General features: G+C 32.9%; 7 protein-coding genes across 10 annotated transcripts; 3 read left to right on the top strand and 4 right to left on the bottom strand.

Moving 5' to 3' along the window:
• Positions 1-19,468: 19,468 nt before the first annotated feature.
• Positions 19,469-24,583, top strand: LOC125834241 (sphinganine C4-monooxygenase 1-like). The gene is made up of 2 exons (XM_049513411.1): positions 19,469-20,202; positions 23,888-24,583. The coding sequence occupies exons 1-2, from the start codon at positions 19,954-19,956 to the stop codon at positions 24,437-24,439; spliced, it is 801 nt and encodes a 266-aa protein (XP_049369368.1). The 5' UTR covers positions 19,469-19,953; the 3' UTR covers positions 24,440-24,583.
• A 1,352-nt stretch (positions 24,584-25,935) lies between these two features.
• LOC125834237 (probable methyltransferase PMT2) lies at positions 25,936-31,459 on the bottom strand. 2 transcript variants are annotated; one of them, XM_049513406.1, is made up of 7 exons: positions 30,764-31,459; positions 30,425-30,635; positions 29,934-30,228; positions 29,401-29,456; positions 29,082-29,331; positions 28,365-28,442; positions 25,936-26,551 (listed from the first exon to the last, which is right to left on the bottom strand). In XM_049513406.1, exons 1-7 carry the CDS (start codon positions 31,406-31,408, stop codon positions 26,317-26,319), a joined length of 1,770 nt encoding a protein of 589 aa, XP_049369363.1. In that variant the 5' UTR covers positions 31,409-31,459; the 3' UTR covers positions 25,936-26,316. The 2 variants fall into 2 exon arrangements, with proteins under 2 accessions (XP_049369363.1, XP_049369362.1); XM_049513405.1 differs by having other exon boundaries at positions 29,082-29,456; positions 30,764-31,455.
• A 4,421-nt stretch (positions 31,460-35,880) lies between these two features.
• On the bottom strand, positions 35,881-41,130 carry LOC125834264 (uncharacterized). 2 transcript variants are annotated; one of them, XM_049513430.1, is made up of 7 exons: positions 40,843-41,130; positions 39,088-39,159; positions 38,441-38,505; positions 37,448-37,604; positions 36,596-36,679; positions 36,401-36,490; positions 35,881-36,257 (listed from the first exon to the last, which is right to left on the bottom strand). In XM_049513430.1, the coding sequence occupies exons 1-7, from the start codon at positions 41,128-41,130 to the stop codon at positions 36,108-36,110; spliced, it is 906 nt and encodes a 301-aa protein (XP_049369387.1). In that variant the 3' UTR covers positions 35,881-36,107. The 2 variants fall into 2 exon arrangements, with proteins under 2 accessions (XP_049369387.1, XP_049369388.1); XM_049513431.1 differs by having other exon boundaries at positions 39,088-39,165; positions 40,849-41,130.
• Positions 41,131-52,122: 10,992 nt separating this feature from the next.
• On the top strand, positions 52,123-55,685 carry LOC125834239 (expansin-A10-like). Its single transcript, XM_049513409.1, has 4 exons — positions 52,123-52,207; positions 53,279-53,416; positions 54,342-54,630; positions 55,351-55,685. The coding sequence occupies exons 2-4, from the start codon at positions 53,287-53,289 to the stop codon at positions 55,655-55,657; spliced, it is 726 nt and encodes a 241-aa protein (XP_049369366.1). The 5' UTR covers positions 52,123-52,207; positions 53,279-53,286; the 3' UTR covers positions 55,658-55,685.
• A 1,245-nt stretch (positions 55,686-56,930) lies between these two features.
• LOC125834297 (cytochrome P450 704B1) lies at positions 56,931-61,613 on the bottom strand. Of its 2 annotated transcripts, XM_049513457.1 has the most exons (6): positions 61,302-61,613; positions 60,499-60,714; positions 59,319-59,597; positions 58,642-59,031; positions 57,886-58,086; positions 56,931-57,231 (listed from the first exon to the last, which is right to left on the bottom strand). In XM_049513457.1, the coding sequence occupies exons 1-6, from the start codon at positions 61,575-61,577 to the stop codon at positions 57,052-57,054; spliced, it is 1,542 nt and encodes a 513-aa protein (XP_049369414.1). In that variant the 5' UTR covers positions 61,578-61,613; the 3' UTR covers positions 56,931-57,051. The 2 variants fall into 2 exon arrangements, with proteins under 2 accessions (XP_049369414.1, XP_049369415.1); XM_049513458.1 differs by lacking the exon at positions 59,319-59,597.
• A 26,840-nt stretch (positions 61,614-88,453) lies between these two features.
• LOC125834240 (transcription factor MYB106-like) lies at positions 88,454-91,559 on the top strand. The gene is made up of 3 exons (XM_049513410.1): positions 88,454-88,609; positions 89,556-89,685; positions 90,815-91,559. Exons 1-3 carry the CDS (start codon positions 88,477-88,479, stop codon positions 91,557-91,559), a joined length of 1,008 nt encoding a protein of 335 aa, XP_049369367.1. The 5' UTR covers positions 88,454-88,476.
• Positions 91,560-94,060: 2,501 nt separating this feature from the next.
• On the bottom strand, positions 94,061-112,580 carry LOC125834289 (rhamnogalacturonan I rhamnosyltransferase 1-like). The gene is made up of 8 exons (XM_049513451.1): positions 112,358-112,580; positions 108,016-108,083; positions 107,774-107,862; positions 107,532-107,694; positions 106,405-106,694; positions 98,517-98,721; positions 94,472-94,629; positions 94,061-94,394 (listed from the first exon to the last, which is right to left on the bottom strand). The coding sequence occupies exons 1-8, from the start codon at positions 112,578-112,580 to the stop codon at positions 94,130-94,132; spliced, it is 1,461 nt and encodes a 486-aa protein (XP_049369408.1). The 3' UTR covers positions 94,061-94,129.
• Positions 112,581-126,907: the final 14,327 nt, after the last annotated feature.

Genomic DNA, 126,907 nt, shown 5'->3' with positions numbered 1-126,907 from the left:
AGACAGTGAAGCAACGAAACCCGGACAATAATAGGGAAAGGAAGAAGAGGGCAGCCAAACACCATTTGAGTTGAAGCTAACTTAGATACCAACAACGAAATTTCATATTTAGCATGTTTTAAGGGTGAATATGATAAAGGTATATAAGTGAAAAAACTAATTAGCATAGCATCACATTCTGATAGTGAGAATTTAACACAAGAAAAATGCTCCAACTGCTTGAAACAAATAACCTTCATATATCGATTCAAAAGACGAAATCATCTATAGAAGGTGATTTTGAACTTCATGACTGACCTACCAATCCATAGTCAACAAGACTAGATTAATAGCGAGATAAAAGACCTTAATAGGGAGAAAGTTACCCGACATCAGATAAAATCATCAACACTTTGAACAAACAAACCCAAACAACAACATTCGAACCATAAGCTATTTAAATTACTGCAATCAACAATGAGTCGCAACACTCGCAAGATACTAATATTAAAACATCTCATAATGATTTATAAGCAACCAGTCTCACTTCGATTTAGCAGAAAGATCACATAACTAGACCATAAAACTAAACTACTATTAATCCACGACAAAGAGACTAAAATCATAAAAGGAGGGTTACCTTTCTGGGGGCAGCGAACTGGGAATGACGAGCTTTGGACAGTGATTCTTCTACCACAAAATTCAAATACTAATAGCAAGCCAAGAAATTCAAAACCAGCTATGAATAGAAATTTCCTCGGAACCTAGGATTAGAGAATCGCTTGAAATTTTTCAAGTGTAAAACGGTTATTGCTTCAAAACTAAACACAAAAAACCGTCCCCCTTCGCTTGAGTGTAGAGGGTTATTTATATGGGAAAATAGGGTGATTTAGGGGGGAAATCCGTTGGAAAAATTCAAAAATTTGTATTTCTTTCCTCATTTCCAAGACCAACAGTGAAAGAGATTTGAAGATCCCTGAAAATGGGGAAAAGGGAACAATGTCGTGATGTATTTGGTTGCTAGGAGTATGAGTGTGCAGATGGGTCACGTACCAATTTTTTCGCACAGAAGAAGAGGCGTGTGATTCTGGGTTTCTTCTCTGGCATTTCTCGCGAAAAAGATGCAGGGGTGGGGTCGGGTTTGGTACTACTCGCGATTTTCTGCTGCTGTTCGTGATTTCCGCCGCGAAGAAGAAGAAAAAAAAGCGGGGTCGTTGTTCTCGATTTTTGCTGGAGAAGAAGACGTTGCAAGGTTGGGTCGAATTGTTATTGCATTGTTAAATGTATTGTTGGGTTGAAGTTTGAAGAATTGGGACTGGGTCGGTTTAAAGAATTATTGGTGTTGAGTATTGAAGAGAGAATTGGCATTGTTGATGAAATTCATGGGCCAAGAAAAATGGGCGAAAGTTGGTCTAAAAATAGTCCAAGAATTAGAGTCATATATTGGTTATATTTGAACTTGAAAAATAACCAAATGGATTTGGATTAATTGTTGAATTCGACTAAAAGTTGAATAAGATGAATTAATATAAATTAATTAATAAGCTTTTTAATCTTCATCAGATTAAATAATTAATTTACTTACTCAAAAATATAAACATAACTTAAACTAATCAAACAAATACTTAATTAAAGCAAAAATCTTTTTGAGATGATTTTTGAATATTCTTAAAATATACTAATTATATACATAATTTTATAAAACACATATATTATTTAAAAAATTATAAATAACTTGCGAACTATTGAAATTTTATAAAACTAGTTATTTTAAATCCTTTGAAATTTAAGAAGCTCGATGATTAATCTATGATGTGGAGGTCCAAAATTGGGTGTCAACACTATCTTACATGCAACGACACTCGTTCCTCTCAAATCGACTCATTATAATAAATACTCTCTGTCACAATTGGTATTTGGTCATGAACCAAATATTGCTCATCTACGAATTTTTGGATATGATGTATATGTGACAGTAGCACCACCTCAGCGCACTTTGATGAGCCCCCAAAGAAGGTTAGCAATATATGTTGGGTTTGATTCACCCTTCATAATTCGCTACCTTGAGCCATTGATGAGAGATTTATTCACTGCAAGATTTGCAGATTGTCGATTTAATGAAACAACTTTTCTGCAGTAAGGGGGAGAGAAAAAGGAACTTAAAAGTGAAATTGCATGGAAAGTTTCATCATTATCTCATTTTGATCCACGCCTCCCTGTGTGTGAATCCATTTGCAAAACATAGCAAATCAAATGCCAGACGCATTTACTAATTTGAAAAGGATAACAAAGTCACATATTCCAATAGTAAATGTGCCTATCCAGATTGACGTCCCAAAAGGACCATCTACAAGTGTCATGGCTTCTGAATCACAAATACGCCTGAAGCGTGGTAGACCATTGGGTTCAAAAGACTAAAATCCTAGAAAACGAAGTGCAAAAACAATAAAGATGACACTATAAAAGAGTCTCATGAAAAAGTTCAAGATCTGATTAATCCTGATATTCTTGAAGAAATCAGTGAACCCGAGACTCAAGTGAATGAAGAACTTTCAATAAGTTCTACAGGTGATAGGATATGTTTAGATCGATTAAAAATTATAGTGGATAATGTTTTCGCATATAACATTGCACTTAACATTATGCAAGACAGTGAGGATCTTGAACCCTTATATGTTGAAGAATGTCGACGAAGATGTGATTGGCCAAAATGGCAAGCGGCAATTCAATCAGAATTAAATTCACTTGCTAAACGTGAGGTTTTTGGACCAGTAGTCCAAACGCCTAGTGATGTTAAACCAGTTGGCTATAAATGGGCCTTTGTACGAAAAAGAAATGAGAGAAATAAAATTGTAAGATACAAGGCACGATTTTGTTGCACAAGGATTCTATCAACGACCCGGTGTAGACTATGAAGAAACATATTCACAAGTTATGGATGCAATAAATTTTTGATATCTCATCGATTTAGCTGTAAATGAAAACCTTGAAAGACATATGATGGATGTGGTTACAACTTATTTATGGTTCACTTGATAATGAAATTTATATGAAAATTCCGAAAGGACTTAAAATGCCTGAAGCATATAGATCAAAATCTCAAGAAATGTTCTCAATCAGATTACTAAAGTCATTATACGGCTTAAAACAATCAGGGCGCATTTGGTATAATCGCCTCAGTAAGTACTTGATAAAACAAGATTATATAAACGATGCCATTTGTCCTTGTAGTTTTATTAAGAAAACAACATCGGGGTTTGTTATTCGTGTTGTTTATGTTGATGACATTAATCTCATTAGAACTCCAGAAGAGGTCCAAAAGGCAATTGAATATCTAAAGAAAGAATTTGAGATGAAAGACCTTGGGAAGACAAAACTTTGTCTTGGTCTACAAATAGAACATTTAGCAGACGGGGTCTTCATCCATCAATCTGCCTATACTGAGAAAAGCTTGAAACGATTTTACATGGACAAAGCACATCCATTAAGTACTCCAATAGTTGTCCGATCACTTAAAGTGAGTAAAGATCCATTTCTAGCTCAAGAAGAGAATGAGGAACCTCTTGGTCCTGAAGTACCTTATCTTAGTGCAATTGGAGCACTTATGTATCTTGCTAATACTACGAGACCTGACATAGCATTTTCTGTTAATTTATTTGCAAGATATAGTTCTTCCCCTACACGAAGGCATTGTAATGGAGTTGAACATATATTGCGATATCTAAAGGGGACTAGTGATATGGGTTTGTTCTATACTAACAAAGTTAGTGCAGATCTTGTTGGTCATGCAGATGCAAGTTATTTATCTGACCCACGTAAAGCTAGATCTCAAACAGGCTATCTATTCACATACGGATGTACTGAACATACGGAGGTACTGCTATAGCATGGCGATCTACGAAGCAGTCCATTGTCGCTACTTCTTCAAATCATACTGAGATAATAGCCATTCATGAAGCAAGTAGAGAATGTGTATGGTTGAGATCAGTGATACATTTCATCAAAGAAAGATGTGTCTTGAAGTGTGATGTCAAAGTATCCACAATGCTCTTTGATGACAATGTTGCATGCTAGCTCAATTAAGAGGAGGCTTCATAAAAGGAGATAAAACTAAACCCATTTCACCAAAATTATTCTTCACTCATGATCTTCAGAAGAACGGTGATATTGATATACAACAAATTCGCTCAAGTGATAATCCAACAGATTTATTCACTAAGTCTTTACCAGCCTCAACTCTTGAGAAGATGGTACGCAAGATTGGAATGTGAAAACTTAACCATCTAAATCGTGGTCTTCATCAAGGGGAGTAAAATACGCGTTGCACTCTTTTTTCCTTAGTCTAGGTTTTGTCCCACTAGGTTTTCCTAGAAAGGTTTTTAATGAGGCAACAAGTAATGTGTATTATGAATGTCTATGCATATTTTTATTCCCTCAACTTTTCTTTTACATGGACATCCAAGGGGAGTGTTGTGAAATGGTGGATGCCATGTGATTAAGTGTGGAGTTAGCATGATAGGAATGTATTAACTCATGCCAAAGTGTGGTTACAATTTGCAAGCTACATATTGCCACGTGTGCTTGGCCTATAAATAGACATCAAATTTATTTATAAAGGATACACAGTAATAACAATCTAATTATCCCTCTCTTCTATACTTTAAGTGTTTTGCCTCTCAATTTTAGTTTTGTTCTTCTTGTTTATTAGTTCATTAATATAGTTAGCTAAGTTTAGTTATTTTATAACAACCATGTGCTTTTATTGTTTTTCACTTTTAAGGAAAAGGTGGGATAAAATGATATGACATCCACTTTTTAAGGGAATTGAATAGTAACACTAGCATGTGGTAGTCTTCCATTCTTTAAAGAAATTTAAAGACTACTATTTTTCATTTTCAAGACATGTGAAAATTATATAAAGGGATAAGGGTCTGAAAAATACCTCAACTTTGGTCGAATTTGTTGTTGCGATACTAAACTTTCATGAGGACCTATTACCTTCCTAGACTATTTAATACCGTATTTTAAACATATATATTTGCCCACGTGGACATAAAAAATAATGCAAAATTATAAATAGTAATGTGTCCACGTGAGCACATATATACCTTTAAAATATACTATTAAATAGTTCAGGGGGTAAAAAATACGGTATTAAATAGTCTAGGGAGGTAATAGGTCCTCATTAAAGTTTAGTATCACAACAGCAAATTCGACCAAAGTTGGGGTATTTTTCAGACCTTTATCCCTTATATAAATAAAGGTATTATTTTTAACATAATAAAAAAAATGAGTTTTGGACTTTAATATTTATTTATTTTTAACAATCATATGTTGATATTTGAGTATATACATTATGGTTTATATAAATAATTTATTTGGTCTTGAAAAAAAATCGTTTAGTCTTTATGTTCCTTAAATAGTTTCTTGTCTTCTATGAGAAATTTGTGATACATTGTCGCATTAAATGGTATTAACCATATTTCCGTTTTTGTTCTCATTTCATATATGTCTGAACGGAAATATGCTCAAATTACTCCAAGTGGGAGTTCTCAAAGTCGAGCAAAGGGACAAGGTAGAAGAGCAAGTCGACATAGGACATGTTTTCGATGGCGTGAAATTATATGTATTGGTGTCCCAAGGGCGACACAAAATCTGTTAAGGAATCAAAGAGCCATTCGAAGAGAAAGAGAAGAAATTTAAAGAGTTTGAGTTTTTGAAGATTCCCCCTAATTCATCACGTGATTTTGTTCAACTTTTTGAAATAAAATAGGTTGAACTGAATGATTATAAAGAAATTTAAGATTGGAGAGCCTTACCTTATTTAACAGACGCTATCCGTGAACCTTGGGGGTGATAAATTGACTAATGTTTCTCATGACATTTGGCCTAGTCAGCCTTTTAGGGTATATATTTGTTGCCTAGAAGACTTGTTGGAGGATTTTAGTCTTAAAAAAATCTAGTAATTTGTTATTGCTTATTTATTTTCAATAAATGAATTATGTAGTTTGTTTTTTCTTAATTTCAGTTATAGACTTAAAAAATCTTTGTTATTAAAGTATTCAATATATATTAGTGTACACATTAAGAAATTAGTTTCCAATTTTGGTTAAATATTTAGTTTGTAGATGATTGGATGCTTACGTGTCTTATCAATTTTACATTAAATAGGGAACCTTTATGAGAATTGATTTACTTGAATGTGTATGTCACATACATAATTAATTAGAAATTCTTGCCTTATTATAATTCATATCAAAAAGTAACACTACTGACTTAAACAAAGGTGAAAAATTCAACGGTGACAATTACGACATCTGGAGTAGTAAAATATGGTATGTACTAGAAGAGAAAAATGATATGGAAGGCATAAATCATATTTTGAATCAACCAGAAGAGGGTAAATATGCACAACACAGAAGGGATATTGAAGCTTACAAAGCTTGGAAAGAAGCTAATTTCACTACACGTGGAATAATAATTAGTTCTGTGGTTGATGACCTCATACATGAATGTAAAGAATTACCTACTACTCATGCTATGTGGGCACATCTATGAGGAACATATGGGGTTACATCTGTAACCCGCCTTCGATAGTTGACTATCAAATTTGACATTTACATGAAGCGTCATGATCAAAATATCAAACAACACCTTAGGGTGATGTCAAACATAATAGCTCAACTCATGAGTGTTGTCCATGTTCTTTCAGATAAGCAACAAGTTCAAGCAGTGGTTTGATCTCTTCTCAATAATTGAGAATATTTGAAGGTTAACTTGACCCATAATGATAACATCAAAACTTTTTATAATGTTTCCCTCCAGGTTGAACTTGAAGATGAGCGCCTTGGTGCTGCTAAAGCTACTTCTAATGCCTTTGTGGCAGAGTCAAGTGATAAACATCTCCAGGATTCAAGCGCAAGAAAAATGGGAAAAGAAATGGAAAAGACAAAGAAACTGGAGAAGGACCCTCTAAGAAAAAGAAGAGGTCAAATTCCAAGAAAGGAAAACGGTTTTTAAAGAAGAAAGACAAGAGAAAAATGAAGTGCTACAATTGCCAAGTGTTGGGGAAGTTTGCTCGTGAATGTACTGAGCCAAAAAAGATAGCATTTCTAAACACATCTTTAAGTGCTACATATGTTTCTAGCACTTCTTTATTAACTGAATTTTATCTTATGTGGATTGTAGACTCAGGATCCACCGACCACATGAGTTGAGATAGAGAAGTGTTTTTGGAGTTTCGTCTAAATCAAGGCGGATCTACATATGAAATAATGCAAAACTAGAAGTCAAAGAGATAGACACTTGCAAAGTGGACTTATGGTAGTCGTTCATTGATATTGTATGATGTCCTATAGAGATTCTTTGAATATTTGAGTATTGCAAGGAATTCTAAGGGTCCCATAATTCGATATTGTGATAGTCAAGGGGCTATCGCATACACGAAAGATCCTAAGTATCACAATAAGACCAAACATATTGACATCAAGTATAACTTTGTGAGAGACGTAGTACCAAGTGGAGAAATAACTTTGCGATACATTCCTACACGTGAAATGATATTTGATCATTTTATGAAGGCTATCTCTAGAGACTTGTTTGAAAAACATGTTAAGGCTCTAGATTTGAGTAGCATTTGATAATATTTCAGTGTTGTAAAATAGCTTAATTATTATAATATTCTCTTCTATATACTACTATTGGATTTATATTCAAATATAATATGCATGTGATATTTTGTAAGAAATAAAGTGTGTCGAACAAGTCGCGAAATTGACTCTCTCACACGAGCAATAATCTCTTACATCGAGAAACATGAAGAGATAAGTTTCACCACCATATTATGACTTGTTTTATGAGCCAGACAAGAATTTCTCTAAGAAAATGAGTTTAACGAATACTAAAGAGAGAAACTAGGGATAAACACTTGGAGGTGTTTAGACCAAGGTCTGTACAATGTTGAATTTCTAGCGACTCTGGGTTGTTTTCAATCTCTTTTGAATTACTTTGACCTTTTTCATAGCTTGATGAACTAAGTCTGGTCCTATCAGTCCTGCTTCACCAACTTCAAACCATCCAATAAGAGATCTGCATCTTTTCCCATAAAGAGCTTCATAAGGAGCCATCTGGATGCTAGAGTGGTAACTATTGTTGTAAGCGAACTCAATGAGAGGTAAGTGATCATCCCAATTCCCATTGATATCAATCACACATGCCCTCAACATATCTTCTAAGGTCTGAATAGTGCGCTCTGCTTAACCATCTGCCTGAGGATGAAAAACAGTACTTAAGTTCACCTTTGAACCCAAACCTTTCTGAAAAGATTTCCAAAACTATGCAGTAAATTGCGCACCTCTGTCTGAAATAATCGAAACTGGAACCCCATGAAGTTTAACTACCTCTTGAATATACAGCTTATCATAATCCTCTGTTGTATGGGTAGTCTTTACCGGTAAAAAGTTGGTTGATTTGGTAATTCGATCCACAATCACCCAATAGAATCATGCTGCCTGCGAGATCTTGGTAAACCTGTTATAAAGTCCATATTGATCATTTCCCACTACCATTCCGAAAGTTCTATGTTTTGAGCCATACCATCGGGCCTTTGATGCTCTACCTTAACTTATTGGCAATTCGGACACATAGCAACAAACTCTGCAATGCCCTTCTTCATACTACTCCACCAATAAACTTCCCTCAAGTCATGATACATTTTGGTGAAACCCGGATAAATAGAATATCTGGAGCTATGAGCTTCATCTATGATCCTTTCTTAAAGTTCGTCCACCTTTGGTACACACAACCTACCTTGATACATCAATACAACATCTCCCCCTTGTTCAAAAGACAATATTTTTTGTTTATGAACATTTGCCCTCAATTCAAGAAAAATAGGGTCTTGGTCTTGTTTCTCCTTTACTTCTGACACCAAGGATGATTCAGCCCCAATCATTACCATTACTTCTCCTTTTATGGAATCAATTAGTCGAACTCCTAAGCGTGCAAATCTGTGCACATCTTTTGCTAACTCTCTCTTATCTTCCTCAAAATGGGCGGTACTACCCATGGACAACCTGCTCAAGGCATCAACAACAATATTAGCCTTACCTGGATGATAAAGAATACTTATGTCGTAATCCTTGAGTAACTCTAACCACCTTCACTGTCTGAGATTAAGTTCTTTCTAGCTAAACACATATTGGAGACTCTTGTGATCGGTGAACACATCCACATGAACACCATAAATATAATGGCGCCATATTTTCAAAGCAAATACTATGGAAGCCAACTCTAAGTCATGGGTTGGGTAATTTTTCTCATGAACTTTCAATTGTCTCGAGGCATAAGTTATAACCTTGTCATTCTACATCAACACAAACCCAAACCAACTCTAGACGCATCACAATAAACAACAAAGCCTTGCGCGCCTTCCGATAAGGTCAATATTGGGGCAATAGTCAACCTCTTTTTCAATTCCTGAAAGCTTTTCTCACAAGCTTCAAACCATTGAAATTTCATTGTTTTCTGAGTCAACTTGGTCAAAAGGGATGAAATAGATAAGAACCCTTCTACGAACCTTCTATAATAGCCAGCCAAACCCAAGAAACTTCTAATGTCAGTTGGAGATGTGGGTCTAGGCCAATTCTGCACTGCCTCTATTTTCTGGGTATCAACTTTAATTCCCTCTCCAGACACAATGTGGCCTAAGAATGCCAAAGACTCAAGCCAAAATTCACACTTAGAGAACTTGACATACACCTCTCTATCCTTTAGAGTTTAGAGAACTATTCTGAGATGACTAGCATGATCTTCTTTATTCCTCGAATAGATTAGTATGTCATCAATGAATACGATAAAAAACATATCAAAACAAGGTTTGAATACTCTATTCATAAGGTCCATGAATGTTGCAGGCGCATTGGTCAAACTAAAGGACATAACTAGAAACTCATAATGACTATAATAGGTCCTGAATGTTGTCTTTGGAATATCACATTCCCTTACCCCCTCAACTGATGGTAGCCTGATCTGAGGTCTATCTTAGAAAAACAAGTAGCACCCTAAAGCTGATCGAAATTATCATCAATTCTTTGAAGAGAATACTTTTTCTTGATGGTAACCTTGTTCAATTGGCGCTAATCTATACACATCCTAAGGGAACCATCATTCTTCTTCACAAACAAGACCAGAGAGCCCCAAGGTGAGACACTTGGTCAAATAAAGCCCTTATCAATGATATCTTTCAACTATTCTTTTAGCTCTTTCAACTCTGCTAGAGCCATTCTATATGATGGAATAGATATAAGACGAGTATCTGGAAGAGTATCTATACCAAAGTCTATCTCTCTCTTAGGAGGGACTCCGGGTAGATCATCAGGAAAGACTTCTGGAAACTCACTCATAATTGGAACTGACTCAACAGGAGGTATCTCAACACTAGAGTCATTAACTAGAACTAAGTGATAGACACACCCCTTGGAAACTAAATTTCTCGCCTTAAGGTACGAAATAAAGTGTCACGCCCCGAGCCTACACCCTGGACGTGGCCGGCACTCGAAAACCATTGATGTCCCCCAAGCGAACCCTTGGCCTGGATTTCTTAACTCAGTAGAAACTTAACTCAACAGAATAACACAATGCAATGAAAGGTCATAAAACAATCTAACTGATAAAAAAAACTGGCCAAAAAGGCAACTCGTGTCTCAAAATAGAATATTTATATATATACATAGATGAGAGACTCAATACTAACTAACTGACGGTCTATGAAGCCTCTATATCACTGAGAAGGATGTTGAGACGGACCCCACAACATCCTAATAAAACAAAACTAGGAACACAAAATAACAAAGTCCTCCGGAAGGCAAAGAGGCTCACTACTGACTCTGGACTGCTCAGTTGGATCAACGGCGTTCTGGATGCTAATCCTGGGTACCTGCGTCTGCATCATCATAAGATGCAAGCAAACTGGCATCAGTACATTGAATGTATGAGTATGCGAGCTGGAAAGCTAAACAACAACTTAAGCTTGAAAAGAGTACAAAGGAACTCTTACATTGGCTCTGTTCGACTCATGAATAACCGAACTCAATATAAAGCAATAAGACACATGCAATATATATATATAAAGCTTGTAAAACAGTGTAAACAACTTAGTTCGTTAAGGATAAAACAATAACAAACTCAACTTTACTTATATAAAAGTAATATAACTTTAGTGGGAGATTCTTTAACAGACAACCACCACTATGAGCCCTAGTGATGATACAACGTTTTACCTCACGTTGCCCAAGGATCATCCTATACCTTGCCTTGATATATGACCTTACTTAACTTAGTGGATCCACTAGCTTAATTTACGTGATCATCTAAAAAGTATGACCCGTTAAATCCCATGTTTGGCTACATGATTCTTAGGGAGAGTTGAGTTAATATGAACTCGTGTCCCCAATTGGGTGTTCAATACTACTCCCAAAAATATACTTTAGCTCATAAGTGTTTTAAACACATCTTTCTTTAGTTTGAGATAATTGCTCAAAGCTTAGCCCAAAGGCTCTCTTGGAAAACATAGTTCCTTTCATACTCAAATGTAAAAACATTTATAAACTTCTTTGGGAATACTTAGTTCCCTAATAACTTTTGAGAAATGAACTCAACTCTATACTCTTGGCTTAACTTGAAACTTGAGCCTTAAAACGAAGTTAAAACGTTCATTAAAGACTTTTGAAAAAAATTAAGAAACTTGCTTTGACCTGCTTCTTAACTTCTAGACTTGACTCTAACTTCACTTGACTTCGATCCTAACTTTCCTCGAATTGGATTACGGATTCAAGGGTAATGATTTCATGATTTATGGATGAGTTCGTGATGTTTAGATATACCTTAGGGTGTTGAAAACAACTAGAGAACATAGGCACATTACCAAGGAACATGTATGAAAAAGTGGGGAAAGAATGGGGAGGAATGGCGTCCTTGACGCTCTGAGAGGCGCGGAGCGCCAGCCCTCAAATTCCAGAGGGCCTGCTGGGCGCACTGCATGGCGCGCCACCCCAAGGAGGGACCTTCAGAGTCCCTTTTGGGGCGTGCTGGCTGGCGCGACGCCCCAACCTTTTGCCCAGAAAATCCGACTTTTCTCCTTAGTTTCTCCAACTCTAAACCCTCTTAACATCAAAGGTTTTTCCCCAAACACTTAGAATCATTAAAACCCTCAATATACAATAGCTTCAACTCGAAATCACACCCGGAAACACGTACCAAATCAACAAGAAACTTCAACAACATAACCACAAGAATTCAACAACCACAACCAATATTTTATCGGAATTAAAACAAGTATGGAGGGTGGGGGAATGAACCAACCCACAACTATGATCTCACATACCTTATTAGGGATCACCCCCGACGAAAACCACAACGATCTTGACGAATTTTGCTTCTTCTTCTCTTTCTCCTCTTCTTTCTCTCTTCACTCACAACCCTAACTCTCACTTTTAAAAGGGAAAATTGAATTAAAATCATTCTAGACCCTTAATATGACCAAAATAAATAGTTAGGGAAAAGACCAAAATACCCTTACGAATTCGGACTAAACTGCCCTATGCCAACAACCCAACTTCCAAAGGGCATAACTCACTCATACGAACTCAAAATCGAGCAAACTCAGTGGCGTTGGAAAGATCACTCCAAGAGATTTCCAAACATAACTGGAAATACACCTAAATCATCCTGAGCTAGGAGTTATGACCATTTGAAATTGACCAAAAACTCATTTTTTTCCATACTTAACTAAATTTCCAGATTTTGAATTCTTTCCAAAAATGACTATTTCCAATTATAAGCTCCTTCATAGCTATTTCAAATTGCACGATGTTACATAAAGAGACCCTTAGGCACTGCTGAACTACTACTCCACTCTATAACTGGCTCATTAGGAATTTGGAACCTAACAACTCGAGTTCTACAATCAATGGAGGTATAACAGGCATGAAGACAGTTCATACCTAGAATGACATCAAAATTTACCATGTCTAGCTCAACTAAATCAGCCATGGTGTTCTTGTGATTGATGGAAATGACACAATCACATATACTCGCTCGCCTAGAATAGACTCCCCAACATGTGTAGAAACACGAAAGGGTTCACAAAGTTTCCCAAGGAGAACATCAAAATTATTTGCAACATAAGGAGTCACAAAAGATAAACTTGCTCCTAGGTCTAGCAAAGCATAAACATCAAGAGTAAAGACTTTGATCATACCAGTGACAAGATCTGGAGAATTCTCTTGCTCTTGATGACTAGTGATCACATAAAGGCGGTTTACTCCTCCGCCAGTATCGAAAGTAGCTCCTCTAGGTGCAGCCCTGTCTGATGGAGCAACTGATGAAGATTGGGCCCTATTGCCCTGATTTCAATTACATTGCCGGTTCTTAGGGCACTCTTTCATGAAGTGACCCTCTTGTCCACACTTGAAACAACCTGTGGAGCCATCGCGACACTTACCTGGGTGAGTCCTTCCACACTTAGCACATATAGGAGCCCAATTACCTCATTGTGACACACTACCCTGAGACTGTGCAGGTCTAGCTCTGAAGTTCTGCGAATTCTGACCATTATACTCACCTTTGTTTCTAGGTGCAAGTGCACTAGCAGATGATGGAGCATGCCATTTTTGCTTTTGCTGAAAGGATGAACAGTTCACATTATTTCTCTGTTGTCTAGACTCATTCTCTGTCTTCGCTTTCTTGTTTCTAAACTCCTCCTTATCCCTCAGCTTCTCTTCCTCAACCTGCTGCACATAGACCATCAACCTTGCTATATCCATGTCCCCAATTAGCATGGTTGCCTTTCCCTCTTTACTTGACAGACGGGATGACCCAGCAACAAAAAGACTCATCCGGCTTCTCATATCCACAACCATCTCTGGAGCATATCGGGAAAGTTGGGTGAACTTCAAGCTGTACTCATGAACACTTAGTGAATCCTGCTAAAATGGTGAGAAACTCTCCTACCATGGCCTCTTTCAGTTCTCGGGGAAAGAAACGCCCCAAGAAGGCCTCCTCAAAACAATCCCAACTCGCAGGTGGTGCTCTCTCAGCTCTACCCTTCTTCCACTGGTCAAACCAAGTCCTAGGAACATTCTTTAGTAGATATGCAACTAGTTCTACTCGCTCAGCATCGGCAACGTGCATAAATTCAAATACCTTTTACAGCTCCTCAATAAAATTCTCTGGATCCTCAGTAATGCTTGAACCAGTGAAACTTGGAGGATTCATCCTGAAGAACTCTCGCATCCTCGAAGTATCAGCCACTTCTTGTCTAGCTCCTCTTTGTTGCCCAACCTGGTTAGTCACATCTTGGCTCAACATCTGAATCGCTTACCTGAACTCATCATTCGTGACTTCTCCTTGGGGTTGCACTTTAGGTGCATTAGGTACCTCTTGCTCCTCAACACTCCTTCTAGCAGGACGGCCTCTGACAGTTCTTCGTGGAGGCATGGTTAACTGAAAAACATGCGCAAGCACGAATTAGAAAGAGACTTTCTAGAGATGAACTCTATCGCACGAAATGAGTATGAAAGAAGTGAGGTAATTTCCTAAGTGTCGCAGCGTCCTAATTATAGATGTGGCGCACTTCACACCGATAAATAGGACTCTACAGACACGGCTTCATAGACTTCCTAGGACTCTTGAACTCTATGCTCTAATACCAAGTTTGTCACTCCCCAACCCTACACCCTGGGTGGGACTGGCACTCAAGAACCATTTCTGGCCCCAAGCAAACCCTTGGCCTGGCTAGACTCTAAGCATTATTACAATGATCAAATGCACTTATAAAACAATTGTCTCAAATTAAACTCAGAACGTTTAAGGATAAAACAGTCAACTAGCCATAGATGACAACTCAAGTCTTAACATAAGAAATAACAATGTAAAGACAACTAAACTACTAACTGTCTATGAAGCCTCTAAAACAAGGAGGGATGTCGGGAAAAGACCCCCGATCATCCTAACAACTAAAGTAATAAAGCAATGTAAAAGGATCCCTCCGAAAGCAAGGAGGTTCAGCAACTGACTCTAAGTGCTCAATTGGATCAACGAGGCACTGGATGCTGATCCTAGTTACCTGTGTTTGCATCATGAAATGATGCATGCCAAATGACATCAGTACATTGAATGTACGAGTATGCGAAGGGAATACTAAACATAACATAAGCCTGAAAGGAATCTGAAAGAAACACTTACCTTGGCTTTACTGAATTCATGAATAACGTAACTCAAATCCAAAGTACACAACAATAATAGGGTGCAGTTATACAAAGCATTTAAAACAGTGGGTAGCAATTCAATTTGTTAAATAAATGCAATAACAACTCAATATACTCATATAATAAAGTAACATAATTACTGTGGGAGTTTCTCTAACCGACAACCACCACTATGAGCCTAAGTAGTGATACATCGTCTTGCCCACGCTGCCAGAATTGTCTTATACTTTGCCGTCATATAGAACGCCTTAACTAAGTGGATCCACTAGTCTATGCTAAAAAGCACTAAGGAATCATCTAAAAAGTATGATCATTTTCTACCCATGATGGCTACATGGTTTATGGAGACTTGAGTTATTATGAACTCGCATCCCCATATTGGTGCTCAATACTATTCCCAAAATATACTCAGCTCATATATTTCTAAAACAAAACTCTTTCTTTGGTTTGAGATAATTACTCAAAACTTAGCTTAAAAGCTCTCTTGGAAATCGGTGATTCCTTTCTTGCTCAAATATGAAAACATTTTAACTCTTGGAAATACTTAGTTCCCATATAATCTTTGAAGACAAAGAACTTTACTCTTATGTTTTACTCAACTCAAAGCTTAAGTGTTAAAACAAAGTTAAAACGTTTGTGAAAGACTTTTGAAAAACTTTATGAACTTCTCTTGACTTGATTCTTAACTTTCCTTGAATTGAAGTAAGGATTCAAGGTTCATGATCTCATGTTTATGGATGATTTCATAATGTTTAGACGTACCTTAGAGTGTTGGAATCAACTAGGAAACATAGGTACATTGCTAAGGAACTAGTATGGAAAGAAGGGGGAAGAATGGGAAGAACTAGCATCCCTGGCGCTCTGAGAGGCGCGGGGCGCCAGCCCTTAAATTTCAGAGAAGGACTTGGGGGGTTCTGACTGGCGCGGCCCCTCAAAGGTCAAACTTCAGAGCCCCAGTTGGGGCGGTATGGCTGGGGCGACGCCCCAGGCCCTTGCCCAGGTGAACTCCGACTTTTCTTCTTCGTTTTTCAACTCTAAACCCCCTAATTCAACTTAGTTCTTTCCCCAAATAATTAGAATCGAATACACCCTCAATATATGCAAGATTCAACTTGAAATCACACCTAAATATATGAATCAGCCTCAAGAAACTTCAACAACAAGAACCCACAAGATTTTAAACGAATTAACATCAAGAACTCATAGGATTTGCTTTCAAAACAATACAACTTCGTTGAATTGAATCATGATTGGCGCGTGGGTAAACTAACCCAACGCTATGTGATCTCACATACCTCGTAGGGATCATATGAGTTATGTGATGATACAACATCTCGCCCACGCTGTCAGAATTGTCATATAACTTGTCGGGATATAGAACGTCTCAACTAAGTGGATCCACTAGTCTATGCTAAAAGCATTAAGGAATCATCTAAAAGTATGACTCTTTCTACCCACGTTGGCTACATGGTCTATGGAAACTTCAGTTATTATGAACCCGTCCTCATATTGGTGCTAAATACTACTCCCAAAATATACTCAGCTCATATGTTTAAAACATAACTCTTTCTCAGTGGTTTGAGGTTATTACTCAAAAACTTATCTCTTAAAAGAGATGGAACTCAAAACTACTCATGAGAACTCATTTGGAAATTGGTGTTTCCTCTCATCTTAAATGTGAAAACATTTACTCTTTGGAAATACATAGTCCCCATATAACATTTTAAAGAAGATGAACTCAGCTCTACTATTTCTCAATCTCAATGCTTAAGTCTTAAAACAAGTTTAAAAGATTTGAAAAAGACTTCTTAAAATGACTTGAAGAACCCTCAAGACTTGACTCTCAACTCTACCTTGAATTTGATTTATGAATTCAAGGTTGTGATTTGTGATAGGAAAGATCTCATGATGTTTAGGAGTGTTTTAGATCGTTAAACATAAGAAACGATCAAGAAATCACTGTCTGAGAGCAAGTCCGCAACACGGAGATGCATTTTATTTTTTTGGTCGAGAAATAATTTTTGAAACAGGGGAGTCCGTCCGCGTCCTTTCTGCGACGCGAAGGGAAAATTTGTTCACTGGGGGAGCAAGTCCGTGACGTGGATTTGCGTGCCAGAATCTGTTCGACTTTTTCCTTCTTCATTTTGTAACCCCAATTGGCCTAAATTCAATTTTTTTGCTCAATTTCTCTTTAGATTCAGATACCCAGTACTTGTACACAAGAATCTACTCCTAAACAACTCTAAAATCAACACGATTCCATCAAAAACTCAACAATCCCATCAAATCTCAAGAACGAAAGCCAATTTCAAGAACACTATTCAAGATCATCAAACTTTCAACTTTCTAGAACAAATTTCGCTGAACTAAACATGATTGGCGCGTGGGTGAACGAACCCAACGCTATGAAAGTCTCATATACCTCTTTAGGGATCAACCCTTGGCAAAACGACTTCGATTCCGCAAGAAATCTCCAAGAATGCTTTGACTTTTCTCCTCTCTCAAAGCCCTAGAGTAATTCTTAATTGCGTAAACTGAACTAACTCAGTTTAGACCCCAAATAACTTACTAAAAACGAAATAATTTAAATGGGTAGTGAAAAGACCAAAATACCCCTCTAAAATCCGATTGACTTTCTTTATCCAGATAGCCCGACTTCAAACGAGCATATCTCCCTCATACGAACTCGAAAATTAGCAAACTTGGTGGCGTTGGAAAGATAATTCAAAGACCTTTCATTTGATATCTTGTAGCCCACCTAACTCATCCTATACCAGGAGTTATGGTCGTTTGAAATTGACCCAAAACTCATACTTAACATACTTCCCAAATTTTAGATTTGTATTCTTTCCAAAAATGGTTCTCTCTAATTCTAGCTCTTTCAAATAGCGGGGTGTTACTGTAATGAATTAAGAAGTTGAAAGTCAATAAAAGCCAAGCAGCCAAGTAGTTAAAATGAAATTGGGGATGTTGATGGTTCGCGTTGTTCCTATGTTTGTTCAACACGTATTCACATCTCTCAAATTTTTTTAGTTTTCCCTTATGTATTTGGTATCTACATTGTAGCTTGATTAAATTTGAATTCACGTCGAAAGTCTCACATTGCTTCTTAACAAAGACGATTATGTACTCAAATGGACTCAACCTGAAACATCTAATTAAGGATAAAGAAGTACTTACCACTCCATCAATATGCTTCTCTCAAAATTTATTATATATATATATATATATATATATATATATATATATATATATATATAACTACAGTGTATTTAAGTGTTTTATTGTACCTCCGACTGGCCACTTTACACTTATGATTCTCATCAATATCCCAATTTTGGTGTTTTCTTTAATTTTTATTCTTTAAAATTATTAATTTTTAATTTTAATCTTTAAGAGTTTTAAGTAACAAAAAAGTGATAAAAAATTAGTTTTGTCAGTAAAAAAAACCTCAAGGCATAAGTTTAATAGCATAAGTTATGTCCAAAACATAAGTCGAGTGGCAAGTTATAGCTCAAGGCATAAGTGGTACACATAATGTCATATGTCATAAGTTTATTAACACAATTTATGTCTCAAGGCATACGTTTAAGGAGTAATGTCCAGAACATAAGTTTAATGATACAAGTTATGTTACATAACATACATTCAATAACCCAAGTTATGTAACAAGGCACAAGTGAAATGACACAATTTGTGTCCTAAGACATAAGTTTAGTGGTACAAATTATACCACAAGACAAAAGTTCAATAACATAAGTCACGAATCAAGATAAATTTTTTGTAAGATCTTGTCCTGCAAATAAAATACTACAAAACTTATGCAACATTCACTAAAAAAAATTACCTAACAAAAGTCATAATTAAAGATACTCTGACACACATATTTTTGTTATATGAACAATATAGATTAAAAAAATTCATCAAATAAATAATTGTTGATAAAATTAATTAAAATATATACAAATTGACTTGAACACTATATTTTTCGCAATACAAATATTCAATTACTCATGTGCATACAAATAATTGTCTTTCTCCATCCTTGCTCCTAGAAAAAACATTATTCAGCATAACCTTTTATAATTTGTACAAAAGTCAAAATAAATTACTCATGTGCATACAAATAAAAATATCTTGAATGATTTGACCTAAAATTAAAAAAAAAAAGTTATTAGATCTCAAAATTAATTTATTCAATCCATAAAAGGAAAAATTATCTATTTTATGAAAAAAATAGTTATACAATTATTATTATTAGTACTCCTTGTCGAAAAAGCTTTTCTAGATTCCTCATATATGTTGATGATAACAATAATAATGTCCTTTTTATTAGTACTTCAAATCACAAAAGTCACAGAACATAACCAACCAGAAATAGATCATCATTAGGATTCTTTTTTCCTTTTTTTTTTGGCCTGCTTTACACCTTTTGTGTTTTCTTGAATTCCTGCCAATTTCAATTTTGGGAGAGAATTCAATTTTTAATCCACCTCCTCTGAAAACCCTAGTACCAAATCCCCCATTTTACCATAAATAAACTCGTGTTACATAAATGTGAAATCCCTTTTCACAGTTCCCTCATAATCTTGTTTTAATTGCATAAAGTTTGGATCTTTTTGTCATAGTATTCAAGATTCTTGTTTTATTTGGTTAAAGTCTGAATCTTTTTATCATAGTTTTCAAGAATCTTGTGTTTTAAGGAGATATGAGTATTGATAATGATGTTCTTAGAGGAGGATTACATGTGTCAGATGAATTGTTGGGGACTATTTTGCCAATAGTGGTGTATTGGGTTTATTCAGGATTGTATTGTTTGCTTGGGGGTATGGAGAACTATAGGTTGCATACTAAGAAAGATGAAGATGAGAAGAATTTGGTTACCAAGAAAGAGGTTGTTAAAGGGGTTCTTCTTCAACAGGTTGTTCAAAGTATTGTTGCTACAGTTCTCTTCGCGGTTCGTCACCCATATCACCCTTTTTATTGCAAATTTGTTGATTGATCTTACCATTGTTGGTAGTTTGATAGGATGGAGATTGTTGTATTGTTACTTGAAGCAGTTTAATTAGTATTTGTTATTGTTTTTGAATTTGGCTAAGCGTATTGCAATTCAATGGAGGAAGGTTGTTGTGAATTCACTGTAAAACAAAACATAGTTTAGCTATAATTGTTTCTTTGAATTGGATTTGAGCATTCATTTGTTTGATCAGTTGGATACAGAGGGTTAGTATAACCATCTAATTTGAGATTGAAGCATCTATGATTGATGATAGATGGGTTGACCTTTACTGGTGGCTGATGTTTCGTTTTGACCAAAGTTCAGAATACCTTTTGATCGTTGAGTTTAGGTTTAAAATATGTAGATTGGTGCAAGTGTTGTGCAATTATACTTGCACAGTGTGTTCATACCCCGTGTTTGGAAGAGGGATTAGAGGAAGCTGTTATGAAAGTGAATAGTTTACTATTTCTGAATTTGGCACTGTTGGATGGTTCCTTATTAGAATATGTTGAGGATCTTTAGGTTTTTAAAAAAAAAAAACATTTACGATTAGATTTTATGCTGCATAATTGTGTAATCTTGCAGGCGCTGGATTTTATATTGCAAAGTTCGGTCTTTTCAAATTTCTATCTGGTATTTCTTATATTCACATATGGAGAGAAGTGAGATTGCTATATTGTTACATTTGCACATGTTTATTAGCTTTCTTTTCTTTCTTGGAAGTTTCTTAGCAACTCCTTGTATAATTTGTCGCCTTCTGTCGGTGGCTATTTGCCTTAAAAGATACTTATTTAATTAGTATTGGATGAGATAGGTCCGGATAAGGCATAGATGACTCATACTGTTAACCCATATAGTTTGGGTTGAGCATAGTGGAATGATTGATTGACGGACCTTGTAATGGTGGATTCCATCTGGCTACAAAAGGTTTCAAACTTAACTTTTTATCTTTGAGTTTTTGGATTTAAAATATGTCGTTTGGTGTAAGCAATGTGCAATTTACACTTGCACGGTATTTCATTCCCTGTGGTGCGCATGGAAGAGGAAATTCCATTAGAAGAGGCTGTTACGACTTACGAGGAATAATAGTTTTTCATTATGGATTTTGGCACTGCAAGGCATATGTGATGCTTTATTTAATAATATGAAGAGGACGTTTTAGGCATTTTTTCAACACTAACATTACGTCTAATTGTTGTGTAGTCTGTGGACAGGATGGTGGACTTCTTATTGATGTCTTCCCTATTGTTTATAGATTTTGGCTGATACAGGGACAGATTTATCGCTTGTCTATGTAGCTGGTATAGATAGTTATTGGGATTATTCTTTTTGAAGTACCCTATCGTTTTATAAATCTATGAAACATTGTGCCTTCTTTTTTTTTTTTCTGATAACAAGGGAAACCCGCAGCCGCTACCCTTTGGGTGCGCACAGGGTAAAACCCCTGCTCCTATGCAATAGCTCGCAAACCACATAGGAGAGGTAACCCGCACTAGGCAAGCCCGGTGCGACGAGCTCGACCCAGAAGGCAAACCCCTTGCTTTCGCTGGCAAGGGGTTTCGAACTTGAGACCTCCAACATGGAAGTCCCAAGCCCAAACCACTGGGCCACCCCGAAGGGTACATTGTGCCTTCTTTTGTCTGAACTTATATATTTAATTTTTTTTTTATATATTCTAAAATGCTGGGGTTGGCAGATCATTCCCTTAAGTTGAAGGGAAAGGGAAGATAGACCAGGAATAATAGCACGATTTTGTGTAACTATCAGAAGCAAAATGTGCCGAATAGTTTTAGCTGCTGGTTGAGTTACAAGTTTGTTAGTATCTGGAATAGAAAGTAGCTCAGTATCATTTGTTTGTCATTTGATAGGTGACAATGCTAGAAAGGAGAATAATTGATTTTATGTTCTTGGAATAGATTATGTCAAGTTATAGAAGTTATGGTTCCTCGCTGTTTTCTTAGAAGTTAGAAGTTAGGATTCCTCTCTCTTCTCGGTATGTCTCCAGAGATGTCGAGGCGCTCAACTTTTAACACTTCATTTGAAGAAGCATTGATAAATTGATCATACTTTCCCTATCTATTAAAAGAAAGTAACTTCGGGAATAAATAGATTGGGTGAATTCAGTGATACATATCTACTGTGAGGTTCTCTGTGATCATCAGCTGGACACCAGAAGGTTCTTTTCTCCACATACCCGGGCTTTGAGACAAGAGGATCTCTCTGCTTTCTTATTCATCTTGGCAGTGTAAGGAAATAGTTTAATGTTGTGCAATGCCATGTCTTAGAATTGGATAAAACGTTTTAATGTTGGGACACAGGGTCCTAATAGTTTGGAAGCTTCTCACATCCTTTATGCTAATGATAGACTTATCCTTTGCCGGGCCGAGGAGGTTCAGTTGAGATACTTAAGAGTCATTCAACTGTTGTTTGAAACTGTATCTGGGCTGAAGTTTAACATGGGGAAAATTTCAACTTTCCTTGTGTCAGACAGAAGAGTTTCGTACAACTTATTTGGGCATGCCTTCAGGTGCCAAATACAAGGCTAAGCAAGTGTGGCACAGGATTGTGGATAGATTTGAAAAGAAGCTTGCGACTTGGAAAAGGCAGTACCTATCCTTAGGAGGTAGAGTTGCACTCATCAACAACATGCTTGCCTCACTTTCCACCTATCGCATGTCCTTGTTTCCTATGTCTATCAATGTATGAAAGAAGCGATAAGATCAAAAAGAAATTTCCTGTGGAGTGGAAGTAAGGAAATAAGAGCCTTTCATCTTGTTAAGTGGGACTTGTAGCGAGAAGGAGAAAAAAGAGTGGATTGGGGAATCAGGAACTTGGAGGCATACAATCCGGCTTATTTAATCAAATGGGTGTGACGATTTGGTAAGGAGGAAACAAGCCTATGGAGAAGGGTAATCTCTTACAAATACGGGGAACACTGATTTTGGTATTTCATATTTGGTCTCGGTACAAAACATCACATGGCTTGTGGCGTATGGAAACACATTTGCAGCTTATGGCCATTTTTTTAAACCAAACTAGAATTAAAGTGGGAGATGGCAGGCGAACCAGATTCCTACAGGATGCAGGGATTGGTCATACTCCAAAATGATGGCAATCAATGATCTTTACAGTTTTTCCTTCAATACAACTGTTCATTCTGTTTTATATTATGTTTGCATTCTGTTCAACTTCCATGACCACAAATGAGGCAGTTGACTTGTACTTCTATGCCCATGTTGTTTCAAGCTAAACTTTGGAGTTGTTGGTCCTAGTTTCCATTTCTTTAGTTACAGTTACAGCTTAATGCATACATCTTACCATAGCTCTTCTGGCATGCCACAGCCAATCGGTGGTTGGCTTGCTTATATTCTTTAAGCAAATGTCTAGTCCAACATCATATGCTTTGGAGATTATTATTGGACCTTGGGTTTTAGAATGTTCCTTACCTGATACTGAAACTGTTCTTAGTCGTGCCGTAGTCAAGTAGTTTTTCTCATGTAGTTTTAGGTCCACTTAATATCTTGTTGCACTTGTGCTCTCTTTTCCAAACTTTCTCATTGTTTGAGATTATATGTCGATTCATTTCTGGAAGCTAAAGTTTGATTATTTATCTTGTTCACTAAACTTTAAGTTTTTCGAACAGGTCACAGGTAATGACGGCGACTCTGAAGGAAATCAGCATGGCTTCCTTGTTCTTGTTAGACAGTTGTTTGTTGCCATGGTCATCTTAGATACTTGGCAATACTTTATGCATCGCTACATGCATCAAAACAAGTTCTTATACAAGCATATCCATTCTCAGCATCATCGGCTAGTTGTTCCATATGCATTCGGAGCTTTGTACAATCATCCTTTAGAGGGTCTGTTACTTGACACTATCGGTGGGGCTTTAGCTTTCCTTTTCTCAGGCATGTCTCCTCGAGCTTCCATCTTCTTTTTCTCGTTTGCTACCATCAAAACAGTCGATGATCATTGTGGACTATGGCTACCTGGAAACCTCTTTCATATTGTCTTTAAAAACAACTCAGCATACCATGATATTCATCACCAACTTTACGGAAGCAAGTATAACTTTTCACAGCCTTTCTTTGTTACCTGGGATAGGATACTTGGTACATATATGCCATATGCACTCGTGGAAAAACCAGAAGGGGGTTATGAAGCTAGGCCTGATAAAGATTGCAAGGATGACTGACAAAACTGTTAGTACTTGTTTAAAGTATGTACCACTGCAATTTAACCCAGTATTTGACTTTCTCAGTAATCTGTATATAATTTTATATGTTTCTGCATATATTGTTGTATTACTGGTTTTCTTTTTGAGGTTGAAAAAGGAAAATAATGTCTATTTTATTTTGGTTATAGTGTCTGGTTTCCCCTAATTAGCTGTAGGTAGAAAGGACTACAGGTTAAAGATTGGTTTGTGTATCAATCAAGTGAGATATCTTTTTCTCAAGTGTTCTCTACCATAGCTATGTTTTGTCCTCTGATGGATGATTGTGGAAATGTATAAATTTCACTTGTATCTTATTTGGACACCGCTATTTAACCTGTACCGAGTTTTAAGAATTTTTTGCACGTCTATCCGCTCCAGTATACTTCAAGTCTGTGGTGTCTAAAGTTTAAATTTGACAGTCTGATTTCGGACAAGATGTTTGAGTTCAAGCAATATCACCAAAACTCTAGCCATATGAAACTTGATACATGGCATATATGAAGTTGTTTTAAAGTAGGTGGACTTGCAAACTTCTACTCATTGTGAGTATGGCATAAATGGTGATCTCAGAATCGCGTATCTGCGCACTTCAGCCTGTGTAAAGAAGCAACTTTCGTCCTGTTTGATCATTTTTCTCCCTGGATGTCAATATGGATTGTCCCTTGATTAAGTGGTTACAATTTTGAATCGTAATGTTTTAAAATTAAACATCAATTGATTTCATAGCCATTCAAATGTCTAGTATACTCTTTCTTATTGTATTAATAATATCAGGCATTTTAGGAAAGATATGTCATCCTTGATTTTCATTTTCTTTTGACAATTGCAAGAGTGTCAAGATGCTTCTGAGAATACTTATCAAGAGGTCTTGGACTCGAGTATTGGGAATAGAGAACTTTCTAGTATGGAGCATCTTACCTTTATCAATAGGCTTATTTGACGTGAATTCAGATTAATTAATTTCAGTGATTTTCGAATATTGAATAATCAAAGAGAATGTTCATGTGGCTATGGAACACTGATGGAATTGGAGTATATTACATTGCTGAAGCCATCAAAATTTATCTGGAAACTCAATACAGATGGTAGTTAGTTACATGTGAATCTCATGCAACTCTAATCGAAATTTCATGAGGTTGTGATCAACAAGTTACTGACTTTAAGTGTGAAATCAGACTCCATGATCATCGTTAACATGGTTAATGACATTCACAAAATTCCCCGGAAACAACAAGATATCATTGAGGACATTCAAACGGAAGAAGTCTCAAAGAAACATACAAGTAAGCGATTGCTCCAGAGAAGGTAATGGCATGGCAGACACCCTTGCCAAATTTGTCACCGCGATTCAAGATGCAATCAACCTTTAGAAGAAAGGCAAAAACTGTTCATTGTAGTGCTATAATCCTCCATAAGGTATCTGTATGCAGGTAATGAAAGCTAAAATGAATCACAGGGTTCAAATGCCAACAAGAGACCAGAAAAGCTAAGTGTTCATTCCCCACTTGATTGAACACATTACAAGATCTGTTTTTCATCAGGGAAGAAAATGCTCTTAAGAATACATCAAAAGTTTCACAAAAGATCCATCATGTAGTGTGGGGCTTCAAAGAGAGGAAAGAAAAATAAATGAATGCATGTTTTACAAAGCATAATAGCATACAATATAATTTATGGATCCATCAATAGAGAAGGTTAAACATACATACACCAAATAGCCTCGTCTCATCGACCAAAAATTTCTTGCATTGAAGGTTCTAAGCTACTGATTGAACTTTGATGATTGAAGTACTGGTCCTTGGGATCCATTACAAATGGCATCGATCAGGAGCACCATCACCGTCTTCACTGGCATCTTATCGTGTGGATGTGGAATTATCATCCCCCACAGTCCAGTATTGTTTGACAGCTACCAGTATTTTTTCGGGAACAAGGGGGCCGTCTTCATGATCCATCAATTTCAAGTCCCATCTCATACCTCCTATTATCTTCTTTACCTTAATTAGAACATCTACGTCATCTCTCAGAATAACAGCTCCTTCTGGCCGCAATATACGGTCCATTTCTAAGAGAATGTCTTCAAAGTCACACCTCCATGATTTCAAAAAAGAAAAGCCAACAGAGGAATGTTAGAACACTGACTTGGCCAAAAGCACAAAAAGCAATTTTTGCTTCTTCCCCATTATATTCTGCACTTCTCCATAATAAAGGTGACAGCAGCAGCTAAACAAAAGGGGGTAGGGGGCGCAGCCCGGTACATAAAACATCCCGCGTTAGCAAGGTATTGGAAGCGCCGCGTTACCAACAAGAAGAAACGATACTCTGGAATAGTCAAAACATGCAATTGCCCTCTACTTGTACAATATACTACAGGCAACCCCATGCTTGATTTTGAAGTTACTGCTAAGAATTAGCTAAAAGTTAAAGACTTTAAGTGGCTAAATATTTACTGAATTTGTCCATTACTCCTGCATCTGAGGCTAATTTTATATCCTATTCCGGTTTGCATGCAGAAAGACCAGCTTTTGACGATGACTCCGATGAATACTTGCATCTCTGCCTTAGACAGAGCTTTGTATAGCCTAGCGCGGGTTGGCTGGTAAAGCTTGTGTTCCAGGTCAATAAAGACTACAAACTAGTAAGTTCGTGCCTCGCCCCGAGATTCACTCACTTTCAGTATTACTGACCTATTTTCCTTTTAGCCAATATACCAATTCAGTAAGCCTTTCCTAGTTGCTTAACCTGTTGTTCTAGCATTGAATACATATGCAACAAACCAGCCAACCACCAAACATGGTACTCATTTAAACATATCTCTTAACTCTAATACAAATTAGAAAAGCTTTTACTTACGCAATCGAGGGTGCGCCTAGTGGTCAATGAAGTGGGTGGAGAACCATGACGTCTCAACCTCTCAAGTTCAAATCCTGCCGGAGGGAAAAATACTAAATAGATGATTTCTTCCCATCTAACCGAACCTTGATAAACCGTTACCTGGTACCTATTGTTGGTAAGAGGACAGCAAGTACCCCGCAAAATTATTTTAGGTGTGCACAAGCTGGTCCGGGCAAGACAATTAAAAAAAAGTGCTTACGTGTAGATCTCTGCTTACCCAGAAAAGGTCGTCTATTAAGGGATGATTATGTCACATAATCAAAACAGACTCACTAAAGTTGACAATTTACAAACATGATGCACCAATGAAAATTGCAAGTTGGTCTAAAACTAAAGTTGACAAATACAAACATGATGCATCAATGAAAATTGCAAGTTGGTCTAAAACTAAAGTTGACAATTGCAAACATGATGCATCAATGAAAATTGCAAGTTGGTCTAAAACTAAAGTTGACAGTTATAAAAATGATATGAAAATTGCAAGTTGGTCTAAAATAAGACATGATTTTTATTCATAGTATTATAGTTTTGCTAGTTGCATAAAGCTCAATTTCAGAATGGGATTCAAAGGAGGCAATTAAGTGTGCTCCTTCGAGTCAATTTATATCATGGTATTGACTTTTGACCGAGTTTAAGAAGTTAATTTGACTTACTTATTATATTAGTGTTATTGAAGGGTATATTAATAAAAGTTGAAAAGTTAGTTTGATCAGGAAACGATCATACTGAAGCTTGACAATCGAATAGTTTGATTCTTTTGAACTTTTGGAAGTAGTAAAGGACAAATAAAAATGGAATCATGTCAAAACATCCTATATATGAAATAGGAGATGGTGCCGTAAAAATATACCACCGACTTATTCCTTTTATTTCCAAATTGCAGTCATGTCAGATTGGCATCCAGCCCCATTCTTAACAGCCACAACACTATCTAAGGTTCTTGATCTCAACGGCGAACGAACTGAAATACAAAGAAGAAAGGAAAAAAAAGAGAAGAGGAAACACTTACTTGTCCTTGTATAAACTGAAAAGACCATGAGCATGAATGAGATCATAAGTCCTTGGGTACGTAGAGAACGCTTCACACCTGAAACACAATAACTGTTATCAGAGTATAGCTTTTCAGCAGGACAAGAGGAAGGGAAAATCACTGAATAGTTTGAATTCCTTATGAAGAGACAAAGTTAGACAAGCAATTTGTTACCAGTAGCCTGCATAGGATTGATATTCCTTTCATCATTTCCACGAAGCAGAAAAGATTTGGTGCTAAAAACAAATGCAGCAACTTATATAGTTGTGTGCATATGTGTAATTAAACCTTACACCCTCTGATACTTATGGCCTCTTATTATATTATCTCTTCACCTAAAAGATCGTGATTATAGATAGTATCCTCTAAGTTTATGTTAACTACTATACCTAAAGAAGAAGTATAAGTGCTAACTAACATAGAAAGGAAAGTAACATTAGATCAAGGTGCCCTTTCATATGACAATTCCTTAATTTTTTTCAAAGTCATTGATACAGAACAAAGGTTTCCTTTGATGGTCCTTTGCGTTTAAAACCAAAGACTAGAGAATACAAGATTATTAATCACCCACAAAAATCGAGTGGCAAGAGTACTGCAACTTCCTATGAACAAAAAATGGTTGTCCTTGATAAGTTATCAAAGCCACAACTATACCAGATAAGTATATAATTGAGCATAGGAGAGAGAAAGCCATACCAGTCATGATAAATTCCAATAAGCCCACGTTCATATATGACTCCCAAGGTATTTTTCTCGGCTATCGTAGGCATAACATTCATAACCCACAACTTGGGAGATTGAAGAGCTGCAGCAAAACCTCCAAGTCCAGAATTCATGTCCATGATATTACGGTACCTTCCTGTGTCGATGAGTTTGTTAATTTTCTTATAAGCACTAAGATGCTTCTTCCATTTCTTGTTGTCTTCCAGATATGCCTCAACGGAGACTCCAGAAACTAGTCCATTAGCAATTCTTGGAGGAACAGCAAAAAGTCTCTCAGGGAATGGTTTTAGACCTTCATCATCACCATTGCCCTTGCTTGGTGTTATGCATGCTTCCATTTTGTTGTACCTGATCAACAGAAGCAAAATAATGGAATCCATGAATCTTGATCTTCAAGATTGAGTTTGTGCTGCAATATACGTAGTATTAGGTGAAATGAAAGAGTTTATCCTTTTACTTTGCTACAATTAAAGCGGCCAGGCTATTAGAAATAATGTTGTATTGTGCATCTAACTACCTTGCACCAACAGGTTTGGATGGTAATTGCACAAGGTAAACATCCACCATATCAGATTATCACAAAACTGTAAGTATAGAGACTTCTAGATATCTTTCTGCATACTGAGACCTTCTTGAAACACAGTTCGTCCTAGGAAAAAAGTTTACATCATTCCAAAAAGTACTTATATAGTTTTAGCAACCTGGTTTACACTAGCATAAATTTGCCACTCATGGTAGGCAAGAAGCACATTCTCTTTAGCTTTTGCTTTAAGAAGGAAAGAATTTCCAACATATAAAGCTGAACTATTTAGAATGATGACGTACCAGACATCATCTGGATCTGTCGATTTACAAAGTGTAGCTTCAGAATCTTCTTGTGTAGAACGGCATGAGTCGGAATCCATCCTTTTCTGCCAAATAGCAGTCTCACCCTTCTCAGATTTCTTCTCCCAGCAAAGAAGTTTGGCAATCTCTTCAATTTTCCTTTGTTCTTCCTGAAGGTCCTCCATGGGGCGTTGCCAGGCCTTGTAATTAGTCTTCCAATTGATCGGAGGGCCAGAAAGCACCCAGTAGCCACCAGGTCGAAGAACTCTATCAACTTCCATCATGAGGATTCCATCTGCATGAAGAAAGAATAAGATATGCAACAAAAGAACAGCTACTGAAAAGGTTAAGATTTCATTAAACCATAAAGAAAAAACAAGTAAAAGGAGAAATTAAAACCAGATGTCTTCCAAAATTTCTAAAGGTCACACTTGTTCAAAACTGTAATTCGTTATCAAGTAGGTATTCTTACTACCACACAAGATTCATACCAGAAGCTCCCCATGGGATTAGACAGCGAGAACAATGAGCCATATCAAAGGCCCTAGATGGATATGGCATTTTGACTGTTCCTAGGACACCAATAACAGCAGGTACACCCCTTTCAAGAGCAAACTGAACCTGAGCTTCATGGGAGTCTCGTGGAGCAAATGACATTGCGATGACATTCCTTTTCCAAAGATAAGCACCCCAACTTGCGACCTGGTATCATGAAGCATTGTTAGTCAAAAAAGCCAACACAACAACAAGAAGTATTCTCCAAGTAGGTGAAGAAACTGAGACATAGATATCTTTTGCTATAAAAAAAGTTTTCACTGTACAAATCATACCCCGCAACCAGTGTCCAGAGCAGTCCGAACAGTTCCATTTTGAATTGGGATTACTGAAGCAAGCTGATCAATATACTTATCTGCTCCTTGAGGAAACTGTGTCCCTCCTCCAGGGAACCTAAACACATTACCTTCATACTGAATCCAGTTCTGAATGGCCTTCTCGACCGTCAAGCTCTTATAGGGAGCATTCGCATATGGAACATAATCCCGACTCTTTGGCCATGGAAATGGGGTGACATACCCCTTAGGTGCTGGAATAAGGCAATGCAACTTCTTTTCTGGAGGCGGACAATGCCTTTCTCGATAGATCATATTTTCCCTTGGGAAGTGCATAGCACGCTTTTGATCTTGACATGGTGTATGATCAGTGTAACGAGGACGACATGGCTTAAATTTTTTGACTTCTCTTGCTGAATCATCAAAACTACCTGCTTGGCCACCATGTCGAGTCTCAAAATTGATATTTGGTAGGATATTGCAGTTCTCACCACTTTTGGTGACTGCCAGAGCTATACTATCTCCCTTCCCAACACCACTTCTCTGCCATGATCCAAGCAAATAGAAGAAGCAACAGAGGCCAGCTACAATAAATATTGACACAGAAGTCCTGGTCCTATTGTCCCCCAAGCTTTTGTTTGCCATTGCTGTCCTGAAATGATTTCAGCATTGAGTTAGGAAAGTGAAGGAAACTGAATACTGATACACGTGTTTTTTTTTAAATGTATCAGAAGTATAACTAGATCAGAGCATAGTTCTGCAATAATTTGTTCGTTGAGGTCCCAAAAAATCATAGCTTTTGGTACCGAATGCTGTATAGTGTATGAGATTCTAGAAATTAGCAGAAGTAAATTAAAGCTATGAAAGGAAAATCAGATAAAGCTCCTTTTTCTCCCTGACACTCCAATAACTGCAAATTAAGGTAGCAGGAGATCACCAGTGAATTATAAGCACCTAGCAGTGTACTTGGATCAAAATCAAACTTTTTACTCCCTCTATCCCAATTTATGTGACATTTTTTCCTTTTCAGTCCGTTCTAAAAAGACTGTGACATTTCTATAATTGGAAACAATTTTTTGATGACCACATTTCTATAATTGGAAACAATTTTTTGATGACCACATTTCTATAATTGGAAACAATTTAAACTTTAAAATAATCATTTTCCCCTTAATGAAATAATTTACAGGCACACAAATGGTCAAGGAAGAGTATTTCTTTCTTAAACTTTGTGCCAAGTCAAATGTTGCCACATAAATTGGAACAGATGGAGACATGGAGTACTTGTTTTCCAGTTGGAATACACAAAAGTTTAACAAACCAATCCATAAATCAAGCTTTTAAATACGTTTTCTTTTAGTTTCTTAAACAGTAAACAGGTATATTAATAAATAACAGTGCATCTGAACTATTCAGAGCTACAAAAAGAGAAAGAAAAGCTATATGAAGCAGTGGCGGAGCCACCCTATCTTTAGGGGGGTCATCCGACCCCCCTTCGGCGGAAAATTATATTATTTTTACATGGTTAAAATATTTTATTATGTATATATAGTAGATGTTGAACCCCCTTAGGCTACTTCGTGTGTCTATTTCTTTAGATTTTGAACCCCCTAATTAAAAATTCTGGCTCCGCCACTGATATGAAGCCAAGAACTGATGAAATGCTAAAAACTGCAACATATTACACTTTAACTACACCTAAGAAGTTATTATGATACAACATAAGAAAAGATTTGAACTTTACACAGTTAATGGGTCTAGAAAGTGAAAGTCTCACTTGACAAATGAATCAATCAAACTGACAAGAAAGATAGGAACTTTATAGTCAAGAACCCCAATGAATAAATGAAAGATCAGCTATATCGGGTTGAATCAGCATACCAATAGCATGAAATTCCCCCCTCCCCCAGCCACCCCCACCCCCACACACTTTCTTAATGACCTTCCAACTCTGATTTATTTTGCTTTACAGTCCAGAACAGAAACTTGAAAAACAAGAACTGATACTTAGAGCAGACCCAAGAAAATAGGTCTTTAACTATACCCCATATGAAAAGATTTGAACTTTATACAGTAAATTGGCTTAAAAGTGAAGTCTCACTTGAAAAATGAATCAATCAAATCAAACTGGCAAGAAAGATAGGAACTTTAAAATCAAGAATTCAAATAATTGAATGAACCATCAGCTATAGAGAGTTGAATCAGCATACCAATGGCATGAAATTTTTTTCCAACACTTCCTTTTACTGGCTTTCCTGCTTTATTTTGCTTTGTAAGTCCCCAACTCAGATATGAGTTTCAAATTAAATCAAGAACAGAAAACACTGCAAAACCCCTAATTTGTTTTTTTTCAATGCTATCTACAAGTATATAACATCAAATTTACAACTCTCTGTGTCTCTCTTTACAACTCTCAGTTGTTTCAGATGTTCTTTTTTTTTTGTTTTTGCGGTGGTGGGGGCGGGGGGGGGGAGTGGGGTAGGGGAGGTTTCTGTTTAATCCATATTAATAATCATATCAGTGTTTGCTGAATGGGCAAGGAGGTTCGAAGTCCATAAAATCAAACCGTAACTGATAAGCTAATTATAAAATTGACTTAATAGATATTTGAATTATCAGATTAAAGGTTAATGAGCATGTATTTTCAAAATTTAGATTTTTATATAATTTTTATTGTGAATTATAATTACAAAATTATGAGCTTAAGTAAGTCAAAATAATTATTTTGTTTGATTGAATATCTATATAATGGTGAGTGAAAGTGAAAGAAGAGAGCATGAAATGAAGGAGCCCGTAAATTGTTAACAACTCCATTCTTATTTATACGTCGTCCTTAATAAGAATAGATGTTCTTTAATACTACTTGTCATTTCACAAATCAATGCATAAATGACACTATTATTCTCATTTTATCCGGAGAGTTATTAATCTTTAAAGTGTAAATTTGACAAACATATAAAAACTAAATAATTAATTTATCTTCATTGGTCAAATTAATTAATCAAAATAAATTAATTCATTTATTAAAAACGTTGACTTGTACAAAACACTAAATAAGAGTACAATTATAAACTAACTTAGTTTTTTAAGGGGCGTGAAACCTAAAATAATGACATATAAATCAACTGTTGGCTTATTGATATGCTAGTAGATTAGTATATTTAAAATTCGATATTCAATAAGTCAAATTGTTAAGCATAATTATCTATCTGATCCGTCTAATAAGCAATCCTACCTCTCAAATGCCATGGGACCCAAAAGAGTAAATACTTATTTATTGATTTAGCGTAATTATCTATATACGGATAATTAATATTTGAAATAGAATATTTTGTTGATTTTGGATAAGTATTTGTAATTGGAAATTTTTTTGACTCACAATAGTAAATTTGAGAGTATGGGCATTATCAAAAGGAAATGGGACCTACAATTCATGAAGAATCTAAGACCGTACAATGTGGTCCATCGATTTAGTAGTCGGCAGGATGAACGTCTTAGGAGTGGCAATTGGGCGGGGCGGGTTGTGTTAAATTTGAACGGATTATAATGGGTTAAAATAATAATTGGGTTAAAACCTAATCATGTCCAAATTTGCTTGGGTCAAAATGAATTGGGTAACGAGGTACATAACAGGTCAAAATCCAACTCAATTCAATTTTTTCTAAGCTTAATTTTTTTATTTATTCTTTTAAACTATTTTAGTACCTAATAAAATCATTACATTTTCTTTATTATGACTATATATAACATATCAAATTAAAAATAAAAAAAAGGAACTTTTGCGAATAACCACTATAATAAACTTAATTATGTTTCATAGCTGTAGTTTACAAATTTACGGGTTATAGCTACAGTTTTAGCTGCCTCGATTGTATAATTCGCGGGTACATTTGTATAATTTAGTTGTTTTTGTATAAACTCGAAAAAATGAATTTATACAATTACAAACATCAGAAGTGTAAGCAATTATACAAATTATATTATACAAATTTCGAATTATACAATATTTATACAAATTGCATTATACTAATTCCGAATTATGTAAATGTGCGAATTATACAAAATCTAAAAGTTGAGCCGCGTAATTATAGCTAAAAGTAGGTCACGAATTGTAATTAAGGCAAACTATAGCTATGTTAAGTAATTAACTAATACATGTTTGCTTATACGCGTAATTTTTCCAAAAAAAAACAATTTTTTTTAACAAGATTTGTCATGAGCCAATTCGGGGTACATATCAACCCAATTTTTAATGGGTTAAAATGAATTGAGTTAATGAATGAGCGGATCAATAATCAACTCAAACTTAACCGGATTGAGCGGGTTGGGTTTGATTTTGCCACTCCCCAATACTAGCAAGTAGCAACGAAGAGGGCCAAAACTCCAACTATTGAATTTATTTTCGGATAACTTATAAAGACTTTCACGAGTTTGTTAGTTAAGTACTTAAATTTATAATAGTTTCTAATATTACAAATCTTACTAGATTTTAGACTATGAATATGTGTATTTGACGCATTATAATATTACAAATCTTACTAGATTTTGAATTTCGAATACATGTATCTCGAATACATGAGGTCAAAATTAGACATAATTTGTTCTAAATATACCGTACTCAAATGAATGCACATGTATCTGACTCTCTCGCTCGCCTCTCTTCTATATGACTTGAAATTTGATATTAAATTATCAATTTCAAACTATAGAGCAAATTAGTAAATATAATAGGAATTTTATTGAATTAAATAGTTTTTCCTTTTAAAATTTTTTTCATCTTGTATCTCCTAAAAACCTTATCATTAATATTTAGAGTAGTTTAAAAATACCCTTGCGACTGAGACTAAAATAAATTTATGAATATAGTCAATACTTTTAAAATAAAATCTTAGAATATAAACGTAGATTGAAAAATTGCATATGTTTTTGATTCATATCTTTTACATGAATGTTCATATTTAATTATCTTCCTGGATAATCTAAACAAGCAAATGCTACCAAAATCTATTGGCATAATCTTTATACAAAGCCTTTTTATATATCTATATTCAACAATAGAGTAAAAATAAATTTAGCCAACTGAACTGAAAAAAAAAAAAAAAAGTTTTCTACAAGACATGATACAAAACTGGTCTCAACCAGATGTGAAAAATGGTTACTAAATGTCATACATACATACCAAGATCAAAAGAATTTTAATATAGAGCTTGGTAAAATTGTTGGTTCTTGAAATGACATGAGATGCTGCTATTATATCCACAATACTACTTACAAAACGACGCAGCATCTACGTTTAAGAAACGAGGCTCGTCAATGCAGGAACCAATACTCGCATGTGACAATATTAAACCCGATCCATTGGTGCAGGCACAGACGAAGAGTTCGTTGATGCAGGGACAGATGGTGTAGCTGATGCCATGGCAAACTGTACACCTGTTGGCTGCCCAGATTGTACCACAAATGCAAATTGTGCTGTTGCTAATGCTGCTGCCTCCTGTTTTCACCAAACCATGAAAACAAGCTTTACATTTAATTATATAACGAAAAAACACATATGCGCGCGTGTTTCAATGTATTCAACTGATTCACGTGGCAAATGTTGAGGAAAATATTTCAAACAGCAAAACTAACACCAACCTCTCTTTGTCTGCGCTGCTGCAAAATGCTGATGGCCCAGACCATGATGTAGCAAGGTAAAAGAAAGCCAATTAACCGAAGCAAGAAAAGCTGCATACCATACATTTATGGGAGTTATAATTCCAGCAGTAGTAATAAATCCTTTTATGAGAAACAGATAGACGTAGATAGAGCATAACGGATATTAATAATTACAGAGAAGAAAGCAGAGGGATCTTCGTCATCTCCATCTGCATCTGCTACAGGTAATGCATGTCGCAAGAGCAGAAAAGCCATTAACTGCCACAATTGTATGTAGATCATCAGAATTAAGGCAAATTTGCATATATACATGCATATGTGCCTGTGTGTAGACATCAGCTCCAACTCAACCACAAAATAAGGAAATATGGTATACATTATCATCTATATCATGGAAATATATGATACTGTTTCTCTTCATATTTTCTTCACAGCCAATTGAAACGTAGAGGATAAAGAAAATCTTGAGGTAAATGAATAAGGACAGTGGAAGAGGCAACATCTATGTTCCTAGAATTTTCTCTTGTATACCTACAAGATTATTTAGACAATCTCAAAATTTTGGAAGCATCTACCCACTCCTACAAGGTGAATCAAGCAAGAAGCAATGACAGAAATGCAATGCTAGAGGCTTAGGGCCAGCGAGGACAGTTACCTTTACGTCTTTCTGTAAGGTCTGCTTGGACATGATTTTTTTCTTTTTTTCCAAAATTATTTTTCAAAGCATTGTTTGGTTATTTATTGGAAGGACTTTTTAGATTATCTCTTTTTCTAACAAATAAAAGAATCTAAAAATAAATATTCAATCGAATTGGTTAGTTTTTGAAGATGAGTTTTTCAAGTAAGAACATTTTCCACTCACAAACTTCAATGCTTTTCAAGTGACATGTCCAAACACAATTTCAACTTCCAAATACCATTTTTTACCTTCAAAAATACTTTTTTTCAAGTTTCAACCAAATCTATACCCAAACGTCTACTTAGAATTCTAGATTTCTTCTGGGACAAATAGCAGTAAATGCTTACAATTAGAGCAGCAGAACGGCAGAACGCAACACCACTTGCATTTGTAGCATTATAATCATCATATTCAGCTTCCAAAAGTTGGCGTTCAGCCTCTCTAATTGCCAAAAGGCGAGGATCGTGTAATTCCAGAGGTGTGCCAGCAATTTGCCATCCTCCCCTGCATAACAATGAAGCAACCCAAAGAGCTAATGAACTGTGAAGAAATGTTGAATCTTGTGACCAACGCCACTTAACTAATATTTGGAAAAAGAAGATCTGTGGGTAATAATATGACACAATGGACTGCACACATTATTGTCAAAGGCAAAGCACATTTGGAACCTCAACTTTAACTGCCATTAGAATGAGCTTGCCCAAGAAAAAGTTGCTTTTATGTACTAATACACACACACACATGCACACACAGACATGTATATGTACGGACAAATAACACTTATATCAACAGAGGAATAGGAAATCTTTTGACTAGTGGAAAAAAAAAAGGAAAGTAAAAGGCTAAAGGCAGGTCAATCAAGTTCATAAACCACCCCAAATATGCAGATGCAGATTCAATCAGTAGTTTCCTTATACCAATTTTCTGTTCCTAAATACGAGCATAGTCATCTGTAGGATCCTCCTCCTTAATGCCCTTATGACTCTCATTGGTATCACATATTACATATTTTTTCTTTTTGTATTGTTCTCTTAACAATTACTATATTGATTTAATCGTTATACTTATTGTCTAGAGTTGCCCTCTTCAAGATACCATCTATGACTCTCCCAAAGTAACCGAATTAAGAAGAATAACTGTTGGTTGGTTGGAATTGTCTAAAGTGAATGCCTCACCACCTTGGTGCCTCAGTAGAGCACACATATCCTAGCAGAGAGTTCAGCCGGTGTTGTGAGCTACTAAAGCATGCCTTTAACAATGCTACTGAAAAGCTGCTTGAAAAAGAAAAATTTAAGACATATCTAACAAAGGAAACCTGCACTAAAGAAAGTTAAACTCACCCAATATCTATAATTGTATCCTCCGACCGAGATCGAGGAGGGGCAGTGTAACCAGGCTGGTATTGCTGCATTTGAGAATGAAAAAGGAAACGTATTATATAAATAAAGCAGAAGGGCAATAGAATATGCTAGAATTCAAAAGCATCGCTCAATCCCAAGTTCTCCAAAAAGACAGATAGATAGCCAAAACATTGTCTGATAAAACAAAGCATTGATTCTATCCACAATAAAGCAATTCTACTGAATCTTGTCCATCCATGCATATGTAATACATCAAATTATAGTTATAATGCTGATATTTTAGAAAAATAAAACATTTCCAATACTAAAATTCTAGTGCCATCTGAAGTACTTTGCCAAGAAACATCCTCATTGACATGTATGCTCATATCACAAAAATAAAACATATATAAATTGACTACCATGATTCAGTTCCATGTGCTATAAAGTAAAAAGGATCCATTTTTTCCATAACAGATGAAAGAGACAGACAGCTTCACAAACAAGAAAATATAATATTGCACTTTTTGTTGGAGGATGGTTTTTTCCTTTTTGACATGAGATGAGAACTTGCTTATTTAATAGAGAAGTCCTCTTATCAGTCTCACAGCATGCAAGATACGGTGCAAAACAACACACAGACATACCTGATGGCAAATCTCACAAGTAATATCACCCTTCTCGTTGCACCAGTGTTGAACACACTTTCGATGTGCATACTGCAGGTCAATTGTTTCCACTAAAACCATCAGTACTTATACAAATTTACTGTTCCAACTAAAAGAAAAAAGCAAATTGAAGAAAGAAAGTGAGGTAAACTGTAAACAGGATGTAGAGCAAAACCTCTTGAAATACAACTATAGAGATCACATAATTTATCAGTAAAATAAAATAAGAACAGAAACACCAAGTGTTGTGCAACTATATAGGGGCAATATTCGGAAGGTGTAGATAAGACATCGGACAACCAGCATTCACATATACTTAGGATCATGATATATACAAAGAAAATAGAACATCATGAGGATAGCAAAAAGTGTCAAAGCAACTTGAAGGAGTATATAATTAAGTAGTGTCATAAGAATTTCTCAGGTGAGTAAGTGTGATGATGACATCACCAGATATCATAATATGAGGCAAAGTTCATGTCTTGGCTCAAAAAATGTTGATGACCACAACCTAAGGGAACAATCTTGCTTAATGGGCTTCAGATAATAGCCTAAGGAAGGATTAGATCACCAATGAGGCAACATGGAGACATAAACAAACAACGGTAAAGTCACCATCATGCAGGGAATAATCATTTTCCTGATAGCAGGCAGACAAAGGAAGTCGGAGGGTTAACAATTGATTGTTGACATGTCCAGGAGAAAGATCTTAATGCAACAAACATTAAAACTGACTTCTACGGCAAAATTTTGTGGAAGTCAAGATATGATCAAATTAGGGGGAAAATATATCAACTAACTTTGAATGGTCAAAGAGATTCTGGTGAACATGTCAGAGGGATTTTCTCTTCATGTACACTAAGCATCAGAGCCAAAGTTTGCACAATGTTTGACAAGGGAAAGGTCAAATTCACTGACTACGCACAATACATGGTACAAGTCTTCCTCTGCTAGCAAAATTCAGGAGTATATATTACAAGAGGACAAGGTTGTATCCTTTTCCATGAATAAGACGACAATTAACTTCCACTTATCTCAAGTGCCTATAATTAAGAAGTGTAAATATTCGGATACAACCTAGTACAATTTGAGAACATAAATATTTTTAATTTTGGAGCAAATATGGAACTCTGACTATGTTAGCTTCTGAAAATACAACTGATCTCAAGCTATAAAGGAGGATAGTAGTGGTCGGCTATTGAAGGTCAGCCTAATCATTGTATTATTATGATGATCCATTTAAACACTAGATGAGCAAAATGAATTTAGAGGATTCATATAGTGGACACTAACTAGTACGACATTAACGCATGGTTGATTGATTTAGATCAGACATGAACAATAAGGAAAAGGAAGCTACCTTATAAGCTCACAAAACCCCTAAAATGTAAGATGTGTGTGTTAAAGTTGTCCCACATCAATTGCGGGATGTAGAATTTGGTGTCATGTTCTTGGGAAATCCTCATCTCATGAGCTAGCTTTTGAGGTTAAGTTAAATTCAAAGTCCCTTTCTTTACATGGTATCAGAGTCAAACTCATCTCAATTCTTGGTTTATCCAATGTTGTCCCCCCTATATCATGTTTTGCCTAGGCATGATTGTGGGATAAGAAATTGGTCACCTTACCTCATGAAATTGCCTTCAGGATTGAGTTAGGTCCAAAATCTATTTCGCAAATGATCAAATTTGCTAACAACAAAGATAAAAAAAGTAAGCTGAAAACAGAAAATTTCACCTTGAGACTTCCACAACAAGCACAAGGACTCTCCAAATTATTCAAAGTATCTTCATCTTGACAAATACGGCACTCTGCATCCCCAATTAACGGCACCTCCTCATTCCCTTCTTCTTCTTCCTCAACAGCCAATTCCTTTTCCTTCATCGTCTTCGAAGAAGAAGCTCCGGTTCCTTCCACTACTTCGGTTGCCTTCTTCCCATTTTCAATCGGTTCCCCTGATGATGATGCATCTGCGTTCCCAACCCGGACCCGGTCCTCATCTTTCACCACCAAATGCTCACCCATTTTTATACACAAACCGCAATATCCCTATATCAAAAAACTCACAATTTCAATCAAATTCAGATAAATTAAACTAAAAATTTCAAAAAAAATTTGAATACAAACCTAAGAAATTCACCGCCCAAGCCGAGAAACTCAGCAAGAACAGAGAATTTCTGAGCATTCGGATAGAGAGAAAATTCAAAGTCAAATGCGAATGAAAATAAATATATTTTACAAAAAATGAACAAATAGAAGGGTAGAGTGTATAATAGACCTGAAAAATCAGGAAAAAAAATGATGATTGTGTAATCAGGAGACGAAAAATTAGCGAATTTGTAGCAAAACCAATCAAAATTTGATGGAACCGTTGAAATTTCTTTGAAAATTACACAAACCGAACACTGATTTGACCGCGTTTACTCTTTTGTTTGTTTTTTTCTTTTGTCCAATTAGAGACTCGGTGGCCGGATTCTAACATTCAAGCACGACTAATTCATTAGTGATTCGGGTTTGACTCAATATGAATATTAGATATCGAATCAACAAATTATTTATTACTATTTTTTGGACATGCACATTGCACTTTTACCAAATTGATGAGTAAAAAAAGTTTCAAATATTACCTCAACGAAATATCTTAATTTAATTAGGGTCCTATTATATTCGAACTCATTTTTCTTTGTATTTTTGTGCCTTTTTTGTGCTAACGTGGCACCTTCAACCAGGTAAGTGGATTGCTTTTGTAGAACACACGTCTGTCATGTGTGTAAATTATTTTTTATTATTATTTTTAAAATATTCTTATTTTTTTATCTCGTATTTGAATTAAGTTAATACACGTAAAAAAAAAAAATTAAAAATATTGCTTTGTATTTTTAATCTTCATTTGTTTTGGAATAATGCATAAGTACCCCTAAATTATAACCAAAATTCTAGCGACACACCTTTAACTTAACTACGGTCATATTAACCCCTAAACTATTTTAAAATGTGATCTATAATTATTTCATGATTGCATTCGATGATAAGTTACAAAAGAATGAAGTTGCAGGAGAATAAAATGGTTTCAAGAGAAGAAGAGGTTTAGAAGATGCATGGAGTCTAATTAATTAAGTAAATTAATTAAGTAATGTAGAATTAAAAGAAGACACTTGTACCTGTTAATTACTGTTAAGTTAAAGGTGTGTCGCTGGAATTTCGGTCATACTTTAGGAGGTATTTATGCATTACCCCAATAAAAAAAGAAATAAAAATAATTAAATATATATAAGTTTTAATGTCAACAATTGAGTGTATTAACTAATTGTAAATAAAAAGGCATGTATCCAATTTTTCCAGTCTTCACTTGCCTTCAAGAGAGAGTACACATTCTTTATGCACGACAACTTTTGGGGGTGACTTTATTTCATTTTAAATACTTAAGGGAAGGGGGAGTAATAAGACCCTAGTTAAGTTTAGGCATGTCGTTGGAGTTCCAGTCATAGTATAAGTGGGTTCTCATGCATTATCCCAATTATTGTTATAAGTTATTCTTTCTAATTGTAACGACCTATTCCGTCTTTACTGAAAATATATGCGGTAAAGGTATACACATCTCATTCATCATAGGTTTAGGATCAATTTCTTGGTATGCGAGAGTATTAGTTATGAATTAAGGTCTTACAATGCCCTTATCACAAAGTTAAGTTGAAAGTGCCTTTACCAATTTAGTTTCAGGCTTAAGTTTAAACTTCAACTTCAAACAACCATATCTCTCAACCTATAATGAAGTAAGTGTCCCATAACCTATCGAATTAAAAGTCTGTGATTTTTCCTTCCAACGCCACCAAGTTTGCATCATTTGGAGTCCAGAGTAAAAAATTGTAACTGTTTTATCAGAGATTGTCCGTGTTGAAAAACTGAGGCTACTAAAATGGAAATTAGGCAGCCACAACGGGCTACACGCTAAATGCAATTTTCAGACCTAAAATATTATTTTACTCCCAAAATGCATTCAAGGTCAGGCTAGAGTAAAATAAGGGTGATTTCTTCAGTTTTCCAATGATTTTCTCTTTCAAGATAAGTCCTTCCATCAATCTAACACTCGTTTGATTCTTTAATCCTTAGAATAACATTAAATTTACACGGTGGGGATTGAAAGTTAACCTAGGTAGGATTTTCTGGTGTAAAGGTAATTAATAGGTTGAAAATCTCTTGAATTTGAGTTAGTGTTGATAGATTATGTCCTTAGGACTGGAAATTGATCTAACCATTTCAAAATATAGAGTTTTTGAGTAGATTAGAGCGTAGAACTAGTGGATTTGAATTCCAAAGTATTTGTTGGAAGAGTAGTTTATTAATCACTCTTATAATTGTTATTATTAGATGATTTAGCCTTCGAAAACGTGACGAAGAAGGAAGATCATCAACATTATAACTTACTTGTTGCAGTAGTTTGGCCCCAGGTAGGCTAGGTTTCTTTTTTGGTAATAGACTATGAAATATTACCATACCACCAAAACAAAGTCAAGTACAAGTAAAAAGCACCCATAGACTCAACCCCCTTTTAGAGAAGAAAGTTAAATCTAGTGAACCTCAAGAGCAAAGCCTAATTACATAAACACTGAATCAAGTATTCACTCTTCCTACCGTCGAGTATCTAAACATACGTAATCTCTCCTTAATTATATTTTGTACATGTTGTATCATAAACTCTCTATTTACACTTTGTCCTCAAAAACTCTTCTAATTCATGACAATCCAAATGTTATAAATAGTAGCTCTATAGGCTGGGTTTTCTTAACTAAGTAGTTTAGACATGTTTTCAATTGCATGATAATTTATAGAGTGACAGAAAGTTTCATGCATAGACTTTTGTGTACGGAGCCTGGATAGTTAAATGTTGTTTATTGTTGTTAAGGCGAGAAAAAATAATGACTAGGGGTGGTTCTCTAGTTTTTGATTGTTAACCTTGAGTTTTCCGTTGAGGTGGTTTGGTGGTAGCTATAAGGTCAAGTGTTATGAAATTGTTGGGTTATAGTCATTTATGGGACTTGTGGTAATCAAGGGGAACTCATTTGTACTCATGGTTCAGTGTTGGACCATTGATATAGTGGTATGATTTGTGTTGTCTAATATATGTATGCATGCATGTTTACTACTTATTGGAATCACTTGTGTAATGCATGTTGGGGAATACATAGGGAAGCATATGAAATGACTTTATGTTGATAATTTTATGCAATGAACTTGTTTATGTGATTTGAGATTTCAATATTATTGTTCATTATGTTTGTGATTGTACACAATTGTTTGTGATAGCTAGTTACCACGTCGATACAGGAATACTAACGGTTGAGTCAGATACTACACCTAATATGAATACTAATGATTGAATCGGATACCAGGTCTGGTACAGGCTATCAACATCGTAGCACGCTTGTACACAAATAATAGTGGCTCGGGTATAATACCGGTACAGTAACAATCTGGGAGTGGGTTCCATGAGAGAACCGGATTTTATGTTGGTTTCTTGAGTGTACCGATTTACTTTTTCATAATATGATTGTTGCATATGGATCCATGAGTGGTTGGGATTTGTGTTTAAATGTTCTGATGGTTCTTATGTAAACTAGGTTTGCATGTTAAACACTTTGGATGTTGTTTTAGGGATTCTTGATGGTTCAGGTTACTTGAAAGGTGTGTTAAATCAGGTATGGCTTATTGTGCTGATGTTATTCATGATTATTGTGCATATCAAATTCAAGGTGAGGATTGAGAGTCTAGAATATGTTATACTTGTGATTATAATTGTATGTTATCTGTTTTGCTAAGTTGTGAATATTAGGTTGTGTTGATGATTGGGGCCTGGTGCATAGTTTAAGTGTTGGGAATGGCTATAATTTTTCAGTGTTTAAAACATATATGATAATGAGGATGTGAGTTACGATGGATTAGTTGGTCTAAGGCACCAATTTCAAGTACTTAGGGGTGTGCATCAGTTGGATCTGATTCAATTTTATGTATTATCAGTTTGGTTTATTGATTTTCGATTTTGAAATACGCTAAACCAATAATCAAACAATGTCTATAGCACTATAGCATTAGTGGTTTGAGTTCAAGTCTTCCTGGTATAGAGTTATTATCGTTAGGGGGCGTTTATCTCCCAATGTGAAACTTTTTTACGTGAATCCGAATTTAATCGAATTTCAATAGGAATAATACGAAAAATAAATAAATAAATTCATTAATGATTTTTTGGACATGCACATTGCACTTACCATATTGAAGAGTAAAAAAAATTTACAATATTATTAAAAACTATTGTTATAAGTTATTCTTTCAAGTCCATATTAAGTGAATTTGTGAGGTAATGCGTATTCATTAAAAAAAATAGAACATAGATTAAATATCACTTTTTCATTTTTGTCCTTTTAATTATTCTTAAACTATTCTTAAAAATTAAAATAATTCAAAGCAAAGTCATAAATATGAGCAATTAACTCTCTTGAGCTCATTACCTATACAAAATAAATGAAGGGCAAAAAAGAGAAAAAAAGTTCAAACATTTATCTTAAATTTTAAACAATTCACATATTTTAAATAATGAAAAATATCTCAAAAATTCAATTGAAATAAAATAGAGAGAGTATAAAAGTAAAAATACATAAAGTTTCCCCCAAAACTTGTACTTTATTAAGTCAATGAGTAAACAAGTTTCAGATATTGTTAAAAGTTGTTGTTGCAAGTTTTATAGAATAAAAGTGAAAGAAAATGCATACTATGTTTATGATAATATCCATCAACTATTTAAAATAGGCCAAATATATCCTTCAATTATCTTTGAGTGCAAACTTATCCCTCCCGTTTACTTATTGGATCACTTATACTCTTCCTTTTATTAGGATTTTATCCTGATTTTCTTATCATATTTGAATTTTACTTTTCTCTTGAAGAAAAGTTAAAGTATTACCATAATTGCTTTTACTTTTCTAGAAAGGAAAATATAATTTTCTTTCATATTTGGGTTATTTCTTCCTTGGAAGAAAATTTTGAAACTCTATAAATTGATGACACATCTTCTCATACCAGACACAACAATAACATTTACAATGTAGTCATTAGAGAGTTTTGTTTAGGAGGAAATTTTTTCTCAATAGTTTCAATATTTTCGATTATATTATTTTTTATATGTAAGCCAATTGGTCAAATCATATAAAAATATTATATTTTTTAGTATAGTTTTTTGTCATTTGATTTATCGCCAACATGATTTGCAATTATAAGTCTCTGTATGACGCACTAGTTCGTTTTGAATCCAACACGTGGTACCATAGTCAATGGTCCAGGTTCATGGAGGTTGAAGATAGGTTCAAAGCGGTTTCAAATCAATTTACAACTAATTTTACGATAAAGAATATTTTTGTTCAGCTACATGTGGAGAACAAATTTAAACCATATTTTCAACATTCATGTAATTGCAATTTTTAAAAATAAAAATAAAATATTTTAAAACCATTTTTATTCCATATATTTTAAACAGTATTTTTAACCATGACAAACATCAATAATGAAGACTATGTGAAGAACAAAGATGATTATACATATGATGAAAGACAGATCAAACTTTGTCAACAAAATTCAGCCAAAATGGGAGATTTGTTAGGGTTTTGCCTGATTTTCTTTCCATAGTTGAATATTACTTTTCTCTCGAAGGAAAGTTAAAGTATTACCATAATTGCTTTTACTTTTTTTAAAAGGAAATTGTAATGTTCTTCCATAGTTGGGTTAATTCTTCCTTGGAAGAAAAATTTGAAACTCTATAAATTGACGACCCTTCTTCTCATACTAGCATCCACAATGTAGTCATTAAAAAGTTTTGTTTAAGGAGAGATTTTCTCTCAATAGTTTCAATATTTTTTGTCATATTATTTTTAATGTAGACCGATTGACTAAATCATATAGTAATATTAGGATTTTTAGTATAGTTTTTGTTATCTGCTTTGTCGATGTCATGATTTGCAATTGTAAACTTTCACGTGATGCATGATTACTTTCAAACCCAACATCTTTTAACAGACTAATATGTGGCATCCGGTGTGTAATACCACATGGACGTCTACCTAAGCACGCCAATGTGTAGCTCACCCACCCATAGAAGCACTGGCGGAGCCAGAATTTCTAATAAGAGGGTTCATAATTCAAAGAAATAGACACACGAAGTAGCCGAAGGTTCGACACCTACTATATATACCTAAAAACATTATTTTAACCATGTATAAATAGTATAATTTTTCGTTGAGGGGGTTTGGATGAACCCTCTAGCTATAAGGTGGCTCCGCCACTGATAGAAGACCCGACCTCTTGTTATGTTAGATTAGTGAATAGTTATTTATTTGTTTGAGTTCAAATAGTAGTATTCATAAGATTTTGCTTTTGATTGATTTATGCTGGGAAGGATTTTTGTCATCTTTTGATAATTTTGTCTTAAATATGGTGAGTCCTTTTCTATTATGTTAGATTTAGGGAATAATTATTTATTTGAGTTAAAATAGTAATGTTCACGCGGTTTCGTATCTCATTCATTCGTGTATAGCCGTAAATTAAGATTTTGTAATCTTTTGAGAATTTTATATTGTATATGCTGTCTTATTCTGTTGTTTTGTGATGTGTTAACGTTTGCTTTGGATACATGTAATTAATGAGTTATTTGATAAGGACTTGTTTATATGTGAATATGTATTGTATTATTTGAATTTGATATATGTGATCCCGATGCCCTTTTGTCATAGTTTATTATGGTCTGCTAGTTGAGAAGTTATTTCCCTCTATTTTTATGTTGTAATAAACATATAACCTCTTTAATTATGTTTTTGCTTTCTTTTAGTGTAGATTTCCTAAAGTGCTTCTTTATTGATCTAAACCGTTATGTTTGTTCTTTTTTTCCAGACAATTTAATGTGAGAAATTTGTTTATTAACCTTATGTTGCATTAATATGGGGGTAAAGGGATATAAACACTCCAATTAGTATATGACTAGAAGTATGTTTCTACTAGGAGAGACATTGATTCAGATCTCACAGATTATTATAAGATAGTGGAAGAGTACACAAAAAATATAAGCTTTTTGGTTGTGAAGCAACTAGGATTGGCGTTTGGTCGGTTTGATTCAGTTTACAATTTTCGATTCGATTTTTCAGTTTTTGGTTTGCTGAAAATGTTAACCAAACCAAACTGAAATAAATTCGGTTCAGTTCAATTTTTACAATTTCAATTTGATTTATTTCGATTCGATTTTTTTATTTAACCAAATTTAATCAACAATAAAACAAGGGAAAAGGGTCAAAAATGCCCTTAAACTATGTGAAAGGAACAAAAATGCCCTTCGTTTATAGTTTGGCTCAAAAATGCCCTTAGCGTTAATACTTTGGTTCAAAAATGCCCTTAAACTATGTGAAAGGAACAAAAATGCCATCCCTTTATAGTTTGGCTCAAAAATGCCCTTACCGTCAATACTTTGGTCCAGAAATGCCCCTATAGTTACAAAATGGGTCAAAAATGCCCTTTTCCGAATAAATATATATTTTTTCTTTTTAAACACATCTTCGTCCTAATTAAAATATTATTGAAGAACACTATTCTTGTTTTCTTTCTTCTAAAATCACTTTAACAAATAAAAAGGTAGGAAATATTTTTTTTCTTCTTAATCTCATTTTATCAATTAAAATAGAATAACGTCATGTACCCTTTGGACATATAATATATGTCATATATAAGATTATAGTATATCCATCATTAATTTATATTTATATAACGATAAAAAATAAGAAATATTTTCATTTTTTATTTTTTTCTAAATTGAAGTAGGATAAACATTTGCTAATTTAAAAAAAAAACATTATTAGAAAAGAATGTGTTAAAAAAAATATTTATTTGAAAAATGAGCATTTTTTACCCATTAAATAACAATAAGGGCAATTTTGGACCAAAATATTAACGGTAAGGGCATTTTTGGACCAAACTACAAACGGATGGCATTTTTGTTCCTTTCATATAGTTTAAGGGCATTTTTGAACCAAAGTATTAACGCTAAGGGCATTTTTGAGCCAAACTATAAACGGAGGGCATTTTTGTTCCTTTCACATAGTTTAAGGGCATTTTTGACCCTTTTCCCATAAAACAATGATACACATATTTTCAATCACAAGACCACAACTTAGAGCCCGCTTGGATTGGCTTAAAAAATAATTTTTGAAGTCAAAAATAAAAAGTCAAACTGAAATAACTTTTAAGTCAAAAAAAGTAAGGAGATACCTACTTTTGGTTTTTGACTTATTTTAAGTCATTTTTACTTTGCCAAACACTTCCTAACTTATTTTAAGTTATTTTTTATACTTGTCAACACTTCCAAAAGTAAAAAAATAGACTCAAAAATAGGTTTGACTAACTTTTAAGCTAATCCAAACACCATCTTAGTACTCTCGAGTCTCGTCTCTCTATGTTACTTGTGAGGAGAATAAAAAGTACCTATCGTACCGAAAAATGAGCACAATTTTGGTGAGAAAATGATCAAAATGATCCTTGATGTATAAGAGTTGTTTTATGTTGATCCTTAATATATTCCACATGATCTATATGGTCCTTAATGTATTATAAAAGAGGATCAATTTGATCCTTTGACCTAAAACTAACAGATACATCAAAACAAATGATCTGTTAACTTTAACACTACCTGCAAAAATTAAAGCGGTCAAAAGTTTTCCCTTTCCCCTTCATCTCTACATTTTTCCGATCTGTTTCAGAAGAGCTTGTGGATATTATTTTTTGCTCCTCAGCCATTAAAGTAAACTTCCCTCTTCTCATTTAACACAGAGTTACTATTTTTTACTGCAAAGAATCTTAAAAGAATCTGATTTTTTTCCTTCTACAGCATAAATTGAACTTAGATTAATGGAACAATAGCTGGTGCATATTGAAGTTTCTAATCACAAGTCGCAACTTATCAAAATCACATTACATGAGTTGATTAAAAAATATGAATAAAAGCAACAAAAGAAATACTGAAGTTAATTTGTAATATCTTCACTTCAACCAGCTACTAGCATGAAACCAACAAAATATCTCCACTTCAACCAGCTAGCGGCAAAAACTCAAAAAATTCTTCACTTCAATCAGCTATCAAATAATCAACAAAAATACGACCGCTTCAAAATAGCTATCCATCTGAAACATATAGAGTCACCATTAACTAAGATATAAACCCAAAAAAAAGAGCAGGTGTGACCAAATAAAAAAGATACCAGATTAAATTCATGTAGGACGACGCAACATTATCATCATGGATAAAATTTGTTCTTCTAACCTGTAGAAGGAAAAAAATCAGATTCTTTCCAGTAAAAAATAGTAGCTCTGTATTAAATGAGAAGACGGAAGTTTACTTTAATGGCTGAGGAGCAAAAAAATAATATCCACAAGCTCTTCTGAAACAGGTCGGAAAAATGTAGAGAATGAAGGGGAAAGGGAAAGCTTTTGACCTTAATTTTTGCAGGTGGGGTCAGTGTTAAAGTTAACAAATTGTTTTTGATGTATCTGTTAGTTTTAGGTCAAAAGATCAAATTGATCATCTTTTATAATACATTAAGGATCATATAGATCATGTGGTGTATATTAAGGATCAACATAAAGTAACCCTTATATATCAAGGACCATTTTGATCATTTTCTCCAATTTTGGCCATTGCCCATGCGTACGGTACCTTATAAGTAATAATGTGATATATTATTATCCACATAAACAACAACTCCACAAGCCTATGGCAATTGACAAACCTGCTGGTATGGTCAAAACTTAAAAATGTGCCACAACACAAACACTTCTTGCCCCATTTGCTACTGAAGAAAAATTTGCTTATGCATCTCAAGTTTTCACCAATGTAAATTACCATTAGGCACTAGCTATATTAATATAACTCCTTCAATAGGCAGACAGAGGCGAAGCAAGAATTAGGAATTTGGGGGTTCTAACCCACAATAAATGTGTGAAAAGCATTTTCACCGCTCTTCCTTACCACTAAACTGTCAATCAATTTTGTTAGGGGTTCACAAGTTAATATACATATATATTTATTTAATTTTTTAATACAAATACAAACTTTATGGAAAAGCTAGTGGGTTCGTCCGAACCCACACCTAGCTCCGCCTAGCTAGTGCGACTTCAAAGAAGAAACTTGAGATTTTAGAGTTTCAGACTAGGCATTTTGATTTTAGAGCGCAGGCCCGTAGGGATTAGTGAAATAATTACATTCAGTTTTTCGGTTTAATCAAATTTAAATAGTTAAAAATCAAAAATCTGACAGAATAATCAAAATTTTAAATTTTGATACCATCGACCGAATAAATCATAACTGAAATTTAAAAAGAAATCAGTTTAATTGGTTTTTTCGATTTGAACCGAAATATGTCTAACCCTAGAAGCAACTACTTGTGAAAGGGCTTCTGGGAAATTTTACTTAGTTGAAGGATCTTAAGGTATTAGGACACTTCAGTACTTATTAAATTAACAGTTCAAGGCGGTTCATTTCATTATCAGCTATGTTTTTTTCTATTATTTTCTTCTTCTTTTACTTGGGCTTGATGCACTTGAGTTGATGGTCTTTCGAAAATAGTCTCTCTACCTCCTCGAGATAGTAATAAAATTAGCGTATAATCTATTCTCCCGAAACTCCACTTAATGAAATTTCATTGAGTATATTATTGTAGTTGTTACTCAAGTTCCTTTTTATTTTATTTTATTAATTTATTGTCAACAGAATTATGAAAAGGCAAATTTATATAAGAGAAGCAAATGGTAGATTAATTTAATTGTGGCTTATGTGATAGAGCTTTGTAACAACTCACTTATTTGATGAATATAAGTAACTAATAATATGAGCCACTTATATAACCACCCATTTCTCTATTCCAATAATGAATTATGTGGTATTCATCCATAATGTTTAATTTCTTGTAAGTAAAAAAGGGAGAATTAAAATAACATGAACAAAAAATATAATCTTTGTAATGGAGAAACAATCTTGTTTAATATGATCTTGTCAAGAACATCATGCTATGGCTTAATTAAGGTACGTTTCAAAATAATCAATTAATTTTCTACTGAGTTTTCTGAAAATCATAGTATATAATAGCGCGCTCTAATTGATATATATATATAACTCTTATATTAGAAATGACTTGTTTCAACATGCCTGTTTCATCACTTCTAAGGATATTTTTGTCCTTTCAGTGCTCAAATATAGCTATGCGTCTTGTTTATGTCTCTTCAACATACACATCATTGTTGATCGTATAAATATTATGAGAGCACTCATGTTCTAGGTATCATATATGTTTTGTGTTTTAGTAAAATATTTTTGACAGAATGAGTATTCCATCGCAACCAAAAAGTAAAAATCACTTTTTACTTTTCAGATTTGTCTCAATTTTTGTGGCAATATTTAATTGGATACATAAAGTTTTTTTTTTGACAAAAGAAAGAATTTTGAAAACTGTACTTAAAACAAACTATAGGCATTTATGTAGTTGTAATGTAAATTATCTTACTAAGATAAAATAAAAAAAAATTAAATTAAATTATTTTAAAATAAAAAAAATATTTTTTTTTAGCAGCTCATAGCCTCATGTGGGACAGTTTTAGGTACCCCAGCCTTGAAATGGTCAATCAATTACTCCTGAAGCATCTTAAAGGCCAAGTCATGCAATTCTTTTTATCATTCTCATGTCTGAATCAACTTTCACCTACCTCGACTAATTTTATACGGTACCTACTAGCTTCACCAGTACTAGTCGATAATTTCTTCTCATATGTCCAAACTTTGATGGACGGAGTAACCATCTCATCTCCCCTATTTCTAAATGCTTATTTACATCCTCTTATTAACTCTCTCAATTTTTTCTAAACTAAATCTCTACTTACTCTTTGTTGCATAGCTACATTCTCCAATAAATTAATTCATATGTCCTAATGTCAGTCTCATATAGAATGACATATTTCTATATTAAGTAACAATTTAACTTTCAAATACTCATTTCTCTTACATTTTCCTTGTTTTGGTAAAATGAACATTGAACATTTCCAAAATTGAGTGTATAACTAAAAAAAATTGCTAATTTAAAAGTTCCAATCTTTAATGCAGGAATATATATGGCTAAAATTGTGATTTTTTTGGTTTGTTTTCTTGCAATTGCCTCATTTGTGAAGGGATATGGTAAAGGAAAGTGGATCAATGCTCATGCTACATTCTATGGAGGTGGTGATGCCTCGGGGACCATGGGTATGCAAACTTAATTAGTAGTTCTCTAGTTCCGTATCAAGGTCACAATCGATATCGTCACTAGATTGTATTTATCATCAATAACATCATTATCATCAAATCCTTTAGATGTGTAATCTAGGAACTTGTTTAGAAATGCTATAATCAATGGAATGTAGAGTTTGTAGCTAGGAACTTGTATAGGAATACTATAAAGAAAGGAAAATGTCAGAGTTTGTTGCTAGGTGTTTAACCAAATAAGATCGTAATGTTCCTATAGAATCTATCACTAAAATATCCCTCGTATGGATAAGGCTAAGCAGAGGGGAAAGATTTTTCCATCAAATAGATAATATATCGGTAAATTCAGGATCTAGAGTTGGTGAATTTTCAAAAAAAAAAAAAGAGTATGATTTCATTTCATTTATATATTTTAATTGATTTTTGCATATATATCACACAATTTAAGAGAAAATCAAGGGTTAAATTAAGCTCATATACTCCCCATAATTTTGTCTTTGTTTATGTTGGTTCCTATTAATTCTGGCTAGGTAAGCTTGCTCACATTGTCTGTCTCAGGCCTCCCATGACGTCCGCCTGTCGTCGCCTCAGTCTGCCTCCAACACCTCTGCCCCTTATATATGCTTAAAAAAAAACCATGTGATAGGAGTAGACATCGTTATAGACAAGGAGAGTTCCAATTTCAAGAATGACTATGACTTCGTTATAGTCATACTTTTTAATTGATTTTTGCATATATATTACATAGTTCGAGGCAAAAACAAAGGGTTCAACCGAAATCATAGAACTCACAATAAATTTGCCCTTGTTTATATTGATTCTTGTAAATTCCACCTGTGTGAGGTTGCTCATATTGCCGACCTAAGTTCTAACGATCAATAATGTAGATTCGTGTGAAACTTTATTTACATACATTCTCCAACAGGTGGTGCTTGTGGTTATGGGAATCTATACAACCAAGGGTATGGAACAAAAACTGCAGCTTTAAGCACAGTTTTGTTCAACAATGGATTGAGTTGTGGATCTTGCTATGAGATTAAATGTGTGAATGAACACAAATGGTGTTTGTCAGGTTCTATTAAAGTAACAGCAACCAATTTATGTCCACCTGGTGGCTGGTGCAATCCTCCTCTTCACCACTTTGACCTTTCTCAGCCTATTTTTCAGCACATTGCCCAATATAGAGCTGGAATTGTCCCTATTGCTTATAGAAGGTATGTTCAATGGTTTTATCATACATTCGAAACTATCTATAATTCATTTGTTTGGATAGATTTTGGCTGCTATAGTGAAATGTTGTGATCAAGAACATATAGTATAATATAACATGAAAAATTGGTTCTAAAATAATTGGTCATTATACTGAAATATTGTTATAGAAAAGTTTAACTGTATTTGGTTCAAATAATGGTTGATTATGTGATTTTCCTTCGAAACTTCATGTTGATGCTCGTTACACGCATGAAACACACGGACTTTAATCACTCGGTGCTCAAGTTGCCACATAGGTTCAATCAATGATCAGAGCCGTTAATTAGTCCACCAGATATTGCCTACGTCCTACCTGGCAGGGCTGAGAAGGTTCATCTGAATCTCCTTAAGCGGAAAATTCCATTGTTTATATATGGTTAAAGTTAATTTTTTGTGTATATATAGTAGATGTTGAACCCCTTTTGGCTTCTTCGTTTGTTTACTTCATATTCTGAATCTCTTTAATGAAAATCCTCGCTCAGACACTGCTACTAGTATAGGTACTCTGTTCACCAAAACTTAATTAGAAGATACAAAAGAATCACCTAACACTTTTTGCCTTTTATTGGAATTTAAACTCTTCCTTTCTCGCGATTCAGTTTAGCTTCATTAACCGTTAGGTCACACCTATAAATGCCTTCAACAGAATCAACTAACATAAACTCTATTGTCAACTCTTGCAGGATACCCTGCAGAAGAAAGGGAGGCATCAGGTTCACAATCAATGGACACTCTTACTTCAACTTAGTACTTGTGACTAACGTTGGCGGTGCTGGTGATGTTCATGCTGTAGCCATTAAAGGATCGAAACCACAATGGCAATCTATGTCAAGAAATTGGGGCCAAAACTGGCAAAGTAACAGTTTACTAAATGGACAAAGCCTTTCATTTAAAGTTACTACTAGTGATGGACATAGTGTAGTCTCTAAGAATGTTGCCCCTGCTAGTTGGTCTTTTGGGCAGACATACACTGGTGGACAGTTTCATTGAAAGGTTAGCCCTTGAACATTTGGCTGTAAGGGGCGGATCTAGAGGATAGCGAGGGGATTCACCCGAACCAACTCAGCAAATGGTATTTGTTATGTATAAACATATATATAGATTTTGAACGACCTAAACATAATATTAGAGGTTGATTTAGACTTTAGTGGTTGAGGGGGTTTAAAATTAACCTTGAGGTTCTACATTCAAATTTCAAGCACCCTTAGGTGGAAATCCTGAATCCGCTATTGCTGACATGGTTCGAAACTCGATGAATTGGATAATGAGTCTGTCTCTCTACCTTTTTCCACTTAAATATAAGTTTTCTTTTAAGTTCTGATTGTGTAACGTGAATCTAACTCATACATCATGTATTGCGCTCTTACTTCTTAGACTAAAGCCCAAATGGTCATTGTTAGTACATAGGGATTTCTAAACTTGGCTTCTTCTTTTTTTGTTATGTTAATGTGAATTAAGGGTAGCATAGCTTTGGGACCCTATAATATCCTTGAGGCCATTATTTTTACCCTTTTTTTTAATTGATGAATTTTTGTTTTTCTTTTGTTGCAATGCAGTGGTGGACTCTTTTACCACCCTCATTTTGGAGTGTTTGTATGAGTTAGAGAAATTTGGAAGCCTTTTTTTCTCCTAAGTTTTAGTTGTAAATAGATGTAATAATCCAGTTAACTAGTGCAATAATGAACATTAATGGACCTGATGTTTCTTTTGTATATTTATTATATGTCCTTCCTTTTCTTTTTTTGCTTCTTTTCCTTGTAGTGTTAATCATCTTTTCTACTTCTCTTGTATTCCTAGATGCCATATAGTCATGTAACAATACCTTAATTCAACCATTATGTGTTGTGGTGCAGTGGTGGGAGTGTTCCACCCTTAATCAAAGGTCTCGGGTTTGAGCCCTAGATATGGAGAAAATCATGTTGGGAGTGATCATCTTTTAGATTGAAGGACTCACAGCCATATCATTAATCGATTCATAAAGTTATAAAACACGGAGAGTGAATTTTAATATGTGATAGCAAATCAAAAAAATAGTTTTTGTTGTTATTCAAATTCTTAACATTTCTGAAATTCAACTTCGAGTTGAATTCTGAAATTTTGTGGTCAAATGTGTTTTTTAGAGTACCAACTCCCTAAATAACAAAAGTGAATTTTTTTCATAATTAAAGCCTCCTAACTTTATTAAGAGATTTACTTATGATTATGGACTTGAATGTGTAGTTTTTAAACTGTCAGTGCATAGAACTTAAAGACGAATCATGTGGTGACAATAATTCTTTCAATTGTTCATAGTTCCATGAAAGACTTTATTTTAACCATATAAGTTATAGTTACAATTTGCAATTAAAATCTAGCCATCATAAACATTTACACATTTTGTATTTTCAAGATCTCGGTGAAACTGTAAGCTTTAATCCATGTTCCATTGATAAAATGGTCATCATCCTGTACTTGACTAGATGGCCTGGCACCAACTTGAATTTATAGAATCTACACAAAATTGCAAGTGCCATTTTCATCTGAAGATATGCTGAATCCTTCCCTAGGCATATCCTTGGCCCTCCCTACAACACCATGGCATGAAAAATGTAGTTATCAGTATGACAGAATCAGGATTTTCACTATGGGTATTCAAAATATAACGAAGTAAATATTGTAAAAGTCATAGTGTATATATATATAATTCATAGTTTTGACTTGGTATTTATGGTGTAATTTTTTTGACGAAGAGCGTTTGGATGAACCCCTTATAGTATCCTAGATCCGCCCATGGTTGTACACATATAGTATTATATATTGGTAGCTTTAGACCACTAGTTAGGGTAGAGGCAGATTCAGAATTTTAACTTTATGTATTCAGAATGTCAAGCATCATTTGGGTTTCTATTACTACTTTACTTTATATATATTTTAGTAGATTACTTAACACAAACATAGGGTTTAAGCCAAAGCTACTGAATTCAGCTAAACCAATAACTTTTATTGTACATTCACCCCTTCATTGGGGCTGACTCTAAGGTAAGGTTATTGGAAACATTGCTTTATTGAAGTTGTTAGTTTTTCTGATATATGTTATATCTCTTTTGTCTCGTTAAGTTGATCCATAGATAAAAAAGTAAGTCCTTTTGATTCAACAAAATGTACGTTTAAAAGACCTCTTATTATGATTTGACTTTAGACCACTAATTTTATTGAGCCGCTCTGTTTATATTATATACCTGGAAAGCGGTGAATTTGAATGGAGATGCATTTTGGAAAACCCCATCTTTAAGCCATCTCTCAGGATTGAATGATGCTGCATCAGAACCCCAATTGTATTCCATTCTTCCCATAGAATAAGGTACATAGGTCACCATTCCTCCTGCCTTTAACTTTGTTCCATCTGGTAGAACATCATCTTCCAATATTCCCTTAGGATCCTGTCACATTATTAAAACAAAATCATTCACCGAGTGTTTATACCAATTTAAATCAAAAGTTCTATGCATCGACAGTATAAAAACGATGCTAACCTACATTACAACAAAAGAGACAGTCGGAGCTAACTGAGGGTTCAGGTGTTCGAACGAACTTAGTAGTTTTTCGTAGATCATGTATTTGTATTAGAAAATTAAACAAATAAATATATGTATACTAATATGTGAACTCCCTAGCAAAACTGATTGATGGCTCAGTAGTAAGGAAGGGGTCATGGAAACGCTTTCCCACCTAGAGTTGTGGGTTTGAACCCCACTATCATCAAAAGTTTCTCTTTCTAAACTCCTCATCAAGCAAGAATATTAACCTTATGGATTCGAAATTTTATAACAGTAACTTTGTTGTAAACTTAATACTTGTACACATTTAACAAACTTCTTAATACATATACACTATTTGAGCAAAAATTACTGGGACGTTTGGCCGAACCCGTACTCAGGCTTCTAGCTCCGCCCCTGCTTAAATACTATCCAATTGATAAAATCAGGGTAACTAACCTGAGGAACAGCAGGGTACAATCTAAGAGTCTCTGTAATCACAGCATGTAGATAGTACAATTTTGACAATGAATCATAATTCAGGAGCCCTGCAAATTGAATGGCTCTCGAATCGACAGATTCAGGATCCTCCGCATCATACTGATGCAACGACACGTTCTCTTCTTTAGCACGGACTTGTTCCAACGACTTCAGCTCCGCGTACAGCTTCTCAGCTACGTGCTCGTGAGTCATAATCATGTATATAGCCCAAGACAGAGTCGTTGCTGTCGTATCGCGACCCGCTATGACAAAATTCAGGACAATGTCCCTCAGGCTTTTATCAGTTATATTGTTCTCAGGGTCTTTTCCTAGCTCAATGAATCTTGACAATATGTCATGCTTATTAATCTGTTAATGTTTAAAAAATCATATTAGCCTGTTTGGCCCAAACTTCGAGAAAACTGCATATTTTGAAAAAGTACTTTTGGAGAGTAACAATTTAATACTACAACAACAATTCGTGCTTTTCAAAAAAACGTGTCTGTTGCTGCTGCTCAGAAACACTTATTTTTTCATAAAGTTTGGACAAATACCTTAACTCTCTAAAAATAAGTAGTTTTGACTGTCTAGAAGCTTTGACGAAACAAACTATAATTTAGGTAAACAATAATTATAAAAAGTTTGTATGAGCTTACTTTGTCATTTGTTTCTAACTCTGCCTTCCTTTTTCTTATGACAGAATATGTGAAATCATCAATTTTTTTAATACTTTGATCAAGGATGGCTTCTGATCCAATGTTGAGAAATTGCTTGATTTTCCACAAAGGATCAATGAATCTTAGTGTGACAATGACATTTGCAGCATCAAATGCCTTTGCAAAGCTATTTTCTGGTAAATTTGGATTCAATGTTCCTATCTCTACACCAAATCCCACCTTACATATTGAGTCTAGAGTCATCCTCATCAACAGATCCTGGAAAAAATAATTGTTGTTTAGCAACAATACAAAAAATAGAATAAAATTGTACTTCCTATGTCCTGTGTTATGTGATACGCTTTTCTTTTTAGTCTGTTCTAAATGAAAAAGAAATGGACTTTGGGATCACCACCCCTATAGCACTAATGAGGGACTCAACACCCTCACCTGTTGAAGAGTGGACGTTTGGAGCGTGGACAACATAAGATGGGAAGTCAACATTGGGCAAACCAAAAATCGAGATAGGCCTGATTCTGATGTCATAATTAAGAAATTGATTTTGGGCCTCAACTTCAGAAGCTAGCTATTGAGATGAGGATTGTCAAAAACAATATAAAAAAACCACATCACCCCCCAAAACACCAATGTGGGACTCAACATGAAATAAATTAACTTTAAACTTCTAATTAATTCTATCCTTAGGGTCGTATAATATGATGTATTAAAAAAAATAATACATGTATTATCTGTGGTTTTATTTGATTAATTGTTTGATAGGATTTACAACATATGTATAATACATAGCAAATCATGGTATTAGTAAGACACGAGTTATTCATACATGGATAAGCATGATTAAAGACAGAACAACCTTTACTATACCAAACCAATAAATAGTGGATAAGAAATAATCCTAGTCCCAGAATAAGTAATCCCAACATAACTAATCTCAACATTATTAATACACTTTATTCAGTACTATTCTTATGCACTCTATCAAACGACCACTTAATGATAAGATTTATATTTGCACAAATGACTACACATTTGTCATAAATCACTAATTTCAAAAGTCTATCAATTTTTTTTTTAACTCTGTGCTTAGTCAAACACCATCACATTAAAACGGAATATCTTAATCATTGTATTTAAGTCCAAACAGAATTCAACAACTCACCTGCATGTCTACATGCTCATTCTTGAAAGATGCTTGATTGAGAATGTTAAAGAGTTTAAGGCTATAGTCCCTAAAAACCACAGTGTTGAAATCCCTTAAATTCTTTGAAGCAAACTCAAAGCTAGCAGTCTTCCTTTGTTTCCTCCAAAGCTCACCATCCACATTAAAGATACCATCTCCAAGCAAAACTTCCATATATGAATGGTACACTTCACCCTGTGCCAAAAGGAAGAAAAAAAACAATATTTCTCATGATAGACTATAAACCATATGTAAGTTGAAAGCCACATATCCATTGAGTAATCTAATTTATAATTAGAAAAAAAAAAATCTTGCACCTTTTTCTTTAAGGAATCTTTACACAAATAGCATGTTGGATTCACTATTTACTTTTTTTCACCAATATACAATATGTTATACACTGATTATCACTACTAAAAATCACTATTTTCTCGCTGAATTTTCCATTGAAAAATGTTCAATGGCTATTCTCACTGATATTTTGATTGAATTAGTGTGAAAAGAAAAACCAATTGTTTCACATGGTAAAATTACAAAGTTACTCACTATCTCAGTGAGAATCTGTTTTCCACAATATATTTTCTCAGTGAGCTGGTTTGATGGAAATGAGTGGAAAAATCATGTTTATAGCACAAATTTCTCATTGATTTATAGTAGAAAAAACCTTGTTTCTAATAGTGTATATACATTTATATACCTATTATACATGAATTTTACATATATTATATATCCTCAAGCTATTTTTAGTTTAATTAAAAAGAAAGAAAGTACTATATATAAACCTTTGGATAATTATCAAAATTTGTTTTGAGAACATGTTCAACATTAGTTGGATGAGCAATGTAAGTATAAGTTGTAGTCATGGCAGGAACAACAACAGTTGGGGATTGAGCCAAATACTCAACCAACCAATCATGCATCCTATCAAAATTCACCCATTGTTCTAAGCCTGCCCCAACAATAGGCCAATTTATTGGGCCTTTCTTATTTTTCTGCCTATATGTATTGATGAATTTCCAAGACAAAACCAAACAAGCTAAAAATGTTAATAATCCCATTTTGTTGTGTTTGATGATGAGCTATGAGAAAATAATATTGGAAATTATGGCATGTATGTAGAAGTGAAAATTGTTTGGTAATATTATATATAGAGGATTATTATGTAAAGTGGTTTAGGCATTGGTTACTTGTTAACTTTCTACAAAATTGTCAATAGTCTTTGCATGTTGTAAATTGAAAATATTGCACATTCTTTGCGTCTTCAACCAAACTTTTATTCATCTCAACCATGTTTCTTTGTGTATTATATTGCGGAGTCAGAATTTGAAGTTTGTGGATTCAGGATTTGAATATTTTTAAGTTACTAAGTTCTAAAACTAATCCTACATATTCACTGAATTTTTTTGTAAGTAATTTAAACCAAAATTATTGGATTCAGCTAAACTCGTAATGCTCTGATCCGAACTATCAATGTAAATATTTTATCCTTATTATTTTATTTTAAATATTTTTAATTTCATATTTTAGGGAGACTTATCCATATATATTGTTTTTGATAAATAACCTGACATCATAAATCATGTGATTCTGAAGAGAGCCTGAATTTGATCACCCATTTCCTTATAGTAATTGGGGTGGAGTTATTATAGTAGATACAAATTTGATAAAATTCAATAATTTGAATTTTGCATTTGAATTAAAATTTTAGAATAGGGTAAAAAATGTTTTTAAGTTATGTGAAATTGAACAAAAATATCTTTAACTAATAATTTAGTCTAGAAATGTCCCTTGACAATAGTTTGATCCAAAAATACCTTTATCGATAATACTTTGATAAAAAAAAATTGTATTGCTACTTTTGGGACAAAAATACCCTTTTTCTAGTAAGCATATTGTTTCTTTTCTTTTTAAACTCATTCTTTTTCTAATAAAAATAGTGGAACCCATCATTAATTTGCATTGGGTAATGATAAAATTCTTCTTTTTTTTTTTTTGATAAAGTAGGAAATATTTTCATTTCTCAATGTTTTCTTAATTGAAGAAGGATAAACATTTATTAATATGATAATTGGTTTTAAAGTAAAAAGACATAACAATCATAATCACAAAAATAAAAAAAAATGTTACATTGCTGCAAATCATAAAACATCTTTAAAATATTATCGATAGAGTTATTGTTGACCCTTTTTTCATATTAACTTTAAAATCAAGGAATAAATTAGCAAATGCTTATCCTAATTCTTCGAATGAAATTAAAAAATAAAAATATATTCTATTTTTAAAAAAAATATTGTAGAAATAAAACTAAGAGATAAGTGTCAAAAACACCTAAACTATCTTCTTTTTTTTGAGTTTCATACCTAAACTACTGAGAGTGTAAGTTTCATATCTAAATTATCACTTATTAGTTCGAGAAACAATATGCACAAGAAATTCCAAAAGTAGAATTGCCAACATCCAAACTTTCATAATTCAAAGATGTCATGTTTCTCAAGTCAAAAACTAGAACAATTTTTTTTTAAAAAAAAAGAAGTTAAAATTCAACACCTAGAACTGTTTACAACTACAACTGAATTCTTAGTTCCCACTTCCCCGATAACGATATCAAAATTTGATCACGTCCAAAATTCGTCCTAAACATATAAGTTGCAAATATAATTCAGTTTTGAAGTCTGAAGTCAAATCTCAAAGAAAACTAAGGTTTAGTTATTGTTACTCAATATAGCCAAGAAAATTAGTTTGAACAATTATTTAATTTTAAAGATTAAGTAGGCGTTTGACCATGCGATACCATATCACGTTATGGTATCGTGAGATGGAATGAGCGTTTGGACATGCGATTTTATGATGATTCTATCTCATGATTCCATATTCTCCAAAAACCATGATATGGAATTATATAGTAATTTCATATCATGATTTGAGATATTTTAATACAAAAATTGACCAACAAGTTTATATTTTGTTAAAATAACCCCACATTTATATCTACTAACCATTTATTTCATATGTAAATAAAATTTATAATCACCTCATTACTTTTTAAAATTTATTATTCTCACCAACATATAGTCACTTTAACTCACACCAACCGATTGTTAAAGTGATGAAATATTTATGGTCTATGAGCATGAAAATATAGTTGTGGATGATATTGACCAACAAATGGCTCAAAGTAACAATGTTGGTTATATTAAAGACTAGTACACTACAATTTATGTTTAATTTTTTTTAATTAAATTAAAGTTAAATGAAACAATTACTTAAGTGGAGAACAAATAGCTTTGTAATAATTTATTATACGATTTTATAAATTTTTGTTTATTTGATAAGATTGAATAAACAATTGAATCTATTTTAATAGTTTTACAACTTATGAAATTTTTATGTTTATGAGAAAATATACAACACAAAAATTCCATATCGCATGTCCAAACAAAACTTCAATTTCATCTCATGATTCCATATCATAATACCATATCGCATGGCCAAACGGGCCCTATAAGATTATCATTTTAAACCAAATGTAAATAATAAAGTGGTAAAAACGATCAACTTAAGAGAATAGGTTGACTTTAAGATTCAGGAGGCCTAGAATTATGATTTCTCCAATTGTCAGATTTCTTCTCGCTACATTAGCTATAATCTCGCCAAACTAATCTCTATCGATCATGAATTTTCTCTTACTATAAATATCTCTCGACCAAGTGCAGTAATTTTCTATCTTCATTATATCAAATTAACGCAAGCTAATCAAATAATCAATAAATCTATTCACTTAGATCACATCAAAATTTTATTATATCTCTAACCTCCACTTTTAAATCTCCATCATTAATCTCTTACTGTTTCGAAATAATGTTGCTCAATTAAAACCTAGTCTCAGAGTTTCTCTCGAGAATGCAAGATATAACGACATCATTAAATAACAAGTTAATTACGTAAGTTAAACAAATAGAAATAAAAGAATGACTCAATCATATAAAATTAAATCCTACAAATAATTTCATCAAAATAAAAAAACTCGTTATCGAATCTTTCGAGTTTCGCCTTGCTCCACAGTAACTCCTCGCACTCTCTTAAATTGTGTATTTAAAAAATCTCAAATAAAATAATCGAATCCATGTGGCCACAACGTGACCACGCTACGCACAGACAAATTCTTAGTGACAAATATTTGATTGTTGATATCGTCGATCTTTTGCTTTAATTTATTTTTACTTTGGACAATCATTATGTCCCCCTCTTCCTTTTTTTTTTTTTCATTTTAATTTATTTGTGCTTCAAATTTTTAATTTTTGTATTATTTTATTCATATATATAATATTAAATATAAAATAATATAATCAATACTTAAAGAAAATTAAAAATACTATAATGTAAAGTAAAAAATGACTAAATTAAATATACTAACATCATTATTTAATGATAAATTTAAATTATACAATATAATAAAATTCAAAATAACAGCCAAAATAAATATTATATTTAAATTAATAATATAATATAATACAATTGATAGCAACCACCCAAGCAATTGGGCCTTTGTTTTAAATATACTTTTACTTTTGAGACTTATGCTCAAAATTCTAAGACTCACGTCCTATAAATCTATATTTTTATTTGTGTTAGTACGTCCTGTCCTGGAACTCGCCCCAGGGCAAGTCCCAGGTTAACTTTATTCATTTGAAAAAAAAAACAAATGTGGATAATTTCTTACTGGGTGGAGTTTGGGGCTAAGCCAACATACATTCAGGGGTTCATCTGGAACCCTCTTCGCTAAAAAATATTATTATTTATATATGATTAATTTTTTTTTATGTATATGTAGTAGATGTCAAATTCCTTTCGATTAGTTCGTGTGTTTATTTCTTCAAATTTTAAACCTCTTGTTAAAATTCTAGCTCTGCCACTGGATAGAGCATGACCAGTTCATATATGATATAACTAAAGGGAGAGGGTCTTCAATGTTTTTACTGTAGTAAACTGCCCAAATTATCTGTATTGCAACTATGGTGTTAAAAATGAACGCAAATATGGGTAACTCATCCAATTTTTCTAGAATTTTAGAAGTTCAACTCAAGATAATTTGAATTGGATTCAAGCTCAGCTTATTCAAGTCTTAATTCATTTTAAGAGAATCTTCAATTGAGTCTAATTTAATCTCCAATTTCAACCCGTTAATGTAATATATGTTCATATATTGAAGGTATGAATTACTATCTATTTTATATCTTTTAGGATTTATCTATCTATCCATTTGTAACTTTTTACAAAAAAAATTATTGACTTGAAATTCAAATTGTGGTTATAAAAGTTAAATAACTATATATTAAAATTATTGAGATTAAACGGGTCAAATTGGACGGGTCATGACCCAATCTAATTTGAGGAGCTTTCGCAAATAGCCACAATAATAAACTTGATTATGCTCTATAGCTATAGTTTGCATATTTATGGGTTGTAGCTACAATTTAAGCTATCTCGTTTGTATAATTCGTCGATTTGTATAAATTTGCAGGTTTATATAATTCGCGGGTACATTTGTATAATTCAGTTATTTTTGTATAAACTCAAAATAACGAATTTATTCAATTACAAACATCTGCAAACAGTTATACAAATTATATTATACAAATTACGAATTATACAAAAGTTATACAAATTATATTATACAAATTTCGAATTATACAAACGTGCGAATTATACAAAACTAAAAAGATGAGCTGCGTAGTTATAGCTAAAAGTAAGGCAAACTATAGCTATGTTAAGTAATTAACTATTATATGTTTGCTTATACGCATAATTTTCCCATCTAATTTTGAACCCATTTGAGCTCAACCCTAAAGTAAATTTGGACGGCTCAAAACCCAACTCAATTTCTATTTCAACCTATTATAATATATCTAGTTTCAACCCAACCCACCTATTTAACACCCCTAATTGCGACTAACTGCCAACCTGTCAATAATTATTTGAATGCCTGCTAAAAAGTCATACTGGTAATTAATCATACATTAATAATTTAGTTATATACACGCGTTATATGGTACAAACGTGTGTTTCTTTTTAAATACTTTCTTGTTAAAGTTAATTTATAACTATTTAATTCCCTCATTTAATTGTTGGGTGTTAAATAATTGTAAAATATTAAGAAGAATAGTAAGAAGGAGAGAGAAGATCTCTTATTTCTGTTGAAAGATAAATTTTTAACGAAGAAAACTCTTTATTCATAGGGAAAAATTGACTTGCTCTCAAATTAAGGTTCCTAACTTTTCCCCCCTAAAAATAGACAATCACTATATTATAACACTCCCCTCGAATGTACGTGTAATGTGTTTCATTAAAATTTTATTAGAAAAAAATTCAATAAAAAAAACTTTAGTGAAAGAAAAACATCAAATAATACGCATTTAGGCTGCCTCGTTAAAAATCTTACAAGGAAAGCTCAATGGGACAAAACCTTCTAAGAAAAAAATGCAGCGCGTATTAACTCCCTTAATGAGAACATCAATCCAAAGACTTGAATCTTCACATTCAAACTTTGTGCACCATCTTCTTGAAAGTTGCAGTTGGTTGAGACTTGGTGAATTGATGAGAGGTTGACGGCGTTGGAATGACAACTCAAAAACTTTTTATTTGATAGATAATGGACACGTAACTTGATGTGGTGGCATTAGTCGACACATTTGATGCTTTTAACTATGAATACATGCTAGTTCTTAAGAAAAATTAGTATCGCTTAATGTTTTTTCTACTGTGTTAAACAGAAAATCACTCAAAATGGAAAAAGAAGAAAAAAGGAGCTAAGTGAAGGCTAAAATACATCACTGACGTGATTCTTGAGGGACCGTCACCAGTGGCGGATGTAGAGTGTGTCCAGGGGGGTCATCCGACCCCCCTCGAAAAAAAAATTACACTATATATATAAGATCAATTTTTTTGTGTACGTGTATATATTTAAAATTGAACCCCCTGAGCATATGTCAAAGGAGTAGCTCAATGGTTTATAGGGTTCAGGATTTCGCCTATGTTTTATTTGAACCCCCTTGATAGAATTCCTGCCTCCGCCACTAACCGTCACACCTCTGATAGGCCGTCAAGTCTAGCATTGGAGGAAATCAAAAACAAAGTCAAAAAGAGGGTTATTGGTGATCCACCTGACGAGCCATCACACCTACAATGGACTGTCTGATAGATCATCACTAAGGGTCTTTTAAAAGCAACTACTGACCATCACACTTGTGACCGGCCATTAGGTGAGGCATCAGTTGCATTTCGGAGGGCCGAATTTTTTATTTTAAATTACAAATTTTTTGGGACTATAAATAGTATATACTTTACTTCAATTATCATGAGTGGCTAAACCGTACAACTAAGGATTGTGAAATTCATGATGACTTGACTTAAAAAGGGTGTATACAGAATAAACTTTGTATTGTGATTATATACTTTATTAGTTCTTTCGTCTTAAACGATTTCTAATGGTTGCAAACATTAAAGCATGCCCTATGTTTGGCTTATTTGACTAAAAAGGTGAAAAACCTAGGAAAAGAGATAATAATGAAGATTCAAGACTTAGAACTCGTCTAAGGGTTGATGATGTACTGAGATTAACCAACTACGAGCAAATATCATTGATTTGAGGTAAACATACTTAGTTTGAGAGGATAAAAGTGACATGCATTTAATTTTGTTGAGAAACGGTAAAATGTAGCATGAAATGGATAAACTGATATAGTAACATTGCAAGTTGACATTCTGTATTAACCTGAAATAAGTCAAATAGTCTTGGTGAACAAAATCTTGATTTCTCTGTATAAAATTCTTAGTTTAAGTTAATATTGTTAAAAGCTACAAGATACTACTTGATACTACGAAGCATTTCAATTCCCCCAAACTTTCTCCTTTTCTTTGGAAATAAGTAACTAGTAGTAAATAATTGCATACGACTTAGTTCTCGTCTTATTCATATGAGATTTGACCCCAACCTAGTTGAGTTCTATATTTGACAACGAACACGTTGTACTTTTTCATTAGAGGTGTAATGTGGGCGTATCATAACTCTTCATATTCTAAGAGATATGCTTATTTGAAATTAACCCAAGTAAAATTCATCCACCAAAACTCAATCTGTAATGAAACTTTTAACTCAACTTTGTACCTAAAGGATTCTTATAACCTTAATTCATCTCCAAAACACTTCCTACACTTATGGATTGATCTTAGCACCTATGCACAATTAAAAATCACCCAGTATGGGCAGATATGCATACGCAAAAATCTTCGGGTCTTAACTTAGATTTTTTTGGGTATTACAAATAACTTATAGAAATCCCACTAGGTTAGGAGTCAATTACTTGGATACACACTAGTTTGCATTATTACGAATCTTACCAGATTTTAGTGTGTCCTGATACATGAGGTCAAAATTAAGTTTAATTTATTTTAGATACACTGTATCCAAGTGGATTCACACGTATTCGGGATACATATGCAAATCTCGTTCGCCTCCCTCCCATCTCACTCGCCACTCTCCTATCTCACTCGCGTATTTGGTATCCTAGATACATGTGAATCACACCAAATACATGTATTTGGTGTGTATTTAGTACGATTCGCATGTATCTGGGATAGAAAATTTCGCTCGCCTCCCTTCTATTCTCGCTCATCTCTCTCTTTCTATTTCAGTGTATCTGTTAGCAAAAATCATGTATATAGGTGTATCTGACTTAAAATCTGGTATGAAATTATTAACTATTGGGATAAAATATAGGGAAAAGGGTCTAATATACCCCTCAACTTTGCCATTTGGAGCTGATATGCCCCTCGTTATGAAAGTGGCTCATATATACCCTTACCGTTATACAAACGGCTCACATATACCCCTACCGTTACAAAATGAGCTCACATATACCCTTCATTTAATGGAAGTGAAAAAATTAGTTTTAAATTTCTATTTTTGACTTTTGATTTTTTAAAAAAAAAAATCATTTAGGGGCATATATGATTTTTCTAGCAAATTTCAAGGTATGTTATAATTTTTTTCAAACATAAATTATTTTTTGACTTCTTGATTATCATTATTTGAGTTTCTTATTCTTATTTTATTTTTTTCTTTCATTCCTTAGTGTAAAGAAAAAAAATTTAAAACTACTTTTTTGTTGCTATATTATAATTTAAAACTATTTTTTTCGAATATATTGTAATTTAGTTTTTGTATTTGAAGAAAAAATTGGGTCTAATAAATTTTACAAGAATATTAGCGAAACTTAAATAAATTTGGCCATCAAAATAATAAATCTAAATTAATCATTGAAACGAAAAAAAGTTAAAAAATAATAATATATGTTTGAGGAGGATTAAATATACCCATATGGGATTATATTTTTTTAAAATAATAAAAAATTAAACTAATTTTTTTTTACTTCCGTTAGAGGAAAAGGGTATATGTGAGCCATTTGTATAACAGTAGGGGTATATATGAGACACGTTCATAACGAGGGGTATATCATCTCTAAATGACAAAGTTGAGGGGTATATCAAACCCTTTTCCCTAAAATATAATTATTCCAAACCATACGAAAAAAATAGTAAATATGGTAAGAATGCAGATGTAATTAGGTGGTTTCTCCTAAAATTATAGAGGAACTTACAGAAATGACTATAGTTTAGGTTAATAAAGTTTTTGTAGCTATTATTAAGATAATTACTATTCATAACTAACTTTTAATTGTCTATTTGGTTGTATCTAAATGTATTCTCCATCTTTGGTGGTTCTATACTAGTATACATATGTTATTTTTAGGCAGTTACTCCAAATATAAATACAATATCTAATGAAATGCATAATTATGCAACAATTTCTTTTTAAAAAGGAAAATTTAGAATATTATCACAATCTTCTATAATCAATGGAACTATGAAATCTCACAATATTGTTTCCATAATAAACAAATGAATTGCACTAAAAAAATCTTTTCTTCTTCAATAATTTTGTTGTATCACTAACTATTAGTTGTACGACATTGATACAAATTTTTTTTGGTTATAGATTTTCTTTCACTTGAATACATTGGTACGATATTGATATAGATGCAGTCTGATGATGAATACACAATAGAAGTACTTAAATACATTGATACAAATATATAATAGTGAATAAAATTCAATCGAATACATGATACAAATGTAAAACAAGGATACATTGATACAAATATATAATAGTGAATAAAAATACAATCGAATACATGATACAAATGTAAAACAAAGATACATTGATACAAATTTATAACAAGTTTCAAGATACACAATACATTGATACAAAATGAATAACAAGGAATAGATACACTTTGATATATTAATACAAATGTGTAATCAATCAGATACAAAGAAATACATTTGATACAATAATAGTGAAATAAATCACTCAAATCCGAGATATGAACTCCTCGTGATATGTCCAATCTTTCAAACATCACCCATTAATTTATTAACAATTTCATGAATCTATAATTTGAACTTAAGCTTTAAAGATTTCTCGGCTGACAATGAAGTTTCCTGAATTATCTAGAGCCAATGATGACGATGCTTTATTGGAGAAAGGGAGAGGAAGTCCAGCGTCATTAAGTTTGAATTTGAAAGAGATCTACAAGAATCATCCATGGAAAAAAAGAAAGAAGATAAATAATCATCTATGAAAGAGGAAAAAATGTGCTAATTTGGAGTTATACACTAATTTGGAGAGAGAAAACAGGAAAGATAGATAATTGATAAATACAATACCTAGAATTAAGCCTTAGAAATATACTAATTTGGAATATACACTTTTATATTGGAAAATAGCTATTAAATGGATATTATAGTTGTGAGTGATAATTTTATTAAACTATAGTTATATATAATAAATACATAGCATATATTGTCTTACTATGTATTTTTTCAAAATTATATGACTTAAATAAAGTCCAAACTACATTTGGATGTTAAGTTGACAAGACAAGTTCAACTCACGCTCTTCAAGCCCAGGATCATCTAAAATTACTTGGAGATCAAAATACGCTCAAACCCTGACACCTATATGTATAGGTCTTCATAAGATCAAAAAAGAAGAGGAATTATACATAGAGAACCCCTACTTTTTAGTTGTGATCTGCAAGTCTTCTGCGCATTCAAAAACGTCTTCGTCTCCAAATATTGAGCCACAAACTTTCATAATCTGCGATTGTGATCAAAGCTTGACTCCATATTCGTGGTGAAGTTCCAACAAGTATTTCATTGATTCAAGAACAAAACAATACTCCTGAGTTAGCAATCCTGAGGAGAAGAATCAGAGGATTATATCTATTTCATTAGATTTTTCATTATATTTATATTTTAAAATATAACTATTATTGTTTGTCACTATATTTCCTTTTTTATTGTTATTTTTAATGTCCGAAGCGTAAACTTTTTCACTCGAGATTTATGTCAAAATTCTATGGCTTACACCCTATGGATCTATTTCTTTCATTTGTGCCCTATTTTTTTTTTGATACGCCTCATCTTAAGACTCGCCCTGAAAGAACTTTTGAAAATATTGATTATATTATACATATTTATTAATTATGTGATATGTATTTTTACTTTAATTTTTAACTTCTGAGGTTAACTTTATTGATTTTTTGGGGAGGGGGGGGGGGGGAAGGGGGGGGGATACAAATGTGGTTTTTTTTTCCTTGGTGGAGTGTGACCAATCATATATGATATAACTAGAGTTAGAGGGCCTTTAATGTTTTTACTGTAATAAGCTGCCCAAATTATCTATGCAACTAGCTCCAAACCTGTCAATAATTATTTGAATGCCTGCAAAAAGTCATACTGATAAATAATCACACATTAATAATTTAGCTATATAAACGCGTTATATATGGTACCAACATGTCTTTCCTTTTAAATACTTTCTTGTTAAAGTGGATTTATAACTATTTAATTCCCCCATTTAATTCTTGGAAGCATTTTAAAAAGGCCATATTTTATTTTATATTTTTTGACAATGCAACTCATAATTGCTATTCTTTGGACATGCATAAGGTATCATTTTAGTGTGATACCTCGCAAATTATATCAGATATTTATAAAATAGTAACTTTTTATTTTTTTTAAATATGGAGATCGTTGTGATAATTGAAGATTGAAATAGTTTAGTAATTGTAGTATTTTTTTCTACTTTAGTATTTATTATTATTCCTATGTTTATCGGTATTGTTATTTTCTTATTATTACTGATTATTTTAAAATCTCTTAAACGGTCAAATCTTTTGTATTCTGCAAAATAAAAATAAAAATTCTGCTTATAAAAAAATAAAAAATTATTTTTTGGTGTCTTCTTTAAAATTTTAATCATTGAAACAAACAATTATTATATTAAAGCGGTGAGACATTATTTTGATGTCATTATATCAACTTATTGAATTCTCAAGCCATATTTTTTGTTATTCTAAATTTATATTACATTTTTTATTTTAGTAAATTTTACCTAAATATATATGTATGATAAATCTTTTGTTTTTGAAAAAAATTTAAAATCTTTTTTTTGAAGTTTGGCTTTAGAGTAGCAGTCTTGTTGAGTCAATCCTGTCCATTAGATAAGCATCATATAATGAATTAAATTAGATTGAAAAAGTATATAGAAAATTTTGAACTTAATTTTTTATTTGAAAGATCACCGACTAAATCAACTCGAGCACCCTGTTAAAAAAAAACTGTAATGTATGCATACTATATTTCGACAGGCAATTTTGTTTGCGTGTCTTTGGAAATCATTAATTGCGTATTTACTTCAACATTTATTTTATTAACTGTTTATGTAGTAAATTCTAGCCAGTGGACACATTTATATTAAATATATTGCTTTTATTATTGTGATAATTAGGGTAGTTACATACCGTTAAAAATCATAACTGGCTAAATTTTCTTGGTGGTGTTAAATTTAAATAAAATTTAAGTTATACCAAATCAATAAATAATATTTTTTCTGTTCGTTTTACTTGTCACTTATTTTTAAAATAAATTTTCATTTTTACTTGTCAGTTTTGACATATCAAAAAAATACAATTATTTTTTTCATGTTTTATTCCTAATATTAAATACTATTCTCCATATCATTTTTTCAAGAATCGATACTAAACATTAATTAGTAGGTATAATGTGGTTAAATATCTACATCAATAATTGTTTTCTTAATGGGTGTGTCAATTCAAACAATAACAAGTAAAAATGAAACATATTTAATTTTATCGGGGAAATTATAATTTCACGTGCCACGTAAATTGGGGAGTAAATCTGCTATAGACACTTGCTACTCCCTCCGTCTGAAATTATTTTGTTGTGATTTTTAAAATGAGTTGTTCAATTTTATTTTATTTTGGTCATTTAGAAGTTCAAGATAAAAATAATTATTTTTTCTCATTTTATTCTTAATAATAATTGTTTATCTACTATTATAGGTCAGGCCAACTTAATTTTAATGACATAAAAGTATATGAGACAATGACTATTTGGTTCTTTAATTATTGATAAATTTTAATTTTTCTCCTTATATTATTTGATTAAACATATTAAATCTTCAATATTCTAAAATATGCATCTTTTCTCCTTTCATATTTATATAGATAACATGTGATATTATTTAGAACTGCAGAATACTTGCACAATTTTAATATAGCACATTAATAATGAAATTATTTAGTACTTAATAACTCATTAAATCTGTGAAAAAGTCTGATAGATCAAAAGTTCACATATCAATTAGTTTAACGTTAGATGCAATTAATTATCCTTTTACTTCTTCTCAACTTGAAGATAATTCAAAAATACTCATTCATTGCCAATAAAATACACATTAATGCATATTATTAAAATGTCAACTTAGTAAAATACACCTTTAATTAATATTTTTTAAGAGGTGTTACATCAAGAAGCGTCAAGTAATATATATGAAACGCATTGAGTGAGAGAGTAGAGAAAGCCAAAAATATACGCATGCATATATATACACACCTTTAATGCATATTATATTGAAATACTATCATAAAAAATAATATTAAATTTTGTGACAAATTCATTAAAATATTTTCATTTTTATTTCCACTTTTGACATATCAAGAAAAGATGATAATTTTTTTCACGTTTTACCCTCAGCATTAAATACTTATTTTTCAAATCATTTTTCAAGACATCATTTAATAAGGAGTAGTTTGATAAAATACATATATCATTAATTATTTTCTTAATGGGTGTGTCAAGTAAAAGTGAACGGAGGGAGCATTCTACTTAATTACAATGTTAATGAACTTAAAAGAAAAATTATAAATACTTATATTCAAAAAAACAAATTATATTATAATATAAAAAGGTATTACATATATGTGATATAGCAAGGGTAAAATCGATAATGCACAAGATAACAAGGGGAGTCTGATTATTGTTCAAAGTGAAGGGAGGAGTTTGATTTTTAAAATAATGTTGAGGGGTGAAAATGATTTTCACCCTTAAAGAGATGAGTGATTTAGAAAAGTGAAAATTACAAAAATATACACCTTAAGACTTTTATTAACAAAATATCAATATATTTATATTTAATTACAAACTAAGTTTTTAAATTACATACATAACAAACATTTAATTTTGTATTTAATTTAATTTTGTTTTACAGATTTTTCTCTCTCATACTATTAATATTTTGTGCCTTTTATATGGAGTATAATTAGGATATTAATATTTATCAAATATTCTCTCTCCTAAACAGTTTCAAACTCTTTTTGTTTATAACAATAACATTTTAATTATACATATGACAGCTTATTAAATATATATATCTTCACACGTGTTTATACCTATTTTTGTGCCTTAGTGGCTTATTTTATGGAACTCGTTATTTATTACTTTTACCATTTAGATTATCAACACAATTATAATTGCATACATTTCTTTTACTTAAATTTTTTTTTTTCTCTTTTTTACTTGATACAATTACTATGGTAAAAAATATTTTTCTCTCTCTTCAATTACCTTTTTCTTAAATTATCTGTTTTAGATGTTGATGCTAATTTTTTCTCTCTCTCTTCAATTACGTTTTTTTTTTAATTATCTTTTTAGAATTTGATGCTAATTTTCTCTCTCTCTTCAATTACGTTTTTTCTAATTATTTTTTTAGATTTTGACACTAATTTTTAGGGAGTAAAAATGTATCATGTAATTAATATGATTTCTATCCTTAAACACGTTTCTCATTAATTTCATACAATTACTACTGAATTTATTTTCTCTCTCTTTAATTTCATTTCAACTATTATGGGAAGATCTTTTTTTACTTCTCTCTTCAATTTTATATATGTTAGTTAAAAAGGGGTGGGGTGGGGGTGAGTATATTAAATGGTATAGAATTTGTATTATATCGTTGACCATTTTTTTGTAATTATAATAAATAACTTATACCAAAATATAATCAAATTTTATTCCTATTAAAAACCATAGCACCGTTCAATAGTTTTAACTTTTTTAAAAAAAGTATATTAAATAATGTACATTGTAGATTAAGTTTGGTGTACAATTATTTTTAATCACAATGAATAACTTACACCAACAAATAATTAAATTGCACATGAAGTAAAAATTCATGATTATAACATTAATATTTGTTATATATTTCAACTATATGTTGCCTTACACCATAATATTATCAACTATCTATCAATATTTATCATCGAATTAATAAATAATTATACCAATATATATATGAAAAAATCACTAGTATTAGTAAGAATTCCATTCATAAAAAAATAAAATTAATTACAAAGTATTGTATCTATTTGGTAAACGTCTTTTTGGTGTTTGTGTCATATATCACTCTTTCAATCTTGAAATCCACATACATTCCTGCGATACATTTCGATAAATAGTTAGACACATACTAACCTACAAGAATGTATAACATCATAATACAACCACTTATTTATAATTTTTAAAATTACAAATTAATTAGAAATGATATATAATATGGTGACGCTTTGGTGTACAGTATGGTAACGTTTTGGTGTGTAATATGGTGATGTTTTGGTGTACAGTTCAATCTAATATATAATATATGATGTACACCAATATATACAAACTAACCAAGAAATTACCATTTTCAACTTAATTAAAAAAAAAAGTGCACATGATAGTTTAACATTGCTATCTTGAACAATATTGTACATTATGATTAAATTTTGGTGTATAGTGCACTATAGTACGAAATACATAAACTAGACCAAGATATACACCATAATTTAACCCAAAATTTTTCAATCATTTTATATAATCAAATTAATTCAAATTTGTGTGTCAAACAATATACGAAGCATTCATTCAAGCAACATTTTTCATAGTTAAGATATCTATTTACACAAAAAATCAAGCAAGAAAAACAACAAAAAAAAACTTAAAACAATAAAAAAAATGAACTATATATTTTAGCAATCAAACTAAAAAAATAATAATTAAAAAACTAATACATACTTGTTACACTCCATATTTAAGATCCCATCCAAAAAACACCAATCAATAAAGCTATAGCAATATATGTTTATAAAAACGTTTAATCAATAAAACCAATAAAATACTTCAAAACAATCCAACTTATATTTGTGTATTATAGTGGTATAATTTATGATAAAGAATGCTAAAATTAATTTACTGGTTTAAATGCTATGCAGAATTGGTATAAATTTTAGTATTTACAATTATTATGGTGTATATTAGGATTAAAAATTTGTGTACACTTCAAATTGATATATATATCATCATTTGAACTACAAACTAACCAAACAATACCAATAAACAAACTAACCACTATCATATAACAAAACTTTATAAAATCTTATTTTATATTTGTTGGTGTTTTGTTTTTGGTAGATACAAAATAAATAATAGTGCCTAGTAGAATAACCCGATAAATAACATAAAAATTCAACAAAAATACACCATAATATTTTGGTGTATATACGCCACTAACTAAAAAACATATGCATTCAAAATATATGGACTACACCAATATATAAACCACTAATTAACCAATAATTTAACTATACGCGAGTACCTACGTATGATGCAAAGCAATTGAGAACAATATAGTTTATGTTTTACAAATTCCATCCAAAAAATACCAATCAATAAAGCTATAACAATATATATATTTATTAAAAAAAATCAATAAAACCAATAAATATACTTTAAAACAACCATAATCGAAGCAATTATTATGGTGAATACCAGTTTCATTCCATCTCCCGTCGTGCTGAAAAAAATCCATTGAACACACTTTCAGAATAGTGAAGGTATAGAGTCTGATTTTGATTAGAATTATGAGAGAGAAGCAATACCTATATTAGAGATATTTATGGAAGGTAAATAAAAGAGGGGGAGAAAATTAAGGAATTAAAAAACAAATTGTGGGCTGTCATGCTTTAATTTCCGATTTTTCTTTTTCTTTTTATTATTTATTTTATTGTTCCGATTTATTTTTTTAACATATTTGAATAATTTAGGGAAGGTAAAATTATTGGAGAAATTTATGGAAATCGGGATAAGCGTGGCTGATTTGGAATTTTTTAAAAAAAAATTAAATTCTACTTTTGAAAAAAAAATATTGCTATATAATTGAAAAAGAAAGTATTGCTATGTTGGTGTAAATACAATTGTTAAGTTGTATACTTAAAAAATCGACCCATAAATCACTCTCTTTATATCAAATATACAATGTAGGTGAATTGGTACATGCAGAATTAGATAACATTCTTTATTATTACTCCTTTTTCTTCTTTTTTTCTATAATGGAAAATTGCCTCTAAATAGTAAGAGTATGTGACATGTGGTTTTTTTAATTAAAAAATTGTAGATAATTAATATGTAAGATCTTTTTAAAAATATTATTTAATTATACATTGGATTGATTATTATTTTTTTGGTTAGTGTTTGAAATGAGTTTTTTAAGACTAGATCAGCCTTCCAAAGGAAGTATTTTTTTTTCACAAAACTTTTTTAAAAAGTGAAATATATGTCCAAACATTATTTTAACTTTCAAATAACATTTTTCAACTTTAATTTCAAAATTTTTTTTCTTTCAAATTTCAATTAAATTTATATTCAAACGCCTACTTAGAAAATTTATTTTCGTTTTTCAGTTATTTCTTTTTTTTATTTTATTGTAGGGGCTTTTTTTCTCTTCATATTTGGCCATTGATTTTACATTTTGGCTTCATACTTCTAATAAATTTTTATAACTATTTATGATATAGACAACTACATAACTAGTATTTAGGGTAAAAATTAAAAATCAGGAATTTTTACTAACCTTTAGGTCTAGTTTAAACCACTAAAATCTATAATACAACATTTATGTGCCTGTTTTCCTAGTTATATAAATAAATTTTCAAACATAAATATTGATGAAATTGGAATAGAAATATGGAAAAATTACCTGATTAAACATACATTCATATCATAAATAATTTTTTACTATATGTATGTTATATTAACAGAAAATTCTACATATACACATGAGTGAATGACACGTGACATAAGAGGAGTGTTTTTTATTTCACTTAATCAAATAGGGGTGTTTTTAAGGCTCTAAATAATTGATAGACTAAAATAATAACTCATGTCAAATTTAGAAGTATTTTGAAAATACTTATCTGTATCCAATTTATGATTTCAATTAATTATTTATTATTTCACTATTTATTAATTATATAATAGATTTGGAGTCAGATACATTGAATATATTATTCCTTAACAATAGTCTAAAATAGAGACATATCCACTTAATTATCTCCCTAATTTACTCCTTCACTCCAGATCAATTCACTCTGTCTTCTAATCCTTTCCCTCCCACGTATTTTTTTCCTTTCCTCCCATAAATTCTTAGCCATGGACGCAGAATAACCCAAGCAACAAGATGCATGACACCCTTAGACTGGAGAGGAGAGAGAGACGAAGGGGGAATGAGGAGAGACGGTGGTTAAAATATGAATTTGATAAAATTTATACATGTATCAAGTTAAGAGTTCATGTATCTGTTAAAGTATACGTGTACGTATCTGAGTTAAAATTATATGTATTTATGAGAAAAACTTTTTGATGCTTGAAAAAAAATGCAAGAAATTTGAAAATTTTGAACTTTTTTAAAGAAGAAATTCAGGGAAGAATGCGTGAATTGCTCATATTTTGATATGTTTCAATTACATTTCATATTTAGATAAACATAATTAGATGTATCTGTTTAGCATGTATCTGAGATACATGTATCTAAACGTGTCAGATATATATATATATATATATATATATATATATATATATATATATTTGAGACCAAAATATGAAAGGAATAGTAATATCAAAAACTTATGAAAAAATGTGTAATTAGCCCCTAAACTAGCGAAATTTGTGTTGTTTGTCCAAAAAATATTCTCCTACTATCACGACTTTAGTTCTCAAAAAGTTAGTCAAATACAAATTTAAATAGATCACTTTTATATATATTTTATTTTATTTTTCATTACGCTTTTTGAGCATATTGGTTATAAGGAAAGGCATAAGTAGCTAGGCTAAACTTTTTCTTGGCGAAGGTGATTAAATAGGGCATAATACTTTTTAACTTATCAAGAATATTATTTTAGATAAGAAAATATGGAGGCTGAGAATTATGATAGAATGGTGATAGTTGGTCGAGATATGTTGTCTAATTTCCTTATTAATATTATTAATTAGTATTCTCCGTTTTACAAAGAATGACCTCCTTTTCTTTTTAGTCAGTTTAAAAAAGAATGACCTCTTTCCTTTTTTGGTAACATTTTACTTTTTGCTTTAATTCCACGTGGCATGTTTAAGACCACAAGATTAAGGGCAATTTTGTACATTTGACATAACTTTAATTTAAGACCACAAGATTCAAAAATCTTCTTTAATTTCTTAAACTTCGTGCCAAGTCAAACCAGACCACTCTTTTTGAAACAGAGGGAGTATTATTTTTCTACTAAGGTAAACTCTAAGTGTTGTAGCTCAATTTGGTCTATATATTTATATTTTCGCTACTGCTCACATCACTATGATTAATCGGACACGATATTATTCCTCAATCATCATTTAAAATTTTGCTAGTGCCTACACTAAGATAAAGGTGCCCCCATGATTTTCAAATCTCAAATTTGCCGCTGATTTTCAACATGATTCTTTGCAAGTGTATTCACTTTAGGTACTTATATTTTGATACTTGAGTCGACGGGGTCTATCGAAATCAACTTCTCTATTTTACAATATATATATATATATATATATATATATATATATAATATTATTACTTGTAAGATTACAATGGATCGGTCTATTTATTATTGTTGTTGTACTATACCTTTTCAGCATATGATTTAAGGGTGAATTCTTGAGTTTATGAATTTAGTTTTTATTGGGTATTGAGTTTTAATTATATTTAATATAATTGAAAAATAAATATAAAATATGAACTAAAGTTATTAAGCTCGATTGAACCCATCCATTATATTCCAATCCTGCCCCTATCATACAAATGATTCTTTTTTTGTTACATAAATGTTTAGCTATTAAGATAATTATAGTTGCATTACCAAAGTTGATAAGTTTTTTGCAATTACAAAAGTACTATGCCTTATGTTTAGAGTTTGTTGGTACAATTTTTCTAAAGATTGATGATGAAAAAGGAGACCATTTCTTAAAGTTATTGTTCCTTCTGTATGAAAAATCAATTAATTCATAGTACAATGAAGAAAATAAACAAGTGGTTGAGAGGAGAAAAATAAATTCAGTTTTTTTAAAAAAATTAAAAATATATAGATATATATAACCGGAAAGTAGACTTCATGGTTGAATTTGAATTAAAAAAATTAAGCTCTAGTTAAAGTTTTATAGACATTTAGCGGAATGATTGGGAGATGTTGGTACGTGACTTAGTAGGCGATTGTACATGCGATATGAAGTCGCAATATGAAGTTATTGGATGAAATCATCGTTTTGACATGCGATTTCATGTTGATTTCATCTTATATTTTGAAATTATGAGATGAAATCTCAAATTATCCAAAAATCATGATTTGAAAATTTCAAATTCAAAAATTGATCCACACGATTATATTTTGTAAAAACAATCCACGTATATATCTACCAACCATTTATTTTATGTAAATAAAATTTATAATTCATATTAATTACTTTTTAAACTATTTATATCTCATAATTCATATAATGATTATCCTGAGTAACATAATTTATTATTAATCAAATAGATTTACTAACCAAATTGACCAACAAATGACTCAAAGTAACAATATAATGTTGGTTCGTCTTCTCAGTCATATGAATGAGAAATGCAAGTTCAATGTGAGAAGATTGTCCGTACTATGTGGTAGGATAATATTACAGACTAGTACACCACAACTTATGTTTAATTTATTTTTTTATTGAATTAAAGTTTGATCAATAAATAATGTATTCTTTTAAGAATAACTTTGTGATAGTGTTATGCGATTTTATAAACTTGTGCTTATTTGGTAGTTGTATAAAAAATTGAGACAATTTTAATAGTTCAACTTATGGAGCTTTTATGTTTATGAGAAAATATACAACATAAAAAGTTCAAATCACATGTCCAAACAAAACTTCAACTTCATCTCATTATTTCATATCATGAGATGAAATCCCAAATTCTCCAAAAAGCATGATTTGAAAATTTTAAATCATAATTTTCAAATACAAAAAAGACCCACAAGTTTATATTTTGTAAAAACAACCCTTCATTTATATCTACTAACCATTTATTTCATATGTAAATAAAATCTATTATTCATATCTTTACTTTTTAAATCATTTCTATCTCATATAACGATTATTCTCACCAACATACAATTTATTATTACTTCAAATCAATTCATACTTTACCATTTATATTCATCAAATTCATTATTATTGATCAAATGTTTACTAATCAAATTGACCAACAAATGGCTCAAAGTAACAATGTTGATTCATCTTCTCGGTCATATGAACGAGAAATACAAGTTCAACATGAGAAGATTGTCCGTACTATGTAGGAGGATAATATTAAAAACTAGTACAACACAACTTATGTTTTTATTGAATTAAAGTTTGATCACTAAAATACTTTTTAAGAATAACTTTGTGATAGTGTATTATGTGATTTATAAACTTGTGCTTATTTGGTAAGATTGCATAAATATGAGACAATTTTAATAGTTTTGCAACTTATGGGGGTTTTATGTTTATGAGAAAATATACAACGTAACATAAAAAGATCAAATCGCATGTCTAAACAAAACTTCAACTTCATCTCATGATTTAAAATCATGAGATCGTGAAATCTCAAATTCTCCAAAAAATGTGATTTGGAAATTTTAAATGATAATTTGAAAATTTTCAAATACAAAAAAATGACCCACAAATTAATATTTTGTAAAAACAACCCTTCATTTATATCTACTAACCATTTATTTCATATGTAAATAAAATCTATAATTCATATCATTCATTTTTAAACCATTTATATCTCATGTAACAATTATTCTCACCAACATACAATTTATTATTACTTCAAATCAATTCATACTTTACCATTTATATTCATCAAATTCATTATTATTGATCAAATTTATATGCCAACCAAATTGACCAACAAATGACTTAATGTAACAATGTTGGTTCGTCTTCTCGGTCATACGATCGAGATATGTAAGTTCAATGTGAAAAGATTGTTCGTACTATGTGAGAGAATTATCCTAAAGACTAGTACACTACAACTTTCAATTTTTTTTAATTGAATTAAAGTTTGATCTATACATGTATTTTTTTAGAATAGCTTTGTGATAGTGTATTATGTGATTTTATATTGCTTATTTGGTAAGATTGTATAAATAATTGAGACAATTTTAATAGTTTTACAATTTATGAAGTTTTTATGTTTATGAGAAAACATATAACATAAAAAGTCAAAATTGCATGTCCAAACAAAACTTCAACTTTAACTCATAATTTCATATTATGATTTCATATCGCTTGATCAAACGGGCCCTTAGATTATCAAGTGAATCCTTCTACTCAAACTTTTGCTAACAAAATACTTAAACTCAATACTGTATAATATTTTAAAGAATTCTTACCAGGGGCAGACCTACATGGTCCTACATGGGTGCTCGAACACCCATTAATCTCGTATCGAATTATATATATTTACATAGAAAGAAAGAAGAATTGTATATATTTTATTAGAGAGCATGCATAGGAACAATGACTTAATTGGCGTGGTGGTTTATTGTGGGTGCTCAAGGTCTTTCACTCTTTTTATTTCTTTGCCAGAGGTTCGATTCCCTCCAAAGACATTATTTTTAGTTTAAAAATAAGCTCTTCTCTTACTTATTTATTCTAATTGGACTTCATTTTTTTTTCTCCCATGCAGATTGTTGGCTTTTCTCTTTCGCTAGTGGCCTTTTCTAACTTTTTTTATCATTTTTTTTTTATCCAAGATAGTTTTTATTGTAATTTTTCTTCTTTATTTTTTTTTATTATCGTGCTTAAATATGATTATCCTTTTTCATAACAAGTTTAATAGTGTTAAACTTGTGCACTTATATTTGTGATTGATAGCTAAGCAATAACGGAATATACTCGAGGGGTGTCGACCGACAATTCTTTGTCGGAAGATTATACGTGTAGTTAGGTAAAAACAATTAAAAATAATATATATATATATATAGACACTCCTTAGCTTCTACACGATTTTACTTCTTTATATTTTGACACTCCTTAATCGAAATTTTCAATCCGCCACTATAGCTAAGGGAGCACCCACAATCCTGAAATCCTGGATCCGCCACTGATTCTTACCATTGATCGAACTTACATGGCATTAACATTGCTAAGGAGAAATGTGTGATGTATATGCATATTTAGAGCGTGACTTAGTAATTTTCATTTATATATATATATATATATATAATCAGTAAAGAAATATGAAAAGATAAAAAATAAAAAAAAAGGAAAAGAAATTATGCAAAAATTCACTCAAATCCATTTCTCAAGTTATATACGTGTTCACACAAGCATACGTATCATGATCGACATATGTTCTTTGTGGAATTGAAATTACATTAAAGGCTATTTGGTCATTTTAATATCAAACTATTAAAATGAACTTTTTTATATATATAGTGGGAGAAATTAGGTAAAAAGTATTATAAATTACAATATGATAATTTAAAATATTTTTTTAAAACTATATTAAAAATTTATGGTCAAATAAAAATTTAATTTGACTCGTCGTATTTCATCCGTGCCACACAAATTAGGATAAAAAGAGTAAAATTATTTTCAATAATTAAAAGTAGTTTCAAATAATTTATATATTTATAAATTACCTTCAAAATACTATAAATCATAATAATTAACAACTTATAAAAAATATCATGGTCAAAGAAATTTTGTATTGACTCTTGAAATTCTATTTGTATCACATAAATTGAGATAGATGGAGAACATATATTGGACTCGTGACATAAAAATTACGATCAAAGGAAAATTTGATTGACTCTCCAACATGAATTGAAATAAAGGGAATAAAGACATTTAGAATAATTTATATGTTTGTAAATTACGTCAAAAACATTATAAATCTTAATAATTAACAATTAAAATTAGTTTTAAAATTATGATTAAAAAAATATTTAATTAACTCTTAAAATTTTATTTATATCATATAAATTGAGATAAAAAAGAATAATATATTTTGAACTCGTACTAATACAGATTCCTATATTATCTAATATACACACGGATGTGATGTATGTTTTGTATATTTATATTGATTTTGAATGACTTAAGTCATACGGAGCCCCTTAAAGTTATTTGCATATTTCACTTGAACACTTTAATTAAAGTTTGTACCTATTGAACACTTTTATTATTTAAAATGAATATCTATTAAACATTTTTCGCTGACATGGCAAAGAATATGCCATACACACATTTAGCCGCCTCCCCGACCATCATCTACCCTTCTCTTCTCTCTATTCTTAAGCCACCTCTCCCTCTCCCTTACCATTGTCGATTTCATCTGGAGAACACCATTACATTTCCTCCTCCATTTTCTTAAAATTTGGTAGTCATTATCATCTTTATTCACCGGAAAAATAAATAGCTAAACCCAAATGTATCATATTTTTAAAAAAATCAGATCTGGAAAAATTAATAGTTGAATTAATTAGAAAAACGACGACCACGATGACGGTGAGTGGACGACGATAATTTGATTAAAGGAGATTTTCCTTTTTCCCTCAAAATTCCACATGTATTGTCGTTAATTCGTCACATCATCACGAGTGTATTACACATATAACACTTTTAACTGGTTGTCAAAAAAGTGTTCAAATGATTCAAATTCGAATGAGTAAAAGTGTTCAATAGGTATCAATCTTAATTGAGGTATTCAAATGAAATATTCAAACAACTTTAAGTGGTTCTGTATGACTTAACCATTTTGAATATTGAGAATTAAGAAAGAAGTAGATTTTCAGTTTTGTTTGTCCGTACAATGTATTATTGAGGCAATAATTCTTTTCATATTTTTTTTTTGGTTGAGAATTTACAAAATGATAAAACAGTTGTGAACATGGCCTTGTTTGGTTTTTTTTTTTTTGGGTTGAAAATGGATTTTCTTTGTATGTTATTTATTTTTTAATATTTAATTTTTGACATGTTTTAAAAAGGATGTGGAATTTCACATATAGTTTATTGTATTACATGCGATGAGAAAGAAATTTAAAATACTGTATTTCATTTGATTTATGTGTTTAGTTGGTAAAATCGTCAATAGAAGAATTCAATTGACAATTCGAATTAAATATAAGGATCTTTCAGATCATTTCGTCAAATTTTTTACAAATCTCTTTAAATGTTTTGGTTATCAAAAAAAAAAAAATTCTCATCTCTGACACACAAAAATGTGAATTTTAAAGTATTTCATAAAAAAATTCATAATGCATGTTTCTTAACATATTATTTTAAGTCTGAATTTTATAAATTTTTGCGATACAATAAATCTTCATAAAATTATAACTCTCAAATATCTAGTAGCTCAAATAAAGTAATTCAAATCAATATATGTTCATTTTCGGTATCTCTTTTTAATAGTACTTCTTTTATGAGTTTCGTTATCTTTATTGAGTTATGTTGAATTTAAAATTTTGATGGTTGACAAGCATAACAAACATTATATAAAAATCAAACTCTTAACATATCTCAAATAAGGATCATTTGATTATATAAAAATCAAATTCTTAACATTATTAGATTGATTTTTTGTTCGAAATTCTATAACCTTTTACATTATTAGATGTTTAGTAATAGATTATTTTGTAAATGCTATTAAATTAAATCGAATCTTGAAAAGATAGTTTCAACTAGGAAGGGTAAAATAGAGTTAGTTTACGTGGTTATTTAGTTATAATGTAAAAAATAAAATCTTGAGTTCTTAGTGAAACTTTAAGAAAAAATTAGCAGAGGTAGGTCATGATTTTTACTCCTTTAAATAAAAAGTTTTCCATAATAAAATATTTTACACATAACTTATTTCACTTATTTTTTTATTTTCTTCGTAAGCGTCATATAATTATTATTTCTTACTAGAATAAAAGAAATATTTGAAGACATTATTAATCATATGTTTTGTGTTGTTTTTAATTTTAAAAAAATCATATTTTCCATTATATCTAATAGCTAGAACTTATTAAATATTTTACTAAAACATAAAAAAAATGGTCACTTTCAACAAACTTAAATGACCAAAGCTACTTAGGAGCCAAAAATAAATGTATCCTCAAACATAAAGAGACCATTTTTTTTTATTTTCTATTGGTTGAAAGCACAAAGAAATTATTTTTCTTATGTTATAAATAAGGGAAAAAACACTAAAAAGAGAGAAAAATCAATACATAAAAGTGAGACAACTTGTTTATGTTTTTAGTGCCTCAACCTTTATTTTGTTTCATCCAATAAATTTTGTAGTAGTCATTCGTACTGTTAAGTAGTTATAATAAACAATACTAGAGGAGTAATTCTATTTATATAGGCCAGCCTGGAATATACATAAATTGAAATCTCTTTTCTCTATTTAAGAAAAAAATTAATAAATTATTCATTTTATACTCAGTGTTCTATAGCTATATTAGGGCATGCCTAAATTCGAATTTGTATAAGAAAATCCCACATTGGGAATAAAACTTTCCCTAACAAAGACTTTCCACTCTGTATCTGATACCTACATTAGGATTAGGGTTCCTCTAAATTCGGATTCATGTTGGAAAGTCCTACTATTAGAACCCGACTAAATACAAAATCGTGTCGAAAAGTCCTATATTGAGGGTATAAGGGCTCTCTTACAAAGGCTTTCTTGATCGGTACCCGTATTGAAACCTAACTAAATGTCTACATTTAGATTCGTACTGGGAAGTTTCATACTAAGGGTAAAACACTTTCTAACAAAGACGACTCTATACCAATAAAACTCGAACTCGACCTCAAGATCTTTGATTAAGAATAAAGAGTACTTACCGCTTTATCACAGATATAATAAAACCATGTAACATCAAGGGAAGGGAAGTAGAGAATACTAAGTTAGCTAGGGAGTTGGGTTTGAACCTAATGCAGTTATTCCATTTGTTAGAAAACTTATTATTGTATCATAAATCTGTGTTCATACTGTCTGCTAGCATTTAATTTCTTGGGTGTATTTATACATCAAAGTTGGCTGTCTACTAAATAACAACACAACTTAATCACAAAAAAACATTATATTATATTTTTAAAACTTTTTTTTTTCTCTTTGTAAGCCAAAAGAAAATGGGAAGATCACCATGTTGTGAGAAAGTGGGATTGAAGAAAGGGCCATGGACTCCTGAAGAAGACCAAAAACTCATGGATTACATAGAAAAAAATGGATGTGGTAGCTGGCGTGCTTTGCCAACTAATGCCGGTACGTAATATATATTGACAGTATAAAGAATTTTAACATGTTATAGCTAGTAATATGTTTTACTTTTCAGGTTTTAATCAATCCTATCTTTTTTTTTTTATCAACGATGATTACTAATAGTTATCTTTTAAGTGATATGTTAGTTTGGAACTTTTTTGCCTTATATATGCATACATGAGATGGTTTGATCATGTTTGACGTCGAGTGTCAAACTACAGATGTGTTAATTCGTAAGTGTGAAACTATGGTAATTGAAAGTGTTAAAAGGGGGTGTCGTAGACCTAAAATCACATGAAAGAAGTTGTCTTGAAAAATCTATAAGTTCTGAAAATCAATGCAGAATTAGCTTTGAATGAAATGAGACAATAAAGAAAAAAGGATTTTATAGATGATATCTAATATAATGGAAATAGATTAATTAGTTTTGTTAAAGGACTTCTAATATTATTGTTATTATTATTACAACATATATTTAACTTATTCTTTATCTTATTTTTATTTGATATGATTATGACATGAATTGAATTTAAGTGAATAATAAAGATTTATATAGTGGATCCCTACACATTTGATCAATGTATATAACACTATTTGTTGTGGAATATATAAGTTAAACTCTAAAAGTTGGTAATATTATAACTTAACAATCCATTTAATTTGTTCATATCATTTTAAAACTTGGAGTTTTTTTGATAGCCTAGAAAAATCTTTATATTATTAGTGTATTTTAACATGTTATAGCAATAACATATTTATTTTTTCAGATTGTCAAAAAAAAATTCTGATGAAAAGTTAGTTAAATTACCTAATAGTTATCTTTTCAGATGACATATGCATGTATAGTGTAAAAATATGTATATTATTTTTTTTAGTGCACATAAGTTAAATTCTTAAAAAGTTGTTATTTAATTTTGCATTAATGGAGTTTTGATTTTATATATTGTAGGACTTAAGAGGTGTGGAAAAAGTTGCAGATTAAGATGGATAAATTATTTAAGACCTGATATTAAGAGAGGAAAATTCAGTTTGCAAGAAGAACAAACAATCATTCAACTCCATGCCCTTCTTGGTAACAGGTATGACGTCAGAAATTTCGTTTAGGGTGTCTAAGATTGAATATATATGTATGAAAAATAATTTTTTGACTTATATATTTTGTACAATTTTTTATATACATAGTATTTCCTCCGTTCCATTTTATGTGGCACTTTTCGAATTTTGAGATTCAAACAAGTCTATCTTTGACCGTAAGTTTTCATAGATCCTTTTAACATTTTGAATTATTAATTATTGTGACTTATAGTACTTTTTACGTAGTTTACAAATATATAAATTTCATTTCAAAAAATTTGAAGATTTCATATGCAAATTTCCGATCAAAGTTAAACTATTTGACTCTCGAAAAACGAAAAGTGTCACATAAATTGAGACAGAAGGAGTATAATTTTTTGACGAAAGGTGTCTGATTGACCATCCTCCACTATATGTGGCTACGATAACAACCCAACTATTCATGCACAACCATTGAAAGGTTGAATTATTCTTTAATAATGTTGTCCTATATGTCTCAGATCATTTAAAAATATACTATTTTTAAAGAATTTGACAGATATCTGATAATATCTTTAAAGAGTCCGAATAATATAGGATTGAATAGTAGTAAACATAATATGGAGCAAAAAGTACTACCTATAATTCTTTCAATACGTCAACAGAATATGTACCTTAATTAATTTGTACTGTTCATTCAACATAAGTGTACATGTATAAAAATGGTCTAACGTTGTTTCCCCTACAAACTTTTGCTTTGGATACTTCCTCTTTTTCTCAAAGTTTTTATATAAAGTGACGGAGTCAGAATTTATAATAAAAATACATTCAACGTTATGTTTTTGGTCTATTATGTTAACATATGGTAACAGATAACTTTCATGACACAAATTTATTACTATATATGAGCTTATAATTATATAGTGTTTATATCGAGTTTAAGTTATATAAACTAATAGATATTTGATCATTTGCACACTCTAATTGGTTGTTACTATATTTTCTAAGTTATAGGTTGACATTAAAAGATTTTTTTTACATATCAATTTAACTTGTGTTATGCTATTATCGCATAAAATATAAATTCATTATTTTAACACTAATAGGAAGTAGTAAACATATACTAATATTGATTTGTGATTTTCAATCGTATAGGTGGTCAGCTATAGCGACTCATTTGGCCAACAGAACGGACAATGAAATTAAGAATTACTGGAACACGCACTTGAAAAAGAGATTAACCAAGATGGGCATTGATCCAAATACTCATAAACCAAAATCCAACATCTTTGGTTCCGCAAACCTAAGCCACATGGCTCAGTGGGAAAAGGCTCGTCTAGAAGCTGAAGCTCGGCTTGTTCGCGAATCCAAAAAACAACAGCAACAACAACAACAAATTATTTTGAACAATAACAACAACATTAATAATTATAATAATATACACTTTGGTCCTAATAATTTCACTACTACTACTACAAATGTTTTACTACCCCTTCAAACAAAACTACCCTCACCACCTTGTCTTGATGTGCTAAAAGCATGGCAAGGAGGGGCAAATTGGTCAATTATGCCAAAAATTACCAAAGATAATTTTTTCGATAATTCTCCAACATCCACCTCAAATTTATCGTTAATTATGGTACCAAATAATAATAATATTTCAGGAGCTGGATTAATCGACAATTCATGTTTGATTGGTGCTGGAAGTTTCATGGAGAATAATACTAATGGTATTTCATATTCTAATTATCCAAGTTTGAATACTCTTCAAGGGTTTACACATTTGGAAAATGTTCTTGGAAGTTGCGAAGAAGAAGACAACAACAACAACGACAACAATTATTGGAATACTATACTAAAATCTTGTACTTCATTTGTTGATGGTTCATCAGTATTTTAATTAATTAAGTGGTCATATATATTGTAATAGCTAATTAATAAGTTTGATAAGTACATTAATTAGGACTTAAGGAAATTCTACTTTAGACTAGTCTAAAGAAGAATTAATTGCTTAAGGATTTAGGGCATTAAATATATTGTACTAGCTGGTGGTCTAGTCTAGTCTAGTGTCCTTTAATTTGACAGTTTATTTAACTTGTTAGTTGTCAGTCCCTATCAATTTGAATTTCATGTTTATGTTGGTGACCATTTTCCAAAGATTGTGGATCCATTTATATATATCTTGTATGTATGTGGGGTAGGGTGGAGGAGGGGTGTGGTTATACTATGAGCTCAATGTATCTTGTTTGTGGAACTAAAGATTAAACTTGTCAAGTGGGTCCAATCGGTCCGTATTCATTTTGATATTAAATTTAAAACGTTATGACCTAAGTGACCTATAAATTCCAATTGAATTTATAATAATATTTATCAATTTCGAAAGAAAACTTGATAAACTTTTTGTATGCAAATATTATATATTCCAACTGAATTATGAGAGGATTATAATTTTATTATTATTATAGGACAATGAGTTATTTCCACTTTAAAATATATATCGAGAGCACAAATAAGTCCTTGAAATCCAGGTAAATGGCATGATGTAGGACAAATTTATCTGGAGCGGGTTGAAAATAAAAATTTTGCTATGCAGAGGTTGGATCTCTTTATAGGTCTGTCCTACTACCGCACGATTTGGCATCCCTACAAACAGGTGGTTTGGTTTTTCTCGATTTGGTTTAAATGCAATACGGATGGATCTAGTAAAGGTACTTTGGGGCGGGGTGCAATGGGATTTTGCATCCCAAATAATTATGGGGATTTGAAGACAAGGAAAAATCAGGTGCTTTGGAGGAATTTTATGATACTTTTAGGGGGCTTTTCGTCATTTTTTGTGCAAACTACTCGATGATGCTATTGAACGTGACCTATAATGATGCTGCATTCAGGGCTGTGTGAGAGTAATGATTCACACTTCAGATTTAGAAGAAAAAAATGGCAATCACATGGGGTGTGTTTGGTACGGAGCAAAATATTTTTCATGAAAATATTTTATCAGAAAATAATGGTCTTTTTACTTAATTTCTAGTGTTCAGTAAGTAAGTAAAAAAAATATCACCAAATTTTTTTAATATATAATCTAGCAAAACACTATGTGGACTGAATGGAGTAGGGAGTGGAGGTTCAGGGGTGGTGGGGAAGGATCAGAATGTCACTTATGAAACTTGTTTTCCCTATTTTTTTTATTAGAGAAGTCATTTTCCTCATTTTTCAAGAGTCAGTTTTCCAAAATATTTTGACTAACCAAACATTAAAAAAATTGAAAAATATTTTTCAATTTGTTTTTATTCCTCCCTGTCATATACTGTAACTGCAATTTTTTCTGCAGATTCAAAAGTTGCATATTTTTTCTAATACTTGTCTTTGGCATTGCAAATTTAATATTTGTAGCTCTATACCAAAATTGAACGGACAAGAAAAAAGAGAACCAAAATCGGAGCAATATGTCACGGACTTAGAGTTCGACTAACGCTCCATGCAAAACTGGACCAAAACTGCAACAATATCCACGTGAAAATTGCAGCATCCAAATAAACAACATAAAAACTGGACAAAAACTGCAACAATAAAGAAACGGCATAAACTACACCCACGGGAGCAAAACAACTTAAAAACTGTACGATAGATAAGCTGGTCCAAAACAGCAGCAAAAAAGGGGACCAAAATTGGAGCAAAACAACAAAAAAAAAACTGGTCCAAAATGTACTATTGAAACCAAATAAAGAGAGCATCCAATTTCACTTCTTCTCTACTACAATCTCTTGGTCACTGCAATAGTGGAAAACTTCCTAATTTTTCCATACGTAAGCATTACTATTTACTATTTTCTCACCAAAATATGACGTCTTTCAGTGGGAAAATAGTAATTTTTTTAGCAATGGGGGAAGTCATACAATTGATCACTAGACCAAAAAATTGGCAAAATCTAAACCAATATATACATATATTAACAATTTGCTAGCTACATTTTGGGTGGACACCTATTTATATTAATTTATCATATTTTTGGGGGGTTTTGAGTAGCATTTGCAACACTGATTATTGATTCCTAAAACTAGACAATTGCAAACACACAAAGCCAAAGGTCATGGGGTTTCCCTTTACAAAGAATAAAATGTATTTACTAGAAAATCACCTAACTTTATATAGCTAAAAGTTTCAAAATCAATTGAAAGAATTGAAAGGAATGCAAGAAAACGAGCTTCAAAGCTTCAACAACTTTCAATAGTAAGAAGAAGCGCGGATGGCACCAATCCTTCCTTCCTTCTCATGTTGAATCTCAAGAATTACTCATCTCCTAAATGTCCCCGCAACTAAGAAAGGCCACACTTTTTGCCTTTCTCTAAAGAATCTCGACACATGAACGAAAAAATTTAAGCCTTCGGCTTTTTTTTTCTTTATAAAAAAATGCCTGTGCATTAGGCTGTGGAACCGAATATCTATGCAAGTCATGATCTTGGTGGACATGTCTCATCGAACTTCAGTTGAATTATCAAGACCTTCACATGTTGCACTCTCACACAGACACTCGTGAGGATTTGCATAAAAGTAATCTTCTTCTTTGGGTTTGTCCTCGATAACTCTTCGATGAGCTGGTTGTCCAATTCTTCCCTCGTGCGACTGTCGCACAGCAGCTGAAAACTCAGCCCATGAAAGGGTCCGGTTGTGATGCAAGTCCAATAACCCTACCAAAGTTTTGCGATCCAATAGGATGGTTTTCTTATAACCATGATACCTGCAACAGATCTATTCAGGAACACGTTCAAGATACACATAAGGAACATATAAACAGAAATAGTAGATCGTATGCACCTACGATGACCTTCGACAAGTCTAGCCATGTTGCCATCATAAGTAGGGATAAATATATTACTAGCATTTGATACTATGAAATCCAGTGCTGCCATTTGAGATGAATGATTCTGGAACTGCTGCAACTCTTCGGGATCGAGCAACATTTCCTTTTTCACCTGTAACATAAACATAAATCGGAGATATATTAATTGGATGTAATGGTCAAAACGATGAAGATAGAATCAGCTAACGGTTTACAGTATTGTATGTGAATTAGCCAAGTTGGAGTTTGCAGCATTAAACACAGTGCGTGAAATTCAGAACAATAAACCTACAAATCAAGCAAGCAATCAACTATCCGTCAACCCCAAAATAGCTTGGTCGGTTATAAGGATTCTCTGTAATTCATTTCCATTCATCCAAAATACTCCTACACCAATATTTTTTATTTCGATGACCGTGGTGTCTAGATTAGCTTGCAGCACCTGCTACATCCCATCAACATAGGTACCGAGTAACTCTATCCACCGATGCTTGGATAAACGAGAAGAAAACATCTAGTGTTTTTCGCCTCCACTGGTACCTGAACCTGAAACATGATGATTCTCAACTCATTTCATTGACCACTAGGCCACACCCTTGGGTTCTATTCCCTACACCAATATACAAGTCTTTTATCAAAATAAAAGATTCTTGACAAACATCAGGCCTACTGTAAGTGTAACAATACAACAACATACCCAGTGAAATCCCACAAAGTTGGGTCTGGGGAAGGTAGACTGTACGCAAACCTTACCACTACCTCGTGGAAGTAGAGAGGCATCAAACCCAAGTAAGAGAAAGAAGAAAACATACGGTCAATAAGAAAAGAAAAGCAATAATAACAACTTAGAGTGATAATCGAAATACAACAAACAACATTTAGCAAGAACTAAAACGGTACGACTAGTCCTACAAGGCAAGACAACACTCTATCCCTACTAACCTTCTACCCTAATATGCAACCTCCATTCCTTCCTATCTAAAGTTATATCCTCGATAATATGAAATTGCGTCGTATCTTGTCTAATCACCTCTCTCCAATATCTTTTCGACCTACCCCTCCGCGAACTAGGGTTTTTCAAAACCGAAACCGGTAACCCGAACCAAAAAAAAGTTATTGGTTTATCAGTAATGAGACTCATTGGGGTTTGATATTTTTTCTTAACGGGTTAACCGATAACCCGGTAGTAAATCAAATAATTATATTTATACCATTTTGCATATAAAGTCCTTGACTTGGAGTTTAGTTTCCCATATAAAGTCCATTTCATCCATGTCGCCCCAATGCTATGTAACAATGCTAATCCTTAATCCTGACTAATTCATATCGCTTATGGGCTTGTTGCCAACTCTTGTGGGCACATAGGTTACCCACACATCACTTCTTGGGTCTTTGTCATTGAATCAAAGCCATGTGGTATATCATTTATATGGATATTCTAATTCGCATTGATTTTGAGATGTAATAGACCTTTTAATGACAACTTCCTTTCATACAATTTTATATCTACCTTGTCTCCACTTACCACTTTTAATCTACACAAACGAGTACATTGGAGGGTTTATGTAGAACATAGTCTAATCATCTCAAACTATTTTCTCTTTTTCTTATTGGTGAAAGCATTTAGGCTAAAGTCATAAGTGGCCCCTTGAACTTGTCCTCATCTTTCATTTTGACACTAGAACTTGGGCTTGTTCTCATTATACACTTACACTATTCAAAAAATAATCCTATCAGACACTATTACGATAACCAGCCAAAATACACTCGTGGAAGAGATGGCAAAGTGACCAATTATCAGGGACATGAAATTTATGCCCAAATTAATTATTAAAAATGAATTATGATTTATTTATTTTTTAAAGAAAAAGAATTTAGACTTAAACCTAACTAAGCAGCCACCACTGCTCTCTCCATCTACCGCCACCTTCATCCACAATTTCGACTGTATTCTCCCCCTTACGTCTTCTTCCCCATTCCCCATTCAAGTCTGTCTCTTTTGTTTTAGATCTAGTTTTTTGGGATGAATGCTATTCTCATTTCATTTGATGGTAAGAGGCGAATTGAAAGTTAAGCAGTTGGAATTCTAAAGATACCCGAGGAGAAAATAGATACGTCTCCCGCATTACTGACATGATCATTCGATCTGAATGCTACATGAAGAACATCAACCAGATGATGGAACAAGAAGACACATACAAGTCACTTAATGATTGCCTTTGGGTCCGAACTCCATATGGGGAAGAAACATCGTTGTTTTTGAGGTCTTAATCATTTACATAAACCTACTTTTAATTCCATTTGTGGGAATTTGAAGATCTAAGGAGGGAGGGAGATGGAGAGAGATAGAAGTGTCGAAAGGTGGCGCAGTGGTGTGAGAGACAGAAGTTGTGGTCGTGTACTCCATTTTTTCCGGCAAAGAAGGTGATGTGGTGGCGACGGCAGTAAATTTTAAGAAAAATGACGGTGGTGGTAGAAGAGATGAGGTAGCCAGAAAAAGAAAAGAAAGGAGAAGAGTAGTGTCAGGTTACGAAATATTTGCAAGATAGAATGGAGAGGAAGAGAAAAAAATTGACCAAATAATTATTTCTCACGCGCCCCTTTTAGGTGTTTTACCCACACAATGTCATGTCAGCAAAAAGTATTTAATAGGACAATTTTAGTATTGTAAGTGTCTAATAGAAACAACTCCTAGTTCTAGCGTCAAAATGAAAGATGCGGACAAGTTTAGGGGGTAGCTTAAGACTTTAGCCAAACATTTAACTTTAAATAGACTACTTTCTCTCATCATATCCTCTATGTATGTTACATGCATCCTCTACTGAATGTGATCGTCTCTCATCGTACCCAATCTATCTTTGTAATTGAACACTCATCTTCATATCTATATTTTTATGCATTCAATCTTGTGAATATAGTTATCATGTGAAAATCCTTCTACTGCTCAGTATAAAAATTCATCAACCATCCTAACAAAATTTAGTCTTCGTTAAGGATCTACTAAGCACAAATTAAAATTGATTTTTTATCATCATTATCATGTCCCTAAGTCTTGAACTCTATTCTCTATTCCAAAGTTTTGCCATGACTTTCTCATAAAATTAGTCTTTATGGATATTATGATGTCCAGGAGTGGCTCAAGGGGAGGCTAATGAAGCCTTTGCTTTAGGCAACAAAAAAATTGAGTGCCCAAAAGTTTTAATAAATTATAAACTTTATGATCTTATTTTTGCTTAAATAATATAAAATTTAGACAAATAATTGTTATAGAGAAAGTTGTCTACTCTTTATAGAAGATATTATTTTAGAATTTTGAGTTAAACTACTCACATCTTCACATTAGTAAATAAAATTTTATATAATATGATCCAACAAATTATATTGCAAACAAATGACCAACATCTTATTAATCCTTACTAATATAAACTATAAGCAATAAGATTATTAAAGTTAAAAACTTTATGTTTTTCAAGAATACTATTATAATCTAAACAAAACACATGGAGAAAAAAAAATATGCCTCTTATTAAAATTTGATGTTAGGCTATTAATTTTATTGAGTCACTCTAGATAATGTTTCTAAGTATAAACTCTATCCCTTATTCCAAAGTTTTATAACTCTATCTCTGCCATATTTCCAAAACTTTATTGGCATGCCAATTGTATCATTTTTTTCTAATTATCATACTTTTCTGACTTAACTTTAATACACACAATTCTCTATCGTTACTAAGGTTTCAATCTATAGAACAATTTATCAAATAGAGTTTTCAAAAATCTTTGATGGCACAATTTCTATCAAAATTTGCTAGAAATCATTTTTAGTTATAAAATTTTGATTTTCATCTCACCAACGATTACCAATTATATGAGAGCATGCAATTAGGTTGCTAAGTAATAAAAAGTCGTTTTTATCATAATACAGTAAACTGCGACAAATGTTTTCTAATATATTTAATCTTGAGATCTATATTCCTAATAGTCCCGCAAAAAAAGAAAAGAAAAACAATTAACACTTACGATCTTTGGAAAGGCAGTTCTTAGTGTAGCAAGTCTTTGTTCACTGCCATAAATATCACCTGACGCAATATAAATCTGCATATCCTTTTCAATACCCAATGCTTGTAGAATCAAAGTTGCCTCCTCCGGTGTGAGGGGACACAAGCCTTGAGATCTCTTCTCATCAGATACAATCTCTTTCTCTTTCCACCATGGAAATGCATACCTGAGCAAACAAAGTAAAACAAAACTTTACCATGTAGAAAAAATTAAAATGGGGTGTGTGAATGTCAAACACAAAGAACGGTACAATCAAGAAAATCATGTATATGGGGAAATAACCAATAAAAATTTGAAGTTCCTCAACAATATAGAAACTTTAAAATCGAATTAGGAGGGAAAATAGAAATTATGAGCAACTATTGTTATTCATGTTTGCATTTCAATTTAGGTCCGCAACCAACTTGTACCACTAGTTAGTCATCGCACACTGCTCATAATCAACTTTACTAGTCTACAACTATCATTATGGTGAAATTCTAGGTGATCGGTTAGTCATCGCACACTACTCATAATCAACTTTACTAGTCTACAACTATCACCATGGTGAAATTCTAGGTGATCGGTCCATGTAAATAGTTACAAAAGTAAAAAAAATAAACTGAAAAATAAGATCAAATATTGATACTAGACATATTCTTGCACTAAAGAAACTTTTTGGTGTCTTACCACTTGTGTGTGTTTTCGAGAGAACTTTGGAGGCTATCTCTTGATGTTTTCCTTTACTTTTGCCTAGGTTAGGGGAGTTGGGTTAGCCATTATTCGACATCCTCTATCAAAGGGATCTTAAAAGAACATAACAAAAATCAAAAAGTTATTCTTCAATGTCACATATATTATCAAGTATCATCATATAAATGCACGATAGGGATTACTGGGCATGGAAGTCATTCTAAATTAATGTGTGACAAGGAACTATCTAGATAAACGTCGTAACTTGGAGTTTATATGAGGAGCCAAAAATTAAATTACCATTACAACATTAACAACAACACTACACCCTAATCCTAAGTAAGTTGAGGTCGACAATCTCATCCTCACTACCCATGTCACTCCAATTAAGCTTTTTCCGTGCATTATATAAAAACTTAGTTTCTCAAACATTATAAGTCCTCCACATTTTCCACTCGCGTATAAATGATCAATGAGACTAAGAAACTCCTATCAAACATTGGACCCTAAGTAACATACTAATAAGACTAAAACCTCATTTTTAATTATGGTGGTGTATGCACCAGTTTGCGCAACTCAACTATTATGTCGAGTACCTATTAAACTTCCCAACACAGGTATCGGGTAACTCCGCCATCAAAGACATAAGCAAGTGGAAAAAGTCATATAGTGTTTCTTGTATCTGGTACTGGTCTCTAAGGAAAACACACTTTATTGACCATTAGGTCAGATTCTTGGATCCTGACTAAAACTTAATCCCAACTAATAGGTATCATCCATATAGATTATTTTTTCCTTCCGTTAAGACCTACTTTTGTTTTTTGAGAAAGGTAACATTCGTATGTATTGACAAAAACTAGTACATGGGTTGCACTGAAAACCATAATTACAACTTATCAACAAAACATATATCTGAATCTAAATTCTAAATAGAGCAAAGGATCTCAATAATTGACTCAGTATCCTCTAAGTACATCTGTTTACACCAGAAACAAAAATGTTTGATACAGTTCAATTTGATCTTCGATCTTCTGAAGATCACAACTTTTGCTCTCAAAACATCTAGCATTTCTCTCTCTCCAAACTGTCCACCAGATACAGGCTGGGACAATCTTCCATCTATCTCTGTTTGAAGCTCCCCCACCTACCTCTTCCCAACTGTAGAGAAGGTGGGTGATTCTGTTAGGCATAGTCCAAACAACACCCCTGAGGCTGATAAAAATCCTCCAAAGTTGGTTTGTTATCCTGCACTGTAAAAATAAATGGCCAACTGTCTCAACCTCTTCTCCACACAAATAGCATCTCAAGCACATAGAGAACTTCCTCTTCTTGAGATTTTCTTGTGTCAGGACTGCTTCTCTTGCTAGTAACCAAGTAAAACATGCCACCTTGAAAGGGGTTTTTGTTTTCCAGATCTGTTTCCATGGCCAATTTGGTGGTTGTTGGCCACCTTTGTTCAAAAACTTGTATGCTAAGTTCACCTTATACATGCCTTTGCTGTCTTTGTTCCACCATAATCTATCAACTTCATTCTTTGTCCCTTTGAACTCTGCCAGAGCTCTGAAAAATTCTGTCACTGTTTCAATTTCCCAGTCATTAAAATTCCTTCTAAAATGGATGTTCCATCCTTGTTGTGTCCAACTGTCAGCTACACTCATTTGTTGATGTACTGCCAAAACATACAGTTCAGGAAAAAGATTTTTTAAACTAGCATGTCCCAGCCATTTGTCCTCCCAGAATGAGGTCTTACTTCCATTGCCTACCCTCACAGTAGTGTTATTTCTCAAAATAGGCCAAAGGATTCTGAAAGACCTCCATAGACTTACACCATAGGGTGTAGATACCTCATTTGTCATCCATTTGTTCTCATCTCCATATTTAGCTTTAATTACTTTGCCCCAGTATGCTTGAGGCTCTTGTGAGTATCTCCATAACCACTTCAGTCTAAGTGCCTTGCTTTGTATTTTCAGATTTCTTACTCCTAAGCCCCCTTGCTTCTTTCCCCAAAGAACCTCGTTCCATTTGACCAAGTGTCGAACAGTAGAGACATTTTCCTCACTCCCTTTCCAAAGAAAATCTCTCCTAATCTTGTCTAAACTTTCTATCACTCCATCAGGGATGGGAAAGATAGACATCATATAGGTTGGGAGAGCATCCAAAACAGAATTGATGAGAGTGACTCTGCCGCCTAAGGAGATGTACTGAGATTTCCATCTAGGTAACTTTTTCTCACACTTTTCAATCACCGAGTTCCAAATGCTCATGGCCTTTGACTTGGCACCTAGAGGCATACCTAGGTACATAGTAGGCAAGGTCCCTTCCCAGAATTCCAGACAAAACCAACATTTTAGGGACTTCATTGATTGGGAATAGCTGGCTTTTCCTCCAGTTGATATGAAGTCCAGAAACTCCCTCAAAAAGCACTAAAATTGATCTCAGGATCAGTAACTGCCCTTCCTCAGCATCACAGAAGATTAAGGTATCATCAGCATACTGTTGATGTGTGCCTTCCATGTTGGCAGTTAAACTTGGGTTTTGGTTTGTGACTACCTCAAACCCTCTTAGACATTCATTATTCCTAGCCACCTTTATCATGTAATTTAGATCCTTCATGGCTATGATAAAGAGAAAAGGAGACAAAGGATCACCCTGCCTCAAACCCCTGTTTGCAGGGAAAAAACCTTCAGGTGATCCATTGATAAGAATCGAGAATCTTACAGTGGAGGTGCAATATCTGACCCAGTGAACCCACTTCCTTCCAAAACCCATACATGAGAGCATTTTTAGCAAAAATTCCCAGTTTACATGGTCATATGCCTTCTCGATATCCAATTTGCACAAAATTCCTGCCTTTCCTTGATTAATTCTGGAATCTACCACCTCATTTGCAATTAGGATATCATCTATTATTTGTCTGTTTTTTATGAAAGCCATCTGTTGGACATCTACCAACTTATCAATAACTCTCTTCAATCTTTCCATCAACACCTTGGAAAGAAGCTTGTAGACACTACCTATGAAACTGATAGGTCTGAAATCTCTCAGTGCCTTAGCTCCATTCTTCTTTGGAATCAAAGCAATGTATGTGGCATTGAAACTTTTCTCAAAGACACCTTGAGAATGGAAGTTCTTAAAAGTTTCCATGATATCCCTTTTTACTACATCCCAGCATTTGATGTAAAACCCCATAGTGAAGCCATCTGGACCAGGAACTTTGTCCATTGCACACATCTTCAAACATGAAAAAACCTCTTGTTCTCAAACTCCCCTTGTAAAGCTTCTCTTTCCTCTTCTCTGATCATTGGACAATTGATCAAGCTAACTGAAGGTCTCCAACTTGTGTTTTCTGAATATAACTTCTGATAGAACCCAACAATCTCCTCTCTGATTCTCACCGGATCCATCACAGGTTCATCTTCAATCATCAGTTGGTCAATATTATTGCTTCTTTTATGCGCATTGGCCACTTTGTGGAAAAAATTGGTATTTCTGTCTCCCTCTTGTAGTCAAAGTGCCCTTGATCTTTGTCTCCATGCTATCTCTTCATTTTTTAAGTGCTCTTCATAATCCATTAGAAGAGTTGCCTTCAAAGCTGCCTCTGATTCTGTTAAAATCCTATTCTCCATTACAGTATCTAGAATGGCTAACTCGTTTAATATTTGGACTTTCTGCATTCTTAGATTTCCAAGGCTCGTGTTGCTCCACTCCTTCAGTTTGCCTTTTAAAGTCTACAATTTACATCCCAGGATGTAATCAGGCTTCCCATCGAAGACAAAAGACTCCCACCACCCTCTGACTCTTTCCACAAAGCCCTCAGTATTCAACCACCAGTTATCGAACTTGAAATAGGATTTGTCGTGATCCCAGACTCCACATTGTAGTGCAATTGGATTGTGATCTGAGCATAATTTCTGCAACACAACTTGTTTAATTTTGCTGAAGCTATCATCCCACTCCTTAGATATCAGAATCCTATCAATTCTAGAAGCAACATTATTGTTGTCTCCTTTGAACCAGGTAAAACTCCCCCCTTCTAGTTGTAAATCCAAAAGATCCATGTCTTCAATGAAATCTGAAAAATCTATCATTGCTGGTGTTCTTCTCTTGCAATTTCTCTTCTCAGCTGGAAATCTTGTGACATTGAAGTCACCACACACTGCCCATGGTCCCTCAAATAAGCTTCTGACAGCTCCTATTTCCTCCCATACATGTTCTCTTTCAAATCTGCAATTTGGAGCATATACTCCTGTAATATGACACTTATAGTCCTGCAACAGAGCCTCAAATTTACATGTAAGAGTGTAAGAGCCAATTTCCAGAACTTCCCCTCTCCATGATCTGCTATCCCATAACATCAGAATTCCCCCTCTAGTGCCACTAGCTTGAAGATGAGCATACTTGACCCATCTTCCACCCCATAATTCTTTTATCATATCTTTAAACTCCCCCTCTAGCTTAGACTCCTGTAGACAGACTATGTCTGCGTTCCAGTTGAGAATTAAGCTCTTCACCAATCTTCTTTTATCCCCACTATTAAGTCCCCTTACATTCCAGGACACAAGTTTTACTTTCATGGTAAGAACTTTTTACTAGGTTTAGTGAATTCCAAGAGATCATAGGGTTTTTTTGGATAACTTCCATGTGATTTTACGTCTCCCTCATCCCAAAGATTGTCAACTGGTAAGAAAGAACAAAAAAAGGTGATGCCATCTATCTTGACCAATTTCTCAAAACATTGGAAATCCAAACTAGCTTAGAGAATCAGTATTGTTATTTATCCCTTAGGTCCGCTCCCAAAGAAGGCATCCTTGACGATTTTCATTCCTTCCTTGTCAATCCACCTCTTTGGCATTCGATGCTTCCGTCTTCTCTTTCTACAACATAGCCAGACACACCTCTTTCAATCACTAAGATGAAAATATCAAGCAAAGCATCATCTAATTATGTCGTCGCCTGTTATTGTTTCGACCCGAGGGAGTTTATTCGACCCATTCCCTAGTCTCCTACATTGCTCAAGTAAGAGTGTGATTTCGTATGAGACCTCTTCCCACTCTTTGTTAACACAATTCTCAAAGTAGAGGAGGAAGGGTGGCTAACAAGAGCCACATTTCCTGCTAAGATGTCTTCAATCATCATGGTTCTACACTCACGAAACCGGAGCATCTGGAGCTCCATGTTGGAGTTAGGACATAAATAAACTACCTCAAGCTACTTTCTCTCATATAATCATCTATGTGTGCTACTTGCACCTTCTGTTGAATGTAGTCCGCACATCCATCTTAACGACTTCATTACTGTGATAGTCACACATCTTATGGATATATGTGGATTTTAGAGGCCCAACATTCGCTCCATGCAACACTGATGGTCCTACAACCATTCTCAAAGACAGATCTTTATGGACTGAGACGACCCTCTGTTCAAGTACCCCTTCTTCTACTTGAGCCTCGGCAAAACATTTTTGATCTCTTATCCTATAATTTCATAAGTACCATTATATCATATAACATAACGATTACACTTCATATTTCAACCAAACTATTTTGAATGTGTTTGTAACATCTTCACCTATGATACCAAATCTCATTAACATCAAACTCCGTATTTGAATTGTTTGTGATTAAGTATGCAATCCCACCTAATCTCACCTCAATTTCACTCTTTTTATGCAAGAATCCTGCAGTTTCACATTCATTTTTACCTCAACTTATCTTAAAACCCTCAGGGGTGGTTTGGTGTAAAGGATAACACCAAATAGTCCTGAGATCAAATTATAGTGCCACTTAATTTGTTGTTTCTTTGGCAAGTCCGGGATTAATAATTAGTACCGGGATAAGTTATCCCTCCCTTGGGTGGTATAGTAAGCCTAGGATAACTTATCCCAGGATAAAATAGACAAATGACAAAGATATTCCTTTAAACCCTTTTTATACATTACTTTTTTCACACTCATGAAGGGCATTTTCGTAAACAAATAACTTGTTCTTAAAAATTTATGCAATGCATATTATTTTGAATACAACAAATCAAACACTCAATAAGAAATAATCTCAACATAACCTATCCCATCGTAACTAATCCCAGCATAACTTAACTCATCATTAATAATCCCATCATAACTTGTATTCAAACCAAACGACTCATCAGGGTTAGTTTGGTTCACATACTAAGTTATCTCGAAATTATAGTCCTAGGATTATAATCCTTGGACTAATTTATCCCACCTGGGAGGTAGGATAAAATAACACCAAGTTCGACGGAGAAAGGTGCGATATCGAAGACTAAGTTTGAAATATACCTTCAACCAAACAAAGTATAAATTTAATCTCAAACTTAATACTGGAATAACCTACCTTATGAACAAATGACCCCTTACTCTCTCAAAGTACTTCTCTATAGTTCAAGCTTTTGGTTGACACATTCACTAGTTTTGTCAATAACCATAATATCAACTGCAAATAGCATACACCAAGGGACCTCCAATATAATGCTAGTTAGCTCATCCATGACCAAGATAAAAAGGTATGTAGTCAATGTCAATCCCTAGTGTAAACCCACGGTTATGAGAAATAACTTTGCATCTAATACTACTGCTCTCACACCACTAACAATTCATTCATACATATTCCTTTATGGCATTTATATATTTAGTATGAATTCTTTTCATCTTCAATGCTCACAAAATACCCATCAAAGGACTCTTTCTTGGCACTCTATCATACACTTTCTCTAGGTCACCTGTGTAAATTTTTATTCTTCTGATGATAAATTTCCATCAATGTTCTTTGCAAGAGTATAGCCATAACGGATGGTGTAGATCTAACAGGAATAAGTCCAAACTGATTTTGGCACTCTTGTAGTGTCCCTTGTCTATGTCATATCACTTTTTATGGAGTTTCAAATTAGATAATCATTAGTTTATCCAAAATGAAAAGAAAGATAAAAGCCAATGGACCTAACTATGTAAGAGAGGAAACACCTATTCTTTAGACAATCTTTGTGGTGCCAGATTTTACTAATCTGATCATGACTTGAGCATGACCAAATAAATGATGTTACTTGAACATCATCATCTACTAACTCTAAATTCAACTATTATACCTATATAAACGTTACTATCCTAAGCAAAGATACATGAGCGTAATGTAAATACAATGTTACTTCAATTGGTAATCACCTTAACTGTTTGAGCTCCTCTGCTTCCTCCTCTGTGCAGCCTTCAGTACAACCAGAGAAAGCCAACATATCCATCTCATACCGTAAATGCAATGCTACAAATGGTCCTCTCTGCTGAAGCATATGGACTAACTTTTGTCCCAATGCCTCAATCTTTTGTGTGAATTTCAGAGCGTGAAAATTGACCTTACATCTAAGTCTCTGAAGCTCAAGAGGGATCCCATTATTTGCTAGCCTAGTATCTGTCCTGTTGAAGTTTATAACCTGATGCTTGCTGAAGAGAGGCAGAATCTGTTAATACATATAAAACGCATTAGAGTAGGATCTTCTACTGTTAAATAACATGTAAATGTTCAGTGTGTGACAGAAGGAATAATCAGTAATCAAGGCTACTAATATTTAATGACTACTAAATCATTATTCGACTACATACTGATTACATGTCTAAGTAGTATATGAATGTACACATAGCAACAACATTACTTAGTCAAGACTTGTGAAGTGAAAGTACTTGTATAGGAGCCTGCTTGGCTTAGCTGATAAGTTTTAGGTGAATTTTGATAAGTAAGCAGTTACAGTTACGTGCTAGAAGTGATGAAACAGAAAATAAGTAGTCAATATACTTGGAAAAAAATGCTGATAAGCTAGTCTTTTGTTAAAATGACTAAAATGCCCTTAAATTTTTACCGATAATTAAAAATTTAAATGTATCTTTGCAAAGAAGAGAAACGATAGATATGGGGTGAAGAGGAAGTCCTAGGTTTTGTTTTGGGAAAGGTATTTTGACAATTAGAAAAAATACTAAGGATAAAATAGTAAAAAAACTTGGTCAAACTAAGAGTGCTTATAAGTTGAAAAGCCATAAGTTGGGGATGACCATCTTACAGTTTATGATTAATTTTGGCTTATAAGCACTTAGGTATTTACCAAACGCATATACAAGCCAAAAATTCCTTATAAATCAGTTTAACCAGCTTGTAAGCTTAGCCAAACACCCTTGGTCTTCCAAATGATGACAAATAATATTGTTGCACAACCATGAAGAACAACTAGTTCGGTCAGGTCAATCATGCATCTACCAGTTAACAAATTATATGATATAACGAACTGCAGAACAAATAGACCAACCTGTTGCAGGTAGTACTTTTCACTTGACCAGCTAACAGGAGGCATTACTATTGGATGGTTTCCATAGCTCCTGGCAACCTTCTTTGGCAGTCTCTTTATTATGTTGACTTCATCTCTTAATGAATCAATGAAGTGTCTCACGTCAAAAATATCCTCAAAATCGCTGCCAAGATATGCTGCAGTTATTATAAATCACTAAGCAACAGGACAAAGAAACAGCAGTTACATAACACCATAATTACCTAGGATCTGCCCAGAATGATGATTTATCAAGCTCTGGGACAACCAGCGTTAAATTTAAAAGTCGTGCAACAGTCACCATGTCACAAATCTACATTCAAATTGGCTGAATCTATCAGGTTAGGAGTTTGTATCCAAATTTTGTGGGTCTAATTCAATTTGAATGCACTTGTACAATTTCCAACTTCCTCAATGCCAAAAAGAGAAAATTGATATACAAAGAGAAAGCAGGAAAAAGACCTACCGCGGCACGCATTTGGTTCAAACCACCATTGCAGGACACTTGAAGAAACCCATTACTTGTATAATTTCCTGCATGGTATGGAAATTAATGGAGTTATGACTCAAAGTTTTGTATAGTTCCTACTCATTGTAATGTATAGCAGAAGCAGAGTTTGGATTTGCAAAGAAGGATTCAAAGGTTTCCTCTTTTCATAAATGCTACACTTATAAGATGAATAGTAGCATTTTCATGAAAACATGGTCTGTTGGTGCAGTAGCAAAATAAAACTGATTAAGATAATACACTTCTTCATATTCATTTAATATAACTACTAATGCATTTCTCATCTAGAAAGCATTTCTTTTTTTATACAATTATTCTAGAAAGCATTTCCCATTCCATCTCCTTGAGGTTGAGAATATTTCATCTGACAGCATCAGTTGACTCAATAAGAACTTCAGAGAAAATACGTGTATACTTCTGCAATAGCAAGATAAGATATTTACCCTTGTGGAAAGGTGGAATGGTATGAGGCTTTTTCACACATTCCAATCGATTTTTTTAATTGTGGTATTCGTATTTTACATCAGAAAAGAAGGTGGTAAAAATGAATACTACTGAGGGATTTAAGAAAGGCATTGTTATTTTAATTAATGCCTTGCACTAAAGAGAGGGCTGATTACAAATAGTTTGAAAATGTAAAAAGGTAGATTCTTACTAGATAAGCAGGGAGCTAATAAAATCTAAAATGTTTTCTATATCATTTCAAGACGGATAATATAGACTGGACTAATTTTGATCCTACACATGTTCTCTACATCCTTCAGAACAACTGTCATTCCCCTCACTCTACAAATAATCAGGATGATGCACAACCGCATGGCATGCTAATTTTTTTTAAATTTTCCTCCCTTTCCAGCTTCAGAGGATTTAATTTCAAGTCCTAGTATCACCCACTTAACTTCAAAGAGGTTGAGAAACATTTCCATATCTTCGTTGCAATTGTACAGACACAAGATAAATTATAGACAACCTCCAGCTCTTTTCAAAATAAAACATCTGTTACACATTGTATCTAACCCCTTCTAATAAAGGATTATCTTGTGTAAAGCATGCAATTTATTGAGACGAGATCCTTGGGGAACCTTAGTTTTCCAAATCATTTGTCATGGCCACTTTTGCTTATCATTCGCGAGAGCTTTGTCTCTTGATTAAATTGTGCAAATCCCTTTGCAAGCCTTCGTCCCTCTCTCTCCATTTGTTACCTTCTAGGTAGCTGAACAACTGAATAACACTATCAAGAAGTTCCCACTCCTAGCAGTTACCTTTAGGGTTGGCAATGGTGCAGGGTGGGGCGGGTTACAGCATTTGGGGGCAGTGCAGGTTAGAGCTTTTGCGGGTATGGGCGGTTTCTAATATTTTTTTAAAAAAATCACGCAGGTCAGGGGTTTGGGATAAAACTCTTTTAAGCTAAACCTGAAACACTAAAGTGGATTTAAAGAAACTCTTATAATGAATAACTGAAGTAGACAAAACAAAACTAGATGAAATAAGATTAGACGAAATGGAGCATATGTATATTCATCAGATATCTGCGGAGAGTATATGAAGTTCATCAGCTGTCAAATTCAAGTACCAGTCTTCGTGTAACAACTGACTATTTTCTGTTCTTACACCATTCTATTGTTTCATTATTTTACAATTTTTTAATAGGAACAAGAACAATGTATTTACACAAACTACACAGAATTCACTATCCTAAAACTACCCAAGAAGGGAAAAAGAAAAAAAAATGAATTCTTACAAAAGTATGCAAGTACAGCTTATCACTAGTATGTAGTAGATTACATGGTTGCCTCTCACAGGTACATCATAATTTGGATTGACAAGGAATAATGTATCATGCATCAATGATGCTTTTCTTTGATAGTATAAATTATCAAATTCATTCCATAAAGGCTTTCTTTTTAAAAAAGGAACAGCCAATTATGCAGGGCGGGTTTATGCAGGGTGGGTTTATGTGGGACAGGGCGGTGGGTTGAAAATAGCAAATTATGCTATGTGAGGCGGGTAGAACTCTTCGCAGGTTTTCCCTGCAACCGCACCGCACCGTTTTCCATCCCTGGTTATTTCTAACTCAGAGGAATGAGGATGATATTCAAAACGTTATTTGATATACATCGAGTCATGGTAGCTAAGGCTATTTAAAAATGTGGGGATAATTATGAAGATCAAATAATATACAAAACACGAACTGAAACATACATTTATAATTGGGGCAAATTGGATTATACTAAAATAAGGAATATGTGTATAAAACAACATTGTAACTGGTTGGTAATCAAGTTACCTCTTTTCTCCAACATTACACAACATTTGCTCCCTTGCATTATAAGCAATGAAATTATAGTCAAATTATGGGCTTGAGCAATGGATGAACAAACATTACTAACAATACCAATTCTCTTTGTACTGTCAAGGAGGATGTTCTCTTGAACATGCAGGATTGTTAACACACAGTGCCAGACATCCCCTTAGAATAGTTTATTGTAAAAGTAAGTTGTTTAGGGTTAGTACATTTCCCTCCACCCACATGACTCCCTTCCCCTTTGGGGCATAGCGCCTTTTTTTGTTTTCATCAATATGGCACTGATTATCGGCTGACTCCCTATTAATCCGTTGACTTGTTCTTCAACCTACTAAGCAAAAATTCTATGAGTATATGGACTATTTAACTTTTTAAAATTACTAGAGTTGATGCTTCATTTTAAAGACTATTACAGTTACAATCACGGGATGGACATGGCACCTGAAATAAGGAAAAACAAGTGTATTTGTCTGAAGCAAACCATAAAGTGTTGTGTAGCAGAATACTGTTTTTTTATGAAGTATAAGTGTAGCAGAATACTGTTGAGCCAATTGGCACAAAAAGAAGACATTTGAAATCACATACAAACCACCACATCTAAAACAATATGCTTTCTTGTATTCCCGAGCTATAAGGGTTTTGTTTTCATATCATCAAGTGCGAAAAAGCTACACTAGGAGAACCAACTGTTTTAATTTCTTTCCATTTCATTCTTCACTGTACTTGGGAACTAAAGTCATCAATATCAAGTGTCTAATTTAGCACACAAAACGCAGCCCAAACTAAAACAGAAACTTTTTTCTTCCCTTCTTTTTTCTTGGGTAAACAACAAAATCAGCAATCTTTCACATTCATTTTACAAGAACAACAATTTTTAAGCTTGTCTTCTCCTGGAATCTCACTACTATGAAACTATCCACAAGCTCAAGTGAATCCCTTGTCCCCCTAACGACTATGTAACAAACATTTAAACGCCTTCCATGATAATCCACCAATAAATTTACATATCGACCATTCAATTGATGTCAGCTATATGAAGTAATCAGGGTCCATTTCTCAAATGTACACTAAACTTAATGAATTTATCTATTAAAGACATTTTTCTTTGTTTTGTATCAACAAAGTCACTTAATCATTCATTTGTTTCTCTAAAAAACGATCACGTCGGAAAATTCCAATAAAATCAGTGAAAAACTACCATTAATAAATTTTCTTTATAAAACCACCGGCAAAATTACTCTTTTTCGTACTTCATTAACTAACTCGACAGTAAAGTTGCTGACAACACGTTAACTCAAGATTGGGAGCCTTTTACTGATGCCATTGCTAATGCCCTTGATCCCAATTCCCCCTTCAGGCCTTAATGCTCTCTTATTGGCATACATACGTTATGTATGCAGAACACACATACATGTATGTCTTTCTAAGAAAATAGGAAGATAAAGTTCATTTTTCTGCTAGTCTTGTAATTTTGTTCAAGTGGGAAAATATGCTGGTTAATTTGATACATTTTGAAGATTATCTATTGTTAAATAGAGCCAGAATGGATACAATTATCTATTAAGTGCAATGAAAGAGTAAGCTTTCCGTGGTTTTAAAAAAGAGTACATTATTAATGACAACTTTCCGGTCATTAATCTAACTTTTGGAGAAACAAATGACTAGTTAAGTGACTATTATTACAAAACAAACAAAAGTGACTTTATTGATACGAAACAAACAAAAGTGACTTAATTGCTACAAAACAAATAAAAGTGAATTTACTCAAAGTAACCAAATAAGACAAACTTATTGAGAATCACATAACAATTCAGGCAAATGACTAGTTAAGCGAAAGTGACTTTATTGATACGAAACAAACAAAAGTGACTTTATTGATACAAAACAAATAAAAGTGAATTTACTCAAAAGTAATCACATAACAAATAAAAGACAAACTTGTTGAGAATCACATAACAACATCAAAATTCAAGATTCTGTCAAATAGAGACTCACTAGGTGTAGTTGAATGCATAGTCTCATCAACACGAACCGATACTTTAGTTAAACGAGTGAAACCCGAAAGCAAGCGCATATGCCAAAGCTGAACCAAACAGGCCCATACCAAAATGCTAGCAAAAACAGGAATAAACCACAGTTTCAACCTAGTCCTCTGAAGCACTACCCCTTGTATAGATTGTTGTACCCTTTCACTCTTCACTTGTACCACACTCTCCATGTTTTCCCTCCTCCTCTTCTTCACTCCTCATTGCCAACAATTCATTCTAAAAATCACAACTTTACAACATTACAAACATACCCATTTCTCCATATTCAAGAATCTTGTATTATTATTCAAAATGGGAAATATTATTCAACACCCATTATAAAGTTTTGACTTTTAAACCAGAATCAAGAAGGGCATTGGGAAAAATTTAACCCTAGAATTCAAAATGGAAAAAAGATTCAAAACCCAGTATAAAGATTTGCACTTTGAGGCAGAATCAAAAGAAATAGTAGAAATTTAGAAGATCTATGAAGACGCAAAAGATGAAAATGTAAATTTAATCAAGAACTCAAAGATACTATAATATGAATGTTCCTTCTGATTTTAAGAACAGTTTCTGTAAAAAGTTGAACAGTAAAAAAAAACTTATATAAATAAATACTTTCTGTTTATATTTATTTATTTATTTGTTTATTTTTTTTATTGAAGAAATGAAAATCTCAGATTGTGATGAGGAAATAGAGTATAATTTACCAATTTAATTTTGGAAAAATATGGTTGAATCAATACAAGCAAAAGACTTTGTGAAAAAATGAAAATTAATAGAATTTCGTTATTTAGTTTATAAATCAAGTCAGTGGGACGGGTGTCTCAAGAAGCCAATTTAAATTGGGATCATCACCTACTCTCTTAATTTTGTGTTGGCTTTGTCAATGGTGTGATAACACTATGATATGCTTGTTTTTCTTATTGAATTTCGTTATTTAGTTTATAAATCAAGTATGTGGGACGGGTTTCTCAAGTGCCAATTTAAATTGGGATCAACACCTACTCTCTTAATTTTGTGTTGGCTTTGTCAATGGTGTGATAACACTATAATTATTGTTTTTCTCAATAATTATTTATTTTAAACTTTTTGAGCGGTATTGAAATAAGGGAGAAGATGAGATAAAATTTCGACAAATGCATACTAATGGTGAAGTGTTGTTCTAGTCTTTCTTTTAGCTTCTAGGTTCATAGAAAACAGTATTAAATTTGGATATCAAACAAAATTAATCTTAAATAATAACTGTTAAGTACTGATATTAACATCTACTCGACTTTAATTAATCTTTGCAACAAAAGCATATCTAAAAATGAAAGTTTATATGCTTTTAATTAATTAGTAGAAGTAACAAAATGGATGAGCATGACTCTTGCATGTGAAATTCTAGGCATGTAAGTGGTTAAGATCATTTAAGAATATGATGTCATAGATGAGATTGCGTCTCCTTTAACTAAAGTTCTAAGTTTATGTGATATTGAACATTCAATGAACCCCTCTCTCCCTCCCTCGCCGAAAAATGGTAAAGAAATTAGGTTTTTCATGATCGTATCCCATGAAATCATGAAGAATTGTTGCATTTTATGGATCATATGAAATTAATTCAAGAACTTGTTACGATATAAGATTGGATGTGAATTGCATCAAGCAACCCCAAACAAAAAAATTAAAATTATGTCATATCACAAGAGGATTGGAATTTAAATTCTATATACTTATAGTATAAAAATTATCAAAAATACACATTTAATGATTAGATGATAAAAAAATTACAGCCCTGGTGGATATACATACAGTAATCATAAATATATTACTATATATTTATTTGGTTTTTTTACTAGGGGTGGACGTTAATTCTTTGATTCGGTTTTATTAAACTTTGGTTTGATTATTTAGTTTTTGGTTTTGAAAGAGTTTGCATCAAACACCGAATCAAATTAATTTGATTCGTCCAACCAATCACTTTACTCTCTCTCTCTCTCTTCTATTCGATTTTTTTTACTTCAATTTGATTAACTTCAATGTTTTTAAAATAATTTTTTGGTGCAAATGAAAAATAAAATAAGGACCAAATCAAATATATTTATATATATATATATTATAAAGTAGAATCATTGACCAGCTGATGTGGCATAGCTAAAAAGCCAGCATTTCTATTTTCCTTTTTTTCTCATCTTTTTGCATTTTTTACTAATTATTTCTACATAAATTATACTTATTATTAAATGAATCGTAACCGAACCCACAAATGCTCCTTTTTCCAAAACGGTTATCCTCATTAACTATACTATTTACTTTTCCAAAACGGCTCCCTTCCACGATCTTCCAATTATTTTGACAATTCAAGTTGTCAGTCATTTCACACATGTACTATATATATGGAAGCATTTTTTTCTTTTCAATTATTTAGTCATTTCACACATGTACTATATATGGAAGCATTATTTCCTTTTCAATTATTTTTCATCTAAGTTAAGTGGATTATGTATATTTATTTATATAGTTCTTACCATTGTTTATTACAGAGAAAATACATAATTACCCCATTAAAGTAAGATCTGTTTTGTAAAAAGACATTTGAACTTTGTGAAGGTCCTATTACCCCACTAAACTACTTTCAACCAAACTTAATACATCTTTTTCACTTATTTTTGCACATGTTGTGTTTTCACATTGCAAGAGCGCGTGAGTAGTTTAAAAAACAGCCTCTAACCAATATAAAAAAGTCATGTGGCATTTCAAATTGATTTCTTTTAAAAAAAAAATAAAGATCCATCTTCCCCAAATCAATTCAAACTCCATTAACAACTATTGAAGCTTGTTGGAGTGTCTATGGCCGAGCTAGCACTTTAGTATTTCTCAAAGTTTGATTCACTGTCACAAGACGAGTACTCCGTTAAGTCATCCTCAATTTTGGACTCGTCATTTGCTTCTCCTATCTTTTTCGTCATTGCGATGGTACAATTTATCATCGTCGATATTTGATATTTTTGACGGAGATGATGAAAAGATAACAAAAGTGAAAAGAAAAAATGAAGAGAAAGAAGGTCATTGTTAGTCACCATTTTATCTGACGAAAAAAGCATTTTCTGGCGATAATGACAGATTAATGGTGGTTAGCCATGGTTGCTTCAACCATCTGAGACGAAACGCCTCTTGGTACTAATAGAAGTATTTGTATAGTTCCAAAAATAGAGGAATAGAATAAAATGATGATTGTTTTCTTAAAATTACAATGATAATAGCATAAAAATAATAGATTGATGTTTGTTTACCATTTATAATTGAAGTTAATTGTCTTTTTTTTATTTGATGAAGAAGGTTAGGGAAAGGGGAGAGGTAGATAGAAATGGAGAGGTGTTGGAGTGGGGGGGGGGGGTTACTTTATTTATAATAAAGAAAATTCTTTTTCATATTTATTTTTTATAATTTATGACATTTAACACGTGGCAATTTGAGATTGGGGTGTGAAAATCACATATTTTCTCACAACTGGGTTTAATAAAAAAATGAGGCAATGTTATTACTTTCAAATTGTTCAGGGGGGTGTTAGGACCCCCCGCAAAGTTTAAGTGTCTCTTTGCAAAAAGAGTATTAGTTCAGGGTGGACTTTATGTATTTTCTCTTTATTACATGTGTTTTTCATTGTATGGATTTCATTTTGATTTGTAATTTCATGATTTTTCTACATTGCTCCGTATAAATATGTTTATAAGTGGTCATTTAAAATGATCACCACATATCTTCCCAACTATTACAAACATATTACTGATTGAATCCAAGTGGTGTTAAATCGTGGGAAAAAATTACTTTTGATGTTCGATGAAATGGTCATAGAAAAATCATGTGAATTGCTTCAAAAAGAATTTGTCGGTTATGCTGCAAAAGTGTATCTTTGTAAGGTATGACTTCTTTGAATTTGATGAAGGAGAAAATTTGAACCTTCCATTTCAAGAATCAAACGTGGTCGTTGAACTTTTGTTACCTTTAAGTTTTACAATAAATTTTTTTCCTGGCTTTATGGTCCGTAATTGATGGATTATAATTTTATTGGTTACTTATTTATTCATAATATTACTCCTTATTTAAAGAGACATATGTGTTCTTACCTAATAGTTTTCAAATTTCTTAATTATTTATGTCGTGACATTTGATTTTCATGATCGTATTGGAGGTTTGATTAGGAGCATGAACGGATGATGGAGCATATTGTCTACTTAAGTGTAAAGGCATAAATTTTTAGGTGTTCTTAGTACATGCTTTAGTAGGTCATTTTATTGGTGGTGCAGCTGCTACTTATTTGTGAATATTTGGTGCAGGAAGTTCTAGCATTTTTTCAGAGCGGACGCAAATCATCTGCTTACGCAATAAAATAAGAATGACAATATTCAATAGATTTTTGCATAATTTTCTTATTTGTTATTGCTTTGTTTTATTGTACCATAATTTTTTATCTGTGAGGGTATGTAATAACTTATACTCCTTCCTTATAATCTGTTTGTCTTTTATTTTTTTAATCTATTTCAAAAAATAAATGTCTCTTTCCCTTTTTGGTACATTATATATATCTTTAATTTAAGATTATAGAATTAAAAAAATAAATTAACTTTCTTAAATTTCTTATCGAGTCAAAACGAGATAATCAATTTGAAATGGAAGGCATAGAAGAAAGGAAAATATGGAAAGGAGATGCCTTTATATATTAACCTGAAGACATTTCCAAGTCTAATTTTGTGATTAGTTGACGACAGATACATTTGTGTAAAGTTTTTTTTGGGTTATGATTTTTTCATTAAAAGAATAAAGATTTTTATAGTGCAAAAAGAAACAGGAAAGAAGAGGAAGTAGAGGACGGTGGAGTTGAAAAAAAGTAGGAAAACATATTAGAATAAGGAAAACATGTTCTTACCTAACTGGGAAGAAGGTGACAAATCTGGAATTAAATTTGTAACTATTTACTTGATGATTCTAACATCATTATTTTGCTAAGAAGGTAAAAGCTTTTATCAATTAATTTTTATCCTTATATTTTATTTATTTTTATTTTGAAAATATTTTCCTTTCTGATTTTAATTTTCATTCTACTAACATGTGTATTCTCATTTTTTAATAAAAAGATTTTGTGTTCTTACCTAATTGGGGAGAAGGTAAAAGGCCTGAATTTTTTTAAAAACTATTTATTGGATGATTCCGACGTCGGTTATTACTAAGAAGGTAAAATAAAATAAATTGTTTTACAAAATATATAATTTATTGTGATAAAGAATATACTATCCTTATTTTAAAAATATTAAATTTATCAAGTGTTCTTTTCTCTCATCATTTTAAAATACTCTCCATAGTATAATTTAAATATGTGATAATTCAATTAAAATTGATTGGAGAGGAAATATTGATTCCTTAGTGATCGCGCATAGCACGACCAAGTTCCCTAGTATTAGATACTAAAAGGTTAAAATATTAAAATGTGATCATTGATCAACAACACCCAATCCTACTCCCAACTCTCATTATATTTTTTGAGAAATGTAACATTCACTTATGTATATCTACATGTATACTACATCAAAGTGTAGTCCCATCCAAAAAGTTTTACTTACATCAATCCTAAGATCTTCTAGTTGCAGTTAGTCAGTAACATTAAACACATCTTCAGTATCTTCTATCACTACTTGCTTACACCAAAAATAGTAAAGCCTTAGGCAATTTGTCTTTATCTTTCGGATATTGTTTTGTTTTCCTGTAGAACATCTTTGATTCATTTCCTTCCAAATTGTCCACCAGATGTAAGCTGGGGCAGTCCTCCATCTCTTCTCTTTTTTTCCCCCAGCATTTTCATCCTTGTTTCAGCATTGTAGGACTTCTATAATTCTTCTAAGCTTTGTCCACGTGATCTTCCTCTTGTGGATCAAAATCTGCCACAATTGATCTTTCCATTTGCAGTTTAAAAATAGATGGTTGATTGTCTCCACCTGTTTTTCACATAGATAACATCTAGAACATAAATTGGATTTCCTCTTGTTCAAGTTTTCATGTGTTAAGACTGCCTCATTTGCCAAGAGTCATGTGAAGTAATTCACCTTGTAGGGAATTTTTGTTCTCCTGATCATCCTCCAGGGCCATCTTGCATGTTGCACCTTAATAAAACTAAATTCTTTGTATACTGATTTTACATTTATCCCCCCCCCCCCCACCTTTTCTCCCCCTTCCATGCTAGTCTATTTTCCTCTCCAGTCAAATTGATAGCCATATGCATTGTGTCATGAAATCTTAATATGGTTGTCATTTCCCAATCACTTAGGTTCCTACTCAGAATCAGCTTCCACCCTTGTCTTGTCCATAATTCTGCTACTGTTACTTCTTGTGCTTGGCACTGACTATCTAGTACAAGTAAAGCATGTTTGAGTGTTTCATGTCCACTCCAAATGTCATTCCAAAAAGCTATTTTTTCTCAATTGCCCACTTTGCAACTTGTTCACTTTGGTCACCATCTTCGTCATTTATTTGTCCTTCATGCCATATTTTTCTATTATTACTTTCTTTCATAGAGATACTTCTTTTCCACGACCATTTCATCATCAACCTCTTGTTTTGGGTGCTCAACTCTTTGATATTGAGTCTACCCCTCTCTTTCTTACCAGCAGTTCCTCCCATTTGACCAAATGGTACTTTATATGATCTTCGCTTCCTTATCATAAAAAGTTCCTCCTAATTGCATCCAACATTTTGGTTACCTTGGCTGGTATAGAGAATAATGACATCATGTTTGAGAAAAGGGCATCCAAGATTCTATTGACTAGCGTTAGTCTGCCACTTGAAGATAAATATTGACACTTTTAGTTTGCAAGCTTCCTTTCACACTTTTCAATTACTCCACTCTATAATTTTTTTTACTTGCTCTTAACCCCCAAAGACATTCTCAAGTAGGTTGTTGGTAATTCACCCACTTTCCCTCATAGATTGTTAGCTAAGTCTTCAATATTTATCATTGTATTAATTGGATAGATGAAAATGTTGCTCCAGCTTAAAAACTGAATCAGCCTAAAAAATATTGAAGATGACCCTTAAAATCAGCATTTGCTCCTCTATTGCATCACAAAATACTAGAGTGTCATCTACATATTGTAGATGGGTAATCTCTAGGTTGTTTCTTGTATTATTCCCCACTTGGAAACCTCTAATCCAACCCTTGACTTTTGCAGTTTGAAATAAGTTGCTTAGACCTTCCATGGCCAAGATAAAGAGAAAAAGGGGATAAAGGGTCGCCTTGTCTCAGACCTCTGTATGATGAGAGCTGTATGATGAGAGAATAGAGAATTTCACTGAGCTTATGCACTGTCTAATCCATTTTAGCCATTTTGGTCCAAATCCTATCCTCTGCAACATATTTATCAGAGAAGTTTCATTTCAAATGACCATATGCCTTCGAGATATCCAGTTAACATAAGATTCATGATTGTTTATCTCTCTCCCTAGAGTCAACACATTCATTAGCTATCAATATTACATCCATGATCTGCCTATTCTTGATAAAAGCCATTTATTGTATTAGCTTATGTATCACTTTCTTTTTTGCAATTATTTTGTACACTCTTCCTATTAGACTTATTGGTCTAAAGTCATTTAGTTTCATAACCCTTGTCTTCTTGGGTATCAAGGCCATAAAATTAGCATTTATACTCTTCTCAATACCCCTTCCTCATAGAAGTTATGAACTACTGCCACCACTTCTTTTTTATGACTTCCCAACACTAGCTAAAAATAGCCATGGAGAAGCCATCTGGGCCAGTGACTTTATCCCCAGCACATGCTTTAATGCTTTTTCTTATGCTTCAAAAGGGGTCATCGATTTGTTATTGTCATTTTCACCAATCACATGACACTCTCTCATTTCTAATTTTGGCCTCCAATCCTCAGTTTTAGCATATAACTTCTCATAGTACTTTATGATCTCCTTTTCAATCTTTATAGCTAGGCTCAGTCACTAACTCATCCCTGACTTTAATCTTATCAATACCGTTGACTCTTTTTTGTGCATTTATTGTTTTGTGGAAGCAGTTTGTATTCCTATCCCTCTGTTTTAGCCAAACTGCCCTAAATCTCTATCTCCATGTTGTTTCCTCTTATTTACAAGTTGCAACTTTCAATTTTCCTAATAGACCATTGTGCTTGTATGAGTTTGTATTCTAGACCCTTTTACTTAACCTTTTGTCAGCTGAATCCTTGAACCCATCGAAACTTAATATTTTAAACTCCATTTTGACCCATCATCTCATGTGACATTTTTTTCCAAAGTGTTGTGATACACATATTTTATGCGCGTGAGGTCTTCAGACTAGACAACAAATGTCAATTTTTGACCTAATGAAAGTCATTTTCTTCCTCATTTATACATTCACTATTGTTGAATAAAAAGAAGTCTTTTTGGGCTTTTCTACTCTTCAAATCTTTTCGTCCCAATTTTTTCTCCATTTCATTTTGGTTGCTGCCTTCCATCTTCTTCAAAGAGTTCACCATTTCTTTAAGAACAAAAAATCAAATATTTCTGTCCAAATTTTTCTCCATTTTATTTTGGTTATTGCCTTTCATCTTCTTCAAAGAATTCATACGAACACAAAATTCTATTGAAACAACCCCAACATCTTATTTTATTAACACAAAATCCTATTATGAAACAACTCACCCCAATATCCTATTTTCAAACAACCAAAAACCTATTCCTAAAGAAGCTCGATAGAATTGGAAAGGCACACATTAGGCACCAAGAGTTTCTCTCTCGGCGCACAATAGCAGGCTGCAATTGTGCATCATAAAGTGACGATGGCTAAGCTCCGGTCAACGCCGCCCAACCAAAATCTTGTCATACCAGCAATTAGAATTCCACAAAAACTTCCCCCACTTACGCTTGGCAGCTTCTTCCCACCGGAGTTTGATGTGATTCTGGAGAAGGAGAAAGATAGTAGCAGTGAGGATGAAATACAGACTATCAAAGCAGGAAGTCAGGAGCCAGCGATACGGCGACTACAGTTCTCTGATGCTAAAACCTCAACTCATCCAACAACCAATGTTGCACCCAAACGAGATAATCGGAGTGATGGTAAGACCCTAAAATTTGTACCTCTATGTCTGAAAAATGGAACCGTAACAGTAACGATATAGGAGAAAGATATCCAGACTCAAGTGCAGAATTGGAAAACAACTTTAATTGGGTATGTTTTAAGAGATACTCCTTATGAGAAGCAGATGGATTAATATGCAGCTAAGATTTGGCACTTTGTTCTTATGCCTAAGATCCTATTGCACGATGAGGGGTACTACATCTTCAAGTTTAAATCTGAGGAGGATAAGGAAAATGTAATAAATTTTGGACCCTACTATTTCAGCAATAGGCCTCTAATCCTCAAGCCATGGGTACTTGATTTTGAGTTTGATAAGGAGATCCTTAGTGTGGTACTTATATGGGTGAAATTTTTGGGTTTACAAGTAGGATATTGGTCTATTGAGTCCCTGAGTGAGATTGCTAGTGCAGTTGAAAGGCCAATGCATACTGATCTGGTTACTACTAATGTGGAAAAGATCTCCTATGCCAGAATTCTGATTGAAGTAGATGTCTCACAGCCATTAATGAAGGTGATAAGTATTGAAACCCCTTCAGGACATTGGGAGCAATAGGTTGAGTATGAATGAATACCAATATATTGTAATGAATGCCTGAGGTATGGACACAATGACTCAGAACAACAGGAAGAGAATGGTGTTAATGTGACTAATGAACCAGCAAATATAAAAGAGCCAAAGACGAGGCAAATCAAGAAGGCTCAACACACCAAAATGGTTTGGCAAGTAGTGGTTAGAAAAGGCAACAATTCTCGTGATGATGTAGGAATACAACAACAGTGTAGCCATGAGAATGAAGTACAAGAGTTGAGTAAGGATGAACAATTAGTGATAGTTGTGAATGATCAGAAGTATAATCTAGTCCACAGAAGAGAGGGTAAGCAGGATATGCAAGATAATCCTATAGGTATAGTTGAAAATAATAGTGTTGGCAACTTCATGCCATTCACCCCACCATGATCATTTCAACATAGAATGTACGGGGCCTCAACCAGGACCATAAGCAGAAAGAGGTTAAACTTTTTCTTGTTAAGAATAAGATTGAAGTGTTTAGGTGCTTAGAGACAAAGGTTAAAGCTCCTAGAGCTCAAAGGGTCATGCACAAAATAGCTAGAGGATGGCAGACTTGCAACAATTATGATGAAACACCTAATGAGAGGATTTGGTTGATGTGGCAAAGCCAGTTGAATGTACAAATTGTTGAAATAAAGGATCAATATATTCATTGCATTATTGAGGATCCGAGAATCCAGAGGTTTGTATATTTTACAGTGGTGTTTGCTATGAATGACATACAACTTAAAAATAGGTTATGGAGTGAATTGGGTCAGCTTGATAGACAACTCAAATATCCCTGGCTATTGTTTGGGGATTTCAATAGTGTGTTGAGCTCAGGGAATAGAATTGGCTCAATTGTTACTACAAGTGAGACTCTAGGTTTTTTAGGGTTGATTGATGATATGCAACTTACACCTCTTAGAATTGAAGTACATGATGGCATTATACTTGGTGTAACAAGTATAGTATAAGAAGTAGGGTTTACATCAAGATTGATTGGGCACTCGGAGACATACATTGGTTGCAACAGTGTGGCCAGGTGGAAGCTGATTTTCTCCACCCATCCATCTCAGACCATTATCCAATTCTTATTAAGTACTATCAACAACCTAATCTGTATCCTAGACCTTTCAATTTTTTCATCAATGTTATGGAGCATCCAGAGTTTAAATTTGTACTTCAACAAGTCTGGGCTACTGAAAATCATGAACAACCTATGGAAAATGTATGGTGGAAATTGAAGAAACTAAAGGCCAAGCTCAAAGACATAAATACTTATATGGCTTTATATCAGTAACATTTGAGCTTAGCAAGAGAAAAGCTAGATATAGTTCAGAGCCAGATGTAGGGTCAACTGTTAAGGCAAGAGTTGTTTGAGCAGGAGAAGAAGTTATTATTGGATATTGAGAAATGGAGCAAACTGGAGGAACAAGTTATTAGACACAAAGTTAGGGATCTTTGGGTGAAGAGTGGTGATGGAAACTCAAAGTATTTTCATGCGCAATGAAAAATGAGAAGAAGCCAAAACAACATTACTTCTATTTACACAGAGAGAAATATCAAACTGACAGAACCTCGAGCTATTGAAAATGAATTTATTTTTGTTTTCTCAGGTTTGATGGGAGAATGTGCTGATGATCTACCTTGTGTGAACACTATGGTTGTTCGAGCTGGAGTGTGTATTACTGTACAACAACAGAAGGAGTTTATAAGAGAGGTGTCTCAGATGGAGATCATAGATGTTATTAAATCCATCCCCAAGGAAAAAGCTCCTGAGGTATATGGATTCCCTATTGAATTTTTCACTAAGAACTGGGAGATTATGAAGGATGAGATTGTATATGTTGTGCAACAATTATTCTATATTGGGGTACTCTTTCCTGTAATTAATACCATTGCTATCACTCTAATCCCCAAAATTCCATCTCCTACTAAGGTAAGGACTTTAGGCGCATAGCTTGCTACACAACCCTCTATAAAATCATATCCAAGATATTGACCAGAAGACTTAAGAAAGTGATTGGAGGGCTTGTGGGGTGTTCACAATCTGCATTTGTTGAGAGGGGAGTATCATTGATAATGTCTTGTTTAGTCATGAGATATTCAAATGTTATTCTAGGAAATGAATATCACCTAGGTGTGTTCTTAAAGTTTACTTAAGAAAAGCTTATGACACCTTAGAGTGGAGTTTTCTAAAGAAGTTGCTCATTGACATGAGATTTCCTGCGAAATTTATACAATGAATCATGACTTGTGTGTCTACAGTATCCTACTCCTTGATACTTAATGGGGGTTTGACTATGCCTTTTAAAGCCAAAAGAGGTATTAGACAAGGGGATTTTATGTCCCTATATCTCTTTGTTTTGGCTATGGAGTAGTTGGGAAGAGAGATGCAGGAAATTGAACAATGTTCATATATGCTTTGCAGATGATTTATTGATGTATTGTAGGGCAGACTTTATCTCTGTTAAATTGTTGAATGAAGCTTTCATGAGATTCTCTAAGGCTTTAGGTTTGCAGGCAAATTTGGAGAAGAGTTCATTGTACATAACTAGAGTTGCTGACCACACCAAAGAAGAACTTCTAAAAGAAATTGGATATGTTGTAGGTGTGCTCCCTTTCAAATACTTGGGAGTCCCTCTAGCATCCAAAAAACTTAGTGTTAATTAGTTTTTACCCATGATAGAGAAAATTACTGCAAAGGTAACATGTTGGTCTATAAAGTTACTTTCATATGCTGGGAGGTTGCAATTGATTAAGTCAGTTTTGTTTGGGGTACAAGCCTATTGGTCTCAGATTTTCTTAATTCCCAAGAAAGTTATAAAGAACCGAGAGCAGATCTGTAGAACATTTTTGTGGACTAGATCTGTAACTGTATCCAAGAAAGCCTTAGTGTCTTGGGAGACTGTATGTAAGCCTCATGCAGCTGGTGGCATTAATATCATGGATTTGTGCCTTTGGAACAGAGCAGCAATACTGAAACAATTATGGAACATAGCTAGGAGCAAAGAATGTTTATGGATCTGATGGGTACACACTTATTTTATAAGAAGGTAGCACATTGAAATAGTCCAAATACCTAAGAGTGCTTCTTGGGTTGTGAGAAAGATCTGACAGCTATAACCTGGATTCTGCAAGGGCAAGTAAGTCATGGTGCTTTGAACAATGCTTTTGCAATAACCCAACTTGGAGAGAAATATTCCACACATATAATGTACAAAGGATTGATGCCCAGTATCCTAAAGTCCATTGGAAGGGTATATCATTACATCCTAGTATTCATCAAAGATTTAAATTTATTGTATGGTTAGCGATACACAAAAGACTGACAACTATGGACAAACTTGTAAAGTTTGGGATCCTAATTCCTCGTGAATGTGCTTATTGTGGATTGATAGATGAAACTTTTAGTCATTTGTACTTTGATTGTCAGATTACCAAGGACTTATGGAGAAGACTGTGTATATGGATGGGTTATCCTAGGGTCATTCAAGACTGGGAGATAGAAGTGCGATAGGTTTGTCTAATGGCCAAAAAAAGTCAGGACAAGCTGAAATAGCGTGTAGTGTTTTTGAAATGTTGATGTATATCATTTGGAGGGAACGAAATAGAATCAGATTTCAACATGGCAAGGTGAAAGTTGAGAATGTATTAAGGGAAATTGTGATGCATATGCATATTAAGGGGCAGAATAGAGCAGCATGTCAGTGTGCATTGCAACACCTTCATGTCTATCCATAAATAGTGACCATTATTGTAGTAGATCTCACTAATCTGTATATAGTTTGATTGTGTAGTTCATTATAGATTAGAAGAGTAGGAGTGTTGATGAGTGAGCAATTAGTCTATTACTGCTTGTTTCGTATTTGAACAGTTTGGTTTTGAATGAAATATGCTAGTTAACCCCCCCCCCCCCCAAAAAAAAAACCTATTCCTAATTTTTTTTTAATGAAAAGCTAAAAAAGTAAAATTGGTCCAAAATTACAGAGAAAGGAAGAAAAAAATACGAAAACGTGAATGTGTAAAATCCGAGTGTTGAGTAGTTTGGACGATAAGTGAGAACTAACTATTTTTATCATCGTCATTAATGTTTTGGGTGTTCTAGGGTCATGAATAGGCCGTTGCTACATACTGCTTTTTTACAAATTGAATATAATGTTTTGAGTGGTAGCTCCACCACCATGATGCGGTGGCAGCCGATGTCGGTGTTGTTTTTTACTAGTGAGAGCTGAGAGCCATTGGAATAAGAGAAGAGAAAGGAGAGAAATCTAGAAAAAAAGTTGAAAGAAAGAAAAAATGATTTCTCAAATAAAATTGGGGAGTTTAATTTAATTTTATCAATTTATTTTCTATGTGGAAATTAAAAATGACGTGGAATGTGACTTTTAGTGGTTGTATTACACACACCATTGATCTTATGAAAAAAATGTTTAAAATACTATGTTTCAATGGGTTTGGGGGTTTAATTGACAAAGGGCTGAATATAAGGGTTTAGAGTACAAAGTCATACAAGTATAAGTGTCCGTTAGATAATTTTGTCTTTCCCTAATTGTGATCAAATGTAATGACCCGTAAGGTCATTTTTATAAAATTGTCATTTTACCCCTCCAGATAGTTACCCCGAGTCATTACTATTTAGTTTGTAAAGTTGGTTTGGAAATATTATTGAAAAACTATGTTTTTTTGGAAGTTTTGAGTTTAAGGATGTCTAAAGTGTTTAAAAGCAGTTTTAAGTATCAATTGGACTTTTGATTTTCGAAATAGAATTTTGCCAATTTCATCCATTTCAGAATGTGAAATTTAATCTAGGAGAGTCATCAGTTTCAGGTTCGAGGTTGAT

Source organism: Solanum verrucosum, unplaced genomic scaffold (genome assembly GCF_900185275.1).
Source record: "Solanum verrucosum unplaced genomic scaffold, falcon-dt-bn FXZP01000026.1, whole genome shotgun sequence".
Lineage (NCBI taxonomy): Eukaryota > Viridiplantae > Streptophyta > Magnoliopsida > Solanales > Solanaceae > Solanum > Solanum verrucosum.
This window is presented reverse-complemented; position numbering and strand designations above follow the sequence as displayed.

What these genes read in the sequence shown, in the direction of transcription:
- LOC125834241 (XM_049513411.1), top strand. Translation starts at nt 19,954, where the DNA reads ATGAGTATTGATAATGATGTTCTTAGAGGAGGATTACATGTGTCAGAT. An exon ending in TTGCTACAGTTCTCTTCGCG is followed by an intron (nt 20,203 to 23,887) that starts GTTCGTCACCCA and finishes TTTTTCGAACAG; the next exon opens with GTCACAGGTAATGACGGCGA.
- LOC125834237 (XM_049513405.1), bottom strand. Translation starts at nt 31,408, where the DNA reads ATGGCAAACAAAAGCTTGGGGGACAATAGGACCAGGACTTCTGTGTCA. An exon ending in ATTGGAATTTATCATGACTG is followed by an intron (nt 28,443 to 29,081) that starts GTATGGCTTTCT and finishes ATTGTGTTTCAG; the next exon opens with GTGTGAAGCGTTCTCTACGT. An exon ending in TTCAGTTTATACAAGGACAA is followed by an intron (nt 26,552 to 28,364) that starts GTAAGTGTTTCC and finishes GAAATCATGGAG; the next exon opens with GTGTGACTTTGAAGACATTC.
- LOC125834264 (XM_049513430.1), bottom strand. Translation starts at nt 41,130, where the DNA reads ATGGGTGAGCATTTGGTGGTGAAAGATGAGGACCGGGTCCGGGTTGGG. An exon ending in CTTGTTGTGGAAGTCTCAAG is followed by an intron (nt 39,160 to 40,842) that starts GTGAAATTTTCT and finishes ATTGACCTGCAG; the next exon opens with TATGCACATCGAAAGTGTGT. An exon ending in AGCAGCGCAGACAAAGAGAG is followed by an intron (nt 36,258 to 36,400) that starts GTTGGTGTTAGT and finishes TGGTGAAAACAG; the next exon opens with GAGGCAGCAGCATTAGCAAC.
- LOC125834239 (XM_049513409.1), top strand. Translation starts at nt 53,287, where the DNA reads ATGGCTAAAATTGTGATTTTTTTGGTTTGTTTTCTTGCAATTGCCTCA. An exon ending in TGATGCCTCGGGGACCATGG is followed by an intron (nt 53,417 to 54,341) that starts GTATGCAAACTT and finishes ATTCTCCAACAG; the next exon opens with GTGGTGCTTGTGGTTATGGG. An exon ending in GTCCCTATTGCTTATAGAAG is followed by an intron (nt 54,631 to 55,350) that starts GTATGTTCAATG and finishes CAACTCTTGCAG; the next exon opens with GATACCCTGCAGAAGAAAGG.
- LOC125834297 (XM_049513457.1), bottom strand. Translation starts at nt 61,577, where the DNA reads ATGGGATTATTAACATTTTTAGCTTGTTTGGTTTTGTCTTGGAAATTC. An exon ending in ATTTTGATAATTATCCAAAG is followed by an intron (nt 60,715 to 61,301) that starts GTTTATATATAG and finishes CTTTTGGCACAG; the next exon opens with GGTGAAGTGTACCATTCATA. An exon ending in TCAAATTCACCGCTTTCCAG is followed by an intron (nt 57,232 to 57,885) that starts GTATATAATATA and finishes ATGGTGTTGTAG; the next exon opens with GGAGGGCCAAGGATATGCCT.
- LOC125834240 (XM_049513410.1), top strand. Translation starts at nt 88,477, where the DNA reads ATGGGAAGATCACCATGTTGTGAGAAAGTGGGATTGAAGAAAGGGCCA. An exon ending in TGCTTTGCCAACTAATGCCG is followed by an intron (nt 88,610 to 89,555) that starts GTACGTAATATA and finishes TATATATTGTAG; the next exon opens with GACTTAAGAGGTGTGGAAAA. An exon ending in CATGCCCTTCTTGGTAACAG is followed by an intron (nt 89,686 to 90,814) that starts GTATGACGTCAG and finishes TCAATCGTATAG; the next exon opens with GTGGTCAGCTATAGCGACTC.
- LOC125834289 (XM_049513451.1), bottom strand. Translation starts at nt 112,580, where the DNA reads ATGGAGAGTGTGGTACAAGTGAAGAGTGAAAGGGTACAACAATCTATA. An exon ending in TCATTCTGGGCAGATCCTAG is followed by an intron (nt 107,695 to 107,773) that starts GTAATTATGGTG and finishes ATATCTTGGCAG; the next exon opens with CGATTTTGAGGATATTTTTG. An exon ending in AAAAGTACTACCTGCAACAG is followed by an intron (nt 106,695 to 107,531) that starts GTTGGTCTATTT and finishes ATGTATTAACAG; the next exon opens with ATTCTGCCTCTCTTCAGCAA.